Genomic DNA, 121,122 nt, shown 5'->3' with positions numbered 1-121,122 from the left:
CACAATGGATGAAATCGTAATGATATGACAAATGCAGGATAAAATTATCTGATACTTATCACCATATGATATCATCTATAGTATTCAGAGGCTGGAAAAACAGTCATTGCAGAGGCTGTATTAAGGGGCAAAAACTTAAGATCAAAATATTTTAAGTCATTATTTCCTTAGACTAAACATAGGGTAATTATAGGAACAGTTGATACAAACAATCTGCAGCCTTGATGCTGAAAATAATAAACAGGAGATCAGTACAGACAGAATGGCACCAAAACAAGGGCATGAAAAAATCAAATCAAGCAACGCTACAGAAACAGACCGGAGGCAACGTGATTGTCAAAAATGTGACTCAGTCATTATCAAATTCTTGTGCGGTCACTGCAGACAGGAACGTGTATACTAAAGCTAAAAGTATGTTGTGTGAAATCATAATGATTCAGATGATAAGAAAGAGATTCCACCTCAAGAAGCATACGCTGTGAGAGTACAGGGTGGGCTATTTATTATGTTACGTTGAAACCAAGCACACCATTGTTTTTCTTGTGACATTACCAATAAGTTTGATGTGTCACATGGCCCTCTTCCTATTGAAAAAACAAAAGTTGAATCCAAGATGGCCAACTTCTAAATGGCCACCATGGTCACCACCCATCTAGAGGAGTTTGCCTCCTCACATATACTAATGTGCCAAAAACAGGACTTTAATATCACCAACCATTCCCATGTTATTATGGTGTATCCATATAAATGGCCCATCCTGTACATTACCTGTGGCTTGGACTCATTTTCTAGAGTAAACAATTCTGTAATGAAGCAATCCAACAGCTAAAGGGTCACAGCTGTTGATGCTAGGCTAAAAACTAGATGCTGCATACATTTTGTTTTTAAAGGTTTTTCTGTGGGACATGTAATATTACAATCTGATGTTTGAAACATAATTAAAGTGTAAGAGCCTTTTGCTGAAGATGCAATTGCACTTTAATGGTAAGGAAAGAGAAATGAGTGGTACAAAAATGTAAGAGATACCAATACAAAAACATGCCCACAAGCAGAAAGAAAGAAACACAAAGACGATAAGCAACATTTCTTTTAATGTTGTGATGAATAAAATGATTAAGCAGACTCCGTATAACAAAACAAAAAGGGTGGTAACTGATAATGCTGCATATATAGTGCACAGCGTATTCCAAAACTCCAAAAGAGAGCAGGGCAGAAAATCAACTAGGTGTGAAGACAAAGACAGGAAATAAAAACCAAAAAAAGTAACTTGAGAAAAACAGATATCAAAATAAAACAGGAAACAGTCAAAAGACAACCAAACAGCAAGACATGAAGACCAGCACTATAAACATGATGAAGAAATGATAAAAGAGAGACAGGAGCCCACAAGTTCTGGTGTTCTCTAAAGTTAACTGAAATAAATATATATATTATATTAGTGGATTAATATTGCACTTGCTGTCACTATTCTCATAACTGGCAAATGACGGATTATGATACACATAATACCCACTAATGCTGCCCTTCGAATTTCACACTGAAACTACAAAACTTTTCCTTCATTTGATATTTGTTCCAAGTATTGATAGGTGATACTGAGCTTGTACTGATGCTGAACATTCATCAAAAATAATTGACAGGCTAATATCATTACTTGAACTAATTATACATAATGTGGTCAATTTGAAATAAATGACTTGGAAAATGTACTGGTAGGTTTTAAAAGTCACAGATAACATAAGAAACACTATTATCAATTACCTTGACTGACCTTGATTTTTGCCCAAAAGGCACAGAAATTCAACTGAATATCATTCATTCAGCTCAACTTTATTTGATTCTAAAGGGCTTCTGGTGTTATAAATTGAAACTGTGTGAGTCATTATCAGATGTTTTCTGCAGCCAACTCCAGCACTGGTGGTGTGACTGTTTGCTTCTGGTGACACTGGGTGTGCAGTGGGCTTTATGTAAAGGAAAAGAAAGGGTAATGAGATTAGAGTATTGAGAAAATTTACTTCCTATATCATTATTTCACCCCATCAAAACAAAGCGTGTGGTTGCTTAAACCCACCGTACTCTTAACACAAATACAGTACTGTGTTGTATTTTGCTTCCAAAGCGCAAGAATTTTGTGTACTTTTTTAAAGTGCTGTTGAGTATTAGTCCTTCAGGTTTTTGATCATTTTTATTTGGACACTTTGACTGTCTTTTTCACTCATTTTCTGTCTAGTCTTTATTTTTATCATTACCACACTCAAGGGATGAACCAGTGTTGTGTATAGATAAAAAAAAGACAACTTAACAAAAAAGCAATTTAAATGGTATCTTTGGGCATCTCTAGTAACAAAGATGCTGTTACTAGAGATGTTAAAAACATATCATTTGTTCTATTTTTTTAGCTGAATATATTAAAAATACAAAAAGAAAACTTGGTATATTTTAGCATGGAACAAAGTGTATCCTTAAAAAAAAGTGGACACACCAAAAAGTGGCAGAGCTAAAAAACAAACAAACAAACAAACAAACAAACAAACAAACAAACAAACAAACAAACAAACAAACAAACAAACAAAACTGTAAAAATTAGGGGGGAAAAATCTGGCAAATCAATTTGTTGAGTCATTACATTTGTAAACACTGTAGTATTGCACTGTTCTTCTTGCATTAGCAATACAGTCAAGGAAGGTTTGTACAACCCTTGAACCGTTTGGGGCATCTGTCAAAGAAGCTCAAAAACCTTTAAATGGTGTGCAGACTCCGCCCACTCAGCCGCCCGCTGGTGAATTAATCAGGTGAACCTAGTCCAAATAAAGTCATGAGGTCATCCACTGCAAATCCTTTCTCTCTAAAAGTGTTCACTAAAAGTCCCAGCAGTTAGACTGCCAACGGTTACCCATCACCCTTCAGTAATTTGTTATTAATCAGTAGCAGGTGAAATAAGTGGAAAGAGGAGCGCCAGAATGTGTGACTTCTAATGACACTGGGTTTTACTGAGAGGTAAAGCTAGCTTAAGGAGATGTACATGCATGCAGAGCTGGGATCTGAGGCTGTAATCTCTTATTCTAAGAGCAGCTTACCACTTGTCAGGCTGCAGAGTAGAGCCGATCAGCAACACCTTGGTGCTTTTGTTCCTTGCCTTAGAGTCAGAGCTATAAGTACATCACCAACTTGACTAATCTGTGATGTCACAACAACGTACATCTAAGGATAATATTAGTAGGAGAACTTGGCAAAGGTAGCTGTAAGAGCAGCCAACATGATTACGTATTTGGAAGTACTAAGGAACCGCTAAGCAGTATCTGTTGCAAGTCGTAACACCTGTGTCTACTGAGGATAAATAAAAGTTTACATGCATTTTTTCCCACCCTGCAAGCTGTGATATTTTTCTCACAGAAAGAAAACCAGCATTTCAGGTGATTGCCACACTTATTGGAGAAAAGCAAGTAATGTAGTATTATTCCAAGATGGCGCCGGTGTACATGGCTTGCCGTCCTCGGCTATATCTGCTTCGTTGCTTTTTACCCTCTCTATGCTCTTTATGGACCTTGGCATTGTATCTTTTTATCCTTTTAGTTGTATGCTCATCTAATGGCTGTGCACTGATTACATACGACAGGAAAACACTTTTAAATCTAAGACTCTCTCATTCCTCTCGGCCTGATCCTTGCTGGAACCTGGGTGACGCCACCGCGCCCCGACCGGACCCTCCGACTGGACCCTCCGACCGGACCCTCCGACCGGACCCTCCGACCGGCTTCCTCCACCTACCTATTCCGAATCTACACAAGAAACGCTATAGGAAACGCGGTAGAAGGAGCGGCAGTCGCGTTCGCCTCAGGGTCTACTTTAAAGCCAGAGCCACAGACATCGCTCCGACACGGCGTTTGCCGAAGCAACCTAAGTGTCCTATGACGCACCACCCGTGGCGACTTAGCCCCTAGGATACGGATGGTATTGCTTAATGTCAGGTCGCTGGTCAATAAGACCTTTCTCTTAAATGACTTCCTCTCCAATAATGGGATTGATGCTTTATTCCTGACTGAAACCTGGAGAGTTTATCCCTTTTACCGAATTTCTTCCATCGGACTGTGTCGCTTTTAGCTCACCAAGGTTTACTGGTAGGGGTGGCAGTGTAGCCTCGGTCTTTAAAAATTCTTATGCAGTTCGGCAGCTACCCTCACCTACCTACTCTAGCTTTGAAGTCCAATTATTGGAGATGACTGCATCCACGACCACACTCTGCGTGGTGGTTTATCGACCACCTAAATATAGCAAATATTTTATCACGGACTTTGCTGATCTCCTAGGCTCCTTTCTTTTTAAGTATGGTTGTGTTCTCATTGCCGGTGATTTTAACATACACACTTGCTGTAAGGATGACCCATTTGCTAAAGACTTCCTTACTTTAACGGACTCTTTTAACCTGGCTCAGTGGGTTAATGACCGAACGCATGTTAAAGGACATACTTTGGACTTGGTTTTCTCATATGGTCTGGACATATGCTCTTGATCTTGATTCAATTCAATTCAATTTTATTTATATAGCGCCAAATCACAACATATGTCGCCTCAAGGCACTTCATAGATACAGAGAAAAACCCAACAATCATATGACCCCCTGAAGGCGGTCGCACTTTTCTCCTCTCCTCCTCTCCCTTAGCTTCCCTGCTTAGCCTCTTATGTCCTTGTCTAGTCTCGTGTTTTTTTGTATTACTTTTCCCTGGAACACTCTCCCACAGTATGTTCTCTAAAACCTAAAAGAGGAATTATGGATTTGATCAACTGGTCCCTAAATGCAATTGACACCCCTTTCTCAACGAGAAGTTTGGGCTTGGGTGAGCCTGAGTGCTGAAGATATCTACCTATTCGGAACCATGGTAACAGGGTTCTGGCTGATCGGAGCTGGCTTGGCCCTGACTTATCGAAGAATTAAGAAAGTGGAACCGGCTGTTCAAACCCCCACAAGGCTGCCCGCTGGGATTGGAACAATGGGAAGAGGCGTGAGTTTCTCAAAATGGGCTCATTGAGTGCAGCACGGATAAGATCTTGGAAAGGCTTACGGCTGCCGTGAATACTCAGAATAAGATCTCTGAGTGCAGACTGGATACATCTTGGAAGGGCTCACTCCGAATAACATCTCTGAGCGCAAATTGGATACCATCTCGGTGAGGCACACTGTCAGAATCGGCTCTTTGAGCACAAGAATGACAACATCACAGAGCGCAAGTATGGCGAAGCTCGCGGCTCTCCAACGGGAGATTGAGAGACCAGTGTTGGACTGTAGAACTGCTTTGAAATTCATATGAGCTGTTCGCTCAAAAAAAAAAAAGCACCACCACTTCATGCGGATACCCTTTCGGCGCCAGATGCGGTCGCAAGCCTGGAGTCAAACAAAAACACCCTGATAACGTGTTGAGTCTGTTCCTTCCCATTCCATTCAAGGCCACCTGGGTTGGCTGGAAGACTGTTTACTTAGCCTAGCAGGGCAAAGGACACTGTCTCAGCTGAACTCTGGACACGCACACATACATATACACTGATATGCACACACTCATCCCCCCTCCCTTTCCAAACGTCTTCAATGCTTGTTCCCTCCTGAGCCCGTGCTGGAATGGTAGCGCTGGGCAGGATGGCTGCTGTGTTTGCTTCGGATTACTCCTCACCCCCCACCTGACCCTGTGGCTTAACACGTGTTCCATACTGTTGTGCTGTGGACATTTATGTGCTTTTTTGTGCAGAGGAGTTTTTTTGTTTCCTGTAGACGTCTCTTTTTTTTCCTCTTGTACTTTCCCATTGTAGTGTATATTTCAGTGTTATTTTTCTGTAATGCTACCGATCTCCGACCTGTATCCCCATGTGATGTCTGTGTTGTGTGTGTAAGGTCGGGGGGTGGGGTGGGGGGTGTCCTATTTCATTTCACTGCAGGGCAACCTGCACGTGGCGAATAAAGCCTTGATTGATTGATTGATTGATTGACATTTGTATCAAGACATTTGTATCAAGGATATAAGTGACGCTGGGATCTTGGATCATTTCCCAGCTATATTTGATACTGGCTTATGCACTAATGAACTACATCCTGCGGCTCCCCTTCGCCCGCTGCGTGTAATTAATGTTGAAGTGATGTCAAACTTCTCTATGTCTTTCTTGGATTCTGCATCTGTCACTCTCGACTGTTGTTCTTTTCGCTTGGTTGATGACTGTGCTAATACCTTGTTATCGCTACTTTCTTCAATCCTCGATACTGTTGCCCCCATTAAGATGAAGTGCCCTAGAGCCTACTCTCAGTGTTAGCTTAGTGACACTGCGCACGCTTTACATCACGTGTGTCGGCGTGCTGAGAGAAGGTGGAAAAGAAGATAAATTTCAGGTTTCTCATGACATGCTACGGACTTAAAATTCCAAAGTGCTGCTAAAACGGCCAAAGCGTCCTTCTTGTCCAAAATCATCCTGGCCAATGACCATAACCCCCGTACCTTATTTAAAATTTTTAACTCTGTGGTTAACCCATCACCGGACATGCCATTAATTTATTCTCAGGCTATTTTCAAATTCACTTTTTAGATAAGACCACATCTCTTAAGTCCCCCCTTCCCCCTTTTTTATATCCTCTCCCCATTCCTGAATGCATTTCAACTTTCCACCAGTTTGAGCCTGTGTCACTTTTGACTCTTAAGTGGCTAGTTGTTCAAATGAATAACACCAATACTGTGCTTGACATTCTTCTATCTCGCTTAGTATCCTATTTCTTATTAACTTTTCCTTGCTCTCCGGCTGTGCTCCTTTGGCCTTTAAGCATGCTGCAGTCCACCCGATTCTTAAAAAAAGAAACTCTGACTGTTATGACCGATCTCTAAGCTTTCGTTCTTGTCCAAGATCCTGGAGAGACTAGTTCTCTCCCAGCTCCAGGCGTACTTGGACACGAACAATATTGCTTAGAAATTTCAATCTGCCTTTAAGCCATTGCATAGCACTAAAACAGCGTTGGTTAGAGTTCTTAATGATATTCTTGTAATCACTGCTACTGGATGTTCTATGGTCCTAGTTTTACTGGACCTCTCTTTGGCCTTTGATATGGTGGAACATAACATTTTATTACTAAGACTTGAGCACATTGTGGGTATTAGAGGCACTGCCCTCGACTGGTTTAAATCATATCTTGCTGATAGATCCTTCTCAGTTAACTTAGGCACCTTCTCCTCTTCCTCCGTTGTGGTGTGCCTCAAGGATCAGTTTTAGGCCCATTCTCTTCTCATTGTATTTGCTCCCTCTAGGCGCAATCTTTGAAAAATACAATATCGCCTTCCACTGTTACGCCGATGACATACAGATCTATTTTGAACTTACTGACGACCTTGCTGTGTCCCTATACTACTTTCAAGAATGCATGCGGGAGGTCAAAGAATGGTTCCTGAGTAATTATCTTGTTTTAAATGATAAGAAGACTGAGATTGTGGTTTTTAACAGTAAAATCCCTCATGCCCAACTCTGTGCTGCTCTGGGTTCCTTTGCTAGCTCTTCCTGTTACTATGTCAGTAACTTGGGTGTACTGCTGGATAGCTCGCTCAAACTCGATAAGCAAGTGTCTGCTGTAGTGATATCTAGCTTCCCCCAACTGCGCCTTATCTCTAAGGCTGGGCATTATGTTCCGCATGAGGACCTGGAGAAGCTTATTCACGCTTTTGTGACCTCCAGGTTGGATTATTGTAACTCCTTGTACTACGGTCTTCCCTCTTCTCTTCTTCTTAGACTGCAAACAGTCCAAAATGCAGCAGCCCGCCTCTTGACTGGTACCAGGAAATTTTGCCCTATTACTCCTGTTCTAGCTAGCTTGCATTGGCTGCCCATAAAGTACCATATTCAATTTAAAATATTACTCCTTACATTCAAAACTATTAATAAATTAGCGCCAAGTTATCTTAGTGAACTTCTCAAACCACATGCTCCTGCTAGAACACTTAGATCTGCCACTCAACTACTTCTGACCCAACCTAGATCTCAGCTGAAGTCCCGGGGTGACCGTGCGTTTGCTCTGGCTGCCCCGGTACTGTGGAATAACCTTCCTCTCGACATCCGTGCATCTGATTCCATTGCACTGTTCAAATCATGACTAAAAACCCACTTATTCAATCTTGCCTTTCCTTCTAGTTAATATTTCTTTCATGATTTTATATCATGCACTTTTATGCTCATTTAATTTCTTCTTTGCTCTGTACCTGTTGCTTTCCTATGTATCAGTGACAGCTACCTGCTTGCATACCTAGTACTTGCTTTGGTCCTATTTCTATTATTTTCCTTCTATTCTCTATGTTACTTGTTAAGCGCCTTGGAATACCCTTGGTTTTTAAGTGTGCTTTATAAATACAGTTTATTATTATTATTATTATTATTATTATTATTATTATACCTACTTGGCTTGGGTGTAAGGGTTTTAACTTATATCCTTCTTACTTGCTTGACTAACAAGAAAGGCAGTGGATTATAGCAGGAAATAGGATTCTTTTACACAGACTTGGCGTGGGTGTAAAGCTGGTTTACTGAACTACAAGAGGTTTTCTCTTCTTGTAGTTCAGTAAACTACAAGAAGAGGCGATTGTGGCTCAAGAGTTGGGAGTTCGCCTTGTAGTTCGCCTTGTAATCGGAAGGTTGCCGGTTCGAGCCCCGGGTTGGACAGTCTCGGTCGTTGTGTCCTTGGGCAAGACACTTCACCCGTTGCCTACTGGTGGTGGTCAGAGGGCCCGGTGGCGCCAGTGTTCGGCAGCCTCGCCTCTGTCAGTGCGCCCCAGGGTGGCTGTGGCTACAATGTAGCTTGCCATCACCAGTGTGTGAATGTGTGTGTGAATGGGTGGATGACTGGATATGTAAAGCGCTTTGGGGTCCTTAGGGACTAGTAAAGCGCTATATAAATACAGGCCATTTACCATTCTCTGTCCGGAATTGATACTCCTGTGTGTGTTGGGCGATGAGGATTTGCAGGAAGGGGTGTTCAAGGTGAAGCTATCCACAATGATTGGTGTGTGAAATCAAAATTCTGAACTTAGGCACTGAAAAGCTACTCCGGGGTTTTCATTCAATCCTGGCACCTGGTGAGAACCTGAAGGTGTTTGCAGGTGGCAACAAGATCTGGTAACTGTCAGTCCAACTGGAGCTCACACATTACAGCTAAAAAGTAGGAAATTGCTTCAGAGCCAAGAACAGTTTTGAGTGTTGACAACTTCTCAAACATTTTAAAACAAACAAAATGAAACGGAACTTTTTCAGAGGTGGTTTAGCTGGAATCTGCAGCATGGCCCGAGGCCTGTAGATCTGATGATTATCAGCATGTGCACAATAAATATATTATATAAGGGCGACCGTGGCTCAGGGGTTGGGAAGCATACCCGTAACCGGAAGGTCGCCGGTTCGATCCCTGGGCTCTCTGTCCTGGTCGTTGTGTTCTTGGGCAAGACACTTTACCTTACTGCCTACTGGTGTTGGCCAGAGGGGCCGATGGCGCGATATGGCAGCCATGCAAACAGTGTTGGTGTTTGGGCTAGTCAAGAGAAACTCTGTAAACCTGAGCAAAACAACGGAAATCAGAAAAACACAGCAAAAGCTGAATTATATATATCACAAAACAGAAGTGTTTTTATGGAAACAGTAATATGACAGAACAGAAGTGACAAGCTAATATTATTTATAATATTAAATGAATTATGCGTTTAAAACAGCCGGCATTTTTATTTTTGTCATTATTATTATTATTATTATTATTATTATTATTATTATATTTTATTTTAAATAAGCGTTTGTAGGGTTTTTCTATTTGCTGGTGTTTTATTAAGTTGCAGTCCATTTGACCTCAGGATTAAAGAGTACTTCAGAGCAGCAGATCATACCCAAAGCTAGTTTTTTGTTCAACGTCAGGCATTCCATAAAACGGCTTTGAGGGATCTACTAATACTAGGTTTTTTAAACTCCTTGCATTTCAAGACAAATGGCCTTATATGGTCCTCAAGGAGGCCCACTCACATTATCACCAAAATAGGTATGTTCTACAGTATCATTTAAATGTGAGTCATTGTTGAACTGCATATTAATGGTGCAATATGCCACTCAATGTGCTGGAATTTGGGTTAAGATTGTTTAAGAGCTTTGGATAGGAACATGTAGGTAGGGATCCAGTGAATTTAGCAAAATTTTAAAGCAAACAATTCACTCACAGGTCCTGCAAAAGATGCTGTTAAAAGTGTAGCGCTTTGACTTGTTTACCTAAAAAGTAATGGTTAGAACACAAAGGCATCATAAAATCTGCAAACTGATGCCATCACCCTGAACAAAGACAGAAGCATTTTATGAAGTGGAAGTATAGACAGTACTTTACCCATAATCTGTTTTCCTCTTTTTTAGCACACCGCAAAGATGATAGTGGTGCTGACAGTCTTTGACACTGGAAACCAAAAGAAAAACAGAAGTGATGCCAAAGGCTTGATCAAAAATCTTAAAGGATTCTAGACCACAAAATATCAAGTGTTGACACTGGCTGTGGTTGATAGAAGCCAGCCCACATGGAGGCATTTAATTGGGTGACAATGGGAGGCCTGTGTACATGGTAGTAGGTGAGTGCACAGTGGTGTGTACATACACTTCAGGGGATAAGAGAGGAAATGAGAAGGCGCAGGTCACTGAGATGATTGGCAGGTAAAATTTCCTGCGATATTGGGTAGCTGGTCAGTGGTGTGAACATCTGGAGTTAAATGCAGAACTGACCACCCACTGGTTCAGAGAGTGTGTGTGTGTGTGTGTGTGTGTGTGTGTGTGTGTGTGTGTGTGTGTGTGTGTGTGTGTGTGTGTGTGTGTGTGTGTGTGTGTGTGAGCAGACAGAACAAATGGGCAATGAAAAGCGACAATGTTGGAGGTGCAGACACGCATAAATAAAATCCATTTGGTCTTTATGAAATCTCCCAATGTGTTGCAATTCTCAACTGCCAAGTCGAATTAGAGCTACAATCAACAGCTTGACACTAAAACAACATAAGTTGAAATGTGGACAAACACATGTATTTTGCTGCATGAGAAAGCAAAGTGCATCTGATTTTCCTATTTTGTAATTTCTATGAATGCCAATGAGAATATGATGATTTTTATTATTATGACTCTTGAGCTGATTGTGTTGACCAGTGTTGGGAAGGTTACTTTTAAAATGTATTCCACTACAGATTACAGAATACATGCCCCAAAATGTATTTGGTAACGTATTCCGTTACGTTACTCAATGAGAGTAACGTATTCTGAATACTTTGGATTACTTAATATATTATCATGCTTTTTACAACTACATGAATTTACTATTGCTGTGTGATTTATTACTATTACTGAAGATTATTCGCCACATCAATACCAACTTTTTAAATCTTAATATAAAACAAGTAACAGTAGTGTGGACATTAGGTGAGGCTGCACTTTAAGCAGCAATCTCTTAAAGAAAACTATTCCGCCACAGGTCTGTGGCTCCGAACCGTAGTAAAGGGACCTCTGACTAATACGCCAGGTTCCGGGTCGTGCTTGTAGCCAAAAACTAGCTTTACTTTGTTGTCTGGGTCAACTTTGCTAGCGAGAGACAGAGAGAGGCGTTGAAAGGCTGCTCCAACGGAACTTATTGTCCATCCATCTTCTTCCGCTTTGTCCGGGGCCATGTCGTGGGGGCAGCAGCCTAAGCAGAGAAACCCAGACCTCCCTCTCCCCAGCCACCTCCTCCAGCTTATCCGGGGGAACACCAAGGTGTTCTCAGGCCAGCCGAGAGATATAATCTCTCCAGCGTGTCCTGGGTCTGCCCTGGGGCCTCCTCCCGGTGGGACATGCCCGGAACACCTCACCAAGGAGGCGCCCAGGAGGCATCCTTGTCAGATGTCCGAACCACCTCAGCTGGCTCCTTTCGATGTGGAGGAGCAGTGGCTCTACTCTGAGCCCCTCCGGGTGGCCGAATTTCTCACCCTATCTCTAAGGGAGAGGCCAGCCACCCTTCGGAGGAAGCTCATTTCCGCCGCTTGTATCTGCGATCTCGTTCTCGGAACTTATTGTTTCGGAGGAAAACACAAACACAGTGTACAGTCGAGCATTAATAGCTTACTTACAACTGGGCTCGTCAGGCACTCTTTTTGGCTGCAGTGGTGTTTACACGCTTCCATCTCCCGTTTCTGCTCGGTGACAACTCATACTCGTTTTTGACTTTCCTTTTTCTCCCTCCCTGGCGCACACAAACACATAACGGGTATGGCAGTCCATTCTTTCTGCAGCATGGACTACACTGCCCATGAGGCTACATTCTTTAGGGCTATGCCTGTAACACTCTGCCTATTGCTTCGTATTAAAACATTTTTTGAATAATTTTTAAAAATATTTCTTCACGTCATTATGTGGGCCGCAAATAGAGGTGACATGGGCTGCGAGATTGAGACCCAAGCATTAATTATGCATATTTTGTATTTTAAATAAATAACGGCAGTACATGTATTCCGTTACTCCCCAACACTGGTGTTGACTTAGTGACTATCTGTTACATTATTATGTATTTAAGCTCCATCAGGTGTCTGTAGACATCTGCAAATAGCATGTTGCATGCTACCTTAACATGAGCAGAAACACAAAACTGGGACTAACAGTCAGGCAGTCCTGCAATCTGACCTGACCGATAAGCAGCAGCTAACTTTGCTAATTTGGTAACTGAAGAAATCATGACAATAACAAACTTTCACTTAAAGAAAATTCACATCACACTGAGGTGTTATGATGGCAGCAAATTTGCTACTGAGACTAAAACCAATTCTTCCTCCAGGCTATAAACACATAATTTCATCTGTAAAGTCTACTTCATGAACGGCTCAAGTCGACATTCTTAGAACTGGAGCTTTTGCCACCTATGTACGGTGGCTCTGAGAGTTTTAATGCACTGCATCTTAAGAACACACCAGCCAGAAATGCTGCAAAGTCACAAAAAACACAACAGAAGCGTTTTGGGTGGCAGAATAATGTGATGGAACAGCTGCTGAAGTGAAAACCTAATGGTATACACCTAATAGCAAACATGTATCTACAGTATTATGTGAATTATGCATTTAAAACACATATTATTTTTGTCCCTCACAACACACCAACACACCCTCTCAACACGTCTCCAGTTCTTTTACATCTCGGTCCCTTCTGAGTTTTAGTTCCTGTCACGTTTGCAGCTTTTCCATCTTCCCAAAAACACTTTCATTCAGAGATTTTTTTTTTTAATATTTGTATTTTGCCATCTTGTTCAACTTCTGCTCATTTAGTATGTCTTTGAAGCATTTCTATTTGCGGATGTTTTCTTTAGTTGCAGTGCAATTGAACTCTCCGGGCCGCCATACTTACTGTAAGCACTGGCTTCAGTATTTTGTTCCAAAGATATCACCAGTGCTTGGCAAGTTACTTTGAAAAAGTAATTAATTATAGTTACTAGTTACTTCCTCAAAAAGAGTAACTGAGTTAGTAACTGGGTTACAAGATTCTAAAAGTAATTAATTACTTGAAAAGTAACTATTACGTTACTTTAAAAAAATGTTCAACCCTCTGGGGTCCAGGGTATAATTGGCCATTTTTAACTACTTTTGATTTTCCCTCCACATTTCACCTTTAAAAACTATTTACTTTGCCTTGTTTGGTATCATTCTTTTCAGCACAACCTCACATGTCTGGATTTACAGTTATCTTTTCATTTTGATGTACTGTACTAACACAATTGATCTAAAATCAGACAAAAAACATAAAATCCAAGTAAAAAAAGTTGTATTTTTTTACTGTAACAACCACAATGAATCATATTTCATAACTTTAAATGCAAATATAAATTGTCAATTTTAATTGCAAGTTAAGTCAAGTTATTTGCAGCCATTTACCTTTTAAACTATTTACATAACAATCAGCTGTTCTGCATTCAATAAGATGCCACACAAATTATTTGTGCCACAAGGAGAACATCACAGCCTGATACCTGCAGGTCTGACAGCAGCAGGTGTATCACTCCTGTTTCTACCTGGAGACAGCAGTCGCCTCATTGTTCTGAGACACAACACAAAACTATCCACAACACATTAACTACACACTCCAAACACGCTAAACGTCACAAATCTCTCACATCTCAAAACTCGCTCTCTCTCTTTTTCTTCTGTCTTTCTCTCTCTCTCTCTCTCTCTCTCTCTCTCTCTCTCTCTCGCCTGGTGTTACTCCTAAAACTTCCCCCTCGTCCTAAACAACCAAATGTCATGTTGCCATATCGTTTTTGATTGGTTAACATGGTACATTTTTCCACCAACATGAAACGGCTGTTTTTTGTTTATTTTGTTTTGTTTTATTTTGGTCATAAGCAGAGAGTGCTTGCTAGCGCTGTCCGTAGACAGTAAATACATTCATCCCGAATGTATTGAGGAAAAAACGCCGCGTATATATTGTTTATCATGACTCTGGTTTTACGTGGCCTATCAACACAATTTAAAAACTGGCACATTGTTGCTTTGTCATCTTGAAGTGGTCATGTGATTGGCTTACCATGACTACCTCAGTCAAACAGCAGCACTCATGCGATTGTTTTGCCCCCTTAGCTCCAGGTGTTCTACCAAAAAGTGATCGTCGTGCAGAAAGTGATTGCCGTCCGCAGGAACGTGGGCAGCTGCTTAAAGCTGTAGCGCCCAGATTACTTACAGCTACTTTTGTGCAACTGATATAAGATGCGGTAAGCTGAACACAGCTCAACCCTTCGTCTAGCATTAACCCCAGTTAAAAAAACAAACTGGTTCTTTCTTTTTATCGTTTCTCTCTGTAAGTTTAGACTGGAAGTTAAAGCAGGATACTTGCATCACAGTTACAGTTTTTAATGCAACTCTAATTCAAAACCCTCTAAAAACCAGTGATTAGTCGCACCACCCAAGCTGACTCCAGTGTGAGAAATTAATGTCTACAGTCATTGTGGCAAAACATCTTTCTAAAGATAAATTTCTTTTCTTATCTTAACTCTTTAAGATAAGAAAAGAAATTAATTTTAAAAAATGTGGTCTCCCCTCCTCCACCCACTCTTTCCTCTTATGAGCCTATACATTTTTCAGAGAAGGAAATTAATCCCACAGGATTTTTGCCTGTGTGGTGTCTTTTGTTAAGCAAACCTAACCCATGTGTGTTTCTGTTTTCCGCTGGTGGATGATTCACACCCATCGAAATCTTTGTATGTGTTATTGCATGAATATTTTGGTTGGAAATCCACCGAGAATACAGATTGTGCTCTTTTATTTTCCTCTGGTTGGGAGCTCAAGTTTATACAGCTTGTGATATGAAGTGGTTGAAGCTGCATTTGAAAATATAAAATCCTCCATGTCTGATCAAGTATGTGTAGATCTACAAGAGCTTTTGAAAATCACTGATTAAAGCTCCACAGAAGTGATGAAGTCTTTTAAATGTCCACATTTCATTCACAAATAAGAATTTATATACATGAAATAAAATAAAAAAGTTGTCAGGCAGTTGTCTCCATTACCGATTCTTTTATTCCCAGTTGTTAAGAGTGCGGGTTCTTTGGCTGATCTCTGTAAATAGAAAAGTAAAGCAATGGAGTCTACACGCAATGACCAGATTAAAAAAATGCAACTTTCTGAATAAAAAATCTCCAAAAAACATGACAGGGTAAAGTGTCTGACAGCAGTAATGGAGGTTAAATGCATGCTAATAGATCAAGAGGCACTTCCGTAACACATGCTGCTTCATGTCCCCAACGGATTCAAGGTCTATCATTCCTGTTTTTATAAAATCTCTCAAGGCCATAGAACTAAATCCTTTGACATTTCAAATGACATTCTATACACTAAATTGCTTTCATTAGGGTCTTTTCTCATTTTTTGTTATAAATGGTTTATGTTTCTTTTTTACTCTCTGTGGAATCAGTACTTTTTGTACTTGTTATTTTAAAGACTTTGCACTGTGTCAAGTCCTACAGAATTAGTCTTTTTCCCATGCCACATCAAAGCCTCATGGAAGACAGTGATGGAAACATGAACCCTGAGCTTCAGAGAAGAGACAGATATCTTCTCCACAGTACTCCTGTTCCCATAACTCACTGACATAATGTTATTTTAGTTCCTGCTCGAGAAAAGTCGTGACCCAGGAACTCTAAATGATACCTCGTAGCATTTTCTCACTCTCTGACTGGCCTAGTTTCAGTCATAAAATATTCATGTTTATATTTCTTAGTAACAAAAAATGGAAACATCACTCCTTTGGGCAGATTGATCACTATAAAAATATCATACATTTTTCTGCAGTTCATGCAGAGATGGTGTCATTAATCGCTGAGTCTCGCTACCAGACAAACTAGACTAATATGTATATTCATATACATTCATCTTACAGCACTGAATGGAAGATTGATATTTTGATCAAACATTTTTTCTGAAAACCATAAATACATTAATTACATGTTGACCTGTAGGTCTCTATAACTCTCTAGTCTGGATGGTTGGGGTCATTTTTAGGGGCAATATAAAAAATTTGGAGGTCCAAAGTAGTTCAAATATAAACTGTTATTATTAAACAACTCATAGATCATCCAGAGCAACCAGTTTTTAGCCACAGCTGAAGTTTTAACTAGTCAACGCTGGCTCGAAATAGCGATGTGTTTGTTGAAACTTTCTCAATGTCTATTTGATGAATTGTGTTGAAATTTCATAATGAAATCCTCTGCGTAATTGTGTCACAGGAGAAAGGATCAAAATGTAGAACACAGGATAACTGTGGTTGTCTTTGTTGACTTGTGGCACCACCTTGAGGATGACAGCAATTGAATTTCGGAAATATTATACTTACCATAGTTAGAAATAAGGAGAGAATTCTCCCTGTAAAAATGAAATTTTCAAAGAGTATTTTCCAAATTCTGCTAAACAGGAATTTTTAACGCACGCTTTCCAAAAATCCTTGTTGGATCTTATTTTGGATGCTTACATTATTTTAATTTGAACACAAAAATAATCGATGAAGTTATTTCACAAAATGTATGGTATACCCACCCCTCTGATGCTACCAGTCAGCTGTGTATCCATTTTCATGGTATACAACATGATGACCCAGATCATTTTGCTGCTGCTTGAGGTTTCTTTCAAATTCTTTATGATTCCTTCCACTTTGACAAGATTCCCAGTTCCAGATACACTGAAGCAGCCTCACAGCATAATCCTCCCCCCACCATGTTTCACTGTGGAGATGGTGTTGTTTCGATGGTCTCCAAACATAAGTAGCCTCTCTGTGGCCAAAGCGCTCTAGTCTCATCTCATCTGACCTTAGGACGCACTTCTGGTATTCATAATGTTTCTCCAAGTTATCCTTAGCATAGGTTGTGCTGTATGTGTAAGGTGTTTCCCCTGCATAAGTGGAGTTTTTCTTGCTAGTCCATTCCTGTGCAGGGTTAAAGTGATTGTCTTCTTTCTTTGAGACTACGTTTCCCAACTTGGCTAAGTCATTGGCAGGAGTTCTGGGGTCTTTAGACAAATCTTCCACTAGTTTTCTTTCCAGGCTTTAAAATCTTTTGCTTCCTACCTTTGTCAGGCTTGTTTTGTGTTGTGTGCCTCACTTTGAATTTCTTGATGATAATTGGAAAAGCTGTAAAAATGTATTTATCCATCTCCTGCTTTGTGAGCATCAACTATTCTTTTTCTTGAATCTAAATATATTTTTTGTTTTGTTTTTTGGCATGATCCTTTCCCAAGTGACTGCTCAAACTACAGAAGTTTTTGCACTGTGTGTAAATCCTGTAAAGTAACCCTCAGCCTTGACTTGATTTTAAAACGTTTGCGCATTACAAAGCTTCAACTTAAGCTTAAGCCCTAAGCAACAGACAGTGAAATCAGACCCTTGGGAAAAACTGAAAAAAATTTGATTGCCTCACCTTAATATAATCTTTTTTTGTTTGTTAGCATACCTTGTTAGCATGCCAAATGGCAAATTAAAATGGTGCACATAGTATATATTTAGGGTTGCCAACCGTCCCTTAAAAAAACGGAATCGTCCCGTATTTAGAAACAAAAGTACACGTCCCGTATTGAGCTAATAAGGGACGCACTCTGTCCCGTAATACAGTGAGAATCAAAAGTAGTCTATAAATGTTAATGGAATTAACGCTTTGTTGGAAAACATAATTCCCAGCCCCTCTCCTGCTTTGTGACCAATGAGCTGACAGCACACTTATGACAATTCGAGTATGACAATTCAGATTGCCGCTCATCTCATTGGTCGAGGAAAGGTCGCTTACGGAGAAAATACCGGAAGACAACAGATGACCACAACAAGAAGCATGGCCAACAGGGAAACAAACGCCGACACTGCGGTGCAAGTCTCGGACGACAGTACACCTAAAGCTGGGCAAACACTGTGCGATTTTTTCAGTCACGTTATTCAGCTCCTGCTCAAACTGCACGATTGACTCGCAGGGTTAGAAGTTGGTAGGTCACGATGCAGGTCTTACACTATACGACCCGATGCTCTGATGCGACCTGAGTGCTCACACTGTGCCTCCATAAAATGAAGGTTATAACAGAAAATCTGTCGCTCGCTCTCTCTGTCTTTCACTCACACAGACACACCACCACCATCAACTTTGCTAAATTGCTAATGAAAAACATTGATCAGGCAGCTGTGATTGAGCAGCAATGTAGATCCAACTATTTTCACGGTTGTTGTGGTCGTGATCATTTTGTGATGCCACATCGAAAAGGCTCGGATGAGCTTTCCAAAGTTCTACAAGTTGTGCCTCCATCGCTTGTGTCCAGATCACAGGCTGCACAGCCGTGCTGCTCCATCTTTTTCACCGACGTTTACATGTTTGCGCGTGAGCAGTGTGAGTGGCTGTGGTGACACCCTCACAAGCGATTGATGATCGGGAGCTGGTCGTGAGGTGTTAATCGCTTCTCGTTACCCCACGTATACTACACGATGCACGATGAAGGCCAAAATCAGGCCGATCACCAAATCGGTCGCACGACTCAAAAATCGTCTCAAAATGGGCCAAAAATCGCACAGTGTGAGCCCAGCATTAGAGCAGCAATGTTTGTTCGCTCAGAGAAAGAAAAAAAGGCTGCAAAAGTACAGGGAGGAATGGGAAAAGGAAAACACCTGGCTGGAAAAGTGCACGATAACACCTTTAAAGCGCACTGCACTGTGTGCCGGCGCACTTTTTCCATAGGCATGCTTCTAGTGGTGGGCACATGAAGAACATGAGGGGCGTGAAAGCTCAGGGAACCCTTAACCAATTTTTTGTCCACCAGGCCACGGCAGAAGCACATATGGTATGTAAACACTGGTTTGTTTGTTTTTAAACCCTCTGGTAAAGGTTAATATCTGCAGTGAATATCAGCGCTATGTGGCCAGAAGTGTGATAATATAATTTATTTTGTGTAATAAACAACTGCAAGGATAGATGATTACAACAAATAGATCACTAATACATAAAAGTAATACATAGATGAATAATGATGATGAGTTATGATGCGTAATCATGGGAACAAGCGGGTTTACAAACAGGAGCAGCTGATGAGCTTTAGAAAAGCTGAAATAATACCTCAACTGAAGCCAATTGTACTAAATGCACTATATGTGCACTGTTACAAGAATGTTTTTTGTTCTATTGTTTTCTATTAATTTATATAATTTTAAGTTAAGCAGGACAGAGTTCTTTTAAAGAAAGATTTACTTATATTCTCAAAAGTTAAGCAGGCTTCTGTTTAAGAAAGAGACCTGTTTTACTGTGTTAATGTTGTCATTTTGAGCTAAAAATAAATGGCTAAATGATCATTTGTTTCCCATATGGTCATATCACAAAGAATATGCATCTGCTTAAATCAAATTCAAGTCAAATGGTTAAAAAATAATTTCACACACAAAAAAAAGAGCTACAAAATTCACCACACTGGGAAGGGTGAACTGGGTTGCCCGGCCCTGGCCACGACGTGTCCCTTATTTATTTTTCAGGGAGTTGGCAATCCTATATATATTATACCTGCTAATCATTGACCCGGCAGATTCATCAGTATGAGTATGTTAGCATGCTCATGAATTAGCCCAAAGCACTGTTTTGCCAAATAACCTGACAGCTCTGAGCTCTATTTATCTGCAGCGTCTCCATGTTAGCAACACAAACCAAATTCCTTTTAGCTAAATTATACTTGGTTTATTGTAGCCGGAGGTGTTTATGAGAAAACCCTATCAGAATATGAATTGAACATCTAAACATCATAACCCGAAGAAACACTGAGCTGGCAAACAAATTTAACATGTTCAGGTGTGCTCAGTCTTGTGTTGAACTGCATACTTTAAATAGATGAAGATGATGATGTAGAGATATTGGAGCCATTGGACTGAATGTAATGAGATGTCTTATGCAGGAAAAATAAGCCCAAATACATGCATGGTTATTTCAAACATAGTTTTTTTCTGCTGGGATTGGGATGATGTTCAACACAGCCTTGTTAACGCAACATCCAAAGAAAATCACCCACATACACATCCTGCCCTGACAGAGATTGAGGTCAGGGGATTGTCCAAACAGTGCCACGCCAACAACAATCTCATACAGTCAAAACACTATGCTGCCTGGGATAAGATAACAGGATCTGAAATCAGAAATATACACACATAGTAAATACATAGCCACAAAATTAATTTAGCTTTTGGCATGGGATGCAAGGAACTTAAGAAGATCCTTGCATCCTATGAGTTGCATTGTGAGCCACACAATGTTTCAACTGGTCAGTTTGTATCCACACATTGATGTACGTGTGTAAAAAGGCAAAAGGGGGATATTCAAATCCCTGTGGTCACCATCTGTGGGCTCACACAAACAAGCACATACTTTCACTTGCACTGTAATGACTATCCTGTGGGTGAGATGCAGTCCACTGGGGCCTGGAGCTATGCTGGACAAATGTATACAGATAGGAAGTTAAGCCTCTTGCAAAGCACGACTTAGTGACAGAGGGATCAGGCGTTAAGACATAAAGCATGTTAGGATGGTTCATGACAAGACCTTTTAAGAAGGGTCACTCCAGTTCAGCAACACACTCACATCTAAGTTCACTCAAGCATTAAGACATTTCTAATGTAAAGGAATTTGATAACTTGATTACTTGAAGGTTATTTCAGTTAACCGCTGTGCTTAATAAAACTTTACCACCAGTATTTATCTGCAGCTGTGGATGGGTGGATGGCTATCACTGAAGAACCAAGAGGACATTAAAATCTCGTGAGAATTTTGGAGGAAGTTGTAGGATTGGAGTCTAATGTGACCATATTTAGACTCTGGGGATTTTTATTTTATTTTTGTTTGTGTGCCTTTGTAGGGTTATAAGTTGAAAGTTCTAACTGAACTACTGAACAAAGTCGATTCATATTCATCGTATTGCATTTTTCTTTCCAAGCACATCCCTCATCCAGTGACGTAAACTAAGAATATAAAGTGGATAAAAACTACAATTACTTCTTGAAGAGCGTCAAAGTGTCTCAGGTTTGTGTTCAAAAGCTAGGGGAACATGTGCTGACAGAGACTGACAGATTGGTGTTATACTAATGTTGTGGTAAAGAGGTAGTTAAGCTCTCAACTTACCTGCCAATCTGCCTAAGTTCCAACACTCAGCTGCAGTCATGAGCTTTGGATAATGCCCTTGAAAATTTGGAAAAAATTAGTAGAGTCAAAGAGCAATTTGTGCATTTACAAAAAACAACCATTACAAGACAGTGTGGAAAACTATTTATCTTATGTGACAATATAAGTTTTGAGGTTCGATTAGATTTTATTGCTTAAGATATCGCAAGCCTGTTACAAGTTAGTTTAAAGAAGCCAAAGCTGATACACCATGTAGTACTATAAAATAGTTGGTCTTCACACAAAAAAATAAATAAAATAAAATAAAATTCAAACTTAATGCTTTAGAAAAAAAACTTAAACAAGGAAGCATAAGGAGCATCAACTCAGTTCAATTTTCAACAATAACAACACAACAAAACTAAAGATTTGACGTCAAAATTCTGGCTAGTCTTGCACTTGGCAGTGAAGAAAATTTCCTCACTGATTTTTTAAAATCATGTAGAAGTTATTAAATTAAAGCATGTAGGCAAATATGAAAAAACGGAGCGATCGTGGCTCAAGAGTTTGGAGTTTGCCTTGTAATCAGAAGGTTGCTGGTTCGAGCCCTGGCTTGGACAGTCTCAGTCGTTGTGTCCTTGGGCAAGACACTTCACCCGTTGCCTACTGGTGGTGGTCAGAGGACCCGGTGGCGCCAGTGTCTGGCAGCCTCGCCTCTGTCAGTGCGCCCCAGGGTGGCTGTGGCTACAACGTAGCTTGCCATCACCAGTGTGTGAATGTGTGTGTGAATGGGTGGATGACTGGTTGTGTAAAGCGCTTTGGGGTCCTAAGGGACAAGTGCAGGCCATTTACCAAATATAAAAATAATTTCATGAAAGCGAGTATACATTTTGAACATATTTCATTTCATTAAGAACATTGTCTGTGTTCACATTAGCGAACTCATCGGTTGGAATTAAAAACATGCACTCGTCAGGCATTTGCCAGACAACTGCCTCATTTTTCTTGAAACGACATTCTCAGACATTTTGGGAGCCTCCAGGGAGAAGCTGTAGGATGTGACAGACATCTGGGCTACCTTGGTTAGCCTGATGCCACTGGTCAAAAAAGGATGGGAACTAGAATCAGAGGCCCAGTGGGAGTTTAGCATTCTTCCTTAAATGATATACACACCCAGCCTGTGCAAATGGTAAGTAAGTACACTTTGTAACCCACTCTGTTCTGTAACCTATAGTTATTAAGTGAGGAAAATCCTAAAACAGAAGTTTGGTTCTGTGTGTTTTTCCCCACATGCCCATAAAAGACAACGTGAAGACTTGTTCTAATAAAAATGGATTACAGTGGCATGAAAGAGTCCAAGAGGTCAATAATGACACTGACTGAATCCATGTATGGAGAAGCATCTGTTGTGAGTCTGGGATGAGATGGAGCACAAACAAAATACTCAAAAATCATTGCAAATAGTGATTGTGTGAAAGACATTTGCATAACCACCTCTGATACTTTAAGTTGGATCACATTTCCTTATGCTGTATTTCAGTGGAGAAAGTTGATGAATATCCAGAGGTTTTGTATTCTTACGTGATTGGTGTTTGATTTCAAGATGTTTCTTGTTTCTAAGCCGTACCATGATATTATTGTCATTATAGTTATTTCTTACTCATTCCATCCAATATTATGATCAGGACTAATGCAGTTAGCATGTAACTGTTAGGCTGTTACAGTGCTGAAGGATCGTCGCCTTTCAATTATCGTTGATTATAACCAAATGTTTTAAACAGGACAAAGCATGCATGGCTTTCATTTAGGCTGTGCGGGTTTCAGACTCGCATGCAGGCATACTACAATAAAAAGAGGTCTTTTACTATGTGATTTTTCTCTGTGACTTTGTTCCTGGGGTCACCAACTTGTTTAAAGCTTTTTTTTTATAGCTACAGTTATATTTGTAAAACAGCAATTAGGGGGAGGACAGAGGACATAAACTATGGCAGAACGAGCATTAGAGAGAATGACCATCAGCCTTACCAGTGGAGGTAAAGAGAAAGCTCAAAGACGAGCAGTGAAAAAGCAACAAGCAAAAGGAGCATGAGAAAGAGTCTGTTCATGTGGTCCACAGAAATAAATTTTTGTTTTTAAACCTATAGTCCATTGGTGTGAGTTACATAGTAACCCCCCAATTTGGTGGTCAATTTATCCTGCACTTACCAATATCTACCTCTGACATGTCAGTTCCACCGTCGCCTTGCATCGTTACCTGCAATTCCAACCCCTCCGCCACCTCGTCATCCACCTTTGGCTGGATTTTATTCAGCAACCCCCAATTCCATACCATATACCAAAGAGTGATGAACTCTGATGCATAGACACCAGACTATAACTGTATTCTGCTGCTGTACAAATAATTTCAAAGTTGAGTTGTCTGAGGGAAATTCAAATATTTGACATTATTAAAGAAAACTAAAAAGAGGTTTAATGAACTATTACCAGGAAGTTTTTGTAGTTCTTTATTATTCGTATATCACTGTTTTGTTATCTGTGGAAAGTTCCTGGCAAATAAAGTTCAAAGTTCATATAGCAGCACAGACTGTACATAAAAGACGGTTTCTGGACTTTATAGTTTTAAGCATTAACACCATGTTTATTTTTGTTGTTGTTATTGTGTTTGATTTTATTAAGTAACAGAATAATAAAATATCAGAACTTTACTTGTTAAAACTGAAGCACAAACTTGTTGAATGATTTGTGTCAGATTTTTCATGAGAACATTTTAATGCCAGAATGACTTTGGAGGTAGCCTCAAGTGGTCGTTTTAGGAGATGCAGTTTTTGGCGCATCAGTATCGGCTTCATTCTTCAGTCCAGGAAACTACTGCGATCTGTTTCATGCAAAATATCTGCACTGAAATTCATGCCTTTATCGTGTTTTATAGACAGAATCCAATGTCTCATTGAATCTGAATGAGAAATTGGAAAGGAAGTGATCCCTGCTGTGAAAAGTTTCACTCAGCTTTGACTTCTCTTGGTCACATCTCCTGATCTGAATTGATACAGCAACAATGTAACAACACTGTGGTAGAAGGTGTTCAGTGGAAACACTCAGAGCCTCAGTGCTGCATATCCATCACAGGAGCAGCTAATGTGGCTGTCAGGCTCCTTTTTAGCAGCCTGCTGAAAATACTAGTAATTAAAATAACAGAGTATCATGAACTTTACTCATCCCAGATGGGGGAGGGTAACACAGCAGCAGAATGCCAACTGCAAAGACAAATGAAGCTGTATATTTACAATGCTGACAATTATTTTTGACCCATGTGGGCATATTAAAATGGTACTTTTCTATACCTGAGGATACAAAGATTCATATTTTTTATTAAATAGTTAAATTAAATGATGTAAGCTGTTGGTTTGTTTCGATTAGCATACAGACTAAAATGTGCCTGTACCTTTTAAAAAAAAAACAAAAAAACAAGGGTAATTTTTTTTTTTTACTTAATTCTTACTGTGTGTCATCGTGGTTAAGATACAGTGACCCACGAACTTTAATTTTTAAAAAGCGTCACCTATTTATTATGCTCTTCTTGGCTTCCTGACTTTTTATTAGCAGGATAGTGGCAATTCTATCACTGCACTGTGGAAATGACCAGCATTTAAGTGTTGCACTGTTACTGTACAAAAACGTCCATGACTCCGATCGTCAGCTTTCTGTTGGGACTCTGAGCTGAGTAAGGACACATCTGTGGGTATTCTAAAAGACTGAGCAGAAGAGGAGGCAATTAGAGCGGGGTGAGAAAGATCTCAAAACACACTGAACCCGAAAGAGTGTGTAAAAAGAGAGGACACAGTTCTTCTTGACCTACAGGTGAGTTGAGCTAATTTCTGATTAGCTATTTAACTCTAAATGCTACAAAGTTTTCACAGATTTTGAAAGAAAATTAAATGTGTGACATAAAAGCATCACTGAGACTTAATAAAATGTGAACATCTGTGTGTCATGAGCCGCAGATCTGTTGTTTAAGATGACGCACGAGAAGAGGTTTCAAGGCATTCCCATGTCAAAGGTAAGTTACATGCTGCTGGGATTGAAGACTCATGGGTGTAGGGTTGAAAGTTTCTTCATATATTTATTCTTCACCAACTAGATAGATAATTATCCTCAGATAACATAAAGTAGAACAATTCTGAGAAAAGCCAAGAAAAGAAACACAGTAAATCAAATAAACAGTTTCCATTTCCTCGGTGCATTTGTTCCACATGTGTATTTGTCATTTGGGTTGAGATCTTGTGAGGCAGCTGAGGTCATAGCAGATGTCATTTAGTGTCATTTTTATATTCATGAGACCTTTTGGTGATCCCAGTAAAAGGGTGACCTAGTTATGAAGCAGCACTTATCTCTTGTCCCACTGTCCTACATATTGACAATGTCCTACATTTGACTGTTTCAAGTTTATATAAGTGAACATTTGTAAAACCTGGATTCAACCCAGTGAATATGAAGGAAGCAGGGAAGGCAGGCATCATGGTAAAGTGCAGGTTTATATGTCTTTTGCTGTCAATAAGCCCAAGGGGGAAACAGTCACCAGTCACCACAAAGTTACAAGCTATTCAGACCTTCCAGAAAATGTAGTGGTGTAAAAAAGTTAAAGTAAAAAAATAATCTCAGACAAGAAAAACAACATGTCATAATTAACATGTTAGAAAAACCAATGAATGGCTGCATCCCGACTCAGGCAGCAGGCTAGCAAAGTGAGGCAGTGGTTAACGCTGTGGCATTACAGCAAGAAGGTTCCTGGATTGAAACACTGATGGCAATTCTGTGTGTGTAGTTTGCATGTTCTCCCTGTGCCTAAATTTCCTCTGAATGCTATGGCTTCTTCCCAAAGGCAAGTAAGTTAACCCTTATGTACTGAAATCTGATGACTTCTTAAAGTGAATTAAAATACACAAAAATAAATGAATTTTAAAACTTTTCTAAAAATTTTATACATTTATTTTTGTATTTGGTAATTTTACCCAAATCAAATACCTACTTGCCAGTTCTCTAGACAAAAAACATTTAGCATTGTTAGCGTGCATCACTGGACATTAGCATCTAGTCATGGGTGTTGCACTTACAGTAACATATGTGGCATAAAACTATGAACAGAAGCTTTATGTGAATCATAAAGTGTGGTGTGTGTAAGAATGAATGCCACATAGAAATGTAACTTCAATGAGTCTCTAGTAAGAAATAAATACTGAATACTGAAATACTGAAAATATCCAGACACCACCAAGGGACTACTTTTTCACCACTTCACCATATTGCCTGTGTTCCAGCATTGACGCTGTTTCATGACACTCACAAAAGCCACTTTTCTGGTTCTAGTCAATGAGAGGTTTGTGTAAAGAGGAGGACTATGCATTTCTGAGAACATCGGAAAGGACAGAAGGAGCGGCGGCTTTAGGGAACGACTGGAGAGACAGGAAAGAAGAGAGGGTATGGCAAGTGCGACCGAATCAAATATCACACCCCAAATGTGCACAAATTTCATGTATATCCATGTGTTTGTGTGTGTGTGTGCTGTGTGTGTGTGTGTGCATGTGCATGTATGTGTGTCTGTGTGATTTAGGTCCGCAGGCGATTAGAGCAGGAGCAGCAGGAAAAAAAACGACTCAGAGAAATAGAGGAGAGCAAGAAGGTGAGCAGACGCGTGCACACACATACACACATGACTGGATGGTTCACACTCTACAAGTCCATACATCTGCAAAACAAACATAGTCTTCACTTCCAACCTTTGGCACAGCATGAAGGGTTGCGCTAACTGACAGCAGCTTAGGCTCAACAGCTTGTACTTGTTTCTTCTTAGAAACCACATGCCTGTTACACACACATACACACACACACACACAGGTTGGACACAGGAGCCAAGCAATAGTAACTGAATGTGACCGGTGCTGTGATAGATCAAGCTGGCCATCAGCGCTATTTATTGGAAACCAGGCACTGTTTTAGCCTTTCAGAGTTTAATAATTGAATGTTCTTGACTGGGAGGATGCTTTCCATAACACTTTTTAAACAGCTTTTTCAAGGGTTTTGTGTGAAAATGATCTTCCTTATTAAGTTATTAGCAAATACCAAATGTGAAGTCAGTGTTTTTTGTTTGTTTTTTTATTTCCTTCACTTGTGAGGCACACACACTGTGAAGGTGACTCATTTATTCACATTTTAAGACGGCAAGCTTAGGTTTTCGTGAGACCAGGTTGTAGTAATCAGTCTGATGGAAACAGAGAGCTGAACTATCAAGTAGACGGGCCGTGGTGTGACGCCAAATCAATGAGCATTAATCTACCGTTGAGGTTCACTTTGTTGCTCAGGGCAAAATCAGATCGACTTCCTGGAATTAACAGTCTAGGCAACACAATTCTGGCCCTCTGTCAAGACTGCCAGGGTTTATCAGTCGCTTTGGGAGAGCATGTAGACACACACGCAGTAGAAGAATGAAATAGACATTTGGCAGTATGAAACAAAAGAAAGTGGTTTTGCATTGATAGTACGGATTTATTCAAAACACAACACAACACATAAACAGTTGCCAAAACAGATGGACACTCTCATGGACTTGGAATGCAGCATACACTAAACAGCTGTGGACGCTTTGAGCAGTTGCCCAATTTTTGACAAGAGCGTGTTAAGGTCAACAGGGGACGAGGGCTTGCTGTTGCTGTCAGTGTTTCTGCTTCTCTGCAGAAAAAATAAAAAGACAGGAAGCTGATGACAACATTTACCCTGATAGAGTAGACAGTCACTCTCACAGCAGTATGGAATGTACTTTCTGCTGAACCCTAACTTAACCCAGAGCCACACATCAAAAGTACACACAAATGTGCATGGACTCAGTGACTTATGACCTCTGACATGTGCACAGAGAACACAGAGAAACATACAGCCAATGCAGAAAAGCAACCTGAACCCAAACAGACCTCCAGTCTTCATTAAACAAGGGTTAATCTGTATAAAATGTCACACGTGCTCACCACTGGAATGTGTCAGTCGAGCCATATGAATACCAGAAAACCGTTGTAATGTTGACAAGTCAACATGGAGATTTAAGTGAGTGCATTACAATGAATTCAACCAAAATAACCAAACGAAAAACTTAATAGATGGGTGTCTTTTAAACCTAAGCTATATTGCCAGTGTTCACTCACCCATCCACGTCATCGAATTCAGGTAATCGCTTCCATGGCCACAGGTTGATAAAATCAAGCATCTGGGCATGCAGACTGCTTCTACAAACATCTGTGGAAAAAATGGGGCACGCTCAGGAGCTCAGTGAATTCCGAATGAATTGGTACTGTGATAGGATGCCACCTGTGCAAAAAGTCCAGTTGTATATTCCTCACAATTGCACTTGTCGTGAGGAATTAATTCAGCTGCATCCAGGACTTACTGATTTTTATAGCCTGGTCTCGGACAACTGAAAGTCCTTGAAAAAGGACTTGAATCACCAAGCAAAATGCAAAGTGTCAGATGTAGTGGTGTAAAGCATTTCTCTGGAGTGATGAATCATGCTTTCCTGGGAATCCAAAGAACGAGTCTGGGTTTGGTGCTTGTAGGGAAAACGGTACTTTTACTGACTGCATTGTGCCAAGTGTAATGTTTAGTGAAGGAGGGATTATGATGTAAGGTTATCTTCAGGAGCTGGGCTCTGCCCCTTAGTTCTTTAGCATACCAAGACATTTTAGACAGTTCCAGACTCACAACTTTGTGGAAGCAGTTTTGTTGATGGCCCCTTACTGTTCCAACATGACTGTGCACTGGTGCACAAAGCAAACTCCATGGATGATTATACCTTTGGTGAAGAAGAACTTGACTGGCCTGCACAAAGTCCTGACCTCAACCAGACAGAAGACCTTTGGGATGAAATAGAGCAGAGACTGCAGACCAGGTCTGACCTCTGAAATGGGATTCTGGAAGAGTGGTCAAAAATTCCCATAAACACAGTCCTAAACCTTGTGGAAAGCCTTTCCAGAAGAGTTGAAGCTGTTATAGCTGCAAAGTGTGGGCCAACATGGTATTAAACCCTATGCATTAAAAATGGGATGACACTCAAGTTCAAATTCAATTCAATAAACTTTATTGATCCTGAAGGTTGGCCCCGAAGGAAATTGGTGAATGCGTGTGAAGGCAGACAAGTGCATACTTGTCTGCCTTCAATATTGTGCATTTCCAAATTAGTTCTCTGAAGTTGGGGCAAAAAGTTCTTGGTTTAGAGCCTGTTTTTGCTAAATTATGTACTATTATAGGCAAACTCACTGAATAGTGATTGCAAGAACAAGCAACATTTTTTAAGTATTACATAAGCATCTGACATCACCTAAATCAAAGGCCTTTGGTTCAGAGACATGGAGGCAGTTACAGTGGTAGTACTGTACTACTGGCTACATTAGATTCTTTTGTGCTGCTCAACTTTGGCGCTGCATTAAAAGTCCTTAAAAAACACCACACACATACAAATTATGAATCTGTAGTGAAAATTCTGAAAACCTTAGCATAGTTCATTGCTGCATGCATATTTTTCATGTTACAGATCATGCCGTACATTAACCAGACCTAGGAAAGCTGCTGTTTTCTTTGATGAGATGGGGCAAAATGGAGATCATCTACATCTTGTCCTTCACATTAAATAGGACAGGTACCATCCTGATTGCTACCAGGTGACACTTCATAAGCCAGAATCCTTAATGGTTAGGAGGCATTCTGCTGTCCGACAAACCGAACAAGCAACTGAAATCTCACAGAAAAAACATTTCGTTTTATAAACTACAACAGGCTAACTTACTTATTTTATAGTTCTATATAACATTATTATCACATTGACCTTCAGAACCATCTATTGAGGAATGTGCATTTTTCCTCTTCCCCCCATTCCTTTGACAACCTGAAAAAAGTCATAGGGTGCAGCATAAAAACAGGTCAGCTACAGCATCCTTTTATATCTCTAATTCTAACGCACGACGCAGAGCTGATCTTCAAAGACATGGCAACATGTGTCTGGCATCTTTCCTTCTTGAAGCAAACTGGATAGACAGACTTCTGACTTCTTCAGAGTTTCCTAGTTTTTAGATTGAAAAGCTAAAATATTAATTAGCAATAGGACGCATTGAAAACTCCTGGAACCAATGGAATTTGCTGAGAGCCTTTGTCAAAAGTGATGTTTTGTTCATTGCCAAAGTTGTCAACCTGAAGTTTATCTGAACACAAAGCTTACCCCTTACAATATAAAGTGCCTTGAGGCGACTGTTGTGATTTTGCGCTGTATAAATAAAACTGAATTCAATTGAAAAGAGGAGATTTTCGTGTGGTGAGGGTCTCACTCTCAGTACTTAGTAATTAACTAATGATAGCTGTATGCAGTCTATTAGCTCATATTTACTGTTAACTCCCCCTATATGTGTTGAAAGCTATTCCTTTGGGTTTTTTATACAAATAATGTCTGCACGTTAGTTCTGTTAGTGATGGAGTTCACCTTTCTTCACCTTTCAGTTCCCGCAGCATCCTGTGGGAGTACGTTTTTATTTAGTTTCTTTAATGGCTTATAGCATCTCCAGTCTTCTGCGAGATGACAGACCAACGTTAACCAAGTGTGACCTTCCTCCAAATATTTGTTCTTTTATAGTTGACGTCCAAACTTTGGCGTGTTTCACACATGTAGTGCAGATTAAAATGCTTATATAACTTTCCTGTGAAATACAATAATTATGACCTTCTGTCATCTAGTGTCATCTGCACAAGGGGGGTGGGGGGGGGGGGCATGTAAACTGCTAAAAACAGAAAGAGAGAGAACGCACATTTGTTTACATATTTCTGTAACTTTTTCCAAATTATTAGTGATTACTAACAAAAGCTGCTGTGACTCAGTCTTGAGTGAACATTACACAAAAAACAGACAGGACTGTGCAGCGATCAAAACTTGATTCCAGCCTTTGAATTGCAGTTAGCAACTTTAAATTTCATACTATGTACATCTTTGTACTATGTGTTCATTAGCTGCACTTTGACTGCTTTCAGGACACATTTAACTAGAGCCAAGATGAAGGTTAATTAGGAACTGCGACCTCAATTGACAAAATGTCAAATTTAGTTACATTTTGTAAAACAAAATGTAACTAAATTTAAAAACAATTTTTTAAAAAAAGAATGAAATGATTTGAAAATCTAGATCCATTTCTTTATTCTCAGTACAAAAGAAAAAATATTACATGTTTAAACTAAGAAAATATTAAATTTTTGAATAAAAATATTAGCAAATTTTGAATCTGATCGCAATAATACATATCAAAAAAGCTGGGGGAAATAAAAGTTAATTGGCAACAGGTCAGTAACATGACTCAGTATAAAAAAAGAGTCTTTTTGAGAGGCAGGGTTTCTCAGAGGTAAAGATGGGCGATTTTGAGAATAATGTTCCCCAAAATAAAATTTTCATCATCTCCAGTACTTGATGTCATTAAAAGATTTGGAGAATCTGGATAGCTATGACAGAAGGAGCAAGAGTAAATGGGCAAATTTAGAAGATGGTGGACCTGCTGTGATGGGGTTTGGAGACAGTGGCAGTGACAGTTGATTTTGGATGCTTGTGGTCTTCAAGCTCTCAGGCAGGACTGCATTTTTTCTGTCTTGGAAATCGCAGCATGGGCCCAGGATCACTTCCAGAAATCATTGTTTGTGAACACAGTTCTCTGCACCATCCACAAATGCAGGTTAAAGCTCATTTAAAATGGACAGAGGCAAAGTGGGAAAACTGTTCTGTAGTTAGATGGTTTGAAATTTGAAAGGAGTTTCATTTTAAAAAGCCTTCATCTCTGATTGTATGTGGGTATATTAGTACATACAGATCTGTCAGCTTGCACATTTGGAACAGCAACAGCAATATACAGTTTTTAGAACACATGCTCCCATCCTGTTGATGTTTTTTTTCTTTTCAGGGAAGGCCTTTCACATTTCAGCAAGAGAACACTAAACCACACACTGCAGCTATTAACACAGCACGGCTTTGAGGTAGAGTCCAGGCGCTGAACTGGCTTGTCTGCAGTCCGGACCTTTCACCAGCTTAAAACATCTGACTCATCATGGAGTAGAAAACACAGCAATGATGCACGGGGACCATTGAGCAACTATAGAATCCTACATCAGACAATAGTGGGACAACACTGTGCTCTCAAAAATACAGCAACTGGTCTCTGTAGTTTCCAAATGTTTTACAGCAGCGATCCCCAACCTTTTTTGCGCCACGGACCAGTTTATGCCCGACAATATTTTCATGGACCGGCCTTTAAGGTGTCGCGGATAAATACAACAAAATAAAACTAGTACCGGTACCGAAAAAAAGAAGATTTATTCATAACACACGTGAAAAGACCCAGGAAAACCGAGTAAACGATAAAAACGATAACAAAATAACGCTGAAAACCGATAAAAACCCTGAAAACCATACATTTCATACCTGAGCCTCAACTCTCGCAGCCCGGTACCAAACGACTCACGGACCAATACCGGTCCGAGGCCCGGGGGTTGGGGACCGCTGTTTTACAGACTGTTGTAAAAAGAAGAGGGATGCTGCATAATGATAAACATGACCTCGTCTAAGCTGTTCCAAACTGTGTTGTTGCCATCTAATTCAAAATGAGCTAATATTTTTCTTAAAATGGTACATTTTCTCACTCTCACGTTTAAACTTATATATGCAAATTCGTTTTAATTAAAGAAATTATCAGAAAGTTTACCAAACACTCCTTTTTCCCAAAATCTAAATTTTCTGGCAATTATTTCATAGTTCAGACTTTAAAAGGTTAATTCAACTAAAAACTAGTACTACTACTACTACTAGTACTAGTACTAAAAGTCACAGCCGGCAATTTATTGCTTAAACATGTATATTGCAATTTATTTCATTTTTTCAGGGTGAATGTATTTAGTAGAGGTCTGAAAAACTGTGTTTTTCCTGTTTTGTTATGTATGTATCAAATGCAATGTAGTTGTTGTTACAGGGTTAAACATCCAAAATCTAGACCTGCCTTTACATTTTCCAAAACCATCCATCCAGTGGAACAAATTGGAGTGTTTGCCAGGCTGATTCTGGCCCTTATGTTTAACACCCCTGCTCTGTTATAAAGTTTCACTTTAATTGGAATGAGACTTTAAAAGTTATTGAGACCATAAACTCAAAGTATGTAAGAGGTTGTAAAGCCTGTGAGCAGCAGGGCCATGGAAGTTTTACTTCACAGACCTGGAGGTTACATCCACGTGTCCGCCTGTAATTCTTCATATAAGCAAGTACATCCAGAGAGGAAATAAATCTAAGAAAAAACAGTTCAGAAGACAGAAAAACAGAAAAGATACACAATCATTCTCACTTAATCCTCCATAATATTTTGAGGCTCTGTAGGATTATTTTGATGGCTAAAGTTCCCCTGGTACAGTGATATAACAGGACATACATTCTGCTGGGCTTGCACCGCAGAGCCTTAAGTAGGCGTGCTTGTGTGTGTGTGATGAAAAGTTCTGGGTCTGCTGGCGGGTGTGTTCCTGACCTCGAATTTGAATCTCTTGTTGAATCTCTTGGATCCAATTTCCTGCAGTGTGTTTGTGTGTATTTTTAAGTAGAATTTACACACATGTGTGTGAGAGAGAAGGCCGATGCGAGTTGCGCTCAATGAACAGCGTCTGTCATTAATTAACGTTCCCGTCATGCTGTGTGTGGGTCTGGGGAGCCGTAATGTTTAGAGGAAGTTGATGTGAGCGAGGGAGCCATTTGCTCTAATGTCAGTCAGTTTCAAGAGGAAGACTCGCTGACACATATGGAGTGAAGGTGAAAGCAGTTACACAGTCAATGCGAACACACACACACACACACACACACACACACACACACACACACACACACACACACACACACACACACACACACACACACTCTTCCAGACAAACAACCAAGACATTCTTTCTTTAAAGGCCTTTGAATGATTATGGAGAGGGATATGGGGTAGCACTCTTGGTGCAAATTTGCTCAGACGGGCGATCACTGACAAGTTGACAAATTGAGTTGATTATTTTCCGTCTCAACTCCACTGACAAGTTTGTGGGAGCAATTTGCCAAGTTTTGATGATTGTGGAGTGTCATTGTGAGGATCAGTCAGAGGGGCTTTGGGTTGAAACATTAACCGTCAGCAGACGTGTTACTGTTGTAATTATGAAAACTACGGATGTAGTTAAACTCATTTTTCATGGCTGATTAAGACAAATGGAGTATAAAAAGGCAGTGCCAGCTGCTGGACTACTCTACATGGAATATTGCTTGTAAGCAGGGTACAGTTCAGATTCTTTACACTGACAGAATGGAGAGTTACACTTAAGATCAAAGCAGCCTGTATGTGGCCCACAGTGTAAAATGAGTTTGACAATTTGTTACCATGCAGTATTATTCCATGTACTTGGTTTCCCCAGTAAGAACCACTTCCTGTTCTTAACATCTGATTTCAAAAGGAATGAAGGGATTTCACAAAACCAGCAGCTAAGACAAATGTGTCCATCTTTTATATATAGTCTATCTTAAAACTGCATTTTGGTCTTTCAGGAGAAAGAGCAGCTGTGGCGCAATCATGTAGCAGAGCTGACCTCCAGCCAGGAGAAGACTCTGCAAGACAGACTGGCAAGGCTGCGCAGATTCAGGGTGAGGATGACAGGCAAACACATCCAGATCTCATTACCAACTGTTGATGTGAAAATCATGCACCTGCTGTTGTTTGATGTGGTTGCTGTGCTGAAATTCACATTAACCATACGAGATTCAACACCACAAAGCGACAGCCTAAGCAGCCGCAAAGCTTCTAGAGTTTCACTGCTCCAGCAACACAGAAAAGCTTCTTTTTTTTCTTTCTTTTTTTTTTATAAAGGACATGGAGTTTATGAGACACTGAGCGGTCATGGACGAAGTCATCAAGTTACAGAGCAGTTACAATTTAGGGTCATTGATCAGGTGCTGGATAAAGAGACTAGTGAGTAGCTTTGAAGCGATATTCATGACTTTGTCATTATGTCATTCATTCTGGTGCCAAAAGATCATTGATCTGTCTTTCAGTCAAATATCACTATCAGGGGGTTTTTTTTTTCCTATGCTGGTCAGGTTTATGCCATTGCTGTCTACACACATATTGTGCACCTAGCAATCATCAAATGTGTAAGTGTTTAATGTTCAAACACTCTGAGTCTTTTTTTTTCATGCAGGAGTTCCAGAAGAAGGTGATGGAAGAGGAGTCTGGAGAGGAGGGTGCACCAAGCAGCCAGGCAGTCAATCAACTCCTCACAAGGATGTAGATGCATTAAAGGATAATCAAGAAGAAGGCTGACCGCTGCTTTAGTGGCCAGAACATAGCATTCTAATGCAAATATAAATTTAACAGTCACATACTGAATGAACTACTTTAATCTTTTAAAGTTAGTTATTGTATCTGACAGTGCTTCTTGGGGATTATACCAGAGATTGCTGTTCTTTTCCTCAAGTGTTTCAAAAATCTTGATACACTGTAACAAAGAACTGGTTACATTGTGATCTTGCCTAAATGAAGCATGCATTCTCCTTGCTGTTGCAAATCAGCTGGCTGTTTGTCTGGTGTGACTTTTTGGGGGGGGGGGACTAACAGTCAAAATGTCTCTAGAATTCGTCACAGTGCAGCTCCCTCCAGGATATCCAAGAAATAGATTGTCAGCATCGAGTTTTGTTTCTCTTCAGAAAGTTCAAACCAGCCATCAGGCAACCAGACATGATGGAAATGTTAAACGTCTTATTTTAATACAGTAGACACGACCGAAGGCTGATTAAGGAAGGGCGAGTTTGGGAGCCTGTGCAGCAACTTGTGCTCACATAATATTTGACTGTTCCCAATACATTTTCATCCCACTGTATCGCTTCTGTTTCTTTTCTTTTCTTTTGTTAAATTCTTATATTAAACCGCAGTTGTCCAAAGGACTACTGAGGCTGCCTCATGTGTTATCAGGAGAACATAGCCTAGTTTGAATTAAAGGGAGGGAAAAAGCCCAAAAGAACATTCAGAAAGACAGGTCCCTGAAAACTACTGTGAACCTGAAAGTAAATTCATTTTTTCGTATGTCTTCTGGTCCACAGGTCAGCTTCTTAAGTGAGGTATTATACCCATACTTAAATCTTCAGCATGTTAAAATGCACACTTTGGTGCATTTTTCAAAATGTTTCAGTGTATGTTGGCTCTGATAGTGGTCTCTGGATTTATGCTTCCAGCAATACAATGTAACTAATATGGTGTGTGCATTCAGGACAGTCAAGAAAGCCTGGCTAAATAGAGGGATTAAATGGAAAAGATAGAAAATAGTCCTTTATATATATTCAAAGTCTACTGCAGTTTTAGGGTCACCGAGGAAACAAATAACAGGGCTAGCATAGTCAGAGTTGTTATCCCCAAGTATGTATATCAGTCTGTACTGCTAAGCACATTACTTAGAACTTTGACAGTGGAGGCAGGTGCTCGCACGCCATGTCCCAGTGGTGGTTAGCGTTAGGCTAAAATTTGTGTGAGCAATTTGTTACTGTGGGAAATATTTTAATTGCATTCTTGCTTCATCTGCAGTGTTAATTTTGACTGAAATTTTAATTTAGTTTTAATAATAGGCTTTTGACTAAAAAGAAAATTCTAGGGAGAGGAGCTACGCTAAGAGAGCACTTAACCAACCAGTGTTAAGTGTAAAGAGGGCATAGCCATCAATTGAGTACACTGTCATGAAATGTTCACTGTAAACATCCATTTTGCATGTCTTTGCTTTAATGTCCCAGCAAAGGCCAAACAAGATTAAGGTAATATGAGTTGGATTGCTGTAAGCACTCGTCATTTCCAAATGTCTTTTCTGGAGTTTTTTGGGGGGGTTTTGGAAGTAAAAAGAAACGATGAAGAAAAAACTCAGGAAAGACTTGCAACAACTTACACACACACACACCTTCCTGTCACACTTCAAAGTTTATGTATTGACACAGATGGAAAGACAATTTGGTGAGTCTCAGCTGTGATCCCTCTAAATATAAATGTGTGTGGGAGTTAAAAGTTCCTGCTTTGTGCGTTCACATCCTCACATGCAAGCATGTGCATTTTGCACATGCGCGATAAAGTACTTTTACTTATTTGTCTGCACATGTGTGTGGACATTTTATATAGTGCATTAACCCACCACCATTGTGTGTGTGTGAATTTAAGGTGTGGCCTGGGTCCTATAGGACCCTTTCATCAGTGCACCGAAGGGGAAAAAAAGGACAAAACATGTCGAAAGAGATGAAGTGAGCAAAGGTGAGATGAGGAGGAACAGGAGTTTCCAGTGTGTAAGAGCAGATCAGGAGAAGAAAAGAGGAGAATATGTCCTACAATGCAAAGTATAGTATTGCCTGAGGACACAGACATACAGGAACATGAACCGTTTCCCTCCCTCCCACAGTGTCTCTTCAATAGTATACCACAGTGTGAGCCTTTTCTGTGTTTATAATTATTTATTATATTTTATATGATATATTTATTTATTAAAACTGTGGACAGGTTTCCCACATTAAAGAGGCTTTATTATTCTAATTGCTTGTTTTATTGTGCAATTAAAACACACAATGTTCTAACGAACAAAAAGCCCCCACTATATGCAGAGCAAATGCTCTGTGGAGTTAACTATTCATTTTTGCATTTTCAACTGTTACACCCAAAGCAACATAGAGTGCACAAGAGAGGTGTAGAAAAGAGTGCAGACAGGTTGGAGTGGGTGGAGATTACAGAAGGATAGCAGCAAAACTGAAAGGGAAGGTTTACGAGACTGTAGTGCTGTGAGATGATGGACGATGTGGTAGAGCTTGATGTTGAACAGTTGGAGATGATAAGATTTTTGTTATTTTAAAGGAAGAGCTCTGGTTTAGCAGTTTGGAGACAAAGTGGGAGAGACAAGGGATGGTGTGGACATGTGCAGAGGAGGGATAGTGGATATACTGTACAGAGGATGTTGAATAAAGAACAGGCAGGCAGGAGGAAAGAGGAAGACCTCAGAGGATGTTCAGGGATATAACAAAGGAGGACATGCAGAGGGTTGGTGTGACAGAGGAGGATGGTAAGGCCAGGATGAGATAAAGGCATTTGATTTGCTGTGATGAACAATAAAGGGAGCAGAAGAAGTCTGTGATACAGCACAATCAGAATCTGCTCCCTTGAAAAATTATGGGAGTTTTAGTATTAGCTGATTTATCAGCATGTGTCAGTTTTCCAGATAATTTGAAATCTACTAGCTGCTACATATAAAATCAGAACAGAAAAACAGTAAATTTTTTAGTGTATTTTGGGAGGGCTTTTATTGTTTATTGATAGTGAAGAGAAGACTGGAAAGCCAAGGAGAGAAAACAGGTTAAGAGACAGTGTCTCAAATGTTTCTGCAAACCAGTGAAACAGTCTTCTGTAACCCAAGAAGCGACCTGCAGGGCTGAAAAATGAAGCCAACATGCAAAGGCCAAAAACTGCAGTTCCCAGCGTGGCCACTTGAGGCTGATTTCAAAAGTGAATTGCAAAATTTCGTTATAAAACCCCACATGTTAAAATTCAACCTAAAAGGATGTTCACAGCCAGCTCAAAAAAAACAAACCAACATCCATCCTCTTCCACTTATCCTTATCAGATCACCAGCCTGCTACAGGGCTAACACTGAGGGACGACCATTCACACCCAGTAGTGGTTTTTGATAAGGGCGACACGGGCGGTTGCCCGGGGCGGCATCGTGGTGGGGGGCGGCATCATGGGCATCTGCAAAAAAAAAAAAAAAAAAAAAAAATTGCTCGTATTCATGCTGCCCTGACGTCATGCCAGCGCATACTGGGAATGGCATAGGCACCGATCGGTTTTCTATCGCCCATTTGCTGGGAGTAAGGGTGACCTCCGTTTGCGAGGTTCGCCTGCTGCTTGCGGCACAGGAAGGAGAGGGCGGGGCGGCGGGGGAGTCTCTGGCTGGCTGGAGCGGCATCTAATCCGGTCGTTAGGTCTGACGTCACTAGCCGTGTCTGGGCCTAAACTCCGCTGCAGGTCCATATATCAAACGATCACTATGGCATTACTGAGAGTTGAAAAACTGTCTAAAGTCTTTCATCTTTAATAAAATGATCAGCGTTCTGCTCTACCAGGTGTAACAATTGAGTTTAACATCCAGTATATAGCATGTCCTGACTGCGGGGTTTTGGAAACAAATTAAAACGTACAGCTCTGTTATCATTTCCAACATAAATGAATAATAATAATGGATTTATATAGCGCTTTTCAAGGCACCCAAAGCGCTTTACAATACCACTATTCATTCACTCTCACATTCATACACTGGTGGAGGAAGCTACAGTTGTAGCCACAGCTGCCCTGGGGCAGACTGACAGAAGCGAGGCTGCCATATCGCGCCATCGGCCCCTCTGGCCAACACCGGTAGGCAAGTAGGGTAAAGTGTCTTGCCCAAGGACACAACGACCAGGACAGAGAGCCCAGGGATCGAACCGGCGACCTTCCGGTTACAGATGCGATTCCCAACCCCCTGAGCCATGGTCGTAAATGAAGACAGAAAACTAAACAGCAGTGACGTTTGTAGGGTTACTGAAGTTTGGCTAACTGGTATATAATGATGTGCTACGTGACTGCTAGCGACACAGCTATGTTAGCATAATAAAAACAAGCTAACTTTTTTTCCACTCGATAAAAGTTAACATGAGTGTTCTCGGTGGTCAGGAACAAATGCAATCGCATGGCAGGATGCTGTAAAAGGACCAAACTTCAGCCAGGAGAGCAACTGAGATAATCCATCCACAATACGAGGTTAGTCATTCATATACTGCTGCATGGGCTGTAGTTAAATCCTAAGGTTTTAAAAACTGAGCTTAAATAAATGATTAGCGGTAATAAAAGCAGAGGGAGGTCAACAGTGATCACTGACTGTTTTCACTGAGCTTTTTGAGATTAAATAGAAGAAAATACAAAACATTAAACATGTTAATGTGGCGAGACGAGGTTGGGATATAAAGTAAATACTCTTTGCAGTTTTAAAAAGACAACGCCACCCTGGGAATTTCACCCAGAGAATACTGAAAGTAACACTAAATCACCAAAAAGGCACTTGGGTTCGCTATACTCAATCCAGAGACGAGGTTCAATAATAAACAAATTAACAATTTATTAATAATTATTTAAAACACCATATAAAAGCACAATCATAAATATTCAAGTACAAATATGCTTAAAAGGGTATTCAGAGCTGAGGCTTACCAGTGGAGGGGCAGGGATGCCACACACAAACTAAAGAAAGAAAACACACCAACACACAGGTGCAACACACTATCACACTAATAAACTAAACAAGGCGGGTGTGTACACTCAAGGGATCCCACCACCAAGGCACCCTAGTCTCCTCCACGTCGGCACTCCGCATCTGAATAAAAGAAACAAAGAAAATTTTAATATATTACAACAAACTAATGTGTAGCACCGGGGGATAACCCAACTGCAGGACCACACTGGTGATCTACAGCTAGAAAAAGGGCCTCCCACCAGTGGTGTAACAAAAATCCAAACTACAAATCAAAAGCAATAAAACAACATACAATCTGGATAAAACTCTAAAATCTGGAGCAAACGGAATCACCGTACTGCTCCAACTTGCCGTCCACACGACGATAAGTTAACAGTCAATCAATATGCACGCCAGCTGACTCCGATAACCGGCATGCATATAGCCGTTGTCCACGCCGACGTCCACTGTGAAAGCTGACAGCAGCAGGGAAAGAATTCTTACAACGGGAACAGACGGTAAAAGCACAGCAAGGCAAAACAGCAGCACTTCAGTTCGCGTAGCTTAGCGCAAAACTAAGGTCCACACTTCCAAGTAAGCCGGGTCATAGAATGTAAGCAGAATAGCTCAGAGGAGGCTTCTATAGCTACGACCAGCCGCGATGGAGACTTTAGAGGAGTAACCCACAAACGATCTCTACCACACCGAGGAAGTCAGGTGACCAAAAAGGAGATCACAGGCAAGCAATGCAGAGACACTCAAATGGCCACTATTTATACCAGCGCCCCCTAATGGGCCAGGCTAAAAGTGGGTTGGACCGAGGGATAACATTCATCCTGCCACATTCACAACACAAAAGCCATATTAAACGCAGACTACTTTAGGCCCGAAAGTAGGATTCGTCACGTCATCACTTAACGACCGGATAACCAACTCACAAAATAAAAACAAAACAACAAACACGAAAACACCAGACATTATAATACAGACTTATAATTTGCACCGATGTTTTTTCAAAATTCAATACGCGAAAAGTGAGCGCGAGAGCCCTCGGTGCGCCTGCTTGCTGCCGAAGTCAAAGTAAAACTTTATTGTCATCTCTGCTACATACAGTCCAGTATATAGAGAGAGGAGACGACGAGGCTCCAGTTACAGCAGTGCAGTTAAACAAACAAACAATAAATATAAGAAGAGTAAGAAAATAAACATACACTTTAGGACCAGGGGTAAAGGGATCAATAACAGTTTAAAATTTATAATTTACAGTTTGATGATTTAAAGTCTCACACACAACCCGTCGAAAGGTGAGGGGGGCCGGCTGCTGCCAAATAGCACATTTCATTCATAATGATGTAAATCCAAGCCCATTATTTATTCATGATCTGAATCCTGGGTTACGTGTAATCCCAGAAATAAACCCTAGACAAAGTGAATCTGTGAACTAAGGTGTAGGTCTTTTAGGTTATGTTGTGGTGATTCTCGGGTTGGGGGATGGGTGTTCATACTGGAGTGCAAAATTATAACCACTGGAAGATGGACAAGAAAAGTTCAAATCCATCAGGTGCTCAGTTTAGAAGAAGAAGAGAAGAGAGGAGAAACGAGCAAAAGATGCAGGTAAGCAGATGTGTCATTGGATAATGGCAGGTCATCCTGAAACAATCAGAATCAGAATACTTTATTAATCCCTAAGGAAATTATGTGGGTTACAGTTGCTCCAAGAAGAAATGGTAAAAATAGTAACAGTAACAGGCTAAACTCCGAACAATACATTATTTTACAGATTTTAATATTAATTAGTCATTGTCAGTTGTTGATTTGTCCTGTTCTCATACTATGCATACTCTCTCTCTTCGTGTGTGTGCGTGTGTGTGTATGTTTCTGTGGTGAAGTTCAGTGTGGTTCCGACAACAGTTTTATGTTAATGTACAATCCTTAATATGTTTTGTGGACAATTCAGAAACGGCAAGTAACTTAACCCACTAACTCCATAGCTCTGGGCCGTGTAAGGAAGCTGGGCTACCTGGAGAGTAACACGTGCAGGACCTTCTTACTGTAAGGCAACAGTGCTAACCACCACACCACCATACTGGCGTGAAAAAAAAAAGTTTTTGTTACCATTCAGGTTTCCCTTTTCATTTCATTTCACTGGATGAATTAAAAAAAACAAACAAACATACATTTGGATCCTATTAAGGCATAAATTTAGGATGATGCCACTTTAATTGACCAGTGTTCTAAAACAGCTCAACAACAACAACTCCTACCCTGAGGCTAAGTTGAAAAATGAGAAAATTCCTTGTCTTAGGAATCGAAATTCTTTTTGGAAAACATGGACCCCACATCCTTTGAACTAAAGACAGGTTAAGAGGTTATCAGCTCTCACTTCAAAAGCCTGCATCTCTGATTGTATAGAGGTGCATGAGTCCACAAGAATACAACATTCCTCTCCCAAATATCCAGCAAAATGGACTTCTCAGTTCTCAAATATCCTTCTGGAGAATTGCAAAATCACATTAGCATGTAGGACCTTTTTTATTGTCTGTGTAGGGTCAGTTATCCAGGTCACGGTAGTCTTGAGTGCTTAAGAAAAGAAAGCAATTGGACTTCTTTAAATTTTCTGAAGACATTTTTACCTTTCATCCAAGAGGCCTCTTTGGTTCTAAAAGCAAATGGTGGAGAGTCCCAGGTATTTAACCCCTAGTGGGGGTTGTCTTGATGCATACTCAATCATCCAGGTAGGAAATTCCCAGAAAGTTTATTCTGTTCTCTTAGTGGGTGTTGTCCCCTTTAGACGTGGTCCTCGGGGTAGTTGGACTAGCATTGATCATGTCGTCACATAGGCCAAGGTGCACTTTAGACTCAGCAACACTCTTAAACAAAAACTGGTTCAACTCAAGGACAAGCTCCCAAACACAAGTTACACAGCACAGTGTTTGATATGTTCAGACCTCGAACCTTGTAGAACATAAACCTTCACTTGAAGAAGAAAAGCACACTCTTTCAATGATTCCAATGTTCACATTCTAGACTGAGGTGGTTTAAAGGGGAGGTAAAAGAGGACATCGTTCACTGTGAACGACCATGGCAACACCAGCTGTCCACCACCTACAGTGGAGTCTTGAGATGCATTACCAGGTGCTTCAACCCCCACTCACTGCCTCGGGTGCCTTCCACCGGTCACATGATGGGGTGGGACAAGGTCTCACAGTGGTTTCACCCTTAACCCCAATGGTGATTCTAACAATCCCCCCAGCCCACCCAATGTTTTCACACTTTGGCTCAATAGTAGGTCAATGACCCTCAGGGGGAAAACACACACACAGGGATAAAACTGTGAGTCTCCACCTTTTGTATTTAGAGCTCAAGAAGCCTCTCAGATGACAGGTGAAACATCTTCACATGCCTAAAAAAAAAATCTAGCTGCCTTCTTTACAAGCTCTTAAGACAGCCTTTCCCGTTACGCTAATATTAATGCAGAGAACAGCAGTGGTTGAAAACTAACCTGTAGTGTTGTGTTGTCTTGCACTTCTTTTGCATAGTCCACAAAAAAGTTTGTAAGACTCCTTGGAAATATTGATTTCTATCACTAAAAGTGTGTGCGACACAGCATTGTCCACGACAGCTGGAACAGGCTCCAGAGGCCTGTTTAAATGAACCTTTTTTTTTTTTAAAGGATTGGCTATAAGTCTTGCAATTATTCAGTGTAAGATTTGTGTGACCAACATAAGTCTGACAGCGAAACTCTGTTACATGCCACAGTTTGCAGAACATGTTATTACACCCAAAACAAGACAAGTTAACTGCACCTAGCTTGATGCATCATGGGAGGAAATACAGTTTTGTCATCTAAAGAGACACACCTAGAGACAAAAGGAGCACTTTTCAGAAAAGTAAACGGTATTATGACTATGAAGGTTTTTTTTTTCCTCCTACAAATAGAATTCATGATAGAAATGTAATAAAGGAGGATGAGCTAGTTAAACATTTAGTTCTCAAACTGTGTGTGCAGAGAACCATAAGCAGAAGCGTGAACACTATTGGAGACTTGAGACAAATCTGGGCAGGTCAGGAATTAGCCTGAGGCAGGTGACTGACACACACACACACACACACACTTTTATGAAACACAATTGATGAAACGCACACCATGTGCATGTCATCTAGAGTCATCTACCTTTAGTGCCTGGTGGATCACTTTTAATCAGAATCAGAATACTTTATTGATCCCTAGGGGAAATTCTTTTTCGTTACAGTGCTCCGTTATAAATAACCATTAACAAAGACAGAAGAAAACAGAGCTAAACTAAGAGAAAAAGCAGGAGCAACTGTAACAGGCTGCACGCTGGTTGGCGCATGCGCACAAAAAAAGCTTTAGGTGAGAACTGTCTAATTTCACATGTTTCACATTGCGAAGGTCTGATATGCATCATTAATTTATGGTGTTTGCAGACTAACGACGCAATCGCCACAAGAGCAACTAAATGTCACATGCTTAGAATATAAATCAATTTGTAGTATGAATTAAATATTATCGCAGCAAATGCTTAGCAGACAAGCCAGACATCCTTTATTAAACAAAGGAGGATTTACGTTTTTATTTCTCTCTGACTCTTTGTCTGCTGATCTTTCTTTTCTTTGTAGAGCTTAACAGACCAAAACATTTGGTAACCTTCTCTTATATTTACATTTTCACTTTAAGGTTTTCATTATGTTACATGACATTATTCATGCAATATTCTGCAATCAAATAGCCTCAAACCAGACTTGCATTTATTCAGCTCTGTGTCTTTGCATATCCTTACCTCATTTACACCCTTCGATCATGAAGACAGAGAGAGTGCAACAGGTTCGTATGATTTTGTGGTCAGCTATCAGCTTATGCTCAGACTGTGTGTCATGCTAAAACTAAGTCAATAAATCCAAATATTTATGTGCCTCTGGTCCCCAAGAGCAGGGTTTTTTCGTTTGTTTTGGGTTTTTTTTTTTCTTTTTTTCAAATGACCCAGCTACAGGCTTTAATATACGTTGCCTGTTAAGCCTGTGGCCAATGTAATCCTCCCTGAAAGCACACATATACTCAGGAGATCAGACCGTCAAACCAGACTGTCAAATACATAAGGTTAAAAATCCGTTGCATATCCGGCTTTAGCTGAGTTAACAGGAAATTTGAACATTTCCGGTGTCATTACATCATCATTAGCCTGCAACTGTGATTTTCTCTCTTTTAGAGAGCAGATAACCAAATTTTGGATCGCTCAGCCCACTTACAAAAGTCAGGCAAAAGTTTGCTTGACAGACCAGAAAACACATTTTTAGCAACAACTAAACCTTACCCTAGCCCATGTGAGGAATGTGAATCCCATAATGCCACACTCAGGATGTCGGTTTGTAGGAATGTGTTTGCCACCACCCACAACTCGGCAGCTGGTGTTGATTTTAATCTCAGTGTCACGATCATGTAAGCGGATTGTGATTAGACACAGTTGTGACCGATTCTATAGATTTTGGCCATGTCTACAGAAGTGTGCGCACGTCCTTCAGCCTAGTTTTACACAAATATTTGAACAACCACCTGTTTTTGCTACATTCTGCGTCTGGCCCACAGAAAGCCACAAGGTTATTTGCTATCTCCTTTTTCTCTCTCTCTAAATTAACTTAAGCTACTTTCACAGATGAATAAGCAACCCACTGCACTCAGCAGGAGATAGTCCACACTAGATTCTGTTCTCACCATTGGAAATACCGTCTTTGGCTTAGGCAAAGAGAGCTGTCTGGGTAGAGCGGGAAGCCAACAGGACAGCCATTGCCTCAGTGAATTCATGGACAATCACCCAGTGGTGTTTTGTCAGGACAAGGCCTTGTCAAATCTAAAAATAGATATAAATGAACATACCAAAGTAAAACAATGTCTCTCAACTTTCATCTTGGACGTTGCTGTCATAAAGCTTCTCACCTTTTTCCATCAATCCATATGTTACTGCCATCTTGTGAGACAGTCAGCTACTGCCACTGAAAGTTGGGCTTGTTAGGTGCTCATAGGAAACTGTAGCTGTCTGTCTCTTTCCTTGTATGGGTGTGGCCATCCCTTGTTGAAATGAGTGGAACTGGGCAAGCTGACCATATCTAGTCTAATGAAACAGGCAAGATGAAGGCTCACAGCACTTTCAGGTTAGCATCTACGCGATTGTCTCAATCTAATATGTTTAACCAGCTACTTTGCCAGCACTCTACATTCATTTTTCATTGGTATGGACCAATAACCATATTACACCCTGCTCGAGCTTTTTAATTCAGCTGATTTTCTTTTTGATAACAAATTTTAATATTACTTTATTTTCAAATAAAGAAGCAGACCTGTGTTTGAGCTTTTAGTTTTTTGGCTTGAGCATGAATTGAGGCTGCTGTTCGGGGAATGCCTCAGGGGACTGGCTGCAGCTCTCGAGCCAGGCAGATCCCCATGTAGTAATGCAAAGTAAATGAATTGGAAATTGCAGGGAGGGTGGGGCATGTAAACAAGAACGTAAACAAGAACACCAGACTGGAACAGGTGTCTATGGAGATGTGGTCCTACTCCTGAAATTCAAATACATCATCTATAATTCAAATTCAACCTTAAATATTGGCAGCAGTAATATAAATCCTCCACTTGTTGTTGTCAACTAATAGTAAATAATATTTGGAGTATAGTAGCTATTTATTTAAATATAGCAGTAATAAAATTTTCCAATTGTTCAACCAGGAGGGAGTGCAGAAACACGTCCATGTAGATTGCAGACAGCAAGTCTGTTTTTAACTGATCCAGTTTATCTTCAATTCCTAAATAGTGGAAGCAGATGTTTTTGTTTGTGTGTGCATCACCCAGTGTACGTCCTTACCTTTCTGTAAAATTGACCACATACCGTTACTTCCCTCTGGCTTTGTACTAGGGAGGTCACAGACTGAAGATTTTTTAAATCAGACATTTGTATTACAGTTTTTCTCAAATGCTAAAACACATTTCACAAACGTTACCACCAGGTCCCCCAATGTCCAAACACAACACCCTTCTCTAAAGCTACATAAACACAACCACACCTTCCCACTGCAAAACTCAAACTCCCACACCAAGAGAGCAGCTCGAAGCTGTCAAAACTGTAAACACTATACACAGCATTACACACTACAGCAAAACAATTGAAAACACAATGCTCAATTTGTGAGAAGGTTCTTTGTTTCATAACTGCCAATGCATATTTTAGAAGCTATACAGTAACGGATCGTCGTAGATCTCTGCAGAGGATTAGGCATTTAGATTTGTGAGTTTCATATGAGTAGTATAAATCTATAGAAAATCCTGCATGTACGTACACTACTGTAACACAACTCTGCAAAAACAGAATCTATTGCACACAACAGTAATCTTGAAAACATGAACAGGGTGTGAAGTTTTTTTATTTACGTTATTCACACCACACACACCACAATCACTGTGCGGCATCATGTCGCTGAGCTGTTGCTCGCATCTCGTCCGTAATGATGGTGCGAGGTTGTCTTGCTCTCCCTCCTGGACCTTCTCCTCTCCCATGTTGGCCTTCTCCTCTTCCTCGTTGGTCGCTCCTCTTCCTCCTCTCATTTGAACTCCTCTTCCTCATTGGCCTGCTCCTCTTCTTCCAGGGCCAGCTCTTCTCCCTCCTCTGCATCAGATTCCTCTTCCCCTGACTCTGCCTTCATCCATTGTGTTTGTTTGGAACCTTCAGCATACTGTGCACTCTGAACTTGCTTTTACATGTGGGTACAGCATTAGCAACAAGTGTCTTCAATTTTGAGTCATTGTGTGTAGTGAATGACGCCAGGTGTGTTCCCTGTGTTCAAAGATTGGTGACTGTGGCAAGCATTTTGCATCACATGGGCTTTCATTTGAGGATATGAGCAGAGTTGTTTTGCAACATGTGTTTTAGCAAGGAAAAATGTGTTTAGATTTATGAGTACAGAGGGTTGTGTTTTGTGAATTGTGTCTTCATGTGACATGTGTTTATGGTACTGGAATATGGTGGCTACATTTAGTAAATGTGTTTAGACTACTGGTCATTTGGGTTACAGGATTGGCTTTTGTGTTTTAACATTTGAGAAAAACTGTAATACCTGCTGATGTTCAAAGTATCCCAGAAAGGAGTGGAGTCTCTCACAACAACCCAGTATTTAAGCAGACACCGATTTCTGTGTCTAACTGCCTTTTTCCTCTTTCCTGTACAGCATAATGTAGTTCCCATAAAAATAGACCTATTTTGAACAACATGGAGTGGAAAGCCAATGCTGGGACTGAACACACTGGAAGACATCCAAGCACTGTCTTAATTGGGAGCAATCACAGTCATGTCCAGTGTATTTCTGGGGTAAGTCCATACATGGAGAATACTGAATCTGGAAACTAAATGTGAACAGGAAAAAAACACGTACACAATGAATCCAATAAAGAAACAAAGAAATGTCATTTCTTTGTGCTCATGAAGCACAAAGACAACCTGGGAACTTGCAGGAGATGCTGACTGCCTATACTAAGCTGAAATGGCTAATTAGAAACATTTGGTAATCAAATGGGAAGAGGAAGTAAAACTGAAAAAAAACCAAAAAAAACAGAAAGATTCTTTAACCTAAACATAACCAAAACTGTGCTAGTTAGCGTTGCTAATTGTCTTTCTGCTTAGCAAGCAAAGCATAATTAACTGCACGCTTACACAAGAAGATATGGCCGTTTTTGCTTGTAGATTTATAAAACAGAATGCCGCTGGAAGCCAGCATTTTAGGTGTACACCTAACCACACAATAGCTGAAAATAAACATAAAAACCTCGTGTTTTAAAGTAATGGTCCAACGAGGGAGTTGAACCCGGCTCCAAAGTAAGAGTCTTATATTCAATAAGTAACTACCGCTTTAAGCCAGACTGTTTTTGTCAGTTTCTAAGCACAAGGGAAACTATGTTCCCACAAGAACACAGCTACCAATTAACCATCCAGTGGCATTGTTTCTTTGTTGTAGCTATGTAATTTTAACACATCACTTACCACCACATGATTAATTATTAAGAGGTCATGAATAATTCACATATTTCTGTGAGTTGTTGCTCCCTTCTGTTTCAACCAGCTGACAAATGGTGAACGAAGGTTGACTTAGTTTAGCTCTTGTGTGTCCTGTGGACTGGTCGCACAGCACATGGTAGGGCACACATTTTGGCTTTAGGGACAAGTTGGCAGAGAAAAGAGGTTGCTAGACTTGTGCTCATGCATGTTCATTTCCAGCATCAGTCATCTGATGTAACCACAAGCTCATTTTCTGTGGTGAAGTTTAGCTTTCCTTAGGCATCCAACAACAACATAGCTATTTGGCCTCACACTATAAAAAAAGGAAAACTATGTTTTCATAGTGTTTCATTGCAACACACTTGAAAGCGCAATGCCACAAACAGTAGTACATATTACTTGGTGTTGATGTCTGATTTCTGTGCCTTGTGTTGCAATCATGTTTGCAGGGTTGGGCCAGATTATTATATAGTCAGTTACTCAATGCAAATAACAACATATTGTAATTAATAAGTCAGTTAAACATGTGTATTATTGTATCTGATCAGTATTCTGACAACACTTAAAATATCTTACACAAAAGAGACAACTTTTTTTTCAAAGCTTCTTCAGTAAACAAATTGATTTTCCAAATTAAGCATTAGCTGATGGTCAAATTTAACATTGCTTGCAAAAACAGTACTGTAGTACATTACTACTTTACTGTAGTACATTCTGTGTGCTCTTACCTTGCACTAGCATCAGACTGAAAATTTTTATTTTAAAGAAGTATTCAAATCATAATCCTTATTGATGAGGCCATAATCTAACATATTTACACATTTTGTTAAATATCATCTACAGGTGTAGTTTCTTATTTTTAGAGTGACTACTACGAATGTTGTTGGCGACTAATTTGTAGTTGATTAATCATGAGAAAAATCAAATCCAGTTAATGATATTTGTAATAAACATTGGCAATACAAATACTAGGGGTGTATATACAAGATATATGGGACTGTCAAAGTCTTGGTTAATAAGCTTTAAATGACACTGAAATGCATGGAACCTTGCACCGTATACATGTGTGGCTAACATTAGTAGTGCTAGCACCAGTAGCCTTCCATCTCTGCAGGCTGGCATCTACACACCTGAGAACAGCCTGCATATAACCTTTCATTTTCTGCATCCGAGTACTGTCTGTCAACATTGGTTCACACAGCTGTCATCTGATTACTTTCCACTTTGTTTGTTGTGACAACAGCCCATCACACAGGGAGAGGCAAAACCCATTAGCCTCGGATAGTGTCACTCTAACATTGCGAACCATCTTTGTACATAAATTCTTAAAAATATAAGAACAATATATTTACCTTGCATTGCAATACCATTTGCATTTCACCTAACCAATGGAGTAGAGCTGTTGTATGATACAGTATCATGCACTGCTTGTTGTGACTATGGTAAGAGTCTGTGCACCGTCAGCTGCAGCTGTGCGGTTAGGCACCCGTTCGTGTCACAGCATTTAGAAAGAAAAACAGAGATTGACTGCCTCTCCCAAAGAGCACCGCCAAGACAAATCTATGACTAAAATTTCAGACTTTGGATGACACAACTAGCAATGATTGTTTTTTGTTTGCTATGATTAGGATTTTTTGATTTAAATGGATGAAACTGTGTGGACATGGAATGACTGTTGTGATGGCTGTTGAAGACAACGCATCTTTCACAGATGCATCACAAGTTGAAATGACTCTATAGAATGAGCAGCTGTTGCAGATAAAGTATGAACAGTAACCTCATGTCCAGTGATAGAAGGAAGAGCAGCAGCAACTTGCTCACACTTGCAGCTGGATACTGTCAGGGAGTAAAAATATTACAAAGTGTCACATCATCTCTTTTCTCTTACAGTTATGTTGTAGAAAGTATCTTGGCTGTCCATTCAGATATTCAATTATCAGTTAGCAACATAAACTTTAAGTCACACAAACTAATACGAATCCACATCTTCATGAGGACATCTTATATCAACTTAAGTTGATATCAACTGCTATCAACTAAAGCTGGCAAAAAAGTTGTCAAAGTTCCCTTGTAAAAAATATTTGAATGTAGAAAAACATGTGGGTAGAAATCAGTACTAATTTCATGCATGATGTAAATTTTTTAGATATACCTATGAGGTTTATTTCACCTCTTTTTGGATATAATGTATGAATTTTGATCGCAAAGACTGCGTTTTACAGGTTTTGGTTGGCTGCTATATTAAACTGAATTACCAAACAGAACTGTTTAGTAGCATCTGAGCTTTAACCAGATAAACAGTACTGTTTATCTGGTTAAAGCTCAGATGCTACTAATGTGCAGTATTTATTTTTGCATCTACTCAACCATTAATTCATATTTCGATTCAGCAAAGCAGTGACTTCACTCAGTAAGATTTAACGTATTACATCACTGGAAAATTCTCTGCAGCAATTTGCATTTGCATAAAATCACCATAAACCAATGGTCAAAATACAAGATAGACTTTTAAAGCTGTATCGGGGCCTCTTTTGTCCACCAGGTGGCAGGAATAATCAGAAACAACCCTAAAACAACAGTTGCTACAACTTTTGTATCAAGGTGTTCATGGACATATACAGGGTAGTATAAGCAATCCAAAAAAGGTGTGTTTCATAAATTTAATGTAGAAATACAACCTTTGCTGGAGTCCAAAGAGACGTCAGATTTTATGACAGTGTTTGGCAGGATGAGACGTACTTTGAAGCAAACCATCTTTTATTTCACTGGACATAGGCACGAAGAGACTCCCTTATGAGGATTATTCTCTTCATCGGTTGCAGTTTTGATGCATCAGATTTTTACTGGTCAATAAAATCCAGTGTCTGTTCATGTGGATTTACCAGCAGACATTACTGATAATGCCATGCTCTAACAGCCTCATATATTCGTCATGTTGTATTTTTCTTTTGACCAAGTAATCACACTAAGACTACCTGGTCCAAAAAAAGACCAATAAATAAACAGAACTATGGGATAAAAGTACACATCACACAATGTGAAGAACAAATCCATCTAACAATTCTGTATTTAGGATTTTGTACACCATCTTAAACTAGGACCAACATTTTTTGAACAACAGAAAGTCGTTTAACAAATAGATCTTAATTACAACTTCCTAAAGTCGATACAAATAAAGTTAACAGTCTGTCACTGAGTATTAGATGGGCAGATGATGTGACAAATGCAAAGTAAAGAGCAGTTACAAGGCCTCTGAAACAGCACTGAAGGTTTACAGCATGTCGGCATATTAACATTATTACAAGAACTAGATATTGAGTGTCAAGAAAGTACCCTTTCATTCCAGTGTCCCATCACACATCCTTGAAAAGTATACAATATGCAGTTGGCCAGCAATACACATTAGCAGCAGGAGTGATTCTTCCACACTGTTAAATCTGTGAAGATTAAAATTAACAACACTTTCCCTCCGTATTTTTTTCCAAGAGGGCATGAATTGAAGCAGTTTTGGTTAATTGAGCAGTCTAATATCTTGTGACACCTACAAATAGTTTATAGTAGCTTGCGGGTCTACTCCTACTGCAAATACCATGTCTATTTCATGTTATGAAACACAGACTGATCACAATTACTGTGACAAAATAGATATTTAACATACCTCATGACAGACCTTCTGTAATGTAGGATGAACACAGCACCAAGTGTACAGGAGCTGAATTTCATAGGTGTTGAAATAAGTTACCAAGCTAAGCTAATAAGCTTCATCAATTCAAGAATTTAAAAAGAAGATGCAGTCTTGCGGGGATTCATCAATACTGAAAGTATTCAGACTACAGTACATGATGCATTCACCCTTTAAAAAAAGAAAATTAAAAAAAACAAACAAACAAAAAACCCCACTAACCATAGCCTTTACATTTTTCATCTATAGAGCACATGACTTTTGTAGGTCTGTCACGTAACCAGTCTCTCTCACTGACACTTGCTTTTATTGGATAACAGCTGGCTTCTCATCCATTAGGGTCCTAAAAGCTAAACATGAAGAAACCAAATAAAAACTAATCTCAGCTGCATTCTTTGCACATTCAAATTGTTTGCTGACAACAGTATTAACTGTTGGAATATCAGATAGCAATAATGCTGATATGGATGTGTGATGTTTAAAAATGTTGTGTTCAGTGTAGCTTTGTCCATTTAATTTTAACACCTCTTTGCAAATTCAACCTTCTCAGATTTGGTTATGAGTGAGCGCTACTTCATGATGGGAACTTATTTACTCCAGTATGATATGCACATCACATTAACATTGTCTGAATAAAAGAAAGTAGCTTAATAGCTTAAGGTCTTGCAAGACACTGGATGTTATAAAGGGACAAATTTTCTAAAATCACAAATTCTACACCATCAACAAGCGGGCTTGTTTGGAGACCATCTGTTAAATTAACATTTGTAGGCTACATAGCTATGGACTGTTTCAGTAGGTACATCGATGAACATTGACTTCCAAGAGACGATCAATGACTGCAAAGGAACTGCCTACTGAGAAGCTGTTTTATGCCATTGCATGTACATTAGCTACAATATGATCACAGCTTATATTTCTTAGAATTTAATTTTTGAATAACATGCAAAAGCTCTTTTAATCTGTATGTCATTTAACTATACACCAACAGACCTGGGGTCTTTACTACAAAGCAAGTTTGATGTACCTAGGATGTCAGGATATTTTAACCCAGGGTTCATCAATCTGGCTAAGAGCACATTCACATGAAAGGGTTTGTGCTGGCATCATCTGACCAATCACAAACATGGAAAATTCTACTGCAGTAGAGCATCTGGAAGACATAACTATCATATTAGAATAATACAATAGTGAGAGGATGACTGTGAGAGGGGGAAAGCGCTGTATAAATGTGTCTCTTCTTGAATTGCTTTGGTCAGTAAAATCTGTGAATACCTTTCATGTTAATCAAATTGGGCATATTTAAAGTCAATAAGGAAAGCTAGCAGAAATGCTGATTGTATGGGCTAAGTTAACAGGCTTACCAATATCACCGCTCTATTGGTCTGAAAGTAAAATTTCAGTTTTCATTATTTCAGTTGCAGTCATGTTGCTATTTGAATGAGTAAATAGAATAAATATAAAAACAGAATTCAAGGGTACGCGCCAATTTGATATTAGATCTACAAAGACAAATGGGCGCCCCGTTTTCAAAGGAGTAACTTTTGTAAAACAGTTCCCTGCCAAAGTCAGGTATTATTTTCCAGAGAACTGATTGGTCAGCAGGCAGTGATTTCTTACGTGTTCATATTTAATCTAGAGTATAATCTGCGCCGCAGCAAATTAGGTCTGCTGCATAAATTACAAAATAAGTTCCCATTGCATGTAACTCATTGAGAATGGAACTGCCTTCATAATACGGGAACCTTAGGGTTAACATTTTACATATTGGCTAGCTAACAAGCTAATAAAAAAAAAAAAAAAAACGTGATTTAACCGCAATCAAAGAAATCTGTGTGTGTGTGAAGATGCAGATTTCCACTAAATGGGCATGTTGAGTCCATGTTAAGGTCTTCTGTTTAAGCAGAACGGGCTCAGATTGATTACTTACCTGAAGGAATGTCAAGGTACACTGTCAGGTGTTTCATAATAAAGGACAGCTAATGCCTTTTGTTTCGCTGTCAATAAGACACAGTGTGATCATTTTCACCTGACTCAGTCTATAAAAGAGATGGCTTTTCCTTTGCATTCACAAGTTATTAAAGTCATTCAACAGTCAGCTGAAAGTTGTCACGACAGCTTCAACTGAAATGAGTGCCATAAACATGGTTTGTCACATTAGCATTTTTCCATCATTTCAAACTCAGGGTAAGGTAAAGAGAAACAATGACCAGCAGCTCAATCTTTAGTGGCAATTTTAGTGAATTCTGAAAAAAGGGGTTCAAAGTGTATTCCTGAATTCTAAAGAGAAGAGTACAGAAAATGTGGTATTTTTCAACTGCTACAAATTCTGTAAACAAAAATACATGAATAGCATAAGCACATAAAGCAGGAAACTATTGACAGCCCTAATGAGGAGCCACAATGTCTGTCAGTTTAATCATGTTGGTTAAATGCTTATTAAGACTACCCATTAGTTCATAGTCCTCTCTTCATCTCCAGTCTCTTCCAGGTTCCTGCAACATTTAGTTGTTTAACCTAACATGATGATTATTGCTTCTCTACGCTATGAAGCTAGTATGCCTCACTATTTTGACCAAAAAGTAAAAACGACAACTCTGTCAGGTAAACAGTCAGTGAGAGTAGGAACAACACATACATACACACACACGCTCACACCCATTTAGTCAATCAATGTGAACATTGCAGAGTCAACCACTCACATATCAGTGAATTTAAAATTTATGTTCAAAAGGTAAGCCACACATACCGGGACACAAAAGACACAGAAAAGACATACATGGACCGAGTCACCCAAGTGACAATCCATAGAACCAGCTGAAGCACCCCCGTAACGTGTGTTTCATCTCACACCGCTGTGTGTTTTGAATTCTCGTTTTCCTTCATGGGCGAAGAGGCAATATTCCTGTTGAACTGGCTGAAACTGGCTGCCCTGCATCTTGCCCTTGGCCCTCCTCCTCCTCGGTCCTCTCCAGCTGTGGGCCCCGATGGTAAAGTACTGTAGCGACCCGGGATCGGCAGATCCTGCCCTGGGGGGAGCGTGTTGCCGCTGGGGTGGAGGGTGGCATCCTTGGCAAACAGCCGCTGGATGAGTTGTAATTTCTCCTTCTCCTCCTGTAAAAAGACATCGACCAGGAGCTTCTTTTCCCTTTTGAGCTGCTCCACTATGGTTTTGGGAACATCAGGAATCACCCAGGCAACCACGAGGCTGAGGAACATCACCAGGTTCTTGAAGAATAGGAGAAAAGTGGGAATATAAGTGATAGAAAGACTGATGCATGTGGAAACAAGTGCGATTGATGATAACTGTGACAGTGACATACTGTATATCAACCATATCAATGTCACTGAGCCATTATGTCAAAAATATATACGCGGCTAGCGTAACACGCCAAAGTTGAAATAATGGATCCTGGCACTATTACAATTGTCCACTGGGTTATACCTGAGAACCAGCTGATCAGTGATGATCCCTGATAGCAATTTGGACCAGTTTAATGCAGAAGCTGATGTTTGCCTTTGTGCAACTTTGAGGTCTTTGCTCAAATCAAAGACAAACCAGTTCAAGTGATGAGAACGAGAAGGTACAGTCTGTAAATTTTTCACCGCAACACGTCAGTAGATTGAAGATTGCATTCATCTGTAGTGAGCAGAGATGGGCAGTAATGCATTACTGTAATCCGATTACTTTTTTCAAGTAACGAGTAAAGTAAGGGATTACTATTGCAAAAAAAGGTAATTAGATTACCGTTACTTTCCGGTAAGCACACTGCGTTACTAAAACTGTAATTTTTTTTGTGAGTGTCTCATGACAATGATGTAAGCGAGCGCGACGTTCGTGGCATATATCGAGTGCGGGAGAGAGTATGCCCGTGCAGCTTTTAAAGTGTGGAAGTACTGACCTTACTTTGAGCTTAAAAACTTAAGCTCAAAGTAAAAATGTGACAAAAAAGTGACAAAAACATTAGCGTCCACTGTTCACTGCGTGGGAAGAAAACTTCTTTTTACAGCAAAAAAACCCCTAAACTTCCAAGCAAGTACCGAGTACGCACCGAGTATGCTACGACGTAATGGGAAATTCACAGACAAACTTCCACTGACCGCTGCGGCACACCTGCACCAGGGCAAACCTCTGCCTGCCCCACTCCTGCTATACAGGTGAAAATAGAGCAACAGGACCGCTGAGTCTTTGATTTTATTTATTTTCTGCTGTGTTTTACTTGCATCTATTGAAAAACTGAGTGTAAACACAAAAAAATATTTTATTTTATGTGCAGGAATGTGCAGAAAATAGGTTTAGATGTTAAACAAATTTCTTCCAGTCAGAGAATGTTGCATATAATTTAATGTTTTCTTGATGCATAAAGTCAAGTCATAAAGATTAAAACTAATAAAAACAAATTTTAAAAAGAGACTTTTTCCATTTGATTACATTTTATATGATGGATTAGGCAGAAAGTAGAGCTGGGCTGAAAGATCTATTGCTTTATCACCTATTCAGGTTGTAAATCATGTTTTTAAAAGTAACTAAGTAACTAATTACTTTTGAAAATAAGTAATCAGTAAAGTAATGGGATTACTTTTGGGGAAGTAATTAGTAATTAGTTACTGATTAACTTGACCAACACTGGTAGTGTGTGTACTCTGCGTATCTGTAACCGGAAGGTCGCCGGTTCGATCCCCGGGCTCTCTGTCCTGGTCGTTGTGTCCTTGGGCAAGACACTTTACCCTACTTGCCTACTGGTGTTGGCCAGAGGGGCCGATGGCGCGATATGGCAGCCTCGCTTCTGTCAGTCTGCCCCAGGGCAGCTGTGGCTACAACCGTAGCTTGCCTCCACCAGTGTGTGAATGTGAGAGTGAATGAATAGTGGCATTGTAAAGCGCTTTGGGTGCCTTGAAAAGCGCTATATAAATCCAATCCATTATTATTATTATTATTATTATTATTATTACTCAGATACCAAAGTGACTCCGGACTTTTTCCCCTATCTGCGCAGGCCGTCACTCTATTGTTAACCGGAGCTGTCAGTGCTGGGTGAAACATTCTGAAGAGTCCAACATGGACCAATGAGTGAGAGAAGCTCACTTCTGACCAATGACAGCAATACTGAAGTGAGTTGTTGAGGATTTCCCAAACTTTTCAGTCTGTGAGCACTGCTGTTTTTTCTGTTGTTATGCTCAAGGGTCGTAAAAATTACAATTTCCCTCTGACAAACAGTTTGATTACATTCTGATGCCGTATGAGAGTTTATTCAGGACAACAATTTTACATCTATTTCAGATAGTTTTACTAATGCAACTATTTATGGGAGTAGGATTTTTAGTGGAAATTGCAGCAATCACAGATAAAGGACATAAGTGGGTAAAACTAAAAATGATTTCTCACTGTTCCATTCACATCACAAAACAACTATTGAACCAAAAGTTTAAGAGCAACTGTATAGTACCTGAATTCTGGTCATGATTATTTCTTAACAGAAATAAAGAATGAAACTTTAACAACTTGTCCAAGGACATTTGAGAAACATGAAGCATCTGGTTGTTTTCCTGACCATAATGAGAGCAGAGTGTGATCCACTCAGTTTGGAATGACTGGCCAAAACCCCCCCCCACACACACACACACACACACACACACACACGTTTCTTTTATATGCATCGCTGCAAATGCAGACAGGATTTAAAAAAAAGAAAAAAACAGAAACTGAGTAATACACTGAAATTGCACCTGGAACAGAATGACGAAGGCGAGCCTTGCAGCCAGGACACACCAGTACTGTTTAGAGAACTGGTACGCGTCTGGAGACCATGGGGGTTCCCTGTAGTCTTTATACCTAGAACAAAAAAAAATAAAATAAAATAAAACACCCATGGAGACAAGAATATCTACGAGTCCAGAGTTTGAGAATATGAGGCAAACCTAAGATTAAAACTGATTTACAGCATCTTTATCTAGCTGAGACTTTGCCTAATCAAAACATATAGCTCCTTGGCTCAGTCGAGAAACTTAAAGTGCAATAAACTTTATCAGGATTCCTTTCATTTGTTGTCCTTGTAGTAAACACTCTTTATTGTACCTTCAAAACAAACATGGGGAAACTCAAACCACATGTTGTACAAACTGTCTACATGCTCCAAATAAGGACAGAGGCAGAATAAGATAACAAGGACTAAGAATAACAGCCAAGTGCACAACAAAAAGGTAGACAGGGTAGAGCCATTTTACCACCACTTCACACTTTGACATTATACCTGGAAACTTCACTTAACCATAACTACTACTATCCTCACCCAAACCCTTACCAATCATACTAAAAAGCACAAACTGAGATTATGGGGATTTGTCGTTCCCCAAATCTTGAGTAATTAGATTGCGGTTCCCACAGGATCAGCAATACCAGATGTGATACAGAAATTGTGTCAGTCTGTTTTAATCATCACAGAAAGATGTCGTCCAAATTCAGTTCAAGGGTAAAAGAAGGTGAGGAGTGAACACGTGAAATTAAAAAAAATAAATAAATAAAGCACAGTTGGTTCATTATTCATTATTCATTCATTATATCTTTAACTTTAAAAAAAAAAAAAAAAAAAGCGGTTTGTTAACACTGGAGAAAAAATGTGAGTTATTTGCTGCTGGAAGAAAGACATGAATAATATAGTTGGTACAGCTGGTACATTCAGGTACCAGAGCTGCTGCTGCTTCTGTATCTGTTGGCTAAAATGCAACCAGAGAGGATTAGAAAACAAATGTCAAGTTGCAACTGGACTGTTTGAGATTCAGCAGTATTATGAAATCAAAGAGACCCTGCTGAGTGAGTGTTGGAGAAAACCTCAGTGGTTTGTTGGCAATTTTCCACCCACTCTCTCTTAAAATAAAATAAGTGAAACGGACAAAAAAAAAAAAATTCCCAAGAAAATAAAAGCATTTGTGGACAGGCATCTGATTTGAGCTACTGCATACATAAACTAACAGTCTAGATGATCCAACTTCAGCACAGCCAAGATTATTTAGATTTCCAAGTTCCTTAAATTCACTCGCTCCTTAATGAAGGTTGCACCCTCTTTACATCCTACTTTAGGATTTTAAAAAAAAGCATTTTCAAAAGAAAGGCAATGAGCAATAACTGTGGGTTAAAATACCTCCATCTAAACACATTTAGTAAAATTGTGGGTATTGAAACTCCAAATAACAATACTACTATGCATGTTATGGAACTGGCTGAGAGACCTTTGCAACCTGCAGCATTATGAGATGTTATGAAATATCACTAAAATGCCAGTAAAAGCATTGAACAGCCTTAACCTGTAAACATCTGAAACGTTGAAGCTCACCAGAGTTCAGCAGCAGGTTACTAATCTGACCATCAACCAACCTTCTACAAATATGTAGAGAATGACACTTGGCTTTATGTTACACTGCTTTTGGCCTCCGTTTTCACAGCTATTGTAAAAGAGGCTGCATTTTCCTGTGGGATGCAAAGTACAACATAGAGCATTCCTTTGAAGCCAAGAACTAGGAGACAGTCCCTCTTATTGTTAACCTCAAGCACATCTTTAGGCAGAAAACGCGTCGTCTGAAACCACTAAATGTACAGAAGAGTGTGGAGACAAAGACTGGCTTTATGTGGAGCTGTAGCTATAGACAGTAGACATCTATTCAACATTAGGTTGAATCAGTGCACATTTAAGACATGGAGACACTCAAAATCAGGTTAAAAAGCAACATTTACTCCGTACTTAAAAATGTACTTTAGTGGAGACTTAAAATGTTATGAAAAGCACAACCAAAGAACGATTTTCAATCAAGTACTCAAACTTTAACTGCTTGCACTATGCTTGGATCAAGTGTGGTGCAAAGGTCCTCTCTCACTTCTGCAGCAATTTATGGAAACATGATTACAGAGATTCTGGGACTCTCCACCATTTGACCCTTAGAACTGAAGAAGCTTCTCGGATGAGAGGTGAAACGTCTTCAAGCAACTTAAAGAAGTCCAGACGCTTTTCTTTCCAAGCTCTTTAGACTACAATGACCTGGATGACTGAGAGCCTTCACAGAAATTACAGAGATTGTAATATTCTTTTGAGCATGAAAGTCAGAAAGTCAGTCATTTCTTTCCTGCATTTATAACTCGATCAGTTCTGGAAGATCCCCAACAACACTGGCTCAAATAAACCCGCAAATCATGACAGAGCTTGAACCTGAAAACTATATTCCTTATATTTTACATAGATGTATTTAAAACTGCACACCCCAAGAAGCAAAACAAAAGCATAACAGAAAAGAAATGCAGGAAGCTCGAACTGCAGGGCAGTTTAACACGTCACGCAAACAGGATGTCTCACATCAAAGTTTTACATTAAAATGACTGCACAACAAAAGTCAATTCCACACACTGTCATGAAAAAATTCCTCTGAAGTCAAAATAAATTAAAGGGACTGAATGAGCTGCCTCACTAAGCACTTGACTAACAGTATAGAAATAACAGAGAGGGAGGGGAGGGCCAGTGTGTGTGTGTTAGCATGGTCTTATGATGCCTGACTCCTTCTCCTTATACAGTCATGAGTGAGGAATGCTGTCCGTGAGAGTCAGTCTTCTTTCCCTTTCTTTTTCCTTTGATCTAATCATCTGTCTCTCAGTCTCTCAGTAATATTTTTGCAACATTTTGTTTTAGGTCATCTTGAAATATAAAAAAAAAAAAATGAAATAAAAATAAAATAAGACCAGTCTCTGTCAGTTTAATTCACTTAACACTTCTTAGGTGGAATCACAAATACAGTTGTGCTATCAAAGATGATTTTTCTCTCTGTTCTTGTGTGTGTGCACGCATGTGTTTTCTCAAAGCTCCATGTTTGGTTAAAATAGTGGAGCTCTGCAGCACTGAAGCATTTAACTCAATATTCTTTCAGAAGACCTCTCAATAAGATTAGGGTTACTATGTGAGACGAGCGTGTTCGTCTGGGTCATTCCCATCTATAAATAAATAAATAAATAAATAAATACACAGTAAACCTGTGTTACGCAACATGGTAGCTGTTAGCTATCATCCTGTTTGTTGTACGAACATATGAGCTTCATATTGGATCCATTTGGTAGGTTTGGCATCACCCCACATTTGCCCCAAACCCCTTTAACCCTTGTGCAGTTTATTCATTGTCTCTAGATCGCTCTAGGCAGGAAAATGGAGCCGGATGCAATCTTTTGGAGGGCAGACTTTGGGGGCACAAAATTTTATGTTGTTTTTCCAATGAGGTCACGTTTCATTTCAAACTAAAAACATGGAGGATTATTTAATGCTGGCAAATGGCAGTATATACTGTATTAAACTTTACACAATATGTGGATCAATGCAATCAGCGTACAGTAATATAAGTCTTGAGCCAGTCCCCATCTCTTTATATTTCACTAGGAAAATGTGATTCAGTTAAATGTGCAAACATACATGGAAATACAAAACATAAGGCAAAACCACAGTTGTACAATTCAAAAAAATAATAATAATAAAAAATGTAAAGTCAATATTTTATATGACCACCTTCGGTGTTGCCGTGATGTAGCCAAATCAGTCTGGTATTACGTCACAAAGAACATAATAAACTGACAGAAAACCAAATCAAATGTTCTTCAACACAGCCTGAACTCTTTAAGAAACTTTTCATGTCATTCTTTTCCTGTAATTTCTTCAAGTAGTCTTCAGGAAGGGCATCTGGCAAAATAAAACTCCCAAATCATACATAGAGCTGTAGTAACTCCTTATACATAAGGGAGTAGCTAAAAGTAGCAGTCTGTTGGTAGCGGTCTTTAAGAGGCTTCTTGAATGACATTCCAAAGCTTTTTGGATTTCGACTGACTTTTGTTCTGTTCTGTCAAAATTATCCCACACTGCTTCAGTAATGTTGTAGGTCTGGGCTCTGGGGAGGCCAATCCATGACAGTGTTCCACTATGTTTTACAGATTACTGTACACACTCACTACTGTACCTTTCTCCTGACCTGTTCCCTATAAGTTTCAAGGTTTTTTTTTTTACTGTGCTATGTTTGTCACAACCCTATTACCCATACTCTCCAACCTGAAAAAGTAAGTTTTTAAATTATTGTTTCATAAATTCTTGACTTAACAGACATTAGTTTAAGCAGCTTTAGAATTCTTGTTCAACATTTCACTTGTGACATTTTTGTTTTTGCTGTAATTCCAGTTTATTTTCAAATATTTGCTCAAATACAGTATTAATATACTGTAATGGCAAACTAATACAGAGGCAATATATTAAAGTTTCAGTCAGGTTTCAGAGCTCATCAGAGCACAGAAACAGCTTTAGTGAAGGTTACAAATGATCTTCTTATGGCCTCTGACAGTGGACTCGTCTCTGTGCTTGTCCTGCTAGACCTCAGTGCAGCGTTCGATACAGTTGACCATAATATTCTATTAGAGTGATTAAAGCATGCTGTAGGTATTACAGGTAATGCACTGCAGTGGTTTGTATCATATCTATCTAAAATTAGAAATATCCTGTCTCAGAGTGACGCTGAAAAACTAGTTCATGCATTTATTACTTCCAGGCTGGACCACTGCAATTCATTATTATCACGATGTCCTAATAACTCCTTAAAACTCCCATGATGCATTGAGTTTTTCCTTTCCAGTCACCTTTCTCACTCACTATGTGTTAATAGACCTCTCTGCATTGAATCATATCTGTTATTAACCTCTGTCTCTCTTCCACAGCATTTCTTTTATCCTGTCTTCCTTCTCTCACCCCAACCGGTCGCAGCAGATGGCCGCCCCTCCCTGAGCCTGCTTCTGCCGGAGGTTTCTTCCTGTTAAAAGGGAGTTTTTCCTTCCCACTGTCGCCAAAGTGCTTGCTCATAGGGGGTCATATGATTGTTGGGATTTCTCTGTATCTATTATTGTACGATCTACTGTACAATATAAAGCATCTTGAGGCGACTGCTGTTGTGATTTGGCGCTATATAAATAAAATTGAATTGAATTGAATTACTAAACCAAGCACTGAAAATAAAGAATATTTTCTCCTAATGCTGAGAGGAAACCTCTCCTTACAAATTATTTGATAATCCATTGCATAACCGCTTAACCCTCAATTGACTTCCTGCTGATAAGCCTGTTAGCAAAGCCAACTTCCCGTCAGCTCAGGAGTGAGTACTGTCTTGATATAAAGCAGGTATATACCTAAATGGCAATTTTAACAGTTTTCCTCTAAGATTATGATTTTCAATACATTTCCATCTATAATGGTATGGAACGCCAGGACTGCCATAATGAATTAATTAAATACACCATTAAATAATTAATTAAATGTGGCAATAATTAATTAAAATTGGAATTAATTAATTAAATAAATAGTTATGACACATGTAATTAATTAATTATTGACACATTTAATTAATTATTTATGTATTTCACATTTTAATTAATTATTGACACATTTCATTAATTATTGACACATTTAATTAATTATTTAATGATATATTTATTTATTTCATTTTGGCAGTCCAGGACTGCCAAAATGAAATAAATAAATATATCATTAAATAATTAATTAAATGTGTCAATAATTAATTAATTACATGTGTCAATAATTAATTAAAATGTGAAATACATAAATAATTAATTAAATGTGTCAATAATTAATTAATTACATGTGTCATAACTATTTATTTAATTAATTAATTCCAATTTTAATTAATTATTGCCACATTTAATTAATTATTTAATGGTGTATTTAATTAATTCATTATGGCAGTCCTGGCGTTCCATATAATGGTAGGTTCCTTGTTTTCTGTAAATCACTCGAAATCTACACTTTCAAGCTAAATATAATTTTATTATAACCAACTTATATCAGTAGATGTCAGACACATGGAGGTCAAAGGTCAAAGATGTGATATAAGAGGAGGTACAGCCACTCCAAATCTGTTTTAAAACTGATTTTTTTGTTTTGTTTTAAAAGTGAGCTTTTACTCTACGCCAGGGGCTACTCAACATCCCACACTTCAAATTTCATCTCCTTAAATAAACAGTTTTGAAATAGCTATACACTAAAAAGATATAATAATATAAAAATTATTTGTTTAAAGTTTTAACCAGATACACTGTTACTGCTATTTTCATATAAATTTACACAAAACAGCTAACATCAGCATCACAACATCATCAAAAATGGAAAATAGAAAAGGAAAATGTCCTTTTCTTGACATAGTCTTAAAATGTTTAACTCTTTGTTTCACATTCAGAATTTTGATGACACCGACAACACTGTAGGACAAAAAGGACTGCGGAGATGTACAGTCATGCTCTGCTCACTGATGCAGAATCTTCAACTTCCTCACACTGCTGTTTTTAAAATTTTATTAAAAATGTAAAACCTTGGTGGGTAGCTTCTGTCACACCATCCATCTATTTATCCACCCATCCATATGCAGCACCACCCCCCTGCCTTCATTCATTCATTTCCTCACTGGTATTTCTATATCTTTCCATTTCAACAGTTTCCTTACTGTCTTAAAAAGCATTCCTTTGTATTATTATCTGATCATCAGTTCAATGATATCTCCCCTCATCTCTGCATCCTCTGAATGGATGGATAGTTATTATCCATCCATTCATCTTGACTATTGCATGCATTCATCCATATGTCCAGAACCCCAAATTAACTGGGCCAGAAAGAAGAAGGAGGAAAAAAAAAAGGCAACCATTGTCTGGAGAATCTGAAATTCAGAGCTGAATCATTTGCCCTGAGCCCAGAGGCACTGCCCACATCAGCAGCACTGTCTAGATACAGTCTATACATGACTACACAGCTCTGCTCACTGCAGACACACAAAATCTTCCTGGAACATCCTGCAGCCAATTTCACGCCTATGAAACGTTCAAGGCGAACACTATCTGGTCATTCTTGCGATGTGACATATCAGCCTACAGTGGTACAAAGACTGCATTCTCGCATAGTAATTCTTTGCCATCTTATGTAACAGCAGGTCGGCCTCAGTTGTCTGTGGGCGCTGGCATCCATGACCTTTTCCTCTGCAAAGCTTTATATTGATATTATGAAAGAGATGCTTACCAGTGGAATGAGTGAAAATGCATAAAAGATACAATTGTGCATTTTGCAATAATGCCTTTCCAATCCATTCTTGTTGTTTCCACATTCAAAGTGGCATTACAGTTTGCATGAGGGTGCGATGGTGCGTCTTAATCAAGAACTTAGTTCCTCGCCGTTTAATTGAGTGTTTCACATTTGTAGCTAGCACAAAATATTAATACATCAATATTTGGTATGATAGTGACGACTACAAAAGGTTTTTGATTCATTCAACTGCAGCCCTTAGCCCTGTAGCACAACCCAACTCAAGAAAAATCAAGTGAAAAAAAAAAAAAAATCAATAAATCAGCTGTCCCTCCCTCAGATTGGAGTTTAATATTAGATGCAGAACAGGCCTTCAGGTTGAGCATTAAAAAGTGTTTGTTGTACCCAAAACAAAACACTCTTAAGCAATCCAAACTTGTAATGATTTTCAAAATTAGCAACGTTTAACTAAATTTATCACAGAAACATTTTTGAGACCAGTGATAAACGTTCAAAGCACTAAATAAAGTTCCTAAACTCAAATACAAGTTCAGATATAAAGAGAAGATTTCAACTCCATGAAACAAACATTCTTTAGTCAAGATTAAAGGGCCATTAACCTTAATTTATACATAATAATCTGAGTGAATCCTTGTTAATAGAGACACTGTTTGCATGTTTCTGCAAAGGCCAAAATTATAAGTTATGACAAAACACAGAAATGCTGTTTTATCCTTCCCCAAATTAAATTCCTCAGATGTAAAAATAGATGAATTGGCCTGAATGTTTTCTTGAATGCTCACCAAATACTTCACTGGCAGTTGAGGGAACAAAAGCAACAAGGCCAAACGCACAGCGTTTGTCCATGTATGACAAGTGAATAAACAAGTTGAATAGGTATTCCCATGTTGACTGGCTATTTGCTGAATACAGAAGTGCTCGTCCCACAGAAATGTGAGCAAAACGTAATTGCTACAAATATACTTCGTGAGCATGGGTGTGTGTTTTACCGGCATAAAGTTATGTTTCCAAGCTCAGAGTTCTGTGGTGCTGTGCCAGGTTTTAAATCGGACACGTTGAAGTAGGACAGCGTGTGGTCAATGAAGCCGTGCATGGTGCCCGTCGGACTGTACATGTACTCGTAAACGAGCCTAGGGATGAAGTCGGACGTAAAGGAGATCACAAAGGCCTATAGACAGAAAGACAAAGAGATCAAAACAGAAAGAGTGAAACAGTCTGTCTGTCAGGACCAGTGATATAGAAAAGTATAAAAACTGAATCATGTTTTATGCTGTTCACATTTCTTCCTTCACTTTTTATATATGCAAACAATTTGATTTTTAAGGAAACATTCTCACAGTGAAGAATGTAGCTTATTAAGCTACTGTAAGACCAGAATCAAATCAGAATACGATCAGCTATTACTCAAAGCCAAACTATCTGTAGCTGTAAAGGACAGAAAACCTCAGACTGATGCTTGTTCTTTTCAGTGAGAGGAGGGACAGGGGTTACAAAGAGCAAAAATCTGGTAAACTGTGCATTTGTTTAATATACATTTGAGTTTAAGGAACATTAAAGTCAGTAGAACTGATAGATACACATCTGTTATTGTTGTGAAGCTCCTGGTCAATCAATCAATCTTTATTTATAAAGCACTTTTCATACAGCAATGTAGCACAAAGTGCTTTACATGGTTAAAAGCAGCCCACCCCACCCTGCCCTCCAACTCACTCCCCACACTCTCATTAATATAAACAATCATGGATACATACCACCCCCCCCCCCCACACACACACACACACACACACACACACACACTTAAAAAGTAAAATTGGGCTGGACAGACATGAGCCAGGTGAGGAAACGCTATCACAGGGAGCCGTCTGCACCGGGAGCCGGTCACGGACTGCAGCCTCCAGGCTGGGCACACAGCAGGAGAGAGGCAAAGAAGCCCCCCAGCCAGGCTGAGAAGACCCACAGAGCCCCAGCAGCCACGGTCCACAGTGTGTGTCCAATCCCTCAGATCTAGATTACATTAAAAACTCCTGCTGCTTGTTTTTGGATCTGCCACAAATCTGTTTAGTATTAAAAGTAAACTACCGTAGATGGGCTTTAGCTCACTGGCCAGAGACAAATGCAAAGCAGAACCTTCCTGACCCCCCTTCCCCCTCCCCTCCACAAACATTGCATATTTATGTATTTCAGATACAACTCTGTAAATTGACAAAAGGTCTAATCAGCAGATCCAAAAGAGTATTTCACACATTATCCATGCCTGCGTGTAAAATTTGCCCCAAAATTGCAAATATCTTTTTTTATTAAAAATCTATAATAAACAATTATTTAACTACTTATTAACTAATCAGTCAAGAAATATGGCCGCCCATCCAGAGACTAGTTCTGTTGAAGGTTTCTTCCTTTTAAAAGGAGGATTTCCTCACCAGGTGCTGCTCAAAGGAGATCTGTTTGGACCCGTTTGCACTTTACACTTGTTCTCTGTTCTTTCATTTGATAATTTCTAAGGCACTTTGAATTTCACCTATCTTATAGCAGCACAGAGATCTGTGTTAGAGAAGTCTGGAAATGCACCATTATGCCAACTTTGTTAGTGCATTCCTGTCTCCGGTCTCTAAAAACAGGTAACATTTAATCTTATAAAGACATGAAGAAGTGGAAGATCCATGCAGTATATGCAACATATATACTATACAACCATTTTCCCCAAGATAAACTGAGCTGTAGAGGACTTTAAATTGATTACCAATTGCACCAACAGTGATAAATGTTTAAGTGTTTGGGTGTTTTGTGAAGTAATTAAAACACATATATTACTACAATATTTGTAGAATAATTATCTTCAGGTTTTTATTTTGCATGCATCTGCCTCATTTACTAATTTAGAAACCTGGAAGAGTGGAACACTGTGTTTATACTTACATTTATAATGACTGAGAACTTGCCCATTCCACTTAGTACATTGTACCAAATGCCTGTAAGGTGAGAAGCAAAAAAGACAGAAGGATAAGTTGAAGGGAATAAACAGGAAAAACAGGAAAGTCTGTATTAAGTACAGTAATAAAACTGTATAGGGACTGAGACAGTCAGTTAAACTTTACCTATAAAGTATTTAAAGGATATATTTATAACTGAGTGTGATGCAAATGTTAGCTAATTTTTAAGTGATCTGCATATAGACCAGAGCTTAGCTACACATAGACAAATAATCCATCTGATGATTATGAATTTACTTATTTTAATAATCCAAAGTGAATTATTTCGCTGGCAAACCATCATTCTGGTGATATCAGTTACCTAGAAAAATGTTATTGAATCGGTTGCCTTACAGTGTGGCTTTTGGGCTTATTAAACCTCTTTAAAAGTATCTGGGTACAGTGAAAAATGCTTGGAAATCAAGCTGAGAGGTTTCAGTCTGTGTATTAGTGAGATTAGCCAAACTGCCTGAAGCCACTGCTAACTCAAAGAATCAAATCAGACTGGTTTAAGATGAGTTGTAGCATCTTGTTGATGCTTAGAATGGCGATTCATAAACTGAGTGTCAGATTAGCTTACCAATGTCTTTAGCTCGTGCAGCGACTGGCCTACGCAGCTCTGTAACAAACTTCTTGGCATCCAATCTGATCTCAATGATATTGTTCAGCAGGGCAAAGAGAGGAGCCAGCGGGAAAGAAGCCACGAACAGAGAGACGAAACCAAACTGGATGACTGCAGAAAGAGAAACAGTTATTACATCTATCGGATGTATAATATAGGACATTAAAACGTTTTTTGGTAATTTGTCTACATGTATTCAGATAAATAAGTTCTATATTTAAACCAATATTTACAATTACCAATTAAAAAAAAAAAACACTGCTTACATGTTAATTGTTGATATATCCCATACTTCCTACTGTAATTTTGCTGATGATATTAATGGCCATTCTACATGTAGATGATGTGATGATCTAAGTATAAAGATGAACAATACATCTGCTCCCAAAGCCTCATGCAAAACAAAAACGGGACTCATGAAAGTTTCATTTCATGATTTTACATTACTTAATTTATGATGTCTCAAGGGCACAAAGAACATTGAACCATTGAAAAGTAAAACAAATCAGATGTTTACAACGTTCAAGTTTATGTCACATGCTAACATAAGCCCCAGTGTTTGGCACATTTTGCTTTGGAGAGAAAAGTTGTTTAACTGAAAATCTCTGGATCTGCCTCAAAACTGTTTTCAAGTTAACCCTTGTGAAGCTGCAGTTACGTCGACAGGTTTTTGGACGATGATGCTTGTTTTTGGCAGTTTTGTCCCTGTACACCACCACAGAGTTTTAAATCAAATGATCAGGATGTAATTCAAGTGCAGACTTTCAGCTTTAATTCAAAGGGTTCAACAAAAGCATTAGACTAACTGTTTACGTCAGCTTTTATGCAAAGTCTCCCATTTTCATAGGCTTAAAAGAAATCACACAATTGACAGACAAGCAGTTTTTATCTTTCAATCAAGTTTCCACAATCTGGTAGCTTCATAAAAAGAATGAATGCACTGGGGCAGCTCAGCAAGCCACAGAAGATGACTGCAGTGCAAAATGACAGAATTATTTCCTTGATTAGGAAAAAACACTTCACAACATCAACAAACCAACATTTTCAAAGAAGTGACAATGGCAAAGTCTACAATTGCCAGTATGAATGAAAATACAGAACAATGTGACCAGTGGTTTGCGCCACTGATGATGTCAAGAGAAGAGCACAAAGAAGCAGAGAATCGGCTCTGAAGTGCATAACATCATCTGTCAAACATGGAGGAGGCAGTGTTATGGGATGGGCACGTATGGCAACCACTGGAACCACATCAATAGTGTTAAATAATGATGTGACTGCTGATAGAAGTAACAGGATAAATTATGAAGAGCACAGAGTTGCACTCTCTGCTTAGATTCACAAAAATGCTGCAAAACGGATCAGATAGTGCTTCCCAGTGCACATGGATAATGATCCAAAGCATACTGCAAAAGAAACCCAGGAGTTTGTCAAGGCAAAGACACGGGATATTCTTCAATGGTCAAGTCAGTCACCTGATCTCAACCCAAGACAGCAATCTTCGGTGACTGAAGGTAAAACTGAAGGCGGAGAGACCCACAAACAAGCAGCAACTGAAAGCAGCTGCAGTAAAGGCCTGAAAGAGCATCTCAAATTTAAACTATTACATTTGGTGATGCTGATGGCTTCAGGCGGTAACTACCTTCAAAAAATTTGCATCTAAGTATTCAATCACATATTGATTGTTTAAAATCCACTATAGGCAAGCTACCAAAGAAGCGCCACTGCTCAAATACTTTGGGTTCCAATTGTATTTCTGCTCTTCCACATCTCACGCAATATGAGAAGGAAATCAAACCCACAACACAGGAAGCACATTTTTTCAGTAGCCACTAATACACCCTCGGATTGACATTTGTGAACAGTCATTTGTCTGGTCAAGAGTCACACTGTCTGTCTGGGCTTTTTGGTGGTTCAGAAGATGCCTTTTATGGTTAAACCCTCTGCTGCAGCAGCCAAGCTGAGACATTTTTATGATTAAGCAGTGTTTAATGGGGGTGTGCATCTACACTGTGTGCTGTGTGACTGAGATATTTAATCAGGTGGATTTAATCTGAATTTGTCAAACATCATAATCAATATATCCGTGTAGGTTTTGTATAACCATAGATGTTAGTCAAAAACAATAGGTTTAGATGGATGAATACATTCTTTTTAACCACACAGAGTGGAAGCAGTAATCTAGAAAGTAGTATAAAGTCTGGATTTTTGGCTGAGGACCATAAAGGCAGTTAGGCAGTTTATTTGGACACTGGGTAGAACTGGACTAGTATTTGTTAGAGCAAATGTGCTGTGACATCAACTGAAATCTTGCTGTGATACAAATTTTTCTCCACTTAGTATTGTAAAAGCTTTCATATGATATTAGCATCAATAACCTCAAGGTGGGCTTACAGTCTGATTGGTTTGACAAAGCAAAATGGGGCTGGGTTTGGAGAAATAAATTGTCTAACAAGTCGTCTCATGATCAGTTCACCCGCTTGTAAAGAATGCTGAAAGGAAACCTGAGAAACACAAGGCAGTATTCCTGACTGCGGCCAGTGCAGGACTTCTGTCAGAGCATTGGAACTTTAGCAGTGTGGGAACGGGGATTTCCAGCGAGCGGAAGACTGACGGCTTCACCTCAAGACACTACACTGAGACAATGAGTGGAAAGGAAGAAAATACGGCCGAGGCACAGCGAGCGCTAAAGGGCAAGCTTAGAATAACCCAACATCTACCTGAGCCGAAGTTAACGAGTTCGACCCAGTCACACAAAGAAAGACGCGCATACATTAAATTAAAAAATGAGTTAACACAAATCCAGACTATCCATTCACACACACTCGCTACAGTGCGTGTGTCAGACATTTCTGACATTCCTCTGTGTGCCCTACAGCTACAGCCCAGTCTTCTTGTTCCGCCCGTCCTCACTCTATTCATGTCACATGAAATAACTAAAACACAGCAGAAACATAAAAATCACCAGGTTTTCATCCAGTTTGACCTGGATTACTTTACAGCAGTATAAAACTACCATCATTTTGATGTTCTTAATAGAAACCAAGTGTAAGGTTCCCACAAACATCAAATTCTGCCAAGAAAACTTCACTTTGAAAACACTGTTACACAAGTTCTATATGGCACTGATATCCAAGGAAAACACGGCCCATTTTATGGGTTCACGAAGATCAACACCAATTTTTTTTTTACAGGTCAAGCTTGTTGATGCATGTTTGTGAAACTGCTGCAGCGCTTAGACTTCTATCAGCAGTGGGGAAATGATCAGACACCTCAAGCCGTGCAGCATGGAGGCCAGCGCTGCATGTCTCCTTCAAACAGTGCACGTCTTTCATTTGTTTGTTGATTGTATCTCAGTTTCTTGTTTTCTTTTATTCTCTGTACAAAATTAGGGTTCAAATGTATGTTCATTTATCTATTCAGTAAAACCTTTTGAAAGAGGCAGTTTCACAAGCTCACTCTGAATTAGATTGGTTGATTACATTTTTTTGAGTCAATCAAAGAAAAATGTAGGGGCTTAAATGAAATTTAGTCAAAATAACACTAGCTTCATTGTTTGCAAAACAGGCATGATGCATGGAATTTACTCTCCCCTGTCATAGGTTATCCTCACTGTATTGGCTGTTGTGTTTTAGCTGTGCCTTTTGATGAGAGATACAAAATGCTTTGTTTTGTTTCTAATGAGCTTCAAAAAATTTTTAAATCTGCTTCTTAAGTTTGAAGTAAGTAACAGTTTCTGGGTCCAAATGCTCCTCTATCCATCCATCCATCTTCTTCCTCTCATCCAACTCGCCCTATAGCAGGCTGGGTATTGAAGATATGCGTAGCTTATTTGAGAGTTTAGAAATGTGTTAGGTAGGATGTAGAATTATTGTAGAGACACTGACACTGCCCTGGATGCAATAAAGGCCTGAGTGTGTCATGAATTTAGGAGTAGATTTCTAGGAGGCCCACCCACTTTGAACTGTGAAAGTAAGACAAAGAGAAGTTAATGTTGAGTGGAAATTGCCCAGGGGAGACCTGGGTGGGGGTCTCAGTGTTTGTAATATGTTAACTCTGTTTTCTCTGTTGTGTAGAGGAATTTGGTGTAGTTCAGGTGAGGAGATTACTTTTATGACCGGCAGGAAGTCACAAACAGAGACACACACACAGTGCTTTGACTGTTATGATGCACCCACACCTACATGCACACTCACTCACGTGCACTCACATAGACATACGAGTACGCGCACACACACAGGCACTCACGCGCTCGTGCATACACACACAGACAGAGTTTGCAGTACACCATGGGGGTATTATGATAGGGTCGCTTCTATAAAGCTGACTGTAACAAACAAAGGAGTGGAAGATCTGCAGAGGGACACCGGCCTTGCACGTCTTCCCTTCTAGAAGATGCATGCTTAAATGAAGATGAATAAAGATGAATAAAGGTTTTGTGAAAATGACTACTGAGTTCCGGTGCAGTCTCTGGATGCCCGAGGAATAAAAAGAACCGGGGTGAAACTGATTTCGTAACAGTATGCTAGACAAATTGTCAGCCTGTTGCAGGGCTAACACAGAGAGACACACAACCAGTCACACTCACATTCACGCCTATGAACAATTTAGAATCACCAGTTAACCTATCCCTAATAACCGCATGTCTTTGGGCTGCAGGAGGAAGCCGGAGTACCCGAAAAGAAGCCACGCTGACACGGATTGAACAAGAAAACCCCACACAGAAAGGCCCTAATCACAGCGCCACCAGGTACCAAAAACCTGTCAGTACCACAGAGTGAAAAACATGGTCAAAATGATTTAAAATCCAATAAAACAAGAAGTCTGTTCTCTCAGGGTTCACAGTAAAGCATAGCATTCAGCCGTATTGTGAAAAACAACATTTACAAGGTTTCACTGAGTTCAAAGCTGCCAGTCAGCAACCTCACTGATATCTAACATGTCACCCAGTGCGAGCTGGAGGCCATCACCTGATGAAGCCAGCAGAACTACATCATCTGCAAAAAGACAGGGATGAGATTCTGAGATCATCTAAGTGGAAGCCTTTTGCCACTTGGCTACGCCTAAAAATTATGAACAGAATCGGTGACAAAGGGCAGCTCTGGCAGAGCCCATCACCCACCGGAAACGAGTCCGACTTATTGCCAGCGGACTAAACTCCTGCAACAGCTGTATCACGCTTCCCGAAGCACCTCCCACAGGACACCCCAGGGACAAGGTCGAATGCCATGTCCAAGTCCAGAAAACACATAAACTTGTTGGCCAAACTCTCATGCGCCCTCAAGTATCCTCGATACTGTATCTGAGGAGTATGGCATCTTACCTGTCTAAGATGCCATACAAAGAACTGAGAAGTTGTTGCTTATCCAAGGTGATTTTAAACACTCAACACTGATGGCAAGCCTATACATTTAAAATGGCGTAAATAGCATGGAGTGGTGTCAGGCAATGATAAGTTGGGCAGCTCCAGCTTACAGTGGTTTATTGGAATCCTTGCCATCCATCCATCCATCCATCCATCCATCTTCATCCGCTTTATCCGGGGCCGGGTCGCGGGGGCAGCAGCCTAAGCAAAGAGGCCCAGACCTCCCTCTCCCCAGCCACCTGGTCCAGCTTATCCGGGGGAATACCAAGGCGTTCCCAGGCCAGCCGAGAGATATAATCTCTCCAGCGTGTCCTGGGTCTGCCCCGGGGCCTCCTCCCGGTGGGACATGCCTGGAACACCTCACCCAGGAGGCGCCCAGGGGGCATCCTTGTCAGATGCCCGAACCACCTCAGCTGGCTCCTTTCGATGTGGAGCAGCAGCTGCTCTACTCTGAGCCCCTCCCGGATGGCCGAACTTCTCACCCTATCTCTAAGGGAGAGGCCAGCCACCCTTCGGAGGAAGCTCATTTCTGCCGCTTGTATCCGCGATCTCGTTCTTTCGGTCACTACCCACAGCTCGTGGCCATAGGTGAGGGTAGGGACGTAGATCGACCGGTAAATTGAGAGCTTCGCTTTTACACTCAGCTCCCTCTTCACCACGACGGACCGGTGCAGCGTCCGCATTACTGCAGCTGCAGCCCCAATCCGTCTGTCGATCTCCGGCTCCCTTCTCCCATCACTCGCGAACAAGACCCCGAGATACTTGAACTCCTCCACTTGGGGCAGGAACTCATCCCCGACCCGGAGTGGGCACTCCACCCTTTTCCAGCTGAGAACCATGGCCTCAGATTTGGAGGTGCTGATCCTCATTCCCGCTGCTTCACACTCGGCTGCGAACCGCTCCAGTGCGAGCTGGAGGCCCTCACCCGATGAAGCCAACAGAACCACATCATCTGCAAAAATCAGAGATGAGATTCTGAGGCCACCAAAGCGAAAGCCCTCCGCCACTTGGCTGCGCCTAGAAATCCTGTCCATAAAAATTATGAACAGAACCGAAGACAAAGGGCAGCCCTGGCGGAGCCCATCACCCACCAGGAACGAGTCCAGGAATTCCCACCAGGAGTTCCTGGTGGGTGGGAATCCTTGCCATTATTATAAATAAATATTCTAAATACTATTGTTCTTATTTTAAAAACTAATGCCTCCTGTTTTTAATATTTTCTGTCTTTCGTCTCTGCTTGCCTTCCTGTAAATGTCCCTGCATTCCACTGTAGTATACAGAGTTCATCAACTCACAGCACTGCACAGTTTTGCAGTGACATCTGTTGGAAAGCAGCATAATGTAAACGTCTTATGTGTCTTATATAAGTTTTCAGGCTACAGACTGTGAGGCCATTTTTCTCTGTGTGTATGCATACTCACTCATCTCCATGTATTCTGGAGTGAGGCCTTCAAAGGGAGCCAGGGCATAGTCCAGGTTCCACTGCTGAGGTGGCTTCTCTTCCTCCCTCGCCTTTGGTGTCGTTTCTTTTTCCTTTAATGTACGGACCAATTTCTTCAATTTCCTGTTAAAATGAAGGAAGATGAAAGTGCAAAGACAATAAAAGACTTTACCTTTACTGCAACTGTACTATGTGTAAGGCTCCAACTGACTGCTGGGTTATAGCTGTGATTAATCCCTACTGCAAAAATCCATTCTAAAGTTGTCAGAGGCAGGGCATGAATACCTTCCACTCACAATTCCTGCTTTCTTGTTTACTTTCAGTAAAAGATATCAAAGCTGGAAACTAAAATAGGTGGCACCGATGCAGTTGAATGAGTGCAATGACTCCAACAAAACGATCGCATTTGGAGTTTCTAGCACAGCACAGAGTCGTTAAAACTCTCTAGACCTTAGCTGGAACAATAAAAGATTTGCAGACTGCTTGTGAAACATAATAGCAAAATAAGTATTTACAGAGGTGCTGAAATGCTGATGTTTGTTGAAAACCCAGTGAACTGACAGCCAGGGGCTGAATGTTTTAGGGTTTTTATGTAAGCGAAAAAGGGAACAGCCAACAGAGAACTGAAGAGACAGTGAAGGAAAGTGAGAGCATGGGTGTTTCTCTAAGAATGCACTCTTACATGAGTAATACAACCATAAATATGCATGTGTGTTTGCAGTTTGGTGAAGGGATATACAATACAACCTAAATATTTTTTATGTTTTGTTTGCATAAACACACATGGAGCAACAGGGCACATGTGATGAGTTACACACCTGCACACAACAATTCTACCAGGTGTGAAACTTTTAAGGAGATGAATGTGTAACAGTGGAAAGGATGGCATGCAGATATGATTGCATGTGCTGCGACTTGCAGGTCCATCAAGATGACTAACAGAGCTTTTGATGAAGCTCACCTAATGAGTGAGTAAAGCAACAATAAAAGTGTAGCCTGAAGCTAGAAAGGGTGTCTGGTTGACATCTGTTATAAACGTAGATGACCTTTGAGCTTTCAGATTTGCATGTTAATGCTAAGCTATTGCACAAAACCACTGTCCAGACATGGAAGGAATGTTACTAGAACAAGAAAGGGCAGAGCAGATGCTGCAAGAAATTGTCAGCAAGTGTGTGTGTGTGTGTGTGTGTGTGTGTGTGTGTGTGTGTGTGTGTACACACGTTTAGACATCTTTGTGGGAATAGAAAATTGGCATGCTACTATACTTGTGGGGACCAACAGTCACAAAACACTCGTCCCCATGTGTTTGAAGGCATTGTTGAGGCTCAAAATGTGGTGTTGGTGTCAGGTTTATAATTGGGTTACGGTTAAGTATAAAGAGCATGGTTTTTCTGTAGCCATTAATTATAGGTTCAGTGCACTGGCATAGGTTTAGGGTAAGGTATTCATTTTTGATTTTCAGGGTTAGAGTAAGCGGCTGGGGAAAGCATTATGTCAATGTCCAAATGATATCAAACACTAGCAATCAAACACATACAAGGGACAATCTTATTGCCTGACTGCTTCTTTTCATTTTTATCTTCATACAAATTGATGGACTTACGGGATGCCAATCTCAAAGATGTTGTTCTGGATTAGTTGCTTCCCCAACATGATGATGCTGAGCTGAATACACAACTCAATGAGGCACCCTCCTGGAGCACACTGGGGGATACATATCATTTTTTTTTTTTTTTTTTTTTTTTTTTTTTTTACACATTACACTGTAACTTTTGAATCCAATTTCGCTAATCCAAATGAAAAACAAACTTATGTTTAAAGGTAAAAATCACACACCTCCTCCATCCGAAAATCATTAAACACATACACATAATTTCCCGGGCGTCCAGCAAACCTGCAAAAACGTACAAAAAAAAACATTAGGTCCCAGTAGTGACACTAAAAAGAAGTGGGTGTCATTTTATAGGTGACATTTCAGATGTGGTGTTCATGGTACAATGGTGAACACAAACACAGAGGGCTTACCGTCCCTTGAAGAAAGCCACGTAAAAGATGGGAGCATATGCGTTCATAAACTTGAGTAAGAAGGCTTTCAGGATGAGCCGTTCTTCAAAGTTGGTTTCTGTTTTAGGAATCTCTGAAAAATAGTTGATGTGAAACAGTGAGAAAGAGTTAGCACGGTATTTCATGAGTGCTACAGAAAAAGAGGCATGCTAATAGAAATGAAATGGGGCCTATGTAAAAGAAACATCAAGCAAACACATGCACAGCTCTATTAGGCTTGTATTTCTAAGGTGTCCACATTATTTTTTCTACAGTGTGACTCTAGACTGTTATGACTGCACAAGAATGGCGTCTGTTCAGCAGAAAGTGACAACTCTGCAAGTGAAGAGAGTTTAACATGATCACTGTGCTGGAAGTAGGTTAAAATACTGGAACTTTTCACATTGCACATCATCTCTCTCACACACACTCACGAGCGCACACACACACACACACACACACACACACACACACACTCTCTCTCTCTCTCTCTCTCTCTCTCTTCCCTCACATTTCTCCATCTAATTTTTTTCTATTTCAGAGGTTTTGAATATGAATATAAATGTAGGAAAACCCTCCTGGGATGACTGATGGGATGGCTGGAGCATGAAAACATCAAAGTTTTATCAAGCTGTCCACCATGAGGCAGAAGGACTCTTTCTCAGATACAGAAGATGAAGATGATTACATGTTTTATCAAGAGACCTAGGCATTATTTTACTCCTAGCATTTGTAAATGTGTCATTCTGGATATTTGAAACAACTCCCTGATTTCCAGAAATCAGGGTTAGATTAGATTCAAGGAGTAAATTACTAGCAGGATATAATTACCTTAGCTTAGAAACAAAACCAGGGCAATCTACTGGCCTAGCCTTAACGTAGGAAATATCAGTCTGTTGCAACTGTCATGCCAGTACATGTTCCCAAATAGACTGTAGTTAACAGGATGTATGAAGAGCTTGTATAATAAATCAATCTATCTATCGATCGAGATATATATATATATATATATATATATATATATATATATATATATATATATATATATATATACACACACACACACACACACACACACACACACACACACAGTGGGGCAAAAAAGTATTTAGTCAGCCACCGATTGTGCAAGTTCCCCCACTTAAAATGATGACAGAGGTCAGTAATTTGCACCAGAGGTACACTTCAACTGTGAGAGACAGAATGTGAAAAAAAAAATCCATGAATTCACATGGTAGGATTTGTAAAGAATTTATTCGTAAATCAGGGTGGAAAATAAGTATTTGGTCACCTCAAACAAGGAAAATCTCTGGCTCTCACAGACCTGTAACGTCTTCTGTAAGAAGCTTTTCTGTCCCCCACTCGTTACCTGTATGAATGGCACCTGTTTGAACTCATCATCTGTATAAAAGACACCTGTCCACAGCCTCAAACAGTCAGACTCCAAACTTCGCCATGGCCAAGACCAAAGAGCTTTCGAAGGACACCAGGAAAAGTATTGTAGACCTGCACCAGACTGGGAAGAGTGAATCTACAATAGGCAAGCAGCTTGGTGTGAAAAAATCAACTGTGGGAGCAATCATCAGAAAATGGAAGACATACAAGACCACTGATAATCTCCCTCGATCTGGGGCTCCACGCAAGATCTCATCCCGTGGGGTCAAAATGATCATGAGAACGGTGAGCAAAGATCCCAGAACCACAAGGGGGGACCTGGTGAATGACCTGCAGAGAGCTGGGACCAAAGTAACAAAGGTCACCATCAGTAACACACTACAACGGCAGGGAATCAAATCCCGCAGTGCCAGACGTGTTCCGCTGCTGAAGCCAGTGCATGTCCAGGCCCGTCTGAAGTTTGCCAGAGAGCACATGGATGATACAGCAGAGGATTGGGAGAATGTCATGTGGTCAGATGAAACCAAAGTAGAACTTTTTGGTATAAACTCAACTCGTCGTGTTTGGAGGAAGAAGAATACTGAGTTGCATCCCAAGAACACCATACCTACTGTGAAGCATGGGGGTGGAAACATCATGCTATGGGGCTGTTTTTCTGCCAAGGGGACAGGACGACTGATCCGTGTTAAGGACAGAATGAATGGGGCCATGTATCGTGAGATTTTGAGCCAAAACCTCCTTCCATCAGTGAGAACTTTGAAGATGAAACGAGGCTGGGTCTTCCAACATGACAATGATCCAAAACACACCGCCCGGGCAACAAAGGAGTGGCTCCGTAAGAAGCATCTGAAAGTCCTGGAGTGGCCTAGCCAGTCTCCAGACCTCAACCCCATAGAAAATCTGTGGCGGGAGTTGAAAGCCCGTGTTGCTCGGCGACAGCCCCAAAACATCACTGCTCTCGAGAAGATCTGCATGGAGGAATGGGCCAAAATACCAGCTACTGTGTGTGCAAACCTGGTAAAGACCTATAGTAAACGTTTGACCTCTGTTATTGCCAACAAAGGTTATGTTACAAAGAATTGAGTTGTATTTTTGTTATTGACCAAATACTTATTTTCCACCCTAATTTACGAATAAATTCTTTACAAATCCTACCATGTGGATTCATGGATTTTTTTTTTCACATTCTGTCTCTCACAGTTGAAGTGTACCTCTGGTGCAAATTACTGACCTCTGTCATCATTTTAGGTGGGGGAACTTGCACAATCGGTGGCTGACTAAATACTTTTTTGCCCCACTGTGTGTGTGTATATATATATATCTATATATCTATCTATCTATCTATCTATCTATCTATCTATCTATCTATCTATATATATATATATATATATATATATATATATATATATATATATATATATATCTATATATATATATATATATATATATATATATATATATCTATATATATCTATATATCTATATATATATATATATATATATATATATATATATATATATATATATATATATATATATATATATATATATATATATATATATATATATATAGATTTATTTTTTTTTAAACTATAAAAAAAAACCCCATACTTATAGCAATTCAAAAAATACATTTCTAAAGTTAATCAGACTTTGATGACTTTGAGACTTGATATCATGCATGGTGACCAGCATGGTGACTGTTAAGCTAAGCTAACATCTTGTGCAGTTACAGCTTCATTATTAAAGATATTCAAATGTTAATGATCTTTTTACTTAACTCTTGGCAGGAAAGAAAACCAATCAAGGTTTTTAGCAGTGTTCACCAGTGGATCCAGTTTTCCCCCCCATTCTCTCTGGTACTTGAAACCAAAGTTACTTTACTAGAATAGAGTAAAAGGACATCTGTGTGTGTGTCTGTACCTAGCTCAGTTAACCACACTGCCACAGCACCGTAGATTTCATCCAGAATCAAGATAACCACGAGGTTGATGATGACCGCAGTGGCAGTGACTGTCACCCGAACATTGTGCCTGATCTCCGGGTCAGGGCTCATCGCCATAATCGCAGAGATTGTGATGCGGTAAATGATGACGCCGAAAACTGCAGAAAATGTCAGCGCAAACTGGGAGCAAAAACACAAGCAAAGGAAGGGTAGTTATTACTCAAATCGTTATAGAGCAATGGCTAGACTTATTATGCTCTCACACTTGAATTCTGAGAAAATGACACGGCTAGGCTAGATCAGATGTAACCAAACCTTATTTTAAAATCATACATATCTCAGAGAGGGGGATAGTAATGTTGAGAAACTCGTGCTTAAAGTGGTAACTTTCGGGATGAATAAAGTATTCTGATTCTGATTTAGAAGGAAAAAATGTGCGCTTTGGTAAGTTAAAAGTATTTCTTTACTGCTAAATCCAACTGGAAAGAAAGATCTAATTGTATTCTCTTATCCGCTGTTGCTTGATGAGGTCAATCCAACCTTATAAAGTCAAATGGATCTTAAGAAAAAAAAAAAAGGAAAAAGGAATCCCTTTTATTCCCAGCTCTGCACATACATTTTTCTCATCCTACACTGGCCCTAAAACACATTTTTAAATACTCACCATGAAGAGGATAGAGGACACGTTTATCAAGTATCCGGGAAGGCGATCTTTCCAGGTCAGCTTCTCTATAGGAGACTGACAGAAAAAACAGAGGAGGAGAAAAGAGGGAAAATTCCAAATCAGTCATACAGGAATCTGTGGATCTTTAAGTTTGTTTTTAAATCTGTTATCCAGAACAGAGAGCCTACAGAGACGTCTTAAAAAGAGAGAAAAACAAAGCCCCTTCCTCCTTTCAAATGGTTTGTAAAAACTGAGTTTAGAGCGAAACAAGCAGCCAGTGAATTTCACACGACCACGGGGAACATTACCACATCTCAGCACAGACATAAGGGAGCATAAAAATGTGTTTTACTGTACGCAGCCTAAATTCAAACACTTGCTTCTTGAGGACATCGTTTTATTCCAGAGAATCTCTAACATCCAGATGACTCCCAGCTGATTCATCCATTCTCCCAGGCATTAACCACATTAACTGGCTTCTACTTTGGAGCGATTTCAGGTCTAAGAAAACACAAGTATCTGCTTTCTTGCCAAGATTCAGATAGGAAGATTGATTTCTACAACCTCGAAAACCAGGTTACAGCCAGGAGACAGTAGCAATGCATAATTTAAAATGCTAGGAGATGACAGAAGGATCTGGTTTTGCCCAGCTACTAAACCCTGTGCAAACAAAAGTCTCGCCCAGAATGTCAGAAATTTTAATAATGGAATGTAACCTGTACAGTTACAGTTTACAGTGGAACAAAACCGCTGTCAAACTGTTTCAAATCTTCCACCCCCAGGTGGTGCTTATAGGCATATGGAAATAATGCATACATGAACATCTTCACACAGTGATAGGAAGTCAGTTTGCACACACAGACCTGAGTGGATCAAAACCCTGTATACTCTGAAGAGGGATTATGCAGCCTGGCAGTGCAATGGCACCATCTAGTGAATATGATGGCATTGTACACCCTGCAATACAAGCTTTTTAAAAACAGAAACAGGCAAATATACATATGAACCGTCACGAATAAGCTTATACAGTGGGTTGAAAGGGGAGTGTTAGACATTTAATCTGAGATTTAGAGTAAGACACCACGTCTAGGAGTAGCATCAGTTTAAAATATGGGGACGCAAGGTTCAAAATAAGGATTTCGAACCTTGTAGAATTAAAATGACGTACACATTTCTGCATGCAAGGACACATTTTGACATTTATTAGAACTACATTAATACTGGTCTAATTGCTTCAACCACTCAAGAGTTCTGCCCTTTAGTCATCTGAGGACCTCTTGGTTTTTCACTAAATAGTAAATGCACATTTAGACAGCCTTAACCATTAAAGCATGTTTCTTGCATACATCATTAGGTAGTCCTTTGGTTGCTCCAACATTTGCACTGCAGATCTGAGGTGTGTATGCTACATTCAAGTTGTGTTTTTATAAAATTAATAATGTGTTTTTCAAGCCCACTACAAACTTTAAGAGACAAATTAATTATGAGGTGTTAGCCATGTAAATTATTGGATTACAAACAAATCTCTTAAATGTGAAGTTTTTTTATTGTCACTTCAGTTCTACAACATTGTTCACTTCGCAGCTTTTGGCAAGTATTCCCAGAGAGACAGTGAGTCCAGAAGCCTTTCACTTGGGGTCAGGTTGTAGGTTGTTCGCTGATGATTGAAGACCTATAACAAAAAAAAAAAAAAAAAAGACAAGTCATTTTAAAAACCCAATTCTAATAAAGTTTTAGTTAAAAATGAGAATTTGCTAAGTAATAAGTAAGATTAAAAGTTAAAACAGAGACTGTGACTTTTTATAGCTCTCTGGCATTCTGGATTAGACTCCACCTGACTGGTTCTCCATTGCTGTGTTTCAAAAGTTCAGCTAGTAATTTGTTTAAAAAAATGACCTACAAAAGGACAATTCATGGCAGAAATCCAAGAAACCATTAACACCAAAAATATTTAAAAGAAACAATCTTTCAGCAAAAACCAAAAATAATCAAAATAAAGCCATACCATCTTCTCTTAAGGTTCTCACTTCTCCTCCCCCTTTTCCAGACTCTTAGCCTGGTTCAAGTGCTGAAGGAAAATTTGATCACACCAGGACTCGTGACAAATTTCCAATCTGCTAGAGACAGAAGAGCAAAACAAGATTTAAATGAAATGTAAAATAAGGCTGCATTAAACTGCAACAAGTTATCATCAGTAGTTTCTACTTTTCACAGACACTACCACTTCTATTATTAAATAGTACTATGTATGCAAAACTATTACTGCTACCAAGTATAAATTCTTCATATTAACCTTTTTTAAAAGACTATTACTAGAATAATAAAACGTGTTAGCACTTGAATGTGACGTGGGCACTATGTGCATACTTGTCAGTTTAGATCAGATTAGATTAAGTGTGTAAATCAACTTGTGCGTTCTACTTTGTTTTTACATGGTAACCAGCAGCAGATGTCTACACTGTGTTCAGACAACAAACCAACTCATTTAATTAACTTACCGGATGGTTTTGGCAAGCTTCTTGAAAACGACCTCGTTGAGTCTTCTAAACTTGTGAACGCTGGAAAGTGTGTTTGTTTGCACTCAGAGTGCGGTGTTGAGAAATGACAAACAGGTTTCATCCTGATTACAACTGACGAAATACATTTGATTTAAAAATACACAATTTCGCTAACATTTTTCTTTCTCATTATTCTGTTGGAACAAAGTCGTTAGCCTTTCAAACGGAGGGCCTTTTGTCTTAACTGAACATGCACATATTAAATATAAAAACTTTAATGGAAATGAAAGTGTTACATGGAACACAATGTGCTTTTCTGCTCAAGTCCATTATTCAGATTTATGCAGTCTCTCACTTATAACGTCTATGCAGTGAGCAGTGTATAAAAGAACCAGAAACGAAATCAGCAACTTGTTTTTAATCTGTACATTTATCATCATTTTGAGAATCGCGCCTTTTGGACATGAGCCTTCATTTCAAACATAATAAATGCTTTTCTTCTAAAATACTAACTAAATACTAACCCCACGTTTGCCTACTGGTGGTGGTCAGAGAGCCCGGTGGCGCCAGTGTCCGGCAGCCTCGCCTCTGTCAGTGCACCCCAGGGCAGCTGTGGCTACAATGTAGCTTGCCATTGCCAGTGTGTGAATCTGTGTGTGAATGGGTGGATGACTGAATGTAGTGTAAAGCGCTTTGGGGTCCTTAGGGACTGAGTAAAGCGCTATACAAATGCAGGCCATTTACCATTCTTGCTCTCTCACTCTCACCCTGAAGCCTCTACATACACAAAGTGTATACAAAAAGACCTTCAGAGTGTGATGGCCATCCTGACCAAGAGAAAGAAAAAGGTAGGTCAGACTTTATATTTAGCTTGTAATGCCCACTGAGGAAAGACCAACAAAGCCTTTGCATTTGTGACAGACTTGGGTCTTAAATTGCTCCTTTTTTCAATTTCACTTTCAGTTCGTACTCCAGTTCCCCTTTTGAAGTACGTATTGCTGCACTCACTATGGATAGACTGCAAAACACTACTTCATTGGAGCAACTCAAATATTCAAGCACAGAGTATTGTGGACCAGAATCACTAAAAACCATGCTGGCTTGATTTCTGCAAAATGTAAGCAGATGCAGAAAAACACTGTATTTAATATATTAAGCAGTGGGGAACTATTCTGGTATACTACATGGCTGTTTTAGCAAATAAATGTTTACATTTGCTTAAATGTTAAGAATGATGTTATACATATAGTACCATTTCACCATTTTCAGGCACATCTAATGCAATGTAAGTGTCTAAGACAGAGCTGGCTTCCCTTTAGGATTCTGGGCTTTAAAACATGTGACCCTCTCTCTTTTTTTAGTTTGTCTTGTATTATTAGCACTAACATGCCCTGTAGTTCAAAAACTGATTTGAAACATTGTGACAGTGATTTGTCCGTCACTGAAGATTAGCCACTGATGTAGTTACGGCACTTTTACTGTCAGTTTGCAAATGTAAGCATGCAGCCTGAGCTCTGTACTTAAAGTAGCCAAAATGAATGCTCAACTTGATTTACCCAACATTTATAAGTGCTTAGTATGCCGAAGGCATATTGCTTTAAAATAACAGGACCAACGTAGAAGACTCAAAAACCAAAGACCCATTTTACTCACGTATATGTTCATATAATCTTTTGATTTGATCCTACAGCACATTCAGGTAACAATGGTTCAAGTGTGTGAGAGGGAGTTGTGTGTCGCCATAGTGACGGTCACTAATCTTACCCCTGGCTTCCTGCCCAGCATGCATCACTCCCACTCAGCCCGCCCTCCCTCAGTTTCTTTCCATCCCTCTACTTCTCCAAGTCGGCTTATTTGTGTTGTGCATCTTTTTGTCATATAAATTTGTGTTTTAAGTCTCACACTCTGTCATTTTTGCATTCACAGAATTCCATCCGCGTCTTGATGTCAGTGGCTTCCATCTCCTCCTTCAGCCAGCTTATTATCCCAGCAGGGTACCTGATCAGAGCTAGGTGTTGATAGCCTAGACTTTGTTTTTGCCATTCAGCTGACTCCCCAGGACTTGCCTGAACCTCTGCAGGTACTTGGTGTTTGCAGCTTTCATAGTGGCCTCTTCATGGTTCCCATTTGCCTGTGGGATCCCCAGGTACTTGTAGCTGTTTGTTTGTTTGTTTTTTTGACAGTAGACCTAACCACAATTAACTTGTCATACAAGAAAAGGTGTAACAAACAGTATGTCTCCGTTGAGTCCATTAATGTCATGTGGTACACCTGCGATGAGGAAAAAGCCCACAGAGATAAAGGTTGCAAAGAAGGATTAGCAGCTCACCCAATTCATAAGGGGGTCCTGTTAACTGTCTAGCAACAAGGTTTGTAGAAAAGAAATCCTTTAGATCCAACAAATCATTTTACCTTTGCTGTGTTATAAAGAATGTTCCTTTTTTAAAGACTATATTGGAAGGATTTCTTAACATTAATTAGCTTAACTACCTGGGAAAACAGTACTACAGTGCTTTGGTTGAGAACTATTTTCAGACCTGGATTAATACTTCTTTGATTAGTGTGTAAAGCGTGTGTTTAGCCTGTTTAATGACAAGGCAGTTTGAGAAAGGAAAGACATGCACGAACTCATCCAGGGTGGAATAGAACCAGGCCGCACATGGGTCACCTACCAGCACCCAAGTTGAGCCAGATTTCATTCCATTCTGAGAAAAAAGCAAAAATCATACACTACTATCTGAATTTTTCCCAGAGCACATGTTCTACAGGGTGACGTGGGCAGTGGAATGCAGGGTAATTTTGTGTGTCATGCCCTTCACTTGTACCATCATTCCCACCAAGCTGCAAAGCGCAATCTTTTCCCTCCCTACTTTCTGTGTTTCTGTTTTCTGCCTGCTTGATTGCAGGATGTGATGAGCGGGGGAAGTCAGACTGCCAGCTGCTTGTCATCATCCTGCTCTGCAATAAATACCTAGATCCAACACTTTGACTGTGAAAACATTGTATACACAACTGCCAGATCATGCAGTCTCTGTTAGTTTATTGCCCACTCATGTATTCGCATTTACCAACACCTGTTCTTCTCTGTCTGCAGCATTCATCTGCCTAAGCCCCTTCTTATCTTTCTCAGTTCTGAGCTCTCTGTTCTCTGAACTTCTCATACAGCAGTCCTTAGCTGCATTGGTGCCCTGGCCCTGCCTATTGCTTCAACCTCATCGTGACCTCCATTCAAACCCAACTCTCTCCCACCAACAATGAGCATTTTTTTTTTTTTTAAATACGCAATCTTCCTGTTCCTGCTCATATCTGTGCTCTGCTTTCAGGTTCATCAACTAGCCCAACTATATGGGCAATTTTAACTCCTGCTGTGGTCATCACATACCTGGATTGATATATTTAAAAGGGGTATGCTAGAAAACATACAAAGAAATACCTGTGAAGTGGAAACGGTAGCACCCTGAGGATGGGACAGGAAGAGAAGAACAGACAGCAGCCTGCAGGAGGGGAAAGAAAGGATAGGGAAAGCAAGGTGGGAGCAGGAGGGAAAAGAAAAGGACAGGTGGTAGAAGAGGACAGGGGAAGGAGAGGAGGGGTTACCGGTATTCCTGCAGACATGGCTGACAGTAGTTTTTGTCTCCATCTGTCCTTCCCTGTCACTGTCCCGTCCTCCTGCTTTGCTGGCTGAAAGACAGGGGGGACAAGTTACAGACACACAGACAGACAGACAAATACACAGACAGACACAGACAGACAGACACACCCACTATCACTCAAAAGCTTGGAGGATGTTTTTCTCTTTGCACATAAAGCATATTTGTTTATATAAAATATAACATATTTATTTAAGTCACATCGATTTACAACAATTCTATTAATTATGAATCACACCTCCTTTTTAATGGACCATCTGTGTAGGTGTACAGAGGCACACTTTCAGCAACAAGCATTCCTGTACTCCACATTATATTACCTAATACAAGTTTGTTAAAAGTCAAAAAATAAAAAATAAAAAAACAAAAAAAACATGAAGGACCTAAAGACTCTGATAAAGTCAGGTTTGGGTACCAAACTCTGTACTTTTTAGGGTACTGACTGAATTATCTACTGAAAACCAACTCACACTAAATCATTCGGTGCCAAATTTTAGGTAAGCGTAAGAAAGAGCATGACTATTACTAACTATCACTCAAGTTAACCAAAAGATCTCTCAGGTGTGGTTACGCTTTCAAAAAATAAAAATAAAAATTGCGCAACGATTGCTCTCTGTAACATTTGCAGAGGAAAATGAAGGGAAAAAAAATGGCAACACATCAAATCTGAGGAAACACCTGGTCAAACACAAAGTGCATTGGCTCTGAAGAGTGTCCCATATTTGATTGGCTGAAAGCCACCGAAGGACCTGCAGCTAACTTTCGCAAGTCTTTCGCCAACGTATAAGAAGTTGAACCCATTGATGGTGAGGAATCTTTAAGTGGCACACTAACAGCTCTATCAATTTCTTCATTGTGGTTATGGGTCAGGAGATAGAGTGGTTCATCCACTAATCAGAAGGTTGGGTGGGTTCCTGGCTGCTCCAGCCTGCATGCCAAAGTATCTGTGGGCAAGATACTAAATCCTGAGTTGCAACTACAGTATATATGATCAGCTCCCAGGAAGATCTTTTAAATTTTTCTATTTTTCTTCCCTAATCAATTTTGGGATGGTGTAATGATGATCCTGTGTCATGTGAACCAGTTCCCTGCTTCCCTCTGGCAGCAGCAGGCAGCCATCTGTTACCACTGCAAAAGTATGTGGGCCAACAGGACTCAGTGTGATTGACCTGGTTTACACAGAGAATCTAGATCACTCCCAGTCATGAGATAATCTTGGACATGTTGAAAACCAGCTGGGTGAAAGGAAATATATTTCCTTCATATTTGTATTATGTATACAGATCACTGAATTTAAAAAACATGACTTGTTACCATAACACGTTCCTATAGTAAGCACTTTAATAGTATAGCTTTGTTTTCTTTGCCTTCCTACCTCATTCTTTTTCTTCTTCTTTTTCTTATTGTTCTGCTTCTTCTGTCTTTTCTGCAGGAGGACGGTCTCATATCTTGGCCTGGGGTGTTCCTGAAAGAAAACAGGAGTGAGAAGGAGTTAGGTTCTGGACATTCTATCTGACTCTCATGTGGGCATCTATGTGTATGCCACATGTACATTCCAGGCTAGTGTGGGATTAGCATTAGATGATAATGCATTTAGTGCCAATGTTAAGTGTCACTGCAGGAGGAGGTAGTGTGGCCACACGCAGATTGTAGGAGTGAAACTGGTTAAGAAAAAAGAAAAAACCTCTGCCAATCTGAATGTTCAGAAATTTTTCTGCTAATTTTGTAGGTTTGATGCGTTTATGTTTGCACTTTAAAAAGCATTTACCTCATCCTCCTCAATGCCTGTCAAGTCCCAGCTGAAGCTCAGACTGATCTGACGTCGCTTCCACTGTTCCAGAAATAGCACCGCTGCACAATCACACAAACGAGGAACTTTAATAAAGGTTACAGTATCGTAAATCTCCAATTGCAAGTTTCCAACTGCATCATATGACTTAAAAGTTGACCCTAAGTTTTTATTTTAGAGTTGACTAAACTACTTCTTTTTCAATTGATTCAACGACATAGAGGGCAAGCAAGAAAGCAAGAGAGAAATAATGCATTTGTCCCCTAATTGCTCTTTGACAGTGACTTGGTGTAATTTAAATTTACAGCTGCCCAACCTGAGCTGTTCCTATGACTTATTTGTAACATATATACTCATTTCTAATCGTGTCCATTCTGGTCATTGCCAATGAAGGATTTAACATCTTCCACCTCCCATCTTGCCTTTGTACCAGTCTCCAAACCAGACATCATAGTAACTCTCACTACTGTCCTGCAAACCTTTGCTTTCACACTTGCTGCTATCAACAAAATCACCTATTCACCTCTCTCATGTGCTGTATGTTGCTTTGGATAGCTGCCAACAGATGTTTAACTCATCTATCTTCAAAACATCTGCTGAGTGCAGCTTCACTCTTACACCCGTCACCCTCTCTTTCACACAAACTTATTCTGTCTTGTTTCCAGGGACTTGTCCTTTTCTCTCCACTGTATACCTCCACCTCTCCTGGCTCTCTTCCACCTGCTTCCTACTCTCACTACAGATCTTAATGTCATCTGTGAAAATGATACCCCACAGAGACTCCTGCCTGACCTCATTAATCAGCCTGTCCATTACTAGTGCAAACAAGAAGCCGATCCCTGATTAATCCCACTCAAAGCTCAGACATATGTCAATCCTACCACATACCTCACAGCTGTCTTACCATCTTCATACATGTCATCTACCAGCACTCTCACTCTATCACTCCTTCCTCATACAGTACAACAGTTCCGCACTTGGCACCCTCTCATATGCTTTATCTAGACCATCAAAGACACAGTGCAGCTCCTTCTGACAGTGTATACTTTTCCATCAACACCCAAACATCATGCTGAGAAAGAACTACAGATGTGAAGCCACACTGCTGCTCATTGATTGTCACCTCTCTTCTTAACCTAGCTTCAGCAACTCTTTCCCACAGCTTCATGGTGTGGCTCGTTAACTTTATCCCTCTGTATCTACTATGGCAGCGGTCCCCAACCCCCGGGCCACGGACCAGTACCGGTCCGTGAGTCGTTTGGTATCCGGCTGCGAGAGTTGAGGCTCGGGTGTGAAATTTATGGTTCTCAGGGTTTTTATTGTTTTTTTTTTTATTGTTTTTATCGTTAACTCAGTTTCCCTGGGTCTTTTCCCATGTGTTATGCATAAATCTTTTTTTTGGTACAGTTACCGGTTTTATTTTGTTGTATTTATCTGCAACACCTTAGAGGCCAGTCTGTGAAAATATTGTTGGGCATTAAACCAGTGCATGGCACAAGAAACGTTGGGGATTGCTGTACTATAGCTCTGCACATCAGCCATTTCTTCTCCATTCCTCAGTCATGCTCTCACTCTCCAAGATTGTGTCTGGTTAAAAATCCCACTGCCCTCTCTCCTACACATCTTTATACCACCACAGGTATGCCACCTGAACCATCCACCTTTCTAATCTTCATCCTCTTCATAGCCGTCCTCACTTCCTCCTTACTAATCTTCTGCACTTCTTAATACACCATTTATCCTCCTCTGTCATGTTCTTTACATTCATGAGCTCCCCAAAGTACTCCTTCCATCTTCTCAGCATACTCTATTCAGTCATTAGTAGAATTCCATCTCTATCCTTAACCACTCTAACCTGCTGCTCCTTCCTTAGTGTTCAGTCTCATGTAATTTTATACAGATTCTCTCAGGACATAAAATTCAGGTCATAAGATACAGTCCCAATCAAAAGTTTAGGACCACATGCCTTTAAAAGGCCAAATCTGTGCAAAAATGTGGATTGTGCGCTGCTAGAGACCCTGCTTATGCAGTTCAGCAACCCGACCCCGTTCAAAAAGGGAACATTTTGCCTTTGCCATCAGAACACCATGACAGTATGACTACCGGACAGAAAATGACAATGAATCCACATTTTGCACAGATTTGGCCTTTTAAAGGCATGTGGTCCTAAACCTTTGATCAGCTGTAAAACAGTCTGTTTCAGCATGCTCAAAAAAAATGTTTTGTCTCACTCCCATTTCTTCTTGTTGCATGTTGAAGCTCTACTTAGAACCTTGTTAAGATCCAACCATGCCAAATATGTTATTTGCCATTTTTCAAGTGGTCTTAAACTTTTGATCAGGACTGTATCTCTGAGCATTTTCATAACCAGCCCACCTGTCATCTCGGTATGCATATGCAAAAACACATAACCTTACCCCATAGAGACATGAAGATGGCAAAGAAGACAGTGGCAGGGTTATCAAAGAGGTGTGAAGCTTTGGCGGTTCCACAGGCAGTGCTGAGATGCCAGAAGTCACATGCTCGGTCACACAGAGGACACATGGTGAAATTGAGACGCTGGTCACACATCTCCAGACTGAAGAAGAGGGGGAAAAAAATATCAAATCTAGAGTGCCCACCATTATATAACATGTGGTGTAGTGTTAATGTTTATGACTATAAGATTAACTGAGGCTCTATATTTCTGTCTGTGGATTCACTCTCAGCTAAAAAGGCGCATGGATCTTTGGGTCTGTTACATTTAACCACAATAAATGAATGGAACTTTTAACACATAACCACAACACAAGCTTTTCTACTTTGACCCTATTCATACTTGGTGTAGGCTGAATTATCAGCCTTCCACTTCATCACACACACACACACACACACACACACACACACACACACACACACACACACACACACACACCCAGCTGAGCCTTTTGTGCACCACCCACACAACCCTGACTAAAGCCAGATACAGCAGGTATCTGGGCAATCCCTGTCTAGTAAATGTGTGTATGGGCATATGTGCATGCAATGGCAGGAACAAATCCTTATTTTCTGCATTATGCTAGAATCCGTATTTTAGGGAACATCTCATTCCATAACCACTTTTTACAGTGTGGGATTGTACAATGATTTTCTCTCTCAAATGAAACTGCAACAGTAAAACTAGAGATTTTTGCAGTGGATTTCTAATGTACCTTGGTATATTAGTGTCCATTGTCGCCACTCCATAGCCAAACACAATGATACCCACTATGGAAGCTGGTACAAGCAGCTGGGTGTACACGCCGAGCCATGCAAAGTAAAGGCCGATCTTCTCACCAAAGTACTTCCTGTGGGTAAGGAATAATGCAGTTCATGGTTAGGGCACAGCAGACGGAATTAGTATGTAAAACAGGTGTAAGGATCCTGATGCTGTGTTTGACCCCAAAATAGATTAAGAGGGCTAATGCTCTTATTATTTAGGGTGTTTCCTACCTCTGCAAAGCCTTTAATAGTTGCTTCTTAAAGACTGGTGTACAAATTCTGCCTGAGCAAGATCTAAAGACTCCAACATGGACTTAATTAACCTTAACAATGGATAAATCTGTGCTACTTACTGCAGAGTAATCAAAATAGTATAATTAGTTACACTATTTAGTTATACTATTTAGAAGTACAAATCAACAGAATATATAGTAAATAGCAGCATCAAGTTTTTATGATTGTCAGAGGTTTATTACCACAAAGCAAATGTGTCCACATGTAATGAGATAAGCAACATTCTTCATTCTGTGTAATTTTGCTGAGTCAATAATTGTGTCAGTACATAGTATTTTAGCCCTCAGCCTACTCTATTGGGTGTTCTATTGGATTTAGGTCAGGCGAGTACGGGGGTCATTGAATGGTATCAGTTTCTTCATATTCAAGCAACTGCCTGCATTCTCTCACCATATGAAGCCGAGCACTAGGTGAAACCCGTCAGTGTAGGGTCTGACGGCAGGCCGAAGGATTTCATCCCCATATCTACTGGCAGTCAGGGTGCCAACACCCAGCATGTCGAGGTCTGTGGATATTCCTCCATGGATATATGCCTCCCCAGACCATCACCGACCCACCACCAAACAGGGCATACTAAATGAGCTTGCATGCAGCATTACATTCTCCACAGCTTCTACAAACCCACGACTGTCACAGGTGCTCAGGGTGAACCTGCTCTCATTTATGAAAAGCACAGGGTGCAAGTAGTGGACCTGCTATGACTGGTGTTCTATGGTAAATGTCAAATGGGCTCCACAGTGCCAGGTAGTGAGCACAAGGGACATCGGGCCTTCAGGCCACCTGTATTAAGTCTGCTGGAGGTCATTTTGTAGCTCTGGTAGTGCTCATCCTGTTCCTCCTTGAGCACATACCAGTCCTGCTAATGGGTACAGCCCTGTCCAGCTCTCCTAGAGTAACTTCTGTGCTCCTAAAATCTCCTCTATGTTCCTGAGTCTGTCAATATTGGGTCAGGCTGAGATATAAAATTTGCAGTTGAAACAAATATAAATTCTTGATTTGTCAGTCTTACAAGGTGGTTTGGCTAGTAAGGAATCATTCATGACCAGTATACACATGGTGACTAGTAACGCCAAAGAACAAATGGGCATGTGAATATCTTAAGAACCATTTCACTAGCTGGCCGACATTCTTATTTTAGGTTTGACAGCATTTTTTAGTAGATAAAGGTGAATGGCATAAACATGAATTGAGCTGCTGTTTGGGGAAGGGCTCTGAGGGGACTGGCGGCGGCTCCCGTGCCTGGCAGGTCCCCATGTACATCTTTCACTAATCATGTATGGCAGAGTCATATTAAATTAAAAGAAAAACGGAGGTCTTCGTGTTGATGCTGTGGTTACTTTACCTGACTAGATCAATGGGTTGGTACTTGTAAAAGGCTGAGTATCTAGCCCACTCTTCATGCAGAACCTGACAGACAAGACAAAGCAATAGAGAGAAAGGGAGAGGGAGAGAGAGAGGGGGAGAGAGAGAGAGAGGGAGAGAGAGAGAGAGAGAGAGAGAGTGTGGGCGTATTTTGTCATGTTGTAAGTTGAAAATGATTCTCAGAGGTAGAGCTCATCTGTAGGCAGTAAAATTCTGATTGGCCGAATTAAACCTCAGTGGATGAAGCCAACAAGCTGCAGTATAAGTAACATTATCCTGCAGCCAAGTGAAATGCAGTAAGAGAGGAGGAAAACCGCATTATGAAGCCTGGTGCTCCTCGTGCTTAAAAGATAAAAATCTAACAAGGTATGTGGTTGAACTAGAACATGTTACAAAAACTGGAGTAAACACAAGGATAAAGACTAATCCTCTCAATTTTCACATTTCAATTTTCTATTAATATTTTGCTTTGAAATTTGAGTCGGATCCTGTTTTTTTGCACTTTGAGAGTTTTGTAAACACGTTAGACAGATGTTGGAAGAAAATCAAATTAAATATGAGATGAGGATGGCAAACTAAAGCTCAGTTGTTCAGAAAAGTGGAGGTCCCTTTTTGAGTTGCTGGGAGTTAACATGTTTTGGACAGCTGACTTGACTGAGACTGAGTTTTCATAGCTGTACCACATCACTTAAAGGAACAAAGGGGGTGACAGGAATGAAAGGCTGAGTCAACGCACCTGTCTGTCGTTCCTCTCCTCCAGGTGTCCGATGACCTTGTAGTCACCCTGAGCAGTGAGAAGAGAGGATGAAAAGCATGAGTGCACACAGGCGCACGACAACAGGCAGCACAGTGCACTTGTGGAAAACATGTAGAAATACAGAAATTAAAAACACTCGAAATACAGTATTTGAAGTTGTTAAGAGCAGATAATGTGGTAAGAGGAGGTTGTCTGAAGTGTTAATATCAATCAAGTTAGATGTCAGAGTTATTGTCAGTTTTATAGCTGGTTAAACCACGGGGCCATGCCAGTGTACATCTTTAATTTAGAGCCAAAGACTTTTCAGAAACTGAAATTATCATTTTAGGTCAGAGAAGGCATGATAGACTCCAATTTGTTCATTTAAATGGATTTTTCTACACACTAAGGTTAAATATGGAGATCCACAGGGTTCTATGCTGGACCAATTCTATTACACATGCTTCCCTTAGGCAGCATAATTAGACATACATTTTCATTTCTATGCAGATGAAACTCAGGGGATCTATGAAAGTAAATGATACACACCAATTAGCTAAGCTGCAGGAATGTCTTAAAGAAAAAGACTGGATAACCTCTAATTTACTGCTTCTAAAATCAGATCAAACTGGGGTTATTCGACTCACTCCTAAGGATCTTAGAAATCTGATGGCTGCTTGGCCTCATTACCTTGGCTTCCAGTATCACCGTAAGGAATCTATTATATTAAACAAATATTTAGGACTTCTTTCTTCCATCTGTGCAATCTCTTAAAAAATAGAAATATCCTGTCTAAGAGTGATGCTGAAAAACTATTCCATGCATTTATTTGTTCTAGGAAAAATGATCCAAAGTGCTGCAGCAAGAGTACTGACAGGGACTACAAACAGCTTTTTTCCACCATACTGGTTCCTCTTCAATCACTGTTAAAGCTGGGATTATATTTAAAATCCTTGTCCTCACAAACAAGGTCTTAAATAATCAGGCCCCAGTAGAGCACTTAGCTCTCAGATTTCCTTCTGGTTCCTAAGATATTTAAAAAGTGGAATGACAGGCAGAGTCTTCAGCATTCAGGCCCCTCTTCTGTGGAACCAGCTCCCAGCTTGAACTTAAAAGCAGAGAGAGTGTCTTCTAAGTTCAGGCTTAAAACTTTCCCTCTTGTTAAAGCTTAGCTGGGGCTGGATCAGGTGATCCTGAATTTAGTGTAACTAAACACTACAATAGACATGGCTTGCTGGGGCTTTCCATGATTCACTTAGCATTTCTTTCTCACTCACTTGTTTTTGCCTCAGCATTTAATTATCAGATATTCGATTCTGGCTCTCTTCCTCAGTACATGTTTTGTCCAATTTCCTTCCACTCACCCTCAACCTGTCACAGCAGATAGCTGCCCCTCCCTTAGCCTGGTTCTGCTGAAGGTTTCTTCCTGTTAAAGGGGAGTTCTTCCTTCCCACTTCTTGATGCATGTTCAATCATCCAGGTAAGTAAATCTCCAAAAGTTGATTCTGTTCATCTGGACGTAGCGTTTTGTGGAAGAAACGTTTCATCACTCATCCAAGTGACTTCTTCAGACTCAGCTGACTGCAGACTGAAGAAGTCACTTGGATGAGTGACGAAACGTTTCTTCCACAAAACGCTACGTCCGGATGAACAGAATCAACTTTTGGAGACTTCCTTCCCACCGTCGCAAAGTGCTAGCTTAAAGGGGGTCATATGTTTTTGGGCTTTTTTCTCTGTCATTGTAGGGTCTTTACAATACAAAGTGCTTTGAAGCGACTGTTGTTGTCATTTGGTGCTGTATAAATAAAACTGAATTGAATTATCACTCACAAAATATAATTAGATAATCAAAAATTAACACAGAACAGTAATTCTTCCTTATATTTCAATTTTCAATTTCAATTTTATTTATATAGCGCCAAATCACAACATAAGTCGCCTCAAGGCCCAATTATGTATTATATGTACCCGTTAATTTCAAAACTTGAGAAATTCCTGCACTAGTCAGTATTTTGCTACGTCATTTGTCAGAGTGTAAGATTTCTACTCCAAGAATGTTTCCACTCACTGAAAATTGAAATCTAGTACACATTAAAACCATCAGCGTCTCAGGGGACTTTGCACTTACATCGTGAAGAGGGAAGGCAGCGTCATACACGCCTTTAGCTATCAATGTGCTGATGCCTGAAAGAGAGAGAGCAGAGACGTGAGACAACCCCAAGAGAGTTTGAGTGTCATTTATGAGGGGTTTCCTTTTCCTGCTAAGCATCGTGAACTGCATCCTCTGAAAAGACGACAGTTTTTACTTGCATTGAAAGGCAAGTGAGGTTTCAACCAGAAACTCAAACAGCTGGCTGGGCTTTTAAAAAAATAAGTGTTTGAGGCACTTACAAAGAGGTGTGTAAGCACATTTTTTACTGAAAAAGAATTAAGGATTGAGGTTAAAATAACTGTTCCAGGCTAAGAGGAAATTCATTTTTAGACAATGAAAAAGAGCACCTCCTTTTATTTATCCAATATCCAGCACTACTTACTTGTGATTCGATTTTTTTAAGGATGTGATTTGTTGTCCCAAAAAGATAATAATAAAAAAGAAAAATGGTTCTTTCCCCACACGTATTGTATAGCCTGTACCATTTTAAAAAGTCTGGTTTTCAGTGTCAGACAGACTGGTTCTGTCTTTTGCCCTTGAAAGTTTTCACACGTTAAATCGTGGCCTGCCCGTTACCTGTCAATGTCAGGGGTGGACGCTGATGCATGACATGACGCGGCATACACAACTACCTCTTCCATCAAACTAACTAATCAATTATCAGTGCCTCAAAGGGGACACGGACCTATGCAGCGATTAGCTGTGCTATTAATGAACATCACGACCAACACACATACACCTACGCATGAATGCTCACTCAACCAGCCAGAAACAACCACAACTCCCAGTGGCCCCTGCTTCAATCTCAGCCTGACCCGGGAAGTATGACCCACTTGTAGAAGAGATGGAGTAAAGCAACAGAGACAGAGAGGGAGAGTGTGTGTGTGGGGATTGTGTGAGCCTGGGTGGGCGGGGGGAGGGGAAGAGAGAAAATAGAGGTTAAAAAGATGCAACTCTATTTTTCTCGTCCCTTCTTGCCCTACAGCTTCATTAGTACCCGCTGGCTGAGACCTTCTGCTGTGATAGGCAAGCCAACCAGACATATGGTGGACATTAGAAATGAAACTGGGATCAGCATATCTATATGGGACCGATGGGCATTATAAGTGTGACAGGCAGATGCAACCATAATCTGCGTCTAATTAAATGCTACAGTTATATAAACAGGAAAGAGCTGCACTAACAAAGAATCAGGGGATACCTGATACCATGCAGTTCTTTCATGTCTCATACGGACAAACAGTGGTGGATATATTTTTATGGAAATTCCAATGAAAGTACAATGAAGCCTTTAAGACAGCCGTCATCTGCGTGCCTTGCATGTTTATTTTCTAGATTACCTCAACAAATTATGGGTCACGCACAATTGCACAAACAAAGAGTGCGGCTGAACATATTGACTTAGCTGCTGAATGTCCCTATGGGTGTCTATGGTTAAAGGAATTGTTATTGAGCAGCCTTTCTAGGAACGGCCTGGTGGGAATAGGTTGTTGGGAAAATGATCTCTGTGTCATCCAACTATGCAGCACAGCACTCATTGTTTAGACAACCACTTGAACGTCACTTTATCTCTCTAGTGCACAAACAGCTTGCATGGCTCTGCGACCTTCTAGTACCTTCTTCTTCCTAAACTAAGAATTATTGCTGTATAACATTTAACTACAAATCTATAGTTTTACCTTTCACAACAGAGAACAAGACAATATGAGATGCTCGGGTGTTATTTAGTTTATCATCATTGACGCAAATAAATGTTGCCTGATTGCTACACCCTGTTTGAAGGGTGCTATAAAACGGGTGTAGTCAATGTGCTGTTATACCAAAAGTGTAACCAAAATGCTCAGTATTGTATACGTATTGTATACAGATCTAAGTAGCTTGGAAAGAAAAGCCAGTGGATTTCTTTAGGTTTCTTGAAGATGTTTCACCTTCATCAGAGAACCTGCTTCATTTCTAAAACCAAATGGTGGAGTATTTAATCCCTAGTGGGATTAACCCTTAAGAGGGCCGTTGACCCGCTATTGATTATGTGCCTCATCACATGAGCCAAGGTGTGAAAAGGGTGTGGGTCATTATCAGCAGAGTTTTCAGGTGAAACTATTGTGAGACCTTGGCTCACCCGATCATGTGACCTATTGAGATCAAGTCACAGAAGATGTGAGTGGGCGTTGAGGTGTCTGGGGAGGGATCTCAAAACTGGCTTGTAAGTTGGCAGACAGTTGGTGTTGTAAGCCACCCCAAAGTGGACAATGACAAGACAATGTTGTTTCATTTGTCATTCTGCTTCTTCCTAGTTGGTGTCTGACCTTTATCCTGTGCATCTTTACAGATTCGATGAATTGGGATAACCACCTGTTTAAAGAGCTTTCTTTACATGTGTGCGTTCCTTTTCTTTCCTTTCTGGCTTACAGGGAATGTTTTCAGCCCGGTGTTCTAGGGTTCTGATTACTCCAATGTTGTGTTCCAGAGGGTGGCGGTGGAGTCAAAGAGTGGGTACTGGTCTGTGTGTGGGCTTCTGGTAAACTTCCAATGTTGAGGTTTCCATTCTCTTCAATGTGCACAGCACAGTCCAGAAATGGCAAACTATTATCCTTCTTGTCTTCCCTGGTGAACTTTATGTTTCTATCCACTGAATTGAGGTGAACAGTGTAGGCTTCTACTTCTTGGGTTTTGATTTTGACCCAGGTGTCATCCACATATCTGCAGCAGTAGAAGCCTATAGAAAGTCCAGTCACGTTTCTTCCGAGTGCCTCGATTCGATTACCATGAGATTGAGATTACCATGATCTGGATGACTGAGAACCTACACATCCATATTGAATGCAAACATATTTTGAAGCAGGGTTTTATTGTCATAGGCTCTTGTGTAGACCAGTGGTTTAGAGGTTTTTATGGCACACTAAAGAGCAAAGCAAAATTTCCAGCAACACCTGTTTTTATATCTGCAGAAGAGAGAGTGTTTATGTCATCTGGAACACCAGATCCTTTTGCACTTAAAAATAAATAAATAAATAAATAAATAAATAAATAATGCTTGACACTATGCTAGCAAATGATAAATTCACATAAACTTTCCTCAAGACATACCAGTGTGTCTCTGTTAAGAAGCACTGGTGTAGAAATAATCTAAAATGAGTTAGTTCTGGGAGTAACCAATGGCGGACCAAATTTCAGGAGGCTGGGAAGGATATGATTGGAGGAGTGTTGCTGCTTTCCAGCACAGGTGAATGAGATCAATTATACTGAAAACTATTTTAGACTAGCAACATGACACTTAAAAAAAAAATGAGTGAATAACTTAGTGACTTCTATTAGACACTGATGCCTTCAGCAAACCACTTGAGATCTGCTATTGGAGTCTATTGGAATACACATTTAAACACTGATAAAGCAGAGGCACAGCAAACTTCTAATGAAATGCTTTGTACCCTCACCTATGGTTTGACAGGTTCGTGCACACACCGTCCGTCTCAGGATCTCATAAACCTGTGGAACATTTCAGCTTGTTAGACTGGAAAAATTGACTAATCTTGAAAAAAATATGATACAGGAGGTAGTGATGTAAACATAGAGACTTACTATTCTGCCCCTTGTAGAATTGTCAAAGAAAGTGTCTTTAGATGTGATGTTGTACCTGAAGGAAACACAACCAATGAACACTATGGTACACTATGGCAGGGCTGCTAAGGTTTTTGCAAAACATAGTCTTTTCAACTTTAAACACAAAATGCACCTGCAACAACACCAAACAGGTGGCTGTGTGTTACAAGTTTGTGGTTTAAAAAAACAAAACAAAAAAACAAGTGTAGTGACTTTTCGACAATAAATGATTTGACATCATTTGTTGTTTAGGTTAATAGAAGGTTGTGACTATAGCATCCATAGTCAGATCCAACTAAGGACCAGCCCTGGTACCAGACAGTTGGCTTTCTTATCATTACTTAGTCTTATTTTATACTGAAACCATAAAATAAGGCTCTATAGAAAATAAATCTGTGTTCATATTTATCTCACAAGTGTAGCTTGTCCCTGGAGAAGCAGTGTGAAAGAAATTTGGTGCGTCCATGATCTTGATGTGGTACTTTAGGCTGGAAAGGCTTGGTCAGCGTTCTCCACACTGTGCTCATACTGGAGCCGAAACCAGTTTCCTCTTTGATTTCATAACTCTGGGGTAACCAAAACATACAGAGTTAACCATGTTACTACCTGTAAGATACACACATCCAAAGAACTTAACACTGTCTGAGAATTAAAGACCTAACACTGAGTGGTACTGCAGTAATAACCCCACGTGTAAATATAATTATGGGTATGACTGTCTCTGTACTTTTAACTGAATTTTAAAAAAACTGGCATACCAAAGTCTTAGACTTAATTTCTTAAAATGTTACAACCCTTAAGTTTATTGTAATAGCCATTATATAGAAAAAAAAATAACTACAGAGACACAATATCAACTTCAGCTGTTTGCTAACCTAACAAGAAACTGCTGCAGTGAGGTACTCTGATCTTACCGTCTTGGTGGGGACTCTAATCTTGAGAAACTCGGCCTCTCGACATAATACTGGCCATGGTGCGTGGACTCTGGTAAAGCTGGGGCCATGGCTCTTTAACTGAAAAAAACAAAAACATTCAGTTGTGTTTATGTAAGCAATTTGGGAAATTAAACATGCTAATCAGATCCAAACACAGTTTTGATTAGCCATGATTCAGTGTTTACAAGGACTTACCATGACTGAGCTTGTTTTCTACCAATAATGCTTTATTGCCCTCAACTTTTTATGCTCGGGGAAATGTATCAGCAGACTGCTTGGCTGACAGTACCTGCTGTTTAAAAATGGCTTACCAGACCATCTGCCAATACTGCTTTGCAATCCAATACAGCAGACTTTGTTTTAGCAGGAGAGACCTAAATACATTCTGCTCCTCACTTGATATTTTCGCTTCTCAGTGCTTTTTCCCTTCAGGCCTTACAGTTGACATCTGCAAGGGCCAACTCAACATTTTGCATTCAACACGGAGTTTTCTTTGAAATCCAAGCCAGATGCAACCAATCCTTGCCATCATTCTGACCTACGGAAAAGCTTTGGCTAGCCTGTTTAGCCAGCAGCATTCCTCTGATATCTATTAAAGATAGATGTGTCCTGTGCTCCTACAGCAAAGCCTGGAGCCGTTTGCAGTTTGGTGCAGAATGTTCCTAACACATTGGAGGTTTGTTTTTTGTGATTTTACCTCCAACTTCAAATGTAACATATTAATTGTATGTAAGATGAAATTCTGACTCATCTAGCTGCTAATGAATCATGTTCCAGTTCCCACACGGTAATTAGTATATTAATATTAATATGCATTAGCAAAATTTGATAATTGGTTGCTTCAAATAGCACCAAGAGATACATGATTGAATTCCTGAATACGAGCGCGATGACAAAACTTCTTCTGGATTCCTGTGGCTGAATATAAATAGAAAGTATAAGTGAAGCAACACATTTCCAAGAAATTTGTTCCAAAAGTAAATTCAAAAAAAAATTGTTTGCAGCAGGCCTGATGGACCTGGTTTTTAGTGTGAGTGAGAGAGTAAATGAAATGAAAGCGGAGCCAGTGGGGGATGACAGCCAGGTAACCTTACCCTCCTTAGACCCCCCCATTAGGTTCTGCAAGAGGGGGGGGAAGTGAAAAGAGAAAGGTGGTATGGCAAATGACAGAAACCTGAAACTATTCCCTTTCTCCTCTCGACTCCTACTCTCCTGAGATCTTTCACTCCCCCTCACCACCCTCCCCTCCTCACATATATTACTGTAGCTTGTGCTGCCCGCTAGACACTGTTTCACTGACTGATTGACTGCTTCACTGTCAGTCTTACTGCTCTTATTTCATTATCATCTCTCTCCCTCTGTCACATCCACACAGACTTTAGTCCCACACATTGCATACAGCTGAATGCGAAGGCACCTGAGATTCACCTCGCTTTAATAAGATGTATTTGTTATAAATAATCCATGTGCGGGCACACACACACATACAAAATAAATGTACTTTTACCATTTACAGATGACCAAAATAGAAGAAAAATAACTAAAAGAAACACAAGTAAATTATCTCACTAAAGTACGAGGAGACTCAGTTGAATGTGAAATTGAAGTGCTTTCACCTTGTTGCTGTCCTGTTACACACTGATCTGTCACATCACAGTATGTTTATGTGTCATGGCAAAAAGCTTACATTCCTGAGGACTTGAGAGGTTGTTTATGCTTATCAGACTATAAAAGGGTTACATAATTCATCCCAAACAGACAGATAATGTAAAAATCAAGGAAATCAAAGACCACTACCACTCTCCTCACGGGTGGTCGATCAGCAAAGATCATTCCACGAGTAAGAGGTGTTAAAGTCCAGAGCAACGTCTAATCAAGCAAAAGCCTGCAACTAAAACTGGTCTACTGTTTTAGGTTTATGAGTCCATCACCGGGAGATCACTGAATGTGTGGTGTGCATGGCAGGATTAAAACAAAAAAGGACATCGCTGCCCATCTGCAGTTTGCTAAAGATCACATGGATGAGCCAGATGGCTGCTTAAACAATGACTGTTATTGGGATGAATGAGACCAAAATAGAAGTTTTTGTTTTAATGAGAAGTTTTATGTTCAGATAAAGGGAGCTACTCCACTGCAGGACAACTGTGTTATCACACCTGTGAAACATGGTCTCATGGTTTTCACCTCTTTTGTATAACAGTTGTATGTTGAAATAAATATTTGAAATATTAGCATTTAGCAATTCCCAGAAATCTTTAGTCGAGGGGGAAACAGCAACTAAAAATATTTGACACCAGACACAGTTTTTCCTTCTAGCAGATATTAGATCCTTTTCCTCAAAAACAAAATCACAAAGTCATATCATACTTTTTTTGGAGAGGAGATTTTCTTTGTCTCCTTTCTTTAAATCAGATACTCTGCATGATGTGTGTAGACCACATTTGTGCAACACTGAAAATACTATAGACCTCAGAGTTTCAAGAAACCCCTGAACATTAGGTGAATATCCTAAGAGACATGTTATACAATCTGCAGTGCCTGGCCTATATTTGTGGGCATTTCTTGATTTATATTTCAGTTCCTTTTCAATCTCCTTTGATACTCCCACAATTCATCTAATCATTTCAGGAAAGTTTTCTTTTCTTGTCTAAATCAAAATTTAGATTCATGACAATATTCATAGTACTAAAAGTAAAAAAAAAATGTAAACACTTCTGGCGTAATCAACTGTAATCCTTGTCATAAGTACCATTGATAGAACCGTTGAACTCTACTGCCTGTGTTATTGTTAGATAAAGTTTACAAAATTAGACTACACGTATCCAGAGACTACATTTCCCCCGAGGTCCCTCTGCACCCCCAAGGGTTTACCCTCACCCCTTTCCCCATCTGCCATCATCAAAAACACAGACACTTCAGTCAATTTAGGACAAAACAATCCAGCAGGTTTCACTCCACACTGACCTGGTTTTTCTGTGTTTGTCAAGCAGCAAACTGATGGCTGAAAATTTTGCAACCTTACAACTGACCATCTGCCACAAAACTGAGAAATAAGCAATGAATTGCCGATGTACTCCATCTCGACTTGCTCCTTTGAAATTTTTTTGTAGCCCCTCTCACCAGTATTCTGTTTCACCTGCTTAATCAACATTTATCATCTGTCTCCCAATCCTTTCCTCCCTCTTCCTCCTCCTCAACCTCTCCTCCCATTGCTATCGCTCCATCAAAAAGCAGATGATATAAATACCTTTTAGCCTGGAGAAGGTTAATTAGTAGAGCGATTTCCAATTAGCTCTTTATCTCTGTTGGGGGCGTAACTAGGCCGCAGCCGGGGGCGTCTTTGGGTAGGAGGGTGGTGGGTTATGAGAGGGTGATCAGGTGGGTGATGGGATGGCTGGGAAGAAAAGTATAGCAGGAAGTGGAGAGAAATCAAGAGAGATGAGGGGGGACTGGTTGAGTGAGATAAACGAAGAAAATACAAAAAACAAACTGAACCATGGGAAACATGGGCATAGGCAAAATTCCAAGATTGGAATTTGGAGGCAATGCTGGAGGTGGCAGAGTTAAAGATGTTAACATTTTCATCAGGAGTGACAGTATGGACAAGATAGAATGAGTACTTCAAAGGGAGCACTCAGGTTGAGTGTTTGAGAGAAAATGTTAGAGAGGCAAAGCTGAGATGGTTGGACAGGTGTAGAGGAGGGATATAGTGGATACACTGAACAAAGGATGTTGAATATGGAGCTGCCAGAGAGGAGGAAAAGAGTAAGACTTCAGAGGAGGTTAATGGATGTCATGAAGCAGGACATGCAGAGGGTTGGTGTGACAGAGGAGGATAGTAGAGGGTGAGACGTGGGTAGGGTTGCCAACTCCCTGAAAAATAAATAAGGGACACCTCGTGGCCAGGGCCGGGCGACCCAGTTGTCTTCACCCTTCCCAGTGTGGTGAATTTTCTAGCTCTTTTTTTGTGTGTGAAATTATTTTTTTAACCATTTGACTTGAATTTGATTTAAGTAGATGTTTATTCTTTGTGATATGAACACATGTGAAACAAATGATCATTTAGCCATTTATTTTTAGCTCAAAATGACAACATTAACACAGTAAAACAGGTCTCTTTCTTAAACAGAAGCCTGTCATGCTTAACTTTTGAGAATATAAGTAAATCTTTCTTTAAAAGAACTCTGTCCTGCTTAACTTAAAATAATAGAAAACAATAGAAAGAAAAACATTCTTGTAACAGTGCACATTTAGTGCATTTAGTACAATTGGCTTCAGTTGAGGTATTATTTCAGCTTTTCTAATGCTAATCAGCTGCTCCTGTTTGTAAACCCGCTTGTTCCCATGATTACGCATCTTAACTCATCATCATTATTCATCTATGTATTACTTTTATGTATTAGTCATCTATTTGTAATCATCTATCCTTGCAGTTGTTTATTACACAAAATAAATTATATTATCACACTTCTGGCCACATAGCGCTGATATTGACTGCACATGCCCATATTAACCTTTTCCAGCCAGGTGTTTTCCTTTTCCCATTCTTCCCTTTCTCTGAGGGGAACAAACATTGCTGCTCTAATGCTGGGCTTACACTGTGCGGTTTTAGGCCCATTTTGAGCCGATTTTTGAGTGATCTTCATCGTGCGTCGTGTAGTATACGTGGGGTAACGAGAAGCGATTAACACCTCACGACCAGCTCCCGATCATCAATCGCTCGTGAGGGTCTCATCACAGCCGCTCACACTGCTCGCGCGCAAACACGTAAACGTTGGTGTAAAAGATGGAGCAGCACGGCTGTGCAGCGTGTGATCTGGACACAAGCGATGGAGGCACTACTTGTAGAACTTTTCAAAGCTCATCCGAGCCTTTTCGATGTGGCATCACAAAATTATCACGACCACAACAACCGTGAAAATAGTTGGATTTACACTGCTGCTCAATCACAGCTGCCTGATCAATGTTTTTCATTAGCAATTTAGCAAAGTTGATGGTGGTGGTGTGTGTGTCTGTGTGAGTGTAATGCTGGGCTCACACTGTGCGATTTTTGGCCCATTTTGAACCGATTTTTGAGTCGTGCGACCGATTTGGCGATCGGCCCGATTTTGGCCTTCATCGTGCGTCGTGTAGTATACGTGGGGTAACGAGACGCGATTAACACCTCACGACCAGCTCCCGATCATCAATCGCTTGGTCGTGAGGGTGTCACCGCAGTTTGTCACACTGTGCACGCGCAAACACAAATGTCAGCGAAAAAGACAGAGCAGCACGGCTGTGCAGCGTGTGATCTGGACACAAGCGATGGAGGCACAACTTGTAGAACTTTGGAAAGCTCATCCGAGCCATTTCGATGTGGCCTCACAAAATTATCACGACCACAACAACCATGAAAATAGTTGGATTTACACTGCTGCTCAATCACAGCTGCCTGATCAATGTTTTTCATTAGCAATTTAGCAAAGTTGATGGTGGTGGTGTGTCTGTGTGAGTGAAAGACAGAGAGAGAGCGCGACAGATTTTCTGTTATAACCTTCATTTTATGGAGGCACAGTGTGAGCACTCAGGTCGCATCAGAGCATCGGGCCGTATAGTGTGAGACCTGCATCGTGACCTACCCCTGCGAGTCAATTGTGCAGTTTGAGCAGGAGCTGAATAACGCGACTGAAAAAAATCGCACAGTGTCTGCCCAGCTTTAGGTGTACTGTCGTCCGAGACTTGCACCGCAGTGTCGGCGTTTGTTTCCCTGTTGGCCATGCTTCTTGTTGTGGTCATCTGTTGTCTTCCGGTATTTTCTCCATAAGCGACCTTTCCTCGACCAATGAGATGAGCGGTAATCTGAATTGTCATACTCGAATTGTCATAAGTGTGCTGTCAGCTCATTGGTCACAAAGCAGGAGAGGGGCTGGGAATTATGTTTTCAAACAAAGCGTTAATTCCATTAAAAGTTATAGACTACTTTTGATTCTCACTGTATTACGGGACAAAGTGCGTCCCTTATTAGCTCAATACGGGACGTGTACTTTTGTTTCGAAATACGGGACGATTCCGTTTTTTAAGGGACGGTTGGCAACCCTAGACGTGGGCAAATGATCTGCTGTGGTCCCCTACAGGGAGCAGCCAACAGAAGGTAAAGAAAGTGTTTACAGAGCTCAAGTCAGATTTCTATAGGACCAGAAGTCCTATTACAACCACAGCTATCGCTATGTGGTGGCCTTAAGATAGATGCAGGTTTGAGGCACTTTTATTTTCCAATCCACAAGGTACATCTATCTTTTACAGCATCTATAGCTAGGTGTTAGGATGACATCAGTAACTTTCTACAGATCTCTAGGTGGTCGGATCATACCTGTAGGTAGCTAGATTTTTTCTTTGTTGTTAAAATCAATTAGCAAAAAACTCACCTGTGTTAGCACTGTGATGGACTGGACACCTGTTCAGGGTGTACCTTGCCAATCATGAAGCCCCCAGCAAGAAGTCATTCCAGCCATCAAGAATGAATAAACTAAATGCAGGAGGTGCATAGCATTCAAACTAAATGCAATGCAGTTGACACACAACTAGGGTTGCTACCTTTTTAACTATCAAGTAAGCGACAGTCTGGTGTGCCAGAAGCACAATGCACAGACAGGTGTGTATAGTGAAAATATGTATGTTCATTTTCTTACAGTAAAAATCCAGTAAAATGTTAGTATTAAGTTTAATCAATACCTCATCTAAAACAATAAAGAAAAATAAATTAAGTGATGACAGAAATCCTATGGGCATTTCCTTTGAAAAATAAGCAAAAGAGAAAAAATATTCAAATACAGGCTTCAATTACCCAGGTTAATATGCTGCGCAGACCAAACAGCACCGTCTTTTTAAGAGTCACGACTCCAGGACACAATCACTCGTCTGATATAATTGTGGTCAAATCAGATATTTATAAGAGTGCAAATCTGTTGGTCAGAAAGTGACATTTCAAGTAATGGTCAATATATGGGACATTTAAGTTGGAATAAGGGACAAACAAATTTTGCTCATTATACAGGATGTCACGGCTAAAACAGGACATTTAGCAGCCCTACACACAACTCAATTCCCATTAACCGTAGCTGATGCTGACAACACTAAATAACACGGAGAAATTTCGAGAGGTGAGTAAAGCTCCCATTTTGAAAACAGTTAAGTATTAAACACTTTTCATTAACATTAACCTGGCCGTCATACACTTTCATGTTACCCATATAACTATTAGCAGTTAAGTGTTAGCCACATTAGCGGTCTATTATCATGACGGTTTTGGTTAGCTGCTAAAGCTAACAATAACATAACTGTTAAAGTCTAGGCTAATCTGTAACAGTCATTAGTGTGGCCCATCTGCAACATTAACAGAGTAGATTTAACAGTTATTTTGGTTCAGAAAATGCTAGACTGATTCAGATTCTGTTCAGTAGACTGGATATACTGGATTTCGTAATGTGCAGTGTGTTTTTCATGGCAATTCAACAAGTAAAATAAATATATATAAAAAATAAAAAGATTTCCTTCATTTTGCACTAGGAACAGAGTAGGTGGTTTTCATACACCTTAGCCTACTTCTGAAACACACAGGTCTAGACTAGCAAGGTGTTCTACACACACAAGTGTTGTTGGATTTTTGACCTTTACACTGAAAACAACAAAAAAATTAATTTATAAAACAAAACCAAAAAAAAAAAAAAACCCATTGCTGGTGTATTAGATGGAGAGCGCAGTCAAAATGCAGGTAACATACACTTGATACTGTGTATGCATATACTCAGTTACAGACAGGTGATGGACTGAAGCTGCAATTACTTTGCTGACAAAAATGTCTACGTGGGAAGAACAGGACAAAAATATTAGCAGAGCACCAGTTTCGGCGCTACATTTTTATCTACATAGTGCTGCTTTCTGGCAGCACTTACTGCCAAATACACAGTCACTGTATCGGTGTAGAATGGAAGAAAAATAGTTTCATGTATAAAAATACTGTATGGTTTGCAGTTTGCATGTTTAGCACAAGTATAGAGCTGTTATTCATTTGGTTAATTAAAACTAAGGCAAGATGCCGGATGAATCCTAGCATGGAGTCCACAGCAACACAAATATGTTTTAGAAGACGAGTGGAACATACTTATTTTTTCTGATTATTAATGTTCCCATGCCTTCATCTAAAAATACTAACATAACATTTAAGTGTTTAAAATGTTTCTAAAAACCCCATGGACTGAAATCTTGACAAGTCCCAGCTCTACTTCTTCAATTAAAATCTCGCTCTGATTTAATTAAGCATGTTCTCTAAGAGGATGTCCCTAAGAGATCAAAGGTCAGCGCAATAATCCTGAGACACAATCAACAAGTTTGACATTTGAGTCACTCTTCTTTACCAGCATCAAGTTAATCTGAAGTCAAACAGGTTGGGCACAATAAGGATCATCTTTTTTATTATATAAAAAGTATACTTTGCTACTGGTGATGCTCAATGTATATATCTTTAAAACAGAACAGCAAAAACTATTCCTTCTACCTCACTCAAGAATAGCTGTAGATAGGCCATCTACTAATCTCAGAGTTGCTGGTTCAATCCCTGATTGCTCCAGTCTGCGTGCCAAAGTACCCTTGCGTAAGATACTAAGCCGTGAGTTGCTCCTGATGCGTTAATCAGACTGTGAATGCGTTCAAATGTTAGATAGAAAGCTTTTAGATGTAAATAAAGTAACATTTTAAAACGCATCAGATTCTCACTGGGGGAAAAAAGACTAATGTTACCAACTTCAAAATGCTAAAACATTTCAAGCAAAATGACATTTGACATTTATCATTACCCATGTCGAGTGAGACACTTACACTGACCCTAATCTCTCAAAAATAAAAGTGTCTTCCAAAGCCTTTGGAAAACATTTAACTACCAACATACGCCAGCAGGCCATCCGTTAATTACCTGCTTTATTTTAAGTTAGAGGTGCAGTTTGTACTTCTGTTGTATGCACTTGATTAACTATGATTAATGTTGAACAGCTTCACCCGATTATGTGCACACAGAGTACAGTGGAAAATTGATTTTTGGTACATGACTTATTATATCTGTAAGGCTGCTTCTCACCCATTGCGGCCTATACAATGATGGAAGGAGAGCAGTTATGTTTGTCAGAGTGCTTCCCACTTTGTTCAAATTAAGGATATTGGGATGTTTGTTTCTCTCGGTGGCAGATTTTAGCCCTAGATCTGTGAGACGAGATAAAAAGCTATCAGTCAGTCAGTTAATCTCATCCAGGCTTAGGCTCCATTGCCACACTGTCAACAATCTGATTAATACTAGCCTGCAGACTCCACACACTGCCAACTGGCTGCCAGCCAACACACACGCGCGCACACACACACACAGCAAAATGGGTATCATACACACGACAAGCCCTGCACTGGTAAGTTAGACACTACAGTACACTATTTCTTAAACATTTTAGAGTACATGAGACTTTTATGCTGTTTTTGCCTTGTGCTGTGTAAAAAAAAAAAAAAAAAAAAAATCTATTTTGTTTTTTTACTTTACGAGCGAAACAAGTAAGCATCACTTAAATTTAACAATTTAATCCTCTTGTTGAAGCCAAAGTGCAGCAGAAGCTCATTAACTGACAAACGGAAGTTTAACAAAAACTGCATTTGTACAACTTTGTGGCAGTAAGCCTGGAGCATCATTACCACAAGCAGGCAGAGCACATAGGCCGTGTGTTGTGCCAAGTGCCACGCATAAGCATGCATGCACGCGCACACACACACACACGCACAAACAACAAAAGCAGGACAGAGCCACACAAGCTAGCGCCAGTAACACACAATGACAGCGAAAGTGATTTGTGCGTGTCAAAACAAAATTAGCCGTTTTAGGCCAAATTAGGAAATCGATGCAGAGGTCAGAGCAGCAGCTGTGTCAGCTAAAGTGACCAGAATTAAAGGCTTTTAGCACCGATGAAACATCAAGGCCACTGTGGATGCTGACTCAAAACAAACAGGATCTGCACTAACTGGACATTTTATTAGGTACACCCTGCTTTTACCCAGCTTGGGCACCCTTTTGCCATCAGAACTTTCTTTGTTTTTCATGGTTCAACAAGGTGTTTTAAGGCAGCACGGTGGCACGGTGGTTAGCACTGTTGCCGCACAGCAAGAAGGTCCTGAGTTCAATTCCAACATCAGGCCGGGGTCTTTCTGTGTGGAGTTTGCATGTTCTCCCCGTGTTTGCGTGGGTTCCCTCCGGGTACTCCGGCTTCCTCCCACCGTCCAAAGACATGCAGCTTGTGGGGATAGGTTAATTGGAAAATCCAAATTGCCATTAGGTGTGAATGTGCGAGTGAATGTGTGCGCGAATGGTTGTCCGTCCCTGTGTGTTGGCCCTGCGACAGACTGGCGACCTGTCCAGGGTGTACCCCGCCTCTCGCCCTATGACAGCTGGGATAGGCTCCAGCGCCCCCCGCGACCCTGAAAAGGATAAGCGGAAGCGAATGGATGGATGGGTGGATGGATGGACAGTTGTTGCAGATTTGTCCGCTGCATATCCATATCCATAATCTATGATCCACCATTTCCTAAAGGTGCTCTGCGGGATTGAGAGCTGTGACTCTGGAAGCCATTTAAGTACAATGTTCAAGAAACTAGTTTGAGATCATTTGAGCTTTGATGCTCAGTTGGTACTAAGGTCTGCCAAGAAACTACACCCCCATATCAAAACACCACCACCATTAGCCTAAACAGTTCATACAAGCCAGGATGGATCCATGCCTCATTTTATTTGTGCCAAATTCAGATCAAAATGTCACAGCAGTAATTGAAACTCATCACACCAGGTTGTATAACAGGTACCGTTTCCTGGTCTTAGACAGCAGAAGTGGCAGCCAATGCAGTTTTCTGCTCCTTCAGCCCATCAGTTTCCAAAGTTTGACATGTTGTGCATTCACAGATTATGCATACCTGGGTTTTAGCAAGAGGTCCACCAACGCAAACAACCATTTCCAACAACCATGCCATGCTCAAAGTCACTTCTTCCCCATGCTCAATTTGGGCTACCTGCCTCAGTGCATCAAGTTGCTGATATGTTAAATTACAATAAATAAACATTTAAATTTAGACTGCCAGTAACCAGAAAACAGCAAAGGTAAGTCACAAGGTAAGACTTTGCAAAAGTCTTGCGGCAAAAGGTGCGTCGCAAAACATCTGACGTGATGAAATCACTTGTGGTAAATAGACATAGCCCAGTGTACGGGAACGCTGTAGAATGTGCACACACCAAATTCAACTTGTTGAGCTGCTAATTTGGCTATATTCCACCCCATGCTCAACAGTGAGCAATCTCTGTGTTTTTAGTAGACACAGTAGACACAGATCCATCTATAATGGTAGAAAACACTGACAGTTAAAGGTTTCCTTTCTGCAGGCATTTACGGATGAAAGCAGAAGGCTGAATGACTCAGGCTTGACTTTTTTCTCCCATCACTCAGGTTTGCAGGTTTGGTGCAGCTTGCACCAAGTTATGCATCAGTGGGTTGCCCTTGGATACAAGCCATTTCTGACACAGAAAGCCGCCATTCTCTAAAACCACAACGTTACTGAAGTTTCTGTGAAACTGCTTTAAGTTCTAGAGGTTTTTGTTTGTTTTTATTGGTGAACTTCAGTGATGAATTTTGTCCATGTTTCCCACAATGCTGACATTTATTCTGACTTTCCATTTTGTAAAGCATCTCTATTTTGATGTGTGTTTATTCAAGTGGCAAATTCCTTGTACCCTTTTTTTTTTAACCCTCCCCACACCTCAGGAGCCCATAGAGCAGGGGTGGGCAATCTCAGTCCACGAGGGCCGGTGTCCCTGCAGGTTTTAGATGTGTCCTCGAACCAACACAGCTGATTTAAATGGCTAAATTAGCTCCTCAACATGTCCTGAAGTTCTCCAGAGCCCTGGTAACGAACTAATCATGTGATTCAGGTGTGTTGACCCAAGGTGAGATCTAAAACCTGCAGGGACACCGGCCCTCGTGGACTGAGATTGCCAACCCCTGAGTCATGGGGGTGTCTAAACCAGTACCTATGGAAATATTTGTCGGTTGCAGCTGTGGCTACAACCGTAGCTTGCCTCCACCAGTGTGTGAATGTGAGAGTGAATGAATAGTGGCATTGTAAAGCGCTTTGGGTGCCTTGAAAAGCGCTATATAAATCCAATCCATTATTATTATGTAGAGGAATAAAGTTTCATAATTTCACATAAGTAGACAGAAACTGGCGATATCGTAATATGGTTTAGGCTAAAATATAATCACCAACTTAAAGCCCCTAAAGACAAACCCACTTTGCAGCTGCCCTAAATTGGGATGACTCATGTAGGTTTTCTGTTGTTTTGTCCCACAGCAGCAGGATGATTAAAGAAGGTTGAACACTTTGGTACAATCAGCAGAAACCTCAAGACAAGCTCAACTGCTGTTGTTACACAGTCTCTCCCACCTCCTTCTACTATCTGAGCCAGGCTCCTATGTAGGCGCTCACCTTAAATAGCTCAAGATAGTGTTACGTCAGATCCTGTGTAGAGGTTCAACTTCAAAAAGCCTGTGAAGTCAGTGAAGCTATAGAATTTAGCCTGTGTTCAAAAACACAGAGTCTAGTGTGTCAAATTATAATCCCATTTATTTCTCAAGGATTTGGGATAAAAATAAATAAATAAATAATAATAAAATAAAATAAAAAACAAAGCTTTTGTTTTTTCCAAGCCTTAATGAAAACTAATGGTTTTTAAATATACCTGAACTCTGCGCACTATTCACCTCAGCATTGGCTGACCTAGCTCTGCGATTTTACGTGTTCTACCACTTAGTGGCTTAGTTGCTGTTGTTCCCAATTGCTTCCTTCCACTTTGTTAAAATACCACTTTCAGTTCCACTTTCGCTTATCCTCATCAGAGTCACAGGGGGGCTGGGGCCTATTCCAACTACCATAGGACGAGAGGTGGGGTACCCCCTGGACAGGTCGCCAACTGACACCATTTAGAATGACCATTTAACCTGATCCCACTAACTACATGTCTTTGGAAAGTGTCTGTTAAAGCCTACCTGTCAGCTGCATTAAATTTAGCCAGTGTTGTGCAAATGAGAATAAAAGAAGCTTAGCATGACCATACACACACTCACCTCTCTGTCTCTCTCAATCTCCAAACCAGCCTCTAGTAGGTTAGCCTCAAACTCCTGCCTGATTAGACGCATCTCATGGTCACCGGGCTCCATTGGCTCGCCATCTCCTGCTCCTCCAAGCTCCATGAACACCTCGCTGGCGCCCGCACCCTCCCCTCCTGGAATGCCGCCGCCGCCTCCACCACCACCACCACTTCCACCTGGTGCCACATCTGAGGCCGCCATTGAAGGAAAGTTGCCATTAGAAACAATAGATAACCGGTCTTGTGAAACGGAGGCACTAGCAGGAGATCGTATCGAGGTGTGCCTTCGCTGATGAAAGACCAGAACATAGTCGACTTTCCGTCGGCCGTCACTGAAGTAAAGGCCTTCTCCGATGGCATGAGGACCTGAAGTTGATCCCATGACCTGTAAAATATAAATATCAAGCAAACATCAATACTGGTGCACTATATATTAAAAAACCTAAAAGATTTAGAATAATTATTGTAGCGTATCCCAGTCAAATACAAACTGGTTATAGAGAGCATACAACACCTTTAAGCAGCAGTGGAGTTATGTAATAAGTGTTTGAATGAACTTAAACATTACTGCAGTGTCAGTGCACACAACCACAAGTGGCTTTTGGCAGGTTCTCAAAAACACTGAAGTGAGAACCTTCAGCAGCAGAGTGGGCAGTCAGCTCACCTTTGGCTGTTTTATTCTTTATTTAGACAGAGGGAAAGCAGAGAGCGAGACTAAACATGGAGGACACAAGAGGCAAAGCTCTATACTCTGAGCATGATGGGAGATTTCTTACCAGACAGCAGTATAGCGATGCAATGTATGTTGTTGTATTACTCTGTTACACTTTAACCTAAACACACACTGTGCTTCGGTTGAATACACATCAGGTTTTTTCACATAACGCCAAATCACAGCGAGTGTCATCTTTATACTGTAAAGTAAAGACCAGAGTATTCTGGAGAAAACCCCAACAGTCAAACAATCCCTCATGAGCAAACACTTGGTGAGAATAGAAGGAAAAACTACTTTTAACAGGAAGAAACCTCCAGTAGATTCAGGCTCAGGGAGGGGGTAACCATCTGCCATGACCAGAAACAGGACAAAACAGAGACCAAGGGAGAGAGAAGATGTACATGAACGATCACAAAGTGCTTACATTTTAAACTATTTGAGCATGAAATAGACTAGTACACTAAAAAAAGAAAAGAAAGAAAAAACATGCTAAGTTTAACAGCTTGGTTTTTAGAAATATCTGATATGATATAGCTAGAAAAAGCTAGCATCACTATTGAAAGTAATTTTGTTGAATTTGCCAATACTTAATATCACTAAAGCTGATTGAAAACTACATTACAAGAGCAACTTTGAGACAACAGTGTAGGCCTTATCCTTTTTTTCCATAGTGAGAGAAAAGAAAGAGTGAACTTCACTCAGAAATGGAGAAAGATAAAAAAGACAGGACAGGAGAGGAAGAAGAGAAGTTAGATTTAAAGGTAAGAACTGCTCAGTTGTGTTTGATCAATGGAAATGTAAAGCTTGCATGCAAGTCCTCATGTTTTTGTGGTATTATGGGGGGTTTTCATATTGTGAAACATGCAGCAAATCAAAATGAGGCATGGTTTAAAGGGCACCAGAGATTAATTTAGTTAAATGATGATGATGCTTAGATTCATTAGCTGAATTCCACCTTTCATGCCAACTGTATGCCCTAGAGTATAAAGACAGCATAAACAGCATACTGTCAGTGTAGAGGATGGAGATTAATCAGGACAACTCATGAAACACCTGCTGACATCGTATTAAATTCAGTGTATATCCACAAAGATCAGTAAACCTCAGAGCTGCAGCATCCCCAATCAACTGATCACAGCAGGTACATTAAGAAAATCTACTTGACCTCTCGATAAAAATTATTGTGAGTTGTGATTCTTGTTCCGATGTTGGGCCATTTCAGCTGATTTTAGGGTTCCCCCACCTGCTGAATCCCACTTTAACCTGTACCCTACTCATTTTCTTGTTTAGAGGGAAAGTCACCCTCTACAATGCAGGCAACAGAAAATGGAGCTAATTTTTTTCTCCTTCCTTTTCTCTGCTCATGTTCTGCTTACCTGTCTCAAGTTGAGTACCTTTATTAGAATTACAATTTAGACAGAAATCATATTTGTATTCCTGTCTACTAATATTATTTTTATGTGACATTAATATAGCACAAAATTCAGTTTGCTTTGCATAAAAATAGATACTAGAGTTAAATAGGTAGTAGAAACATCCTCCAAAGAGCTACTTTTTAAACTTTTCTAGAGTACATTTCAGAACCTGCTCATTTTCCACTTTTACTTGAGTAAATAAAATGAACCAGTTCTTGAAGTTTTACTGGTGCATTTTTTTTAAACACTAGTATCTGTAATTCATCCTAAGTAGAGGATGTCATGATTACCAGTTCAGTAATGTGTACTCTATATCACTTTAATGATGCAGCTGATGGTTTTAATTTCCTATATGTTGTTGAGTAGCATGATTTAAAACAATGTGATTAGAAGCTAAATAAAAAATAATAATATTTTGATGCAATATATAGTAGAATAGAGGCAAAGAAACAAGCATGACAGAAATTGTTCCTTTTTGGGAGAAGCAGTGCCACCCCATGCCCTTCTTCTGGACACACCCCTGGCAAACACATTGCAGTAAATGACTGAAGCAACTAAAAAAAAAAAAAAGACCAAAACAATAATTAATAATAATAATAATAATAATTCCCTTAGCTACCTTTAACTTGCCAATTGTTAACCAAACAGACAGCACACCAAACAGCTAGGCCTTTTTTAGACATTTGAATTCCTGTCTATCTCGCCAAGTACTGAATAAATGTAAACCCCGGTAGAACAAACCGAATGAGTGCAAATTCAGGAAGGTGTGCATTACCGACTTATTTCATGGCTCAGGCAAGTCAAAACAAGTTTAGATGTTCCTGAAGCATGTATTGCCAAGTCTCACCAGATTAGCTTATCGGTGTAGTTTATTCAAGGTGTTTCTTTCTATCAAGCTAATTAGCTGCACCTGCTGGATGAAAGACCCTATTTCACCTTTGAGCCGTGTCTTCACTTTCAGATTCCACTTAGTTTACAACACTCCATGTGAACTTTAAAAGTCGCTGCTGAGCGGACTCCCAAGAAAAGCTGAGTTAGTATAGCGCCGACCGACTTGGGTCTAATCAACAGACACCTGTGTAACGGTGTAAATTACTCCAGCGCATTGTTCCTAATGTCTCGGGTGTTCTTGTGCTTCAGCTACAGTTGCTATTACAAAAACTGTTTGCTGCATGTGTACAAAGTCTATAGACTATTACTCAAATTACTTACGAAAGCTCTAATTATTTTTGACTGCATAACCGCACAACAATACATATTGTCTGCACTACTCTGCAGGACACAAACGCTGCTACAGTCACGCTCCTGGAGCTTCACTATAGTGCTTGTGTTTGCTCACACATAACAGAGCGAGAGAGACAGGTGTGCAGGGATTTTTAGTTGCTTTAGTTTAACCAGTACCAAGAATCCCCCGGTAGTTGTTGTTCTGTTAAGAGCTTAATGAAAACTCCTGGGAAGACCTTCCCTGGAGGTTGCCAAACATTTTACTGAGCCTCACCTGTCTGCTCATCATAAAGTGGTATATGATAGCCAATTATGATGTTCTCACGTATAATCGAAAGCGTCGTCTTACGTTTCTTGTAGCCCCATGGACAAATTAACTAATTATAGGTTCCAAGTAAATATAGTAGATGGAGAAACACTTCAAATCAAAAATTAAAGCCGAGCTTTCGGCAATGTCACCAAATGTAAAACGAATATGAAAACTACCATAGAGAGTCGTAAATATGTCACGAACACTGAGGTGTAGTAAAAACTAACTCCAGACCACGACCAGAAGACCAAGAGAAGCGGCGTGCGGGGAGGCTGTCGTTGTACTTACTGGGATCTTGTCTTCACTCGGGGAGACCTGCATGCTGTTGCGCTTTAAAGACACACAGAGGATGAGTAGTGGGAGAAGAAGAAGAGCAGGAGTGAAAGTTGGCGGTTTAGGCAGAAAAATACCTCCGGATTCATCATCCCTCCCATCCCTCCCATCAGATTCATGAAGTCACTCCAGTTAGTCGACAGTCCAGGTGGAGCGACGGATCGAGTGTCTCAGGTTTCATTATTTTCTTTGTCTGTCAGATGTATGAGGCAGTTCGTATGCAATCGGCAGCCTGATCACATGCTGGTGATACCCATCTATCCAACTGTGTGATCTGGAGGCTGGCTGCGCGCTGCCTGCGCTTTTGGCACGGAGCGTCCCACGCTGTAAAAAATGCCCATCTCCAATATGTTGTTTTCGTCTTGCTGCTCATAGCGACATGTATACTCAAAAAAAGAAGAAAAAAAACACCCTCAGTTAATTTGAGTTTTT

General features: G+C 40.1%; 2 protein-coding genes and 1 long non-coding RNA gene across 6 annotated transcripts; 1 reads left to right on the top strand and 2 right to left on the bottom strand.

Annotated features, from left to right (window-relative positions):
- The first annotated feature begins 25,077 nt into the window (after positions 1–25,077).
- LOC308399161 (uncharacterized protein) lies at positions 25,078–36,247 on the top strand. 2 transcript variants are annotated; one of them, XM_080886197.1, is made up of 6 exons: positions 25,078–25,471; positions 25,609–25,670; positions 26,978–27,088; positions 27,222–27,290; positions 35,229–35,324; positions 35,879–36,247. In XM_080886197.1, exons 2-6 carry the CDS (start codon positions 25,629–25,631, stop codon positions 35,966–35,968), a joined length of 408 nt encoding a protein of 135 aa, XP_080742323.1. In that variant the 5' UTR covers positions 25,078–25,471; positions 25,609–25,628; the 3' UTR covers positions 35,969–36,247. The 2 variants fall into 2 exon arrangements, with proteins under 2 accessions (XP_080742323.1, XP_080742322.1); XM_080886196.1 differs by having other exon boundaries at positions 25,089–25,471; positions 25,615–25,670.
- A 4,571-nt stretch (positions 36,248–40,818) lies between these two features.
- On the bottom strand, positions 40,819–41,798 carry LOC308400404. Its single transcript, XR_013972375.1, has 2 exons — positions 41,271–41,798; positions 40,819–41,098 (listed from the first exon to the last, which is right to left on the bottom strand). It is a non-coding gene; the product is annotated as an uncharacterized lncRNA (long non-coding RNA).
- A 14,454-nt stretch (positions 41,799–56,252) lies between these two features.
- On the bottom strand, positions 56,253–120,797 carry ano2b (anoctamin 2b). 3 transcript variants are annotated; one of them, XM_080887894.1, is made up of 25 exons: positions 120,646–120,772; positions 116,671–117,078; positions 103,478–103,576; positions 102,978–103,129; positions 102,543–102,597; positions 102,398–102,449; positions 98,940–98,995; positions 96,812–96,859; positions 96,056–96,120; positions 94,371–94,505; positions 93,597–93,757; positions 91,159–91,241; positions 90,766–90,855; positions 89,338–89,421; positions 83,243–83,317; positions 82,557–82,758; positions 79,221–79,332; positions 79,032–79,089; positions 78,799–78,899; positions 77,176–77,318; positions 70,351–70,503; positions 69,718–69,770; positions 67,791–67,969; positions 59,423–59,528; positions 56,253–56,923 (listed from the first exon to the last, which is right to left on the bottom strand). In XM_080887894.1, exons 1-25 carry the CDS (start codon positions 120,676–120,678, stop codon positions 56,543–56,545), a joined length of 3,084 nt encoding a protein of 1,027 aa, XP_080744020.1. In that variant the 5' UTR covers positions 120,679–120,772; the 3' UTR covers positions 56,253–56,542. The 3 variants fall into 3 exon arrangements, with proteins under 3 accessions (XP_080744020.1, XP_080744018.1, XP_080744019.1); XM_080887892.1 differs by lacking the exon at positions 89,338–89,421 and having other exon boundaries at positions 120,646–120,797; XM_080887893.1 differs by lacking the exons at positions 116,671–117,078; positions 120,646–120,772 and adding an exon at positions 108,013–109,548.
- Between the last annotated feature and the right edge of the window lie 325 nt (positions 120,798–121,122).

Source organism: Rhamphochromis sp. 'chilingali', assembly GCF_963969265.1.
Source record: "Rhamphochromis sp. 'chilingali' genome assembly, chromosome: 7".
NCBI classification, from domain to species: domain Eukaryota; kingdom Metazoa; phylum Chordata; class Actinopteri; order Cichliformes; family Cichlidae; genus Rhamphochromis; species Rhamphochromis sp. 'chilingali'.
Note: the sequence above shows the minus strand (reverse complement) of the source record. Positions and strands in the feature narration are given on the sequence as shown.

What these genes read in the sequence shown, in the direction of transcription:
- LOC308399161 (XM_080886197.1), top strand. Translation starts at nt 25,629, where the DNA reads ATGACGCACGAGAAGAGGTTTCAAGGCATTCCCATGTCAAAG. An exon ending in AAGGCATTCCCATGTCAAAG is followed by an intron (nt 25,671 to 26,977) that starts GTAAGTTACATG and finishes TTCTGGTTCTAG; the next exon opens with TCAATGAGAGGTTTGTGTAA. An exon ending in GAGACAGGAAAGAAGAGAGG is followed by an intron (nt 27,089 to 27,221) that starts GTATGGCAAGTG and finishes TGTGTGATTTAG; the next exon opens with GTCCGCAGGCGATTAGAGCA.
- ano2b (XM_080887894.1), bottom strand. Translation starts at nt 120,678, where the DNA reads ATGCAGGTCTCCCCGAGTGAAGACAAGATCCCA. An exon ending in CGAGTGAAGACAAGATCCCA is followed by an intron (nt 117,079 to 120,645) that starts GTAAGTACAACG and finishes TATATTTTACAG; the next exon opens with GTCATGGGATCAACTTCAGG. An exon ending in TCCAGGGACAAGCTACACTT is followed by an intron (nt 102,598 to 102,977) that starts GTGAGATAAATA and finishes TGTTTCCTTCAG; the next exon opens with GTACAACATCACATCTAAAG.